The 116,543-nt window shown below is 48.8% G+C and overlaps 4 protein-coding genes and 8 non-coding genes across 27 annotated transcripts; 4 read left to right on the top strand and 8 right to left on the bottom strand.

The window, feature by feature from the left end:
- Positions 1-691: 691 nt before the first annotated feature.
- On the bottom strand, positions 692-23,157 carry KRBA1 (KRAB-A domain containing 1). Of its 9 annotated transcripts, none has more exons than XM_061415051.1 (18): positions 22,926-23,157; positions 18,576-18,702; positions 17,741-17,860; positions 16,922-17,059; positions 16,173-16,325; positions 14,966-15,097; positions 14,626-14,811; positions 13,618-13,773; positions 12,798-13,022; positions 11,973-12,146; positions 11,363-11,536; positions 9,454-9,672; positions 8,886-9,068; positions 7,858-8,052; positions 7,642-7,773; positions 6,567-6,671; positions 5,893-6,138; positions 692-4,256 (listed from the first exon to the last, which is right to left on the bottom strand). In XM_061415051.1, the coding sequence occupies exons 1-18, from the start codon at positions 22,935-22,937 to the stop codon at positions 3,376-3,378; spliced, it is 3,558 nt and encodes a 1,185-aa protein (XP_061271035.1). In that variant the 5' UTR covers positions 22,938-23,157; the 3' UTR covers positions 692-3,375. The 9 variants fall into 9 exon arrangements, with proteins under 9 accessions (XP_061271035.1, XP_061271037.1, XP_061271041.1 ...); XM_061415053.1 differs by having other exon boundaries at positions 18,576-18,684; XM_061415057.1 differs by lacking the exon at positions 22,926-23,157 and adding an exon at positions 21,008-21,067.
- Positions 23,158-23,241: 84 nt separating this feature from the next.
- Positions 23,242-101,955, top strand: ZNF746 (zinc finger protein 746). Of its 8 annotated transcripts, XM_061415061.1 has the most exons (8): positions 23,242-23,406; positions 23,683-24,357; positions 82,843-83,142; positions 83,228-83,348; positions 84,877-84,990; positions 96,566-96,757; positions 97,543-97,668; positions 99,068-101,955. In XM_061415061.1, exons 3-8 carry the CDS (start codon positions 82,858-82,860, stop codon positions 100,120-100,122), a joined length of 1,893 nt encoding a protein of 630 aa, XP_061271045.1. In that variant the 5' UTR covers positions 23,242-23,406; positions 23,683-24,357; positions 82,843-82,857; the 3' UTR covers positions 100,123-101,955. The 8 variants fall into 8 exon arrangements, with proteins under 8 accessions (XP_061271045.1, XP_061271047.1, XP_061271046.1 ...); XM_061415063.1 differs by lacking the exon at positions 23,242-23,406 and having other exon boundaries at positions 23,649-24,357; XM_061415062.1 differs by lacking the exons at positions 23,242-23,406; positions 23,683-24,357 and adding an exon at positions 79,012-79,283.
- On the bottom strand, positions 28,590-28,661 carry TRNAC-GCA (transfer RNA cysteine (anticodon GCA)). The gene has a single exon. It is a non-coding gene; the product is annotated as a tRNA-Cys (tRNA).
- On the top strand, positions 32,382-32,453 carry TRNAC-GCA (transfer RNA cysteine (anticodon GCA)). Its single transcript has one exon. It is a non-coding gene; the product is annotated as a tRNA-Cys (tRNA).
- Positions 37,275-37,346, top strand: TRNAC-GCA (transfer RNA cysteine (anticodon GCA)). The gene has a single exon. It is a non-coding gene; the product is annotated as a tRNA-Cys (tRNA).
- LOC133246881 (sentrin-specific protease 8-like) lies at positions 41,034-41,964 on the top strand. Its single transcript, XM_061415458.1, has one exon. The coding sequence runs from the start codon at positions 41,090-41,092 to the stop codon at positions 41,726-41,728; it is 639 nt and encodes a 212-aa protein (XP_061271442.1). The 5' UTR covers positions 41,034-41,089; the 3' UTR covers positions 41,729-41,964.
- TRNAC-GCA (transfer RNA cysteine (anticodon GCA)) lies at positions 51,735-51,806 on the bottom strand. Its single transcript has one exon. It is a non-coding gene; the product is annotated as a tRNA-Cys (tRNA).
- On the bottom strand, positions 55,861-55,932 carry TRNAC-GCA (transfer RNA cysteine (anticodon GCA)). The gene has a single exon. It is a non-coding gene; the product is annotated as a tRNA-Cys (tRNA).
- Positions 64,741-64,812, bottom strand: TRNAC-GCA (transfer RNA cysteine (anticodon GCA)). The gene has a single exon. It is a non-coding gene; the product is annotated as a tRNA-Cys (tRNA).
- TRNAC-GCA (transfer RNA cysteine (anticodon GCA)) lies at positions 66,128-66,199 on the bottom strand. Its single transcript has one exon. It is a non-coding gene; the product is annotated as a tRNA-Cys (tRNA).
- TRNAC-GCA (transfer RNA cysteine (anticodon GCA)) lies at positions 68,369-68,440 on the bottom strand. The gene has a single exon. It is a non-coding gene; the product is annotated as a tRNA-Cys (tRNA).
- LOC133246942 (basic proline-rich protein-like) lies at positions 78,998-79,774 on the bottom strand. Its single transcript, XM_061415485.1, has one exon. It carries the CDS (start codon positions 79,772-79,774, stop codon positions 78,998-79,000), a length of 777 nt encoding a protein of 258 aa, XP_061271469.1.
- Positions 101,956-116,543: the final 14,588 nt, after the last annotated feature.

Genomic DNA, 116,543 nt, shown 5'->3' with positions numbered 1-116,543 from the left:
GTATCTCCCCAAATTTCTCTTACCTTTACATCTCCTTAACCTTTGGGGGAATTTCCTTCATTGTCCTGTTTGTAAATGCTCAGCCTTACCTTTTTTTGTACTCACTTAGGCCTACCCATTTTTAAGTATTAATTTAGCTTAATCCTACAAGTTTTGATATATGGTACTTATAGTTCAGTTCAAAATATCTCTTATGAATTCCTCATTGACACACAGATTATTCAGAATAATTCTTTTCTAATATATAAGAATTTTAAATTTTTTGTTATTTGCTTCTAGCTTAAAGCTAAAGTATGGCCAGAAAACATACTCTGTATAATTTTAATACTTTTAAATTTGTTTAAATTTGGGCTTAGTATAATGTCAATTTTTGTAACTGTTTTACGTATGCTTGAAAAGAAGGAATATTCTGTAGTCCTGTGGTGCAATGTTCTAACTATTCATCCGTCGAGCCAATTTTGTTACCTGGTTTGCCCAAATCTTCCATATCCTTCCTGCTTTGTCCAATCAGTTTCTAAAAAAGAAAAACTATGCTAAAACTTCCCAAATATAATTGTAAATTTGAATGTTTCCCCTTTTAGTTCTTTAAATGTTGAGGCTCATCAAGGGGGGAAAAGAATGACTCAAAACCCACAACACTGCCAGTAGGAAAGAAGCCTCCTGCCCGAAACGAGTGAAACAAAAACACCAGCAAAAATAAGATGGTATATTCAAATCTCAGTATATCAACAATAATATTACACAGAAGTGGATTATGGGCTCCGACTAAAGAATAAAATTTGTCAAGTTGGATTAAAAGACAAAATCCAACAGGAGGCTGTTTACAGAAGCCACATCTAAAACATAAGGACACAAGAGGGTGGAGAGCAAGCCTGGTCCGCCCACCTGACGAGCTCCTTCCGGAGAGTGGTGATGTCGTGGGGTGTCTCAGGGGGCTAAGGCCCCCCATTCTACCGGACCCTTGGGGGGGGTCATCTGGAGGCTGGGGGGCCCTGCCTTGACCCGCCCAGGTGGGACCTTCCCGCTTTCCTGCCTCACAGTGGCCTCGGGCTGACAAGCGGTGGTCGGGACACAGGGGACCCTCATGTGTGCGAGCGCCCGGGGAGGGAAGGTTCTCTGCCCCCCACCTCCTGACCCCGGGAATTCCTGAGTTCACAACAGTCTGTGGTTTCTCCTACCAAACCGACCACATTTCCTCACCAAGTAGATGGAGACAGACACAGGACCAAACTCCTAAACTGCCGACAGGTTTCTCTACCAGATCAGTGGTTCTAGAAGGCTTTTCAATTCATGCCTTGGGAGGGGTGTTGTCCACGTAGCAGTGGATCTGGGGGCGAACACAGCTGCGGCTCGTGGAACCTCCCACCGTTCACTTCATGGCTGGCTTTCCACATTCTTAAAAAAGGACCTGAACTTCTCACAAGGGCCAGCTGGACTGGGAGCTCCCTGGCCTGGGCGGCATCAGGGCACGCACTGTCCTAACTCGGCCGGAGGAAGGCTGTGCATCCCCGAGCAAGCCCCTCGCCCTGTCTGAGCCCGTGTGCTCCTCCGCGCCTGCAGCACAGGGTGGTGCAAAGGCTGGTATTTGCAAAGCCCACAAAAACGAGCCCTAAAATGCCACACGGGCGTGTACGGCAGGCCACCCCCTGACTCCTGCTACGGCGGGTGAGCAAAGGGCCGGACAAGCCCTCCTCCTTCCAGCCCAAGCCCCTGGTCCACAGCGCTGACTCCATCAGACCCTTCCGATGGCTCTGAAACGGCCCAGCGTCACTCCCTACACAGCCTGGAGACAGCTGGATTCATCTTTCTAGGAAGAAGGCCTAGACCTCTTCTGTTCCTTATTCTTCATCAAGTTATGGCTAGCTGTGAAGGCTGCGTGTTTAAACAACCTACTTACATGATCTCATACACCTAGCTTCTGAGACGGTCATCAAGGGACTTGCTCCAGTCCTGGAAACGTTCTAACACTCAGTTTTGAGTCTGTTTACCCAGAACCTGCCTCTCCTGCCGCTGCCATCAGTGCCTGCTCCTTCCACAGGGACCATGAGCAGCACAGGCCAGGCCCTGCGTGTCCCCCAAAACCCAATTTTAGGGGTACACTGGGTAAACCAGCCAATGGGCCCCCCTTGAGCACTCACTGTGGCTACAGCCCCTCTGGGTCCCAAGCCAGCTCAGGCCTCAGTGCTGCGCCCGGTTCCCTGACAGCACAGCCAGGCAAGGCCTTCCCAGAGTGCATGGACCGTCCCGAGGATTCCTCAGATCAGGTAAGGGCTTGGTGGGGAAAGATCGGGAAAAAAGATGGGAAATGCAGTGATGACAAGCAGGTCACTCCTCATGCCCCAAGTTAGGGGTGGGGCCCAGGGCAGCCTGGTGACCCTGGTGACACTTCCTCCTCCCACCAGGACCAAGACGAGCTCGGTCCCTCATGTGTGTCGGGGGTTGGATTGTGCACTCCCGTCCCCAGATTCACACACTGGAACCCTAACAACCCCAGGACCACAAACGAGACCTGAATTAGAGATGAGGTCTTTACGGAAGCAATAGTGTTAGAGGGAGGGTGTGAGGATGGTGTCCTTAGACAAAAGGGACACTGAGGGGCATGAGCAAAGGGAGAGCGCCCTGGGAACGCAAGGACAGTCAGCGACCAGCCCCGCAGAGGGGCCTAGGGCAGACTTGGAAGGAACCAACTCTGCCGACACCTGCATCCTGGACCTCTGGCCTCTGAACCGGGAGGATGTAAATGTGTGTTGTTGGAGGCTCCTGGGCTGTGGACTGTCACTACGCGAAGCCAACACGTGCGCCACTGTCTCCTTTGGAGTCGGCAGGATTCTTCCCCTAACATCGGGCAGACTGCTGGATTCTCCGGAGGAGGCGGGAAGGCAGGAGCCAGCTTGTCCCCAGTACTGGTGACAACCACACAGCCACACTCTGCTGCGGCCCCTCTGAGTGCCTTTCTTCCCCTTGGCAACCACCTCCAGTAACTCAGAATGCACACAGGTACACCCAGCCTCGGCCAGGGGGCGGTGGAGATCTGCCTCAAAGGGAAGCTAAGCCCCTGTGGACCAGGAAGACGGGCAGCACGCTCCCCAGCGCTGAGGTCAGGATGGCAGGTGCCGAGACGAAGTGGTCTCGCGGCCCCTCTGCAGTGGCCCAGGGCACCCCGGGCACATGTGGCGTGCCCGCACATGGCACACACACACATGTGGACGCACACCACCCTCCTGCCCGCCTTGGCGGTTCCAGTGAGAAGGGCCAGAGGGGGAAGCAACATTTAAATGAACCTGAGTCAAGAAGCCAGAGGCATGGTTGGGGAACGCAACCCCCTCAAACGGCGGCCTCCCTGAGCAATGGTCACCCTGGAGTCAGGGGGCCCCTTCACGGCCTCAATGTGGGGAAGGTTCTGCTGGAGGGGGGCGAGGTGGCCGGAGGTGGGGCACCCTCCGTGGGGCTGAGTCCATGAGGGTGGCGGCTGGGGGGTCCCCATGCTGGGTCCCTGAGCTCCTCACCCCACTGTTCACCCTCGAGGGCTCTCTGGAGCCCCACCAACACGCCACCTGGATCCTTGGGCCACCTTGGGATCCTGGGGGGGGCAGCCACCACACCCCTCGGTTCTGCCTCTGCAGTGCCCACTGGAGCAGCCACCTGGGGGGGCGGGGCAGCCGGCAGTGAAAGGGGAGGGGGGCTCTGGCGGGCCTCGGGGTGCCCGAGGGGGTGACGTACAGTCTGCACAGCAGGGCCACTGCAGGCCGAGGAGTGAGGCTGCCAGGGAGGGCTGGAGCCGGTCCCGGGGGGCTCTGCTGAGGGGGTGTCTGGAGGCACCCGACGGAGCCTCCCACTGGATAGGCCCGATGACAGGTCCCCGGCCCTGCAGCCTTCGGCCAGGCCCCCCCGCAGGATCTTCGGTCTCGGCCTGGGGGGGCCCTTGTGCCTCCAGTAGGGCAGGTGTCTGTGGGCAGGGCCGCTGGACAAGCGAGGGCCCCGGGGGAGTCCCTTGGGCCCCGCGCCCCGAGGGCGCCTCCCGAGTCGATCCACCTGGGTCCTCACAGCGGCCACCTCCTGAGCCAGGCCAGCCAGGGCCCCGGCTAGATGGTCCAGCTTCTCCGAGAGGGCGGCGCCCAGGCTGTGGAGCTCCTGTTGCAGGGAAGCCCCACAGGGGCACGGCCGCCGCGGGGAGGTACCGGGTAAGGCCCCAGGGACGGCGGCTGCAGGCGCTGGCTGGGGCACACCCCCAGGAAGGGGCTCGCTGTCGGTCCCGGCTGAAACCAGAGCGGGATGCGGTGAGTGTGTTCAACTGCCCGGACCTTCCCTCCCCCGAGGCCCTCCAGCTGGTGTGTCTGTCACCCTGCCCACTAAGGGAAGGAAGGGTCCTGGTGTCTCAGGCTGGGCAGCATGGAAGGCTGCCCACCTAATTCACGGGCAAGATAGATCACAGGCTGGGTCTCCAAAGAAACCAAGCTGGCTTAGGACAGTGGCCTCCCCACCTCCTAGGAAAAGGACTGGTGGGTTCCTATGCTACCTCTGGGCCCAACCGCTGCCTCAGAGCAGCTAATTCTGCCTCTGGAGGGTCAGCGGGCAGGGCCGTGTGCAGTGTCTAGAGAGGGCCCAGGTGTTTCTAGCCGAGAGACAAAGGGGGCCGCATCAGCACCTAGCACTATTTGCTCTTCAGTCCCTAAGTCGTGTCCAACTCTCTGCGACCCCATGGACGGCAGCACACCAGGCTTCCCTGCCTTCACCATCTCCTGAGTAGCTCAAACTCATGTCCACTGAGTCAGTGATGCCGTCCAACCATCTCATCCTCTGTCGTCCCCTTCTCCTGATTTCAATCTTTCTCAGCATCAAGGTCGTAGTCATAAGCAAACCACAGGGGTCCCCACCCCCTCCTGACCTTTACCCTCCCTAATCAAATTACAGACATAGGACTTAAGTTACTTTAAAAAAAAAAAAAAAAGTCACCTACTCCTTCACCCAAACTTCTCCCGGACCTGGTCTTCACCCGAGGCCAGCCTCATAAGGAAGCCCCGTTACCACCTGGAGCTGCAGGACAGACCTGGTTTCAGCCATGTCTGAGTCCCCAGACTGGCTCTGGCCTGAATCTCCCAGGACCCCCAGGGCTTCAAACAGCAAAAGTGGAGACTGGAGCCCAAGGACTCAAACGCTGCCCAGCCACGTTCTTCAGGAAAGATCTCGGCTAAGGGTCAGCAACGGTGCTGCTGTCCCAGGTATCTTTCTACCCAAGATGGGGCAGTGAGTCCATGGGCCTTGGGCCAGCTCAGCACTCCTAACAAACAGCTGCACTTCCAGCCAGGCCAGGCCCATGACACGCTGGAGCCCCCACTGTAGGCTTCAAGCGTGAGGATCTGGGTGCATGGCCCAGAGTGGACCGGGCACCGAGCCCCGCCTGCCCACCTCTGCTGTGGTCTGGAAGACCTTCCCAGGGTTCGGGGTACAGATGCCTCTCTGGGGACCTCCCCGCCTGGTCACTCACTACTGACCCTCATTATCCCTACCTGTTCTCTAAAGTCCCCTCAAACCCCAACCTTTGATCCTGGATGCATCTATTCAGTGTTTCTTTTGCCTCTAAGAAGTGTCTGCGTCCTTTCATAAAATAGCCAGCTATTCCTATAGGAAAACCCTGAAATGAAATAAGCCAGCTGAAGGGGACTCGACGTGAGGCTCTTCCTACTTAGGACCCAAAGGAACCTGGAAGGCTGTTCAGAGAAAGCCTACCCCAGGCTGTGGCCCGGGGGGTTCTCACCAGCCCACCCTGCCAAAAGGAACTGAGCAGCGGGGAAGGAGGGAGGGGTGACCATGCAGACGCTGAGCCCCAGCCGCCCCCCACCCCGTGCCTGTGGGGCTCCCGATACTTGGGGGGCCGGGGAAGCCCCAGCTCACCTGTCACACCTGGTCTTCCGTCCCCAGGCCCCAGGCCCCTGGACTCTTCACCGGCCGTCGGCTTCCAGGACTGGGGACCATGGGCTGAACCAGGAGGCTGGCAGGGCCCAGGCCCCGGCCTTCTTCCCAGCTGAGCGGCAGGGCAGGGATGCACAGCGGACCGCACAGGAAGAGCACAGAGCATTTCTGGTGTGGCCACGCACGGCTCCGCCACGGCCACACTGACGGGGGACACTTGGACATGGCCTAAAGCAAAATGAAACTTTCAAGCACTGATGAAATGACACGCGAGAGGGTTACACTGGGCTTACCAGGAAGCCCATCTCTGGTTGAATGGCTGGCTAGGGCCCGCGGGCTGAGTGAGGGTGGACATTGTTTCCAGAATCTTCTGCGGCTCTAGCATGAGGCCTCTGGCTCTCCCAGGAGGCTGGAGAGAGCAGATGGAGAGGGCCATGCCCACAGGTCCAGCCCCCGGTGAGGCTCCTCCAGGGACGTGCTAGGGGCCCTGTGGATCCATGCCCGGCCCACTCTGCTGTCTCCTGTCAGGCCCACGGGCAGGAAGGAACATGGGGACCAGCCAGGGCCTGTTCAGAGGTCAAGGACTGGGTGGAGTCACTGGCCTGAGTACAGCAGGGGGGCCCCCTTCCCAGACCTGGCAACCCACCCACCCCTACATCCTCCGGCGCTGCCCAGGGGGCCAGGCGGTCCCAGGGTCTCCAAGCACACCTCTCTCCAGGGCGAATGGGACCTGCCTCCCACCTTCTCTTCTGCTTTTCCTGCTGGGAATGATCACTGGGTCAGGACTGGACTGAGAAGCAAGGAGGCGTTGATACATATATATATATATGTATGCTAAGTCACTTCAGTTGTGTCCAACTCTGTGTGACCCCACAGACGGCAGCCCACGAGGCTCCCCCGTCCCTGGGATTCTCCAGGCAAAAACACTGGAGTGGGTTGCCAGTTCCTTCTCCAATGAATGAAAGTGAAAAGTGAAAGGGAAGTCGCTCAGTCGTGTCTGACTCTTAGCGACCCCATGGACTGTGGCCCACCAGGCTCCTCCATCCATGGGATTTTCCAGGCAAGAGTGCTGGAGTGGGGTGCCAGTGCCTTCTCTGATATATGTGTGTATATATATATACATACATATATGCATGCATGCATGCTAAATCGCTTCAGTCGTGTCTGACTCTTTGCGACCCTGTGGACTGTAGCCCGCCAGGCTCCTCTGTTCATGGGATTCTCCATGCAAGAATACTGGAGTGGGTTGCCATTTCCTTCTCCTATTATATATATCAAGTTTACTGGGCTTCCCTGGTGGCTCAGACAGTAAAGAATCCGCCTGCAATGCACAACACTCGAGTTCAATCCCTGGGTCGGGAAGATCCCCTGGCAGAGGGCATGGCAACCCACTCCAGTACTCTTGCCTGGAGAATCCCATGGACAGAGGAGCCTGGTGGGCTACAGTCCATGAGGTTGCAAGGAGTCAGACACGACTGAGCAATGGACACTTCGACTTTCCAAGTTGATTACCAGGTCTTTAAACACACTCGTTTGACACCCCTGGGGCCCCAGGGGCCTCAACATCTCCACCTTCTTTTCTTGGACTCGGCTCATCCTACAGGGAACTCAAGTGTGACAAAGGCAGAGAGCCTTCTGGCAAGAGTCAGGCCAAGTGATGAGTGGGACTGTCTTTGCACCCATGGCCCTCCTGGGGGACACGCTCCCCTCCTCCAGAGACCCCGGGCTCACCTGCACTGAAATCGCAGCGGTGCCCGGGCTCGCGTCTCCTCGAGCCTTCCCCAGGGCTGCAGCCAGCACGGGGGCCGCCACATTGTGGGGACAGGGTGCCAAGGCCCTTGCTGCTGGGAAGATGGTCCCTCTCTGGCAAAAACAGAGCCGGGGTCAGGGTGGCGCTCACACGCCGAGGCCGGGCTCCTGGTCCCCCTCTCCCCCCAACAAGCTCACCCTGCAGGGGGTGCTGCCAGAGCTCGGGTTCCGGCCTCGGGTCTTCTCCTTCTGAGCTGCTGATGCTCGAGCTGGAGCTGGAGCGTGGGCTGGGGCCCAGGCCGGCCAGGCAGGCAAAGCGCAAGGGCCCCCCAGGCAAGATCCCCTTCAGAGAGTTCTCCAGGCAGTGAAGCGGGGAAGGCTTGGTGGCTGGCCCTAGGCAAATGGCAACCAAAGAGCCCTCTGTCCATGAGCCCAAGGACAGGCCGGAGGGCCTCGGCCTCCATGGGCAGGCACGCAGAGCTGGTCCCCCTCCAGCTCAGCCCCAAACAAGCCCTGGGGGAGCCTGAACAGCATCCCATGGCCACGGGAAGTGGAAGGAAGCAAAGTCAGATGCTGGTCTGGCCCCCAGCCACTCTGGAAGGCCGCAGCAGAAACTTCCAGAAGCTCGGGTTCCGAGTGACCCTGGAGGCCACTAACAGTCTGGTTCCAGCCAGGCTCTGGGTCTCATAAGCCAGGCGGCCCGTTCTACTTGTGTTCACTCAGGACCAGCAGCCTACAGAGAGGCTCAGTCAAGTCCACGGGAGGCCCCCGGGAACAGCGCTTGCCTGGAGGGAGTATGACAAATACCTGCACTTTCTCAATTAGGTCAGGCCTGACCCGCCCACTTCAGCAAATCTAGGCAAGGATTCCGCTGTAAGTTCAACTGAACTGCAGCAGCAAAAGGAGGAGACCCCCACCCCCCAACCCCGACCTCCATCCCCAGGCAACTAGAATTAAGGAAATAACCGGTCCTTCGCCCAGAGAAACCCAGCCTCTGGATGAGAGCAGTGCTTTCCCCACTTGCTTGCAGCACACCTCGGAGCGCTCCAGCCAGCAGGCTTCCGGAGACGCACGCACACACCCTCCAGCCAGCAGTCCAGGAATGGCTGAGACAGTGAAGGAGTGGAGGAATAGGAGGGGAAAGGGAAAGTCTATTCTCTCATCAAAGATTTTACACGGAGGGGAGGAGACATGCGAGCGAGTCCCTAGGCAAGAATCCCGCTCACCGTCTCGAAGCCACCTCCACTGTCCTGGCCTGGCCGCCCCGAGGTCTCTGGGGCCTCGTGGGGAGCAGGTGGGCAGGGCACCAGAGGCAAGGGCCTGCGGGCTGGCCAGTCGGAGGCTCCTGGCGGGCACGTCGCCCCCACGCTGTCCCAGGTGGGCTGGTTCACAGGCCTCGCCCCTCAGTCCTGTTTCAATGAGAAGCCAAGAGGCCCATCAGCTGGGAGCCTTGAGTTAGCACGCAGGCCAGGGAGGCGCTGTTCAGAAGACAAACTCTGGTCCAGGACGTTGGATGACGCTACCGAAGTAGGACACACCCTGGCCCTGCAGATGTTCCCAGGGCCACCCTCATCCTCCAGGATCTCGTTATTTCTGGACCCAGCTACCCAGCCTCCCGGGAGCCCCCACAGCTCAGCGCCATGCCAGAGACCAAGGCCAGCATACAGACACCCTGTTGTCAAGGCCCCAGCTCAGGCCTAGACTCGGAGCAGCACTGGGGGGCTGGGTGTCGAGGCCCACCGCACCCCTCCACCCAGGAGAACAGCGCTATTGGCCTTGCGGCCTCCCACGAACCTCTGGCCAGGCTGCTTCCAGAAGGTTGACTCATCTCAGGCCGGGACGTGGGCCTGCCCACATTACCTTCCATGCCTGCTGCCCAGTTCCTGGGCTCCGCTCGCCGTGGCCCTCCATCTCCAGCTGAGGAGCAGAGCCAGGCAGGCTGCAGCCGGGGCTCAGGTATCTCTCTGAGACAGTTCTCCAGGCCCTGGAGCGGGGAGCTTCCCACTGGGCTTCCTGTGAAAACCCAACACTCACGGTCCTGGCCAGCCAGAGCTCCGTCCTGTGAACCCCAGGAGCCTTGCCCGTGTCCCGGGTCCACTGCAGCTGGGGCCCTGGACCTGTCACACCAGCTCAGGGCACCCAGAGGGAGACCTGGCCCCAGACCCGTGTCAGCCCTGCCTCTGGGTGGCCCTGGGAGAGGCCCCCTCATCTTGACCACCTACACAGAGAAGCCAGTCAGCAGGCCACCGGGCCAGTGACGGGGGAGATGGGCCCTGAGGCTGGAATGTTGTCAGTTATTCACTATTCACATGACTAGTCAAAGAGGGAAAAGGGTACAGATGCAACAGGTGAAGAAGGAGAACATGAATGCATTTCAACTCGAGGATAAAAACACACTGCAGAAATCCTATTTCTAGTGACAGCGCTGGAGAAGCTATAGCCACTACATGAACTGAAATTCTGGATAAAGGAAAAGCCCTCCCCTTCCACATCTCAGCCAAGCTCTTTCCAGAAAAGCATCTTTGCTGATGCGGGTGTCAGGCAGAGAAGGGGAGAAAAGAGAAGCTGCCAGAGGTCCAGGCATCGTGGGGCTAGGACCTCAGTGTCTCGAGAGGAGTCCTGCATGTGGCTTCCCCACGGATGCTGCGGGGTTCTGGGGCAGCACAAGGAGAGCTAGGGGGCAGGGCTGGATGCATCCACAAGGCGGCATGAAGTCGCCTGCTGTTTGGGTGACTCAGAAAACAGGTCTGCCGATAGAGAACACTCGAGAAGGAACCACAGACACTGAGCAGCTGCAGGAGAGAGGGAAGGGGGCCCGCGCAGCGCCGAGGACCCTAAGGCCAAAGGGAAGCGGGAAGACAGGGATCTCGGTGGAGAAACCTCGAGAGGGATGCTCGCCCACGCAGCATCCCTGAAAGTGCAGGAACCGGCAGCAGGGGTGGCTGGAGAGCAGGGGAGGGAGGCAGACGCCACCGACCCTCTGCAACCTAACCGCAGCTTTTCAACAAGACGAAACGAGCACAGTACCTACTAAAAATTAAAAAGCAAAGTCAGCTGCCTGTTGGGAGCTAAAAGCTCCCCTACCCGAGGGGCTGAGCTGTGGTGGGCGCAGGAACGCGGGCCCCAAGCCCATCCGATGGCCCCGGAGGGCTCAGCACAGTGCCCCGGGGGGTACTTCAGGCCTTTCCACTGACAGAGTGAGGCCAGGACACAAGGTGAGCCCCGGGGAACCGGGTGTCCATGAACAAGGCAGATGGGGAGCCCTGGGATTATTCAAGTGGAGCAAAGGGTTGAGGTCCTGCAAGGTCCCCTCACGGAGGGACCCGGGGGAGCACGCACCACACACACCCTTCCAAGATGGTTTTACAGTTTTCCCTAAGTTGGAGAGTCAGTCAGATGTTACAGACACTGACTTCTTCAAGGCTGGGATAAAGAAGTATTTGATGCTTCTAGTAAGAATGCTTCTAGTAAGAAGCATCAAATGCCTTCTAGAGATCTTAGATGTTGTCCTGCCTCTTCTGAGCCAAGTCACTAAAACAGACCCCCACCCCCCAAAACAAGTCCTGCGTCTGCTCTCTGCGGCCTCTCCAGGCGCGGAAGCCTGGCTTGGACGCTGGTCGGGTCGGACACGTGGCGGTGGGCAAGGACGCTCCCCGCCGCCCTTCCCCAGGACCCACTCCCAGCCTCAAGCTGGCCATCTCACCTTTTCCGGGCCGATGCCCCTGGCTGCGCTCAGGGCTCTGGAAATCTAGGTCCCCGTCAGAGCTGCTAGATGACGAGAAGCTGCTGGGGGTGCCTTGGGAGCCCAGGGGCAGGGCCGGGCTGTCTCTCATGCAGCCCTGCAGGCCCAGAGCCGGGAGAGGCCCTATGACCACCTCTGTGGGGAAATGGCACAGCTGGCATCGAGGGGAAACCACGGGCCAAGAGATCCCCTGGGTGCTGGGCTGCGGACAGGCACCCCACCCCGCCCCAACACCTCTCCCGTGCGATCTCCCCTAAGGTTAGGGTGCTCATGGCCCTGATTAAAATCCAGTAGCTTGTTAACCCACATAAACCCAACTGCTGGCCTCAGGGGCCTAGAGGGTCAGTGAAGCTCTCAGAGGTGGCAGGGGGCAGAGTTTAACTGGCTTCCACCCAACGCAGGGGTTGTTGGGGGGCAGGCATGAGAAGGGGCTGGGAGACAGGGGCATGTGTGCCCCCCGCTTTAGCCTGGGATGAGGAGGGGGGACCTAATGGCATCCTCAGCATTCCCCCCACCGACCCCCTTCCGTGCACAAGGACAAACGCCACCCTGAGCCCATGGTGCGGGCTACCTTTGCTGTGTGGTCCGAGGCGCGGCAGCTCGGGCCTCTGAGACCCGGGGTCTCCTGGCTGGGGGCTCCGGGACCAAGAGCTGGCCGGTGGCTGGGGAGGCAACGACCCACTCAGGGGAATGCCCCTCAGACAGGCCTCCAGGGCTTCCAGGGGTGAGCTCGAGGCGCTGCCGGCTGGGACGGGGAGATGGCCCGTCATCATCTCTGGCCCATCTCCCCCCCCAGCCCAGCCCCGGCTGACTGCCCGGCCTGCCTGCCTTCCTCAGGGGTGGTGAGTCCCACACCAGGTGTGGGGCCTGCCAGGCAGGACGCCCTTCCCTCAGGGCCGGCTCCCATCAGCTCTCTGCTCCCCAGTCTGGAGGAGTGATGCCAGCCAGCTGTACCCAGGCCCAGGGGTGGGTGGAGAGAGAGCCACACGCAGTGGGCAGCTTCCTGACACTTGGGGATTCTCTGCAAAACCAAGGCCCTTCTAATGGAAGGCTCCCTGGGCAAGGGCCTGGCTTAAGGAGGATGGAGATTAAGGGATGGGACGAACCACTTGGAACCCTGGAGAAGGAAATGGCAAACCACTCCAGTATTCTTGCCTGGAAAATCCCATGGACAGAGGAGCCTGGCGGGCTACAGTCCATGGAGTCACAAGAGTCGGACACAACTTAGCGACTACACCACCACCACCACCACCACCTCTTGGGAAGGATGCCCAGGTGGACGCCTCTGTCCACGCATGAGACACCCAGGTGCCCCTTCCCTGTGGGCTGGCAGAACCTTGTTGGGGGCCTGAGAACCCCACCCGGGAGGACTTGAGCAGATGAGCCCAGGCCTCACCTTGAGCTGCAGGGCCCCAGCTGGGCACCTGGACCTGGGTGGGGGCAATGTCTTTGACATTCCTGGGGCTGCTGGCGGCAGAGGGGCCGTGGGGCTGCTTGCTGAGCTGACAGGATGTGGGCTCCAGGGGTCCCTGGGGCCAGCTGTCCTCCACCTTCACTGCAGAGAGCATGCTGCCGGCTCCAGGCCCAGGCCCTGGAGGAGGAGTCTGGAGGGGTCGGAGTCCTGTGGGAAGTCACTCATGAAGTCTCTATAGGGTCAGGATGGGGTTTCCACAGCCCCCAGCTCCCACAGCCATCTCAGCTCCAAGACAGTCACTGCCCAACCATCAGCAGATGGACCAAATCCCACCTCCACGTCTAGAGGTTTCTACCGAGGGGTGATGCCAAACCAGCCCACCCCAGGAGCACTGAGTCAGGGTCCTGCTTCCGAGGCCAGCAGCCAAACGACTCTCAAGAGTTCTGGAACACCAACAACCCATGGTGAACCCAAACGATCACAAGAACCCCCGCATCAGAACGAGCCCCGGAATGTGCACTGCCCAGAGCTCTGCCTTCTGCTTTTTGTCTCTCCCTCCCAGCGATTCCCTCCTTCCTTTTGGAACCCTCAGCTCCTACTATAAGAGCCAATCTGGAACATTTTCACATTGATGCACCTCCCACATGCCCAGCTCCTTCTATAGCGTGAGCCCCAACGTTTGGCCACGCCAGCCAACACACTGACATGCGGGCCCGAGTGTCTGGTGGTGGAAGGTCTGCTTAGAGCAGAGAAAGGAAACAAGTGATGCCCAGGGGCTCCCTGCCCAGCCAGCGGCCTTTACCTCCAGAATTCCTTTTCCAGGCCCCTGGGTCCTCCTGCAGCCGTGGGTCACTGGCTCCTAAGGGGCTGGGATGCCTGTCCCGAGCCTCGGGGATCTCCTTCAGACAGTTCAGGAGGCTCTGGAGGGGACAATCTCCCGAGGCTGCCTCTGTCTTCACTACAGGAAAAAAGGAACACGCGTCCCCCTAACCCAGTGACCTCAGTCTTGGTGACAACAACCGAAAGAGGGATCAATTTCTCAAGGCCAGAAACCCAGGGATGTGGGTCTTCTTGCAACTCACTCAGCCTTGCGCGGGGCCACTGTCTTCTTAGCGCTTGGTTTAAAAATGCCTGGCTACACCTCCCAGAGCTGGCTGGGTAAAAGGAAGATGAGGTTCTGCTCTGAGAACAAATGAAGGAAGTGGGTGGCCTGGCTCACTACTTGGAAATGGTTCTCTTGGCCTTGAGCAGGATTTAATTTGAGGACGCCCAAGCGTTTTACAAACACTTATGCACACATCATTAGTGTGCCTAAGCCTCAGGACAGTCCTCTAAGGTGAGAACAATTACCCTTTTTACAGATGGGAAACCGAGGCTCGAAGCCTCAAGGAGCTTTTCTCATTCTGCCCGGCTACCAAGCTTCAGAGTTCAGGGCTGGGGCTCCAGTCCCCACCATATCACCCCCATCCCCAAAGCCCATCCCAGGGATCCCGCATAGTGTCAACAAGAAGTACCCCTCAGCCTCTTATTCTCAGATGTCCCACCTTAGGATGAGTCAAGAACCCATAAGAATCCAGGGCAAAATCTATTTCTGGTTTTCTTCCACAAGCTGATTATGCTGACCACGCTGTTCCCTTAACACAGCCATCTGGCTCCAGAAATGTGACACTAGAGATACTGGAGCAGCCAAGCTGGCAAGGATCCTTAGGGAAGACATCATATTTTACAGAGAAGTATTTACAGAGAGCAACTGGAGCTCTCCACAGGCTCAGAAACCTTGGCCCAAGGAGACAGGTCCGCAGGGACTCACCGGCCCAGGGCAGGCCCCCAGGCCCCAGCTCTGCCCTGGTCAGCTGGGAGGCACCCAGGCTGGGGGCAGGTGGCGGTGGCGAGCTCCGTGGTCCCTCGGGGCCCTGGGGCCCAGGCTCGAGGATCTCCTTCAGGCAGTTGATGAGGCCTTGCAAGGGGCTGTGCCCAGGAGAGATGCTCACAGCTCCTGCAAGGCCAGCCGCGGTCAGGTTTCCCACCCATGACCACAGGGATGCCATCTGCCAGGTAGGACCATCAGGAGGCCCCAGGTGAGGGCCACATGATGCCTCCCCACCTGCCCCCCATCCTCAGCCCCACCCTCAGGAAAGCCGGCCCCTCACCTGCCCCCGGGGTCCCTCTCTCCGGATTCCTGCGGCTCTTGCTACTGCCCTGACTGCAGGTGGCGGGGCTGGGCTCCTGGCCAGGGGCTCCTGGGCTCCCCTCCTCCACAGGCCTTGGCTTGTCGGCAGTTTCTGTTGCAGCAGAGACAGGCAGGCCTTTCCAGCCCAGGCTCCAGACCCTGAGAAATTGCCCCTCCCCAACACACACACAGAGGATGGGCCTCCCCAGCTTTTAACTGCTCCCCGAGGGACAGCTGAGTCCTGGGAACTCGGTGGCTCAGCCAGCTACGACGGGCTTGTTCCCAGAGTCCATCCTAAGGTGCAGGGTCCTTCCGCATTTCCTTCCGGTGTGAATGTAAGCACAAGACTGCTCGCCCCGGGGACCCTCCCGTGAGGGTCTCTGATTGCCTCCTCAAGTCTCTGATTGCCTCCTCAAGTCTCTGATTGCCTCCTCAAGTCAGGCTCCAGCCTTGCACTCAACATTTCTCAAAGCTGGACATGTGGGACTCCAGAGCAAAGGTGCCAGCTGATGCCTGAAACTACGAGCTAAGTGGGGCATGCTTTTCTTTTTTTTGGTGGCCACTGGCATGTGGAATCTTAGTTCCCTGACCAGGGATTGAACCCACGCCCTCTCCATTGGAAGAACGGAGTCTTAACCACTGGACCACCAGGGTTAAGCCCCTGCTGCTGCTGCTGCTAAGTCACTTCAGTCGTGTCCGACTCTGTGTGACCCCATAGACGCCAACCCACCAGGCTCCCCCGTCCCTGGGATTCTCCAGGCAAGAACACTGGAGTGGGTCGCCATTTCCTTCTCCAATGCATGAAAGCACTGGCTATTTTATGCCATATTAATTTAAAACAGTTTAGATAAAAATAGACATTTAGACAAATGTAAAATCTGCAAGCATTTTAAAAATAAACTGAGACCCAGAGAAATTCCAAAGGCCAGCCTTGTCTTGCCCCGCTGTTAGGGCTGCCCTGATGAGAGGTCTGAGAGTCAGGTCCGCAGACACGCTGCACACAGCACTCCACGAGTGAGGCTGAGCATCCTGAATCCTCTCTGGTCCCCAGACAGAGGCCAGCACCAGGCCTGCTCCGCACCTCCCCCAACTCCGCCCCACTGAGGAGCTGGACCCAGGTATAAAGGAAACCAAGTCCTGGAAAAAAATCAAGAGGGTGTGGGCCCCCTGCACTGAGTCCTACTCACTGATGGAAAGGGGGCTCCCCGGCCCCCCGGCTCCAGGGGTGCTGCTGGACGAGCTGCCGCTGGGCGTGGCGGCCAGGCCAAGCAGGCCCACGGGTGTATCTGGAAGGCAGCGGAGCAGGTCTCGAAGAGGGCACATGTCCTCCGTCACAGCTGCTGAGGGGGGTGTGGGGTACTGGAATTAAGCCTGGCAGGAGGTACAATGCCCCGACACTGCCCCATGCTGGCCCTTCCTTGCCATGTTCCACTAACAACGACCAGGATGTCAGTAACCTCTGCCTTGCCATCCCTGGGCTCCGAGATGTAGATTCAGTCTGTGGCCTTGTTCTGATAAGATCGTCCCCAGCTGACCATCAGCTGAGGGGACGCAAAGAAACCCTGCAGGCTGGGGCTGGGGGGAGAAACTTCTGGGGAGGCGGGAGAGCCTTGCAAGCTTGGGGGAGGAAGAAGTCTGGTAAGACGGGGAGAGCACAGGCTGTGGGGGACTCGGCCGCTGGGCACTCATCTACACAACAGGGACGGCCTCATCCGCCACTGTAGGGCAGGACGCGACGGGGCCCCCAAGGGCGTGGATGAAGCCGGGTCGAAACCACTAGAGAAAGTCAGAGGCCACAGTCTCTCCCCCGTCCATGTCCTCTCAGGGGAACGGCCTGCCACCCAGGCATTCACATTAATGGGTAATTCCACCCAGGGGCCAGGCCGGCAGCTTGAACTCATCTGTGGGACGCAGCGGGGCCCGCCGTCAGACTCACCCTGGGAGCTCACAGCCACCCCATCCAGGCTGGCTCCCCCACTACTCTCGGGGCTGCCTTCCCCGAACAGGAACTCGGGGATCTCCTGCACGAGCTGCACCAGGGCGCTGAGGTGCAGGCTGTGCTGGGGGGCTCCTCCTGCCAAGAGACCACAGTGAACTCTCGCCCCCTCCCCCAACATCAGTCGGCACGTGCTGCGTCTCACGTAATCCTCCCACCACGGGAGGGGCTGCAAAGGAGACACTGATGTCCGCAAACAAAGAGAACCTGGGTTCAAGGCAGGTGCCCTACACGTGGGCACAGCAGGACCAAGACGCTGGGGGCTGAGGGTAACAGAGCTCCTCTCTGCTCTGTCCCTTGGTCCCTGTTGGGCCATGGAGGGGACACCAAGGGAGGACTGCCTCCCCATCTCCGGCCACCATCCGGACTCCTGCCTCTCCTGCCAACCCCTGGACCACATCCACCTCCCCCGCGAGCTCTCTGGACCTTCAAGGGCTGCAACTGGCTCTGCTCGGGTGGCCGGGGAGGGGGCCTGAGGGGCAAAGACTCTCCCAGGGTGAGCCCAGGCTGCTTCTGAGCGCTTCACACAATGAGCAACAGTATACCAGGTTCCTGGTCCAGAGGGGTCGGGGTGAAAGGTCAGGGAGGGGTGGGTGTGGCGAGGTGGGGAGTGCTGAAGTTACAGTATCCTGTACGGAATGAATCCAGGGGCCGAGGACCACGTGGTGGGAGGGACATGAGTGAGTCCACCCGGGGCCCAGGCGACCCAGGGGGTCCAGGACCCACCCCGAGGGGCTCTCATCTGCACAGATTACTCACCCAGGGGGCCTCCTCCCTGGGGTGGCTCCTGCCGGTCTCCAGCACGGCTCCGGGCCCTCACAGCTCCTCCAGGCTCTGAGGGAGATAGGAAGGCCGAGAGGGGGAGCGGTTCCGCCGTCCCTGGGAAAGAAAAGAGGGACCGTCCCCGGGAGTGGAAGCCGGCCTCCACCCTTCTACATCATCACACCAGAGGCCCAGGCACCCAGACATCCAGGCACCTATGTACATGTGTGTACATGCATTACATGTCTATCCATGTGACTTTCCAAATCCCATGTACATGTGTATACACGTCTATCTGTGTGACCACCCAAACTCCATGTACATGTGTGTACATGTGACCACCCAAACCCTGTGTACATGTGTACACACATGTCTGTGTGATCACCCAAACCCCATGTATATGCATGTACATGTCTATCCATGTGACCACCCAAACTCCATGTACACGTGTGTACGTGACCACCCAATCCCTGTGTGCATGTGTACACGAGTGTGTTCGTATGACCATCCCAAACCTGTGTACATGTGTGTACATATGTGTGTCTGTGTGACCACCCAAACCCCAGGGACCATCAGAACTTCCAAGACCAGTGCCATTGTGCCAGCTGTTTGGCACCCCCACCAAATCACACCCAGACCCTTGGTACTGTCCACAGTAACAATGGCATGAAAGACCCGAGAGGTGCCCCCAGCTCAGCGCCGGCTCTCCGACGCCACCTTGCTGTGTGAACGAAGACTAAGGCCCCACAAGACACCCGAGCTCCCAGGCAACCCTGGACCCTCGAGTTGCTGCGCCAGCACCCTCCCACCCGACAACGGCCCTGCTCCTCACCCAGGGAGGCCAGGGTGTCGTAGTTCTCCCGCATCACGTCCAGGTAGAGCGCCCTCTGGCCCTCCCCAAGCAGCCGCCACTCGTCCTCGGAGAACCGCACGGCCAGGTCCTGGAAGGCGATCGACACCTGTGGGCACAACCTCAGGGCAGTTGGCTTGTTCCCTCCCAGCAAGGCCGCCCAGGAGTGGTCCTCGGCGTGCTGACCCAGCCCGCATCCCCTGGTGGACACGGCGTGGGCACCTGACACGTGGAAACAGGCAAAGGGGCAACGGGACAAGAGATGTGTTCCCAAAAAGGCATGCTGATGTCTTCACCCCGGTAGCCGAGAATGTGGCCTTATTCAAAACTAGGGTCGCTGTAGATGAAATTAGTTAAGCTAAGGTCATAATGGACTAAGGTAGGTCTTTAATTCAATACCTGGAGAAGGAAATGGCAACCCACTCCAATACTCTTGCCTGGACAATTCCTTTGGATGGAGGAGCCTGGTAGGCTACAGTCCATAGGGTCGCAAAGAGTGGGACATGATTGAGCAACTTCACTTTCATTTTCTTTCACTTTAATCCAGTATGACTGGTGTCTTTCTAAGAAGAGGAGCACAGACAGACCCACAGGGAGGAAAAATCCACGTGACCAGGGAGGCAGGAGTGATGGGGCCACAAGTCAAGGAATCCCCAGGGCCACCAGATGCTGGAAGAGGAAGGCAGGAGCCTGTCCTAGAGTCTTCAGAGAGGGCATGGGCTCGCCAACATTTTGATTTTGGACTTCTCCCCTCTTGCACTGTGAGAGATTAAATTTGTTGTTTAAGCCCCCACCCCCGCTTTGTGAAAGTACTTTCATGGCAATCCAGGGAAGCTAATACAGAGAGTCTCGTGGCCTGCAGCTCAGGCCCAAGAAAACATCGACTCCAGGATGGGAACTCCAGCCAGCCCTGAATTCACCATGCTATAACAGGTTTTTTAAGATGGTGATGGAGGAGACAGGATGGCTCTTGAGTACAAATAAATGATAAATAAATACAAATAAATGTGTGTGTGTGTGTTAGTCGCTCAGTCATGTCCACCTCTTTATGACTCCATGGACTGAAGCCCACCAGGCTCCTCTGGGCGTGGAATTCTCCAGGCAAGAATATTGAAGTGGGTTGTCATTTTCTTCTCCAGGGGATCTTCCCAATCACTGAATATTCACTGGAAGGACTGAAGCTGAAGTTGAAGCTCCAACACTTTGGCCACCCAATGTCAAGAGTCACTCATTAGAAAAGACCCCAATGCAGAGAAAGATTGAGGGCAGGAGAAGAAGGGGGCAACGGAATGAGATGGTTGGATGGCATCACCGACTCACTGGACACGACTTTGAGCAAATTCCAGGAGATAGTGAAGGACAGGGCAGCCTAGTGTGCTGCAGTCCATGGGGTCGCAGAGTTGGACACGACTTAGCAACTGAACAACAGCTCCTGCATTGCAGGCAGATTCTTTACCATCTGAGCCACCAGGGAAGCCACTGCTAAATGGCTGAGTTTAATAGCACGGCCCTGGCTGTAGCAGCAGGCGGGGAACCCAGCAGAGCTGAGTGGTGATTCTGTTGACCAGCTAATTCATGCCAACAGATAGCTTCTCTACTTAGCAAACCAGGTAAAAAATACTCTGTGTCCTTATCTTCTCCCATCAGAGTTTACTACCTAACCACTGAAAACACAAAAGAGCTTTTAGGTTCAAATAAGGTTCACAGTTCCCTTTATTGAGGACTGAATTTCTCACCTGATCTTAGATCGACTAAATCACAATGGTGTTCAGTGCTTTCAGAACCCAGAAGCTGACATCTTCAAGCTTCCCAGATGATTCTGACACATTCTAAGTTTAGAATCAGAGTGCTGGGGAAGAGCTGCTGTCCAGTTACTGGCTCAAGACTTGGGTAGACCTGCCTGGGCTGCCAGAAATGAAAACTACTCTGGTAAACGGGACCCTCTCCTCCCCGCAGGGGAGAGCTGTCCACTATAGCATGTCTGTGAACTAGAACTCACCGACAACTGCAGAATACCTTTAAGGGGTAGTGAACATTTAGTGCCAACTTCTAGGCTCACACGGTGAAGAAGCTGTCTGCAATGCAGGAGCCGCAGGGAGATGTGGGTTCAATCCCTGAGTCGGGAAGATCCCCCAGGGAAGGGAATGGCCACCCACTCCAGTATTCTTGCCTGGAGAATCCCATGGACAGAGGAGCCTGGCAGGCTACAGTCTACAGGGTTGCAAAGGGTTGGATATCACTGAGTGACTAACTCATTCTTTTTTTTTTTTTTCCATTTACAATAGGGGGCTCTTCAATTTCTACTTGAATACCCATAGCAACTATGGGGGCTCACCACAGTCCTATGGCTGGCCTAATCTGGCATTAAGAAGTTCTGGGACACAAACAAGCAGAGTGTGGAGGTTTGAGCTTACCCCAGGAGCCAGGTGGCTGGAATTCCAATCCCTGCTTTGCTTCCATTTAGCTCTGGGCCCAGTAAACTCATCTATAAAAGGAGGATCATAAGAACCTCTCTCATAGGGATGTTGTGAAGAGTAAATGAATTACTGTGAGAAAAGTGCTCAGAACAAATGTTGGGATGTGTTTAAGTGCTATGATTCCTGCTCCTGCAGCCAAATCTGTCTGCCTCACATCCACTGGCAGGTCACAGTCGGCCACCTCACACACCACTCCTGACCCCAAATGCCTCTTTGTCTCCTGGCTAAATATACCAGCTCTTTTAGACATCCGGAAGAGATGGTTTCCAGGCCACTCGCCACCTCAGCCAGAAGATAAACTCTTGTCCAACAAAGTTGGGAACAGGAACTGACTGTGGCCAGGGTAAGTGGGTCCATCAGTAGCAGCCCCCACCCAGAAAAAACAGAGGAGTGTGTGTGTGTGTGTGTGTGTGTGCACGTGCACAAAAAAGGTAGGGAGCAAGCACAATGTGCAAACCCTCAGGCCACAGACTTGGCCTGCGGGTCCTTCCCAGGGCAAACCCACTTTCCTGGCGTGTTTCAGGCTCAGCCCTGAGCCCTGCTGCCCCCACCTGTGGGCTGTGCTCCCACAGCCCCTGGGCATTTGGGAGTCACGTTAGGCAGGAAGACAGGAGGCGCACCCTGTTCCTCTCCATCTGACTGTGACCTACTAGCCCCCAAGACCACAGCCAGGCCCTTTTCCATGAAGACACACAGCATAAGGACACACCCCAGGACACTGGATCTGAACGATCAGGGATCCAACCCCTCGCTGTATAGAGAAGGAAACTGCGGTCGGAGGAGGCCTGAACATGGGGCCCATGGGCACATCTGAGCAGAGATGGGGGTGATGGTGGAGGGTGTCCGGCTTCCTAACTGTACGGCCAGATCTGAAAAGGAGACTGCCCCTGCTCCCACAGCAGCCAATCTGCCTGTTGTTGTTGTTCAGTCACTCAGTCGTGTCCAACTCTTTGCAACCCATGGACTGCAGCACGCCAGGCTTATCTGTCCTTTGCCATTTCCCGGAGTTTGTTCACACTCACGTCTATTGAGTTGATGATGCCATCCAACCATTTCATCCTCTGTAGCCCTGGCTTCTCGCTTTTTCCCAGGAGCTTGTGGGGCATTAACGCCATCAAGGTCTTAGCAAAGTGATGCTCTGCCTGGCCACAGACTGCCCCAGCCCCTCATCACCACCCGCTCCTGGGCCCTCAAACCATGGAGTCGGCAGTTGCCTGAGGTTGGCCCAAGCTAATGAGCCACAATTACAGAGCTGGCTCCAGGCTCCCCCAAAAGGACGTCCAGCAACTCCCCACTGGTATCCTCAGGTTTCCTAGCACCTTCACCGCCCTGCACACAACTTGCACGCGACACACTGGTCCCAGGCTATGACAGATGGGGCTCCCCCTGTAGCTCTCTCACCTAATGGCTAAAAACCTGGGGCCCTGTTCATGCCCTCCCCCAGCCGGGACCCCAGGATCCTACCAAGAAGGAAAGTGCCCAGATTTACTCTTTCTCCTTGGGCCTCCATGCCCATCGCTCCCAGGATAATTTTTAAAAGCCACGCCAAGACAGTGTGAGGCTTAACCCAAAGGAGTTTCCAAAGATGGAGCTCCGGCTCCAAGTCCCTTACACGGAGGGGACGGGGAGAAGGGAAGAGGAGGGGTCCCAGATCCTGGACTTCCCTGCACCAAATCCTGCGCACCCCAACCCCCCACGCACCTCGCCCGGCCAAAGTTAGCGGGTCCCAGGCTCGCCCCCCGCCCTCGAGGCCCGCACAGCGTCGCACAGGGCAGGCCCGGCCAAGGCGATCGTCTGTCCTCCCCGGCTGCCGGCGGGGTCCCGGCTCGCGCGGCGCTGTCCTGGCTTGCCTTACCTGGCCCGCCATCCCGGACTCAGTCTCTGCTCCCGACTTCCGGCACGGCGGGGGGAGCACTCGCTCCGTCAGCGATCTAGGTCGGCGCAGGAGGAAATCGGGCCCCGGGGAGCGGGCCGCAGGGGAGGGGGCAGGGGTAGGTGGGCGTCCGAAGCAGCCCAGAGCACCGCATCCCAGGAGAGTGGGACCAGCCCCCGCGGCCCTCCGGGCGCAGGCGCGAACTACATTTCCCAGAAGGCGCCGCCTAGCCGGCCAGGAAGGCGGGGGGCGAGGGGAGGGCGGGGCGAGCCTGGCGGCGCCCCCTCCCCACTGGTTATGCCTAGACCCGGTGAAGCTTGCCAGGGGAGGGGCTTGGCGCCGGGATCGGCCTTGTGGCCAGCTCGCTGTGTGCTTGCCGGACTAAACCCGTGCATCCACACATCCATCCATCCATCCATCCTTTCTTGCATCCAACTTTTACTGAACGATTCCTATCCGCCAGGTGGGGATGCTCGGATTAAACGGGATCCGTCTCTGCCAAAGGACGCATCCCGCAAGCCGACCGTGACTAGGGAAGGGGTGGGGGAAGCGGACCCCGAGAGGGGCGGAGGGGGCTGCAGGCTGGACCCCGTGACTTGGGTGGTGGATGGGCCGGAGTGGCCGCCAGACCCCAGCGCGCGCTCAGGTCTGTCCCCCGGCTCCCGCGCTCACCCTCGCCTTGACCAGGGAGCCACCGTACCTGTGTGACTATTTGCTGCTCTGTTTTGTTGGTTTGTAGACGTTCCTGGCACGGAGTAGGCCCTCAGATAAATGTGCTGAATGAATGAAGCGCGAGCCCACCATTCTATGGTCAGAAAGGACGCAGAGAGGCTGGAGGAGAGTTGTGGACTCGGTGCGGGGGAGACGATCCCCGGCTGGGCCTCATCCCAGGTCTGGTGGACCCTTGTTAGAACAGCTTAGAGAAGGCGGGCTCGTGGGCTAAACCAGCGGTTTGCAGAGGCCGAGGAAGCCGGGGTCCAATAGGAGGCGACGCCTGCCGCCCGGAGAGCCTTTCCCCACGCCTGCGCCCCCGACAGTTCTCTTCCTCTGGACTCAGAGAAAGGGAATTTCTTGCCCAGAAATCCCAGTGTTGGTCCCTGTGGGTCTAACCTCCGTGGGTCTCCGCTGGCCTTGCTGCGGGTCACCTCCCAGAACTTTGGGGTACAATGTTGACCACCTTGGCCTGGCCTCCAAGGAAAGACTGCGTGGGTAGAACACCCCCAGTGACTGTCCAGCCCCTTCCTTGGACAAAGCCCCCTTCTCCACACCCAGGGAATCACTGACACAGGACCCATGTCTGTGAAGCCCACGGTCCTGAAGATCTGAAGATATCACAAGGTGTCAGGCGGTGGAAAAAGGCAGGTGCAAGTTCAACATCTGCTCTCAGGATTCCTCAAGGCCACAGTGCCCCTTGGTAAGTACCTTACCTGTGCTTGGTGCTTAGGGCCCTTCTTGCTGAGGTCAGCTTTCTCCTGGTAGGTATCCCTTCTCTCAGCTCATCCCACATGCCACCCTTAGTTTCAGAATCTGTAAACTTTAAAATCCCTTCACTTAAAAAAAAACAAAAGGAATATCTCTACCCAAGAAAGATATGTTTCCTTAAGCATGTACAGGCTTGGTACCTCTTTGATTCAACCTCCCCCTTACCTGACCAGGCTGGGGCCCCAACTGTAGACTCTGGGTCAACAATTGCTTGAAGCAATTCACCAACATCCTATGTGCTGAATGACCCTGTTGCCAAAAACCAATTTGCAAATGGCCAGTTCTCCCAGTGCCTGAGAAACCTCCTTCCTACCTTTAAATTGTAGTTGTACCTCCCACCCCATGCCGGCATCCTTGGCTTCTGTAACTGCCTTGTAAAATGATTGTGGAGAACTGTCCTAAATGTAGATCCGTGTTTATTTGGCAATTCTGCACACAAACAAAGGGGGGAATGCAAATGGAACACAATTTTTGAAGATTTTCAATAATTCAGATTGGTTTTTCAGCAACTCAATGTTCAGTGGTTTAACTTTCATGTACTTTGCTTTTGGCTCTCTGGTCATTCTGTGAATTGGCTTTTGGTGAACTAGCCAGCTACAGTTTCCCCAAATAATTTAGCTAGCTTCCTGTAGAGATGCTGTCTACTTCTCCTTGTGAAAACAGCCACAATCAATTTGAGTATTTAAATATTTTCTGATTTTTGTTATTTCCTTTTTTATCTATTAAAGTACTTTTTAGTTTCTGAATGTATGTCTTTAACGATGTTATATTTTTGTAACTGAGTTTTGCCTTGCATTAAAAAAATGGAGTATGTGATGCTCATATTTTTAAGGATTTTCTGATACATACTTTGTGTTCAAGTTATGCAATAAATGTTTCAAAGTATTCTATGTTTGCTTCAAAAGAGTACATATGTGTGTGTGTGTGTATGTGTGTGTGTAGAGATCAAGTTAGTTCTATTACATCAAGCTTGGGTTGTGTTATTTATGTCTTCTATATCTTTTTTTTTTTTTAACTTTTGATCTATTCGTTACTGAGAAAGATGTGTTAAAACCTCCTGTCAATCTTGTGCATTTGTCAATTTCTTCCTGTATTTCTGACAATTCTTGCTTTACATATTTCGAGACTGTGTTTACAAGTTTAGAATTGTATTTTCCTGGGAAAGTGTTTATTTTATTATTATGAATTAATTCTCTTTATCCTTAATAATACTTTTAATCTATACTCCATTTTGCCTGACTTAGTATTGCTACATTAGCTTTATTTTTGATAGTATTTGTTTAATATATCTTTTGCCGTCCTACTTTCAAACTTTCTGGATATTTATATTTCAGTTGTGTGTTTTATAAGAGCATGTAGCTACATTTTGTTGTTGTTGTATAATCCAATATGACAATCTCTATCTTAATTGCCAAGTAGTCTATTTACCTTTATTGTGTTTAGTAATACGTTTTACTTCATTTCTATCATCTTATTTCTTGCTTTCTATTGTGATTTTTTCTGTGCCTTTTCTACATTCTTTCCTTCTATTGGATTGATTAATTTTTCTTTACTCACCTTTTTTATTCTACTGATTTGAAATGTATGCCTTCCTTTTCTATGCTTTTAGAAGTTACTCTTTAAAATTCTTATACACATATTTGTTTTAATATAGTCTAATTATATTTTACAGTTCACTCTCCTTCTAAACAATAGAAGGACTTTAGTATATTAATTTGTATAATCTATGCTGTTTAGATTTACTACCATGGTTGCTAGTATCTTCATTCACTATTTTTTCTCTTCTTTTTCTTTTCTTCTGGGTTCTATGTTTTTCTTTCTGAAGTACAACTTTTCAAAGTTCTTATAGCAAAGATAGATATGTGAGAAGTAAAGGACTTCAGTTAAATACCTTATTATTCTCTCACTCTTTAATATCTGAGCTAAGTAGAGAATCCCCAGTTAGTTACTCTTATTGTTGTGCTTAGTCTTTACCACCCCATGGCCTGTAATCCCCAGGCTCCTGTGTCCATGGGATTTTCCATGCAAGAATACTGGAGTGGGTTGCATTTTCTCCTCTAGAGGATCTTCCTAACCCAGGGATTGAACCCACGTCTCCTGCGTCTCCTGCATTGGCAGGCAGATGCTTTGCCACTGAGCCTCTTGGGAAGCTCCAGTTACTTTTACACACTTAATATTTTGTTTCATTGTCTTCCAACGTTCATTGCTTCTGTTGAAAAGTCTGCTGTCAGTCTAATTATTAGTCCTTCTCACAAGAATTGTCTTCTCTGTCTGACTGCTTTTAAAATCATCCTTTGTCTGGGTATTATGAAGTTTCTCTGCAATGTACCTAGGTATGGATTTATTTTTATTTATCTTTCTTGGAACTCATGGTTCCTAAATCTGAGGCATTGTATTTTTGTACAAGTCTGGAAAATGTCAAACATTGTATCTTTTAATAGTGCCTCTCCTCCATTATTTTTTCTGTTTGTAGAATTCATATGTGATATTTGTTGGAACTTTCAATTTTATTCTCCACCTTTCTTAGCCACTCCTTTATGTTTTGCATTCTTTTAGACTTCTGTGCTTTGTTCTTGGTCATTTTTTCTAAGATTTCTATCCCATTTCATTCCCAGATTTCTCTTTTCTCTCTCTCTCTCTGTCTAAACTGCTCTAAACTATTAATTTCAATTATTGTATTTTTTATTTTAAATGAATGTCCATCTCATTAGAATCATCTATTCTCATATATTCAATTCCTTATATCTCCAATAACATTAACCATACTTAATTTATAATATCTGTTTGATAATTCTGCTATCTGACATTCTTTATTTGTCTAATGGTGTTCATTCATGGTAGATGGATTCCTCATATATTTTACTATTTTGAACTGTGAACTCATCTTAATCCAGGTTTCATCAGCAGAGTTCTGTGGGGCCTCTTGAAGGCATGCCCGTAAGAGTTTGTGTTTGCTCCTTCTGGGTACTCCAGAATCACTGTTAGCCTGAGTGCACGTTTAAGGTTAACTTTCAGCTTGGGAAGTGTCTGAAGCATGCAGCTACTGTAAATTCAAAGCCATAACATATGTGGGAGTAAATCTGTGGCTATGAATTCTCAGGGGAGATGCCTCCTTCCTGCTGAAGAGAGAAAGGCCCCTTGTCTTCTTTGTGCTGGTGTTTTCCTAGTCCACCCTTTCACTAATGGTGTGGCTAGAGGGGATAAAAACCTAATTTCCTGGACTGAAATGGCTATTAAGACTCAGGTAAGTAGGTTACATCACCACAACCATCACAGTCCTTCTTGGAGGGTTTTAGTTCACCCTCCACCCCCATTCCTAAGAGATCTTTACTGCTGTGAGAGCTCAGCAAGACCTATGAATGGATATTTGCTCTCTTTCACTTTACATTTCTGGACATTCTGAGGTAGGAGGAGTTTTAGAAGATCAAGTCTAGCATATTGCTGGTTACAGAAATCCTTTTCTTTTATTTTTTCCTTTTCTTTTAAATTAGCACCTTTCTTCATTTATCTAGTTATCCTTACATTCAACTGACCAGTTCTTCACTTGATTCCCTTGCTCACCACAGACAGTTCCTGCTGTGCTCTGTCTCTCCTGTGTCTGGCATCAAGTAGAACACAAATATGTCTTGAGTAAATGGATGATTCTATGAGAGCCATTGCTCTTATTTCTGTAAGCTTTGTGAGGATAGCGTGGGGGTCAAAGAGCCCATGCCACTACAGGGAAGATGGGTTAGGAGCAGTGGTGTGCTTGAGCCTACTTGCACCAGAGAGGCACTTCAGCATGTCTTCCCAATACCATGATCAGCGATCTTATGTTTGTGGCTTGACATTGGATTTGGTGAGATTATTTATACTGTGAAGTTGGAAAACACTGCAAATCAATGCTTCCCCTCCCCTCAAGAGCTGGTTGTTAAACACTTACCAACACAGCACTGACTTAGGGCAATGAAAACATGTAGAAACATGCCTATGTAGAACAAGACCAGTGGTAAGTGAAATAAAAAGTCATAGTTGGAGGAACGTATCACTCTAGAGTTGTGGTGTTCAGAGATAGGGTTTTAAGTTACCCCAGATTTGAGAAGACTTGGTATCCTGAGGCCCTGGATAGGGGAAAGAAGCCGAATCTTCAATACCAGCTCCAGCTAGCAAAAGTGAAGGACAGCAAGGGGGCACCTGGATTTGAACCAGGGACCTCTTGATCTGCAGTCAAATGCTCTACCCCTGAGCTATACCCCCTGATGTAAGTGGAAGCCTTAGTACTACCTTTTACCTGTGTAGCCATGCCCAACATCCCTATAAATTTTTGCCACAAGATGTTCACCAGGCTGGGCCTGCTCAAAGCTGCCAAACCAGCCTCACTATAATTTTACTCCCTTGATGCAAAACAAGCACCGGGTTCCCCCTCCCTGTAACCACCTCCCTGCTCTTTCTGGAAAAGCACTGACACTGGTGTTTATGGCAGGAGGGGCCTTCAGGGTCACCGGTCTATGCCCTTCACAATGGGCATCTGGACACAGAGATTCAGGATTACTGGTCTGCCCAAGCACACACAGCTCCTCACAGATAAACTCAGGACCTGAATCCACTTCTCCTGACTTTGGGTTCAGGACCTTATAACTAAGCCAGTGAGTCTCTTATCTTCCTCTTTTCCCTATCCTCTATCAGTCAAAAAATGTAAAGGCTACAGAAGAGGAGTGTTTTAATAGATTAATGATGAGTTGGGACCATCAGGGGAACTAGAGTGTGGGCCTAGCAGAGCACAAGGAAAAGCTAATGGGGACACCAGAATTTGACCTTGGGCATGCTGCACCCTTCGGGCCAGTCCTCAGATTTCCTGTGTTCAGGAAGCATCTTGGGAGCTTGTCAAACATGCAGATGTGATGTGGGGTTAGGAACAAGCTTCTTATTGAGGGTCTGGGGGATCCCACTTTGAGAAACACCTGTCACAGATCTATATCGGCTCCCTTGTGCGCCACCTGCAGGAAGACTTAGGTACTGAACCCCCAGGAAGGGATGGGTTAGGAATTCTAGCTCCTGCCCCAGGGTCAGACTGAGCTGGTGGGCAGAGGCAGGATGAAAACTAAGGACCACAATCAGATTGCTCATCCTCTGAACTCTGTTCTAGACCCCTGGTTCTTAACTGTAGGGTGCGTCAAAATCACTTGGAGGACTTGTTAAAACAGGGATGTTTGGGCTTCCCCCTGAAAGTTTTTAATTAACAAATTCTCAGGTAACGCTGATCCTGGGGGTCTGGGGCCATGCTTTAAGAACCACTGCTCTAGATCCACACATCTGTGACCAGGCCCTTTCACACTCGCAGCCACACCCAGGGCACCTGTTCACCCTTGCCTCATCTGAGTGTTTACTGAGCACTGGTGCCTCCTCCACTCCATCAAAGATCCATATCCTGAGACCCCCCCACTCTTTCCTCCCATTGCCTGCTGGGAGCCCCTGGGAGGGTCTTCTTTGTCATGGATTAGCTCTCTTCCCAGTTTACCATTCTGGAAACTAAATCTAAAGAAGCTTCTGCCAATACGGGGAAAACTCATTCAAGGGAGTCAAGGAGATCCAGCTCTTCTGTCCAGAGCAGCCCGATTCAAGCTGAAGATCCTCAGTCTGCCTCAGAAAAATTCAGCCCAGGGGGGTTGCATTGTGACTCCTATATTGCAGATGAGGAAACAGAGGACAGGAGAGTATCTTTGGCCCCACAAAGGCAAGTCGCTCAGGAGAGAAGGCGGCTCCAGATATCCCAGCGGAGTCATCCTTCAGCTTTGCACTTCCTTGTTTCTCTCTGGGTTCATCTCCCTTCTTTCTCCTTAATTCATTGAGGTTCTGATCCAGTTAATGCTCTTAGGTTTGGCACATCTGAAATGTCTTTCTTTTGTCCTCTTGCTTGAATGTCAGTTTACCTGGGTTCAGAATTCTAGATTGAGTCTACAGCTGTAGCACCCTGAACGCACCCAATCTTGTCAGAATTCTAGGTTGGAAGTTTTTTTTCTTTATACCTAAAAAATTTATTTTATAATACTATAAAGTATCAGTAAAGACAACTTTATTATTCAATTGCTCTTCTCACCAAAGTATCACATTAAAAATTTTTTTGAAATGTATGCACAGTTGGGTCTGGCCACACAGCTATTTAATTTTACTTATTTGTGCCTATATCTTCACTTACACAATTTAAAAAAATAACATTTTCCTAATTATGATAAATAATAATAAAGTGCTGTACTCAGTATGTCAGCAAATCTGGAAAACTCAGCAGTGGCCGCAAGACTAGAAAAGATCAGTTTTCATTCCAATCCCAAAGAAAGGCAGTGCTGAATAATGCTCAAATGACCGTACAATTGTGCTCATTTCACATGAAAGCAACTGCTACTGCTAAGTCACTTCATTTGTGTCCAACTCTGTGCAACCCCATAGACGGCAGCCCACCAGGCTCCCCCATCCCTGGGATTCTCCAGGCAAGAACACTGGAGTGGGTTGCCATTTCCTTCTCCAATGCATGAAAGGAAAAAGTGAAAGTGAAGTCGCTCAGTCATGTCCGACTCTTAGGGACCCCATGGACTGCAGCCTACCAGGCTCCTCTGTCCATGGGATTTTCCAGGCAAGAGTACTGGAGTGGGGTGCCATTGCCTTCTCCACATGAAAGCAAAGTAATGTTCAAAATTCTTCAAGCTAGGCTTCAGCAGTACATGAACTGAGAACTTCCAGATGTTGAAGCTGGATTTTGAAAAGGCAGAGGAACTAGAGATCAAATTGCCAACATGCATTGGATCATAGAAAAAGCAAGAGAATTCCCGAAGAACATCTACTTCTGCTTCTTTGACTACTCTAAAGCCTTTGACTGTTCGGATCACAACGAACTGTGGAAATTCTTAAAAAGATGTGAATACCAGACCACCTCACCTGTCTCCTGAGAAACCTGTAGGCAGGTCAAGAAGCAACAGTTAGAGTGAAAAAACTGGCTTAAAATTCAACATTCAAAAAAACTAAGATTTTGGCATCCAGTCCCATCACTTCAAGATAAATAGATGGGGGAAAAGTAGAAACAGTGACAGACTTTATCTCCTTGGGCTCCAAAATCACTGCAGATAGTGACTGTAGCCACAACATTAAAAGACACTTGGTCTTCGGAAGGAAAGCTGTGACAAACCTAGATGGCATATTAAAAAGCAGAATATGACTTTGCCGACAAAGGTCTGTATAGTTGAAGCTATGGTTTCTTCAGTAGTCATGTCTGGATGTGAGAGTCGGACCGTACAGAAGGCTGAGCACCAAAGAATTAATGGTGTTGAATTGTGATTGCTGGAGAAGACTCTTGAGAGTCCCTTGAACTGCAAGGAGATCAAACCAGTGAACCCTAAAGGAAATTAACCCTGAATATTCATTGAAACGACTGATGCTGAAGCTGAAACTCCAATACTTTGGCCACCTAATCCAAAGAGCTGACTCACTGGAAAAGACCTTGATGCCGAGAAAGATTGAGGAGAAGAGGAGAAGGGGATGACAGAGGATGAGATAGTTGGATGGCATCACTGACTCACTAGACATGAGTTTGAGCAAACTCGGGGAGATGGTGAAGGACAGGGAAGCCTGGTGTGCTACAATCTGTGTGGTCACAAAGAGTCGGACACAGCTTAGCAACTGAACAAGAACTATAATAAAGCCATAAAAAGGTATAAACCCACAGGACAAAAAGTATATAGATGAGATAATTAGTTTCACCTGGAAGGAAAAAACAAAACAGCTAATGTAGTCTGTCGAGAAATCATCCAAGAAGTAAGCACTTCTGTGGGAGGCGCAGGGGAGGTTGGAGACCAGAGGGTGTTACTGAGGGATGCAGTTCTACAGGTTCCCACTGGCTCTCAGAGAATGGATGGTAATTGCCATCTACTGCATACCTGGGTGTTATGACATCGTGAATTGGTGCTAGTTCAGAACCTAGAACAGCCTGGGGGTATAGCTCAGGGGTAGAGCATTTGACTGCAGATCAAGAGGTCCCCGGTTCAAATCCGGGTACCCCCTGCTGATTTTCTTTCCATCTGGAGACCACACACGTGGTCACTGTAGATTAGATCTGAGTACCACCAACCTTCACCTCCACCCAACCCCGCTTGTTGGGAGGCTTTTTAAATTAGGCTACTTTCCTCTAGGGGGGCTTAGCAAACAGAACATGGAAGGAGTAAGGAGAGGAGAGGAAAGGTAGGAAAGGTCATCTTCTGACTCAGGAAATGGTTGGAAGTTTTCCTCATCCAGCTTTAGAGGCTTTGTCTTGACCCTAAGAGCTGTGTGTGTTTGGTCACCTCTTCCAATTGCTGTTTATATTACTATTTCTCTTTTCAAGTGAGTTAGGAAGGTCCAAGGAGCCAACTGAATTAGCAGCTGTGCCCCACAGACTCTGGGGACGAATCTGAATACTTTTCTTTGAAAAACAACACATTCTCTGCTCTTCCTACCCGACCAGCACTATCTACCCGATCAGACACATTTGGGGGAGAGATGATACTGGATGATTCTCAAGCACATTTTGCCTGAACACGGGCTTCCCAGATGGTGCAAGTGATAAAAGAACCTGCCTGCCAATGCAGGAGACTAAGAGACGAAGGTTCAACCCCTGGGACGGAAAGATCCCCTGGAGGAGGGCATGGCAGCCCACTCCAGTATTCGTGCTTGGAGAATCCCATGGACAGAGGAGCCTGGCAGGCTACAGTCCATGGGGTCGAAAAGAGTCAGACACGACTGAAGTGACTTAGCATGCAAATATGATTATCAAAGCCAGTGCCCTCGACAGGGCCAGGAGCAAAGAGGGAGAGGGCAGACCTGGTGGGAAAGTCGTGCTTCTGCCAGGGGGCAGACCCCCAGGTTCTGGAAGCCACAACCACCTGGGTGACTGGCTGTGCTGTGGGTGGAAAGGTGCTTTTTAGATAATAATGGCTCACAGATCATTTAAACACAGATCACGAGGTCTCTGATTCATAATCCAAGTAACCTTACTGCTGTCACTTTAAAAAATTAATAGACTTTATTTTTCAGAGTAGTTTTAATTTTAAAGAAAAACTGAGCAGAAAATACAGAGAGCTCCCCCCCATCCCCTCACCTCAGCTGCCCCCTCCCAGCTGCCCCATTATTAAATTTTATATTAGTGTTGTTGTTGTTGTCCAGTTGTCCAGTCACGTCTGACTCTTTGCAGTCCCATAGACTGCAGCACGCCAGGCTTCCCTGTCCATCATCATCTCCCGGAGCTTGCTCAAACTCATGTCCATTGAGTCGGTGATACCATCCAAACATCTCATCCTCTGTCAATCACCTTCTCCTCCTGCCTTCAGTCTTTCCCAGCATCAGGGTCTTTTCCAATGAGTCAGTTCTTCACATCAGGTGGCCAAAGTATTAGAGTTTCAGCTTCACCATCAGTCCTTCCAATGAATGTTCAGGACTGATTTCCTCTAGAATTGACTGGTTTGATCTTCTTGCAGTCCAGGGGACTCTCAAGAGTCTTCTCCAATACCACAGTTCAAAAGCATCAATTCTTCTGTGCTCAGCCTTCTTTATGGTTCAACTCTCACATCTATACGTGACTACTGGAAAAACAATAGCTTTGACTAGATGGACCTTTGTTGGCGAAGTAATGTCTCTTCTTCTTAATATGCTGTCTAGGTTGGTCATAGCTTTTCTTCCAAGGAGCAAGAGTCTTTTAATTTCATGACTTCAGTTACCAGCTGCAGTGATTTTTGAGCCCAGTGAAATAAAGTCTGTCACTGTTTCCATTGTTTCCCCATCTATTTGCCATGAAGTGATGGGACTGGATGCCAAGATCTTAGTTTTTTGAAAGTTGAGTTTTAAGCCAGCTTCTTCACTCTTCTCTTTCACCCTCATTAGGAGGCTCTTTAGTTCCTCTTCACTTTATGCCATATGGGTGGTGTCATCTGTGTATCTGAGGTTATTGATATTTCTCCCAGAAATCTTGATTCCAGCTTGTATCTCATCCTGCCTGGCATTTCACACGATGTACTCTGCATAGAAGTCAAATAAGCAGGGTGACAATATACAGCCTTGACTTACGCCTTTCTCAATTTGGAACCAGTCCATTGTTCCAAATGTGGTTCTAACTGTTGCTTTTGACCTGCATATAGGTTTCTCAGAAGACAGGTAAGGTGGTCTGGTATTCCCATGTCTTTAAGAATTTTCTACAGTTTGTTGTGATGCACACAGTTAAATGCTTTAGCATAATCAATGAAGCAGAGGTAGATGTTTTTCTGGAATTCTCTTGCTTTTTCTATGATCCAGCAGATGTTGGCAATTTGACCTCTGGTTTCTCTGCCTTTTCTAAATCCAGCTTGAACCTCTGGAAGTTCTTGGTTCATTTACTATTGAAGTCTATCTTGGAGAATTTTGAGCATTACTTTGCTAATGTGTGAAAGGAGTGCAATTGTGCAGTAGTTTGAACATTCTTTGGCATTGCCTTTTTTGGGATTGGAATGAAAAGTCCTGTGAGACTTTGGAATGAAAAGTCCTGCTGAGTTTTCCAAATTTCTTGGCATATTGAGTGCAGCACTTTCATAGCATCAGCTTTTAGGATTTGAAATAGCTCAGCTGGAATTCCATCACATACTCTAGCTTTGTTTCTAATGATGCTTTCTAAGGCCCACTTGGCTTCCCACTCCAGGATGTCTGGCTCTAGATGAGTGATCACACTATTTTGGTTATCTGGGTCATGAAGATCTTTTTTGTATAGCTCTTCCATATTCCTGCCACCTCTTCTTAATATCTTCTGCTTCTGTTAAGTCCATTCCATTTCTGTCCTTTATTGTGCCCATCTTTGCATGAAATGTTCCCTTGGTATCTCTAATTTTCTTGAAGAAATATCTAGTCTTTCCCATTCTATTGTTTTCCTCTATTTCTTTGCACTGATCACTTAAGAAGGCTTTCTTATCTCTCCTTGCTATTCTTTGGAACTCTGCAGTGGATGGATATATCTTTCCTTTTCTCCTTTGCCTTTCACTTCTCTTCTTTTCTCAGATATTTGTAAGGCCTCCTCAGACAACCATTTTGCCTTTTTGCATTTCTTTTCCTTGGGGATGGTTTTGGTCCCAGTCTCCTGTACAATGTTATGAACCTCCATCCATAGTTTTTCAGGCACTCTTTCTATCAGATCTAATTCCTTCAATCTGTCACTTCCATTTTATAATGGTAAGGGATTTGGTTTAGTGTGACCTTTATTAAAAATAACAAATGAATGTTGATGCATTAATATTAACCAATGTCCATGGTTAACATTAAGGTTCATGCTTGGTATCATATGGTTTTGTGGGTTTTGACAAATGCATAATGTCATGTACCCACAATTACAATATCCTTCAGAATAGTTTCACTGCCCTAAAAATTCCCCTGCTATACCTATTCATCCCACTCTCCCACCCTAAATCCCAGGCAACCACTGATCTGTTTGCTGTCTTTACAGTTTTGCCTTTTCCAGAATGTCATCTAGTCAGAAGTGTACACTATATGGCCTTTTCAAACTGGCCTCTTTCACTTAGCAATATGAATGTAATGTTCCTCCATGCCTTTTTGTGGCTTGATAGCTAGTTATTTTTCATCACTGAATAATATTCCTCTGTTTGGACCTGATACGGGGTGTCTGGAAGTCTTCAAGGGGACAGGCACACACAGGACCCAGGATCTCCCACCGCAGGCCAGAAGGAAAGAGCTCTGACCACATAGCAGCGCCCCTTGGTCCCAGCCTGTAGGCCCCCAGATAACCGCCTTTACGTATCTGGTCATGAAATTGAAAGATGCTTGCTTCTTGAAAGAAAAGCTATGACCAACCTAGACAGCATATTTAAAAAGCAGAGACATTACTTTGCCAGCAAAGGTCCATCTAGTCAAAGCTATGGTTTTTCCAGTAGTCATATATGGATGTGACAGTTGGACCATAAAGAAGGCTGAGCACTGAAGAATTGATGCTTTTGAACTGTGGTGTTGGAGAAGACGCTTGAGAGTCCCTTGGATTGTAAGGAGATCCAACCAGTCAGTCTTAAAGGAAATAAAGTCCTGAACATTCATTGGGAGAACTGATGCTGAAGCTGAGACTCTGATACTTCGGCTACCTGGTGTGAAGAACTGACTCATTGGAAAAGACCCTGATGCTGGGAAAGATTGAAGGCATGAGGAGAAGGGGACGACAGAAGATGAGATGGTTGGATGGCATCACTGACTCGATGGACGAGTTTGAGCAACCTCTGGGAGATGGTGATGGACAGGGAAGCCTGGAGTGCTGCAGTCCATGGGATCACAAATAGTCGGACACGACTGAGCAACTGAACTGAACGCCTGGTCTTAGGTTCCCCGATTGTGCTCCCCGAAGGATCTTGGCGCCACCTCTCCTCGAGTCTCCCCTGGGTTCAGCCCCTAGGACACCGCCTCAGGCGGGGACCAGGCCGGGAGGGCTGAGTGTGCCATGGAGGGTCAGGGAAGGAAGGAGGCTGAGGCAAGGAGGCTGGCGCAGAGCGGGGGGCGAGGTCAGAGGAGCTGGGGGAGGAGGAAAGGGAGGAAGAACGCTGAGGGGGCGGGGTCTCAACCCTAAAAGCCCTAGTTCTCGAACATGGTGCCTCCCTCCCCGCTGCCGGCAGTGCTGGTGGCAACTAGAATGGAAAGGTACCTCTTGGACAAGGGCGGGGCCTCGGGGGCTGCAAAGGTGAACTCATGGCCCGAGAATGGACTCCAGTCAGTTTGTGGTGGCTTCGCCAGTTTCAGAGGCGGTGAGGAATGAATAGAATTTACAGTAGCTATGGAATGCTTGGGTGTGGTAACACACTTGAAGTAGGGTATTGAGAAACCATTGGGGAGCAAGGGGGTATAGCTCAGGGGTAGAGCATTTGACTGCAGATCAAGAGGTCCCCGGTTCAAATCCGGGTGCCCCCTGGCAACTTCCTTTATTGCCAAATGGCTTCCCTGACAACAGATTTGTCATAACTCTGCCACCGCTCTTCCCCAGAACTTGTTGTCTTTCCAAGTGCCTTCTCTCCTGTGTCAGAGAGAAGTGAGGTAGACTGAGCTATTGGCTGTAATTCACCTCTATCGTCGTTTCTACCCCTGTTGTTTTGTGACCTGTCTTTGCTGCAGAAGCCGGTGTCCTCTGCGTCCCTTTGCGCTGGGCTCTGCTGCAGTTTTCAGTCTAGGCCAATCAGGAGACAGAAACTACACAGTAATTTAAACAGGGACGTTTAAAATAAAGAATGATTGTGCTAAAGAACGATTGTGCTATGAAGAGGGAATAACTATAAAGGTGCAAAAGTGAAAGAAAGTGAAAGTGAAGTTGCTCAGTTGTGTCTGACCATGGAATTTTCCAGGCAAGTGTCCTGGAGTGGACTGCCATTTCCTTCTCCAGGGGATCTTCCTGACCCAGAGATCAAACCTGGGTCTCCCACATTGAGGGCAGACACTTTACCGTCCGAGCCACCAGGGAAGCCCCATAAAGGTACAAAGAAAACCCTAAAGATATCCCTGGGGTGAAGGGCCCAGTCAAGGGCGAATTTGGAAGGGGAACCCTTCACCAAAGATAGGATTCAGACCTCATCGAGGAAGGTGGGGTTATAGCCCGCTAACCACGTTGCCCCAGCCAGACCAGCTCATGGTTTCCAGGCAAGCAGGAAGCAGCCTTGGGGGACACAGGTAAGCCGTGTTGAGGTGTGAGGCCTGAACTGTGCAGTATCCACACTGGGAGGATGTGAAATCAGACTTCTGGGCAGAGGCAAGTTGAGGCTGGCAGGCAGGTGCATGGTGGGGCGGGGGGGTGGCGGCTGACAGGTACAGGAGTGGTCATCTGCTCAGCTGGGGCTGCAAGGTCACCAAGTGATTCGTCCTCTGGGTGTGTACCTGGGGCAGAGCATCACCAAGTGTCCTTACACACCCACACCACTGCCCAACTTGCAACAGGAGGGCCAGGGGCGCAAACACCTGCAGGAGGAACTAGGCAGGGGACCGCTTTCTCCTGCAGTGTCCCCCCTGCACCTTCTACTGACAACTGTTAATATTGTGCTCACTTAAAGGAGAGATAAAGAACCCAGTCCATTATCCCACCGCAGGTATGGAAGGGTGAATTTGGACCTGAGAGTCTTGATAACTGGCACACCATGTGAGTTGTTTTGGCCAACAGGATGTGGGTAGATATGATGCACGCAGCGTCCCGAGATCTACTTGCAAGGTTGGGTTTGCCCTCTGGCACTTCCGCCCTTACCCTGAGCCGGGCTTACCCTGTAAGCTTCTCTCCTTCGGCCGGGCCCCTGAATGAGCACACAAGACCCAACCCTGAGCCCAGCTCACTGAGAGGCGCCAAGGCCAGCTGGCCCAGAGCTTGAAACCCACTCACCCAGCCCAGCCCAGCCTAGACCAGCTGATTCCTGAAAACCCATGGAGGCGACAGTAAATGCTTATTGTTGTGTGTTACTGGTTGGGGGCGGCTTGTTATGCAGCATTTTTGTGAATAAGACCAGCCAGTACTGAAATCGGTGTCTCGGAGGAGGCTGTGGCTGTACCCAAAGGTAGAAGGGCACGTGGTGGTTTCTTCTGCATACTCATACCTGCTTCCTGTCTTGTCCAGCCTGTGAAAATAATGTTTATTGCAGTAAGTCTACTGCAAGTGATCCACTACTGTGCGTCTGCAGTGTCCTGTCACTGGATTTGGGCTGTGTGAGGGGTGGATAACTTGTCATAGGTTTCCAGGTGCCTCACCCGGACCTAACGTAGATCCTGAACTTTGTCTGATTGAATGAGACTTTGAGGACTTGGGATAAAGCTGAGTATATTTTGCATGTGGTAGAGCTGTAAGTAATTATGACCGAGAGGGCAGATCATGGTAGATTAAACTTTTCCCCCGCCTTGTTCACTTTTTCTGTCTTGTGCCCTTTGCCACAAAGCTTTTCAGATCCTCCCATTAGAAGGAGGTATGTTTCCCTGCACTTGCTTTAGGGCTTGGTCCTGTGACTTGTTTTGACTGATGGGATGTTAGCATATGTGATACAAACAGAGGCTTGTGATCTGCTTGCGTCGTCAGACTTGACTTTTTGCATTTTTGCCATTTCCAAGAGAAAGCTTCCCCTGCTAGCTGCTATTCCTCCAACTGGGACTCTGGAATGAACAGACAGGGAACAAACCCGAGCCCAGTTCACAGAAACGGAGCACAGAGGGACCCACAGCTTGAAGCGGGGCCACCAGGTAAAGTCCAGCTGAGATCCATCATTGTTTGGCATCTGTGCTGCTGCCCTATGAACATGAAAATAAATGCTTATTGTTGCATGAATCAGAATCCTGGGATTATTTGTCTTGAAGCATTACTGTGGGCATCGCTGACTGATACAACTCTGGTTCTTATAGTCTTCTGTCCCCCACTACAGTGCTCACCAGGTTCTGAGTGAGGGGAGAGGATGAGACTTCAGTTTCTGAAGAAATTAGGTTTGTGGCTAGAAGGTGGAAAAGTGTTGATTAGACAGTGTGGGGTCTCTGGGGAATGGAAAAAAGATGAATTCATAGACAGAAGTCAGTCTCTACTCAGTTTGTGGTGGGTCCGCCAATGTCCACAGTTTGATTGGGAATGAACAAAGTTTATAGCACACTATGGAACTGGTTGGTGTGGCAACACAGGTGAAATAAGCTAAGGAGGACCTTCATTTAGGTAAGGGGGTATACCTCAGGGGTAGAACTGCAGATCAAGAGGTCCCTGGTTCAAATCTGGGTGCCCCCTGCTGGCAGCTTGCTTTATTAGCAGATACAGATAAATGAGCCTATTTAGCATTTTTCACCACCGTCACCATCGTCACCACTCTTCCATGGTCCTTGTCAGCTTTCTCAGGTCACTTGTGTTCTCTGACACAGATCATGGTGTATATGTGTAGTCGCTTCAGTCATGTCCGACTGTTTGCGATCCCATGAACTGTAGCCCACCAGGCTCCTCATAGTTCTGTCTTTGATGATCTGTGTGTGTTTCACTTCTTAATGAGTTCCTCTTCTTTAAAATTTACATTATGGAGGACACACTGAATCACAGGGTACCCCACTTGACTGCACTGGAATTACTTAGGGACATTATTAAGAATACAGATTAGCAGGACGGGGCAATGTAGGGTAGGGGATTAAGAGGTACAAACTATTCAGTTATAAAAGAAGCTACAAAGAGATATTGTACAACACAGGGAATATAACCAATATTTTATAATAACTGTAAATGGAGTATGACTTTAAAAATTGTGAATCACTACACTGTACACCTGTAATATATCATATTGTACAACAACTCTACTTCAATAAAAAATAAAATTTTTGAAATACAGATTAGCCCCAGAAATCCTGACTTAGTAGAACTAATGAGGGCATGTGAGCTTTGTTTTGAGGAAGGACACACTCCCCTGCTAACCTTGACCCCAAAATCCAATGATTCTAAGTGGCTAGAAAACTATTTTGGAACTTGAGTATGCATGCTAAGTCATTCAGTTGTGTCCAACTCTTTGTGACGCTATTTGTAGCCCGCCAGACTCCTCTGTCCGTGGGATTCTCCAGGCAAGAATACTGGAGGGGCTTTTCCGGCCAGTACAGAGCTGCTTGGAGGCTGGTAGGGGTGGTGAGGCCCGAAGCAGCTTCTGGAATCTCTGAGCAGCCCTGGTCAGTACAAGATGGACCCAGTAGTCTTGAGTTACATGGACAGTCTACTGCGGCAATCAGACATCTCACTACTGGATCCTCCAAGCTGGCTCAATGACCATGTTATTGGGTTTGCCTTTGAGTACTTTGCCAACAGTCAATTTCATGACTGCTCTGACCAGGTCTGTTTCATCAGCCCCGAAGTTACTCAGTTCATCAAGTGCACTGGCAGCCCAGCAGAAATCGCCATGTTCCTTGAACCCTTGGACCTCCCCAATAAGAGAGTTATATTTTTAGCCATCAATGATAATTCCAACCACACAGCTGGGGGAACCCACTGGAGCTTGTTGGTATATCTGCAAGATAAAAATGGCTTTTTTCATTATGATTCTTACGGTAGCAGTAACTCATTCCATGCAAAACAGGTAGCAGAGAAACTAGAGGCTTTCTTAGGCAGAAAAGGAAACAAACTGGCCTTTGTGGAAGAGAAAGCCCCTGCTCAACAAAACAGCTATGACTGTGGGATGTATGTGATCTGTAACACTGAGGCCTTGTGTCAGAACTTCTTTAGACAACAGCCACAATCACTACTGCAGCTACTCACTCCTACATACATCACAAAGAAAAGAGAAGAATGGAAAGATCTCATTGCCAGACTTGCTAAAAATTAGCTGTGGAAATATATTTGACTTTTGAAGTCTCTTTCTGCCTGTCCCCATGAATTGGATGGCTGCAGTCTCAGTGCCTGAGGGAAGATGCCTAGGAGAGGAAAGCTTAGAATGCTTACTTTCTCCTGAGAGAATGTTGTCCTCCACATTATCCTAATGCAAAGTGTCACTTTAACCCTAACTTCAGAGCAATATGTTCTGTGACGATGTCTTCAAAATATGCACCAAAACTGATTAATTCCCTTTGGGGCTCCCTTACCCACATCGGTTTAGTCCAAAGAAAAAAGGTTGACCTGTAAAACAAATTGAGAATATGTGAAATTTAGAAGCAAGAAGAAAATCATACAGCAACCAAAAACTTACTGCACAGCCCACATATTTCAAGAGATCAACTAGCTGGAAGCAGATCAAGACCTAACCTAATTCAAGATTGAAGTTTTATCAGTTACTCAATTCTGTGATACCTCCTCTTCCATTCAACAAGCAAAGGCTTTCCCAGCTATAACCTTTGCCAATACTTGATAAAGATGCTGTTAGCCCATAGTCACCCATCTAATTCCTGGAGCACTTTAAGAAAGGGGGAATCTTAAATAACTTTGTTAAAATTAATGCCTGTGGTGGACCTCTTGTTTTGCATCTGAAACTTAGTCAAAGTTCATTTATTTTTGAGATACAAAGGAGAAAAAGTGACCTTTCTTAACTCTTTCACTTAATTCAAAATGCAGACAGTGTAATTTTTGAAATGTGGAACCAAGAGTAAAATGAAATGCTGTTCCTTCTAAAAAAAAAAAAAAAGAATACTGGAGGGGGTTCATGCCCTCCTCCAGGGGCTCTTCCTGACCCAGGAATTGAACCCAGGTCTCCTGCGGCTCCTGCATTGCAGTTGGATTTCTGCTGAGCCACCGGGGATGCCCTTTGGAACTTATACCCCTGTATGATGCTAAAGAACCTCTGGTGGCAAACCTCAAGGGTCCAGCTGGTGCCTTCAGCCCAGGACTGAGGGAAGACAGGGTGCAGGGCTGTAGGCATAGACCATGGCCAGGTGTGCAGAGGTGGGAGAATGTGGGACTGGAGGAGGGCACAGGCATGGTAGAGTGGTGACAGGTTATAGAGGCACAGTATTGCCAGCTGGGGTGACTGCCCATAAGTAGTAACTCAGCTCCCTTCATTAAAGTGCAGAATTGAAACAGGCTTATAGACACCACTGGTTGTGTCTGAGTAAAACATCTGATTGATGATTCAGAGAATCCTTGTTTATAGGCGGATGTGTTGCTTCCTTTTCCATTTTACCCCAGCCTTTCAACCCTTTTCCATGTTTCGAGGGTTCCCTATTGTGTGAGCATGAACCCTGGTGGAAGAAATGGCTCTGCTGGCAGCTGCAGAAGCCAAAATCAAAGGCTGTTTCCTCCCTCCATCCTCCTGGCATCTCCGACTCACATGATATCTGTAGACTGAGTGGCACACACCCCAGGGTTGGCGGAGCCCAAGCACCGTCCAGGAGCGCCCTAACCAGCATAACTTGCCCAGCAAGCTGGCTGGGTTCCTTCCCTTGGACCATCCCTGGTTCACGAACCCGTGTCTCCAACCTTCCTTCAATGCCATGAACTCTCCAACATCAGACAATGCTTGTCTTACCAGTTTCGCTTTCTGTAACGCTGTGCCTAGGGTAATGCAACAGTTGGAGTGGGTTGCAGACAAAAGACTTTAAAGAAAAATAGGGCAGATGTAGGACTGGTTTTCTGTCCTAATTGGGATTGAAGAAAGTGGAAATCCTTTGATTCTTCAGGGCCAAGAAACCAGGAGCCCAGGGCTTCAGTGGCAAAGTAGCTGATCACACAGATGCAACTAACCTTCTGGATTCAAGGCTGGTTATTCATCCGGAAGGCACTTAATGACTATTTATATCTGGCATCCATTCTGATTGGTCAGTGTCTATGGTTGCGGTTGAAGGTTTTGAGTATCACCCCTTCTTGAACAAAACTTTTAAAGACCAGCTGTTGTTCTGAGAACGGTATGAAGGGCTGAGTCCGAAGGCTTTGGGAAGCTCGAAGATACATGCTGGAAAGCTCAAATGTCTGCATTCTCTTCTCTGACTCAGGTGGAGATGGTCAGTCTTCCCAATGACTGCACTGAAAAACTCAGCTCGTGCTGCTGAATGACGGGGACTGCTGGTAAATGAAGGCAGAGCTGCCAAATTACAATCCTAGTTGGGTTCGTTGTTTTCCCCGTTTCTGGTACCAATTGCCGCTTCAGTGATGGCCATTCCCGCAAAGTTTCAGAGACTCTCAGGACAACTCCTCACACTCGAAACACAAGTTGCTGCATCTTGCCCTCACCTTAGCTTCTGTTGGGAGTGTTTTCTGTCCCTCAGGTAATGGTACCAAGGATGTTAAAATACTTAGACACAAACATGGTCTCCCTGAGTAGTTGTGTAGAGCCAGTGGTTACTAGTTGCCAAGTTCTACATCTATGTACATGTTTTTATATTCGTGGTAATCCCAAAGCTTTTTTAAAAAAAATATTTAACTCATACATACACATGCACACGCATGCGTGCGCACGCACACACACAAACACACACACACAACTTCGACATCTCCCATTTGAATGTCTGTGGTGGCTTAGACTTTCTGTTTCTCATCCAATAACATCTAATAATAAAGTGACCTTGTTAATAAGAGAAGGGCCTCCCAGGTGACTCAGTGGTTAAGAATCTGCCTGCAATGTAAGAGACGTGGGTTCGATCCCTGGGTCGGAAAGATCCCCTGAAGTAGGAAATGGCAACCCACTCCAGTATTCTTGCCTGGGAAATCCCATGGACAGAGAGTCAGACACGACTTAGCAACTAAACCACAACAGTAAGAGAAAGAGCCTTGGTATTGAGTTCAAAGGGATATTTGGCAGAAGCAAAAAGTACAGACTAGGAAAGCACTGATCTCCCAATTTCTCTATCCTCTCAGATGTCCAGTTGCAACAACTATTCCTATACTGCAAACACAGCGACTGCTTCACATTTCTTGATGCAAATATCTCAATAGTAACTAACGTTGTGGATGGGGGGGAGTACTCTGACTTCTCAACCTCCATTTCCCCATCCTAACAGCATTCCGGTCTCCACTTGGGTCAAGTCTGGTAAGACTGGAATCTCAGACCTTCTATAACTAAGAAGTGGGCATGCCTTGATACTAACTAGGTCATGCAAATGATCCCTCCTTGGAAGGAACCCAAGCCTTGGGCAAGAGACAAAGCACCCAGATTGGCTGGTTCTGGATTCTGCAAATGCATTTCCCTGACTACTCCAGCCTCACAGTGAGATTGCTACTGCAGTCTTTGAAGCTGACCTCAGAATTTTGGAGTTTGACTTGGTCTTGCCTTTCACATTGTCATAGCAATTTTGTGATGTGTTTCCAATAAATTACTCTCTTAAATTAGGAAAAGAAGTTTGCTGAAAAATGGATACAGCTGTCTTCACGCTTTTCTTACTTTCTGGCAACTGGAAGATCCAAGCGGTGATGTGCTTGGACCAGCGGTGGGTGAGAGTCAGAAGCTTTGTGAGAAAAACCTATCTGGTTCTGCAGAAATGCAAAGACTCTCTCAAAAAATAAAACCACTGAAGTTACCAAAATGAGGTCAGAGATCCTGAATCAGGTGTCACTGCACGATGAGACAGCAGCCTGGATGCTGCGTCTTCTGTGCAACACGATCAGGAAGAAAGGTGGAATCTGGGCAGCCAGGACCTGTCTCCGCTGACCCATTTCAATCCTTATTCAAACCAGTTTCTTTTCAGATAAAAGCATTTCTTAAGTGACACTGACAGTTGAAACCATTGCGTTTTTTAAAAGCAAGACTGAATTGTCTGGAAAAAAGCAAATAAGTCATTTCAGAGATAATACATATTTATAATATGTGTATAATTTTCTTACAACAATTAACTCTTCTTCCTGTTTCATGATGATTTTTAACAATAGAAGTCTTGATTACTTTTTCATGCCAATTAAAAAAAAAACCTTTTAAGGACACCTTTCATAGTAGCTGCATAGTATTCTATATGGCTGCTGCTACCATTTATTTAGCCAGCCCATCTTTGTTGGATATCTGTGCAGTCTCTAATTCCACTCCTATAGACAGCTCTGCGAAGCGTCCTGTTGAAGATGTGTCTCTGTTTTTCATCTTACTTTGCTTTATCATAAATTCCTAGACATGGAATTTATGCATATGCATGTTTAAGCCGTTATATTGTGAAATTTTTCTCCAGAAAAGACATATTGACACATACTGTCAACAGCAGAGTCTGAAATTACCAGCAAATAGATTTTCATTGTGAAATATAAATATAGAAAACTTATATGTACTATTTAATACAGTATTTAATAAATACTTATAGATACCCATGTATATCCACTGCTGAGGGAAAAATAAAACATTGCTAGCCACCCTCTTCCGCAGTGGCTCAGCAGCAAGGCATTTGCCTACAATGCAGTAGACACCGGAGATGTGAGCTTGATCTCTGGGTCAGGAAGATCCCCTGCAGGAGGAATCCAATCCCCTGCAGGAAGATCCCTCTGCAGGAAGATCCCCTGAGAATCTTGCAGGCCACCTCAGGGTCCATATGTGTCCCCTTTATTTATCACGACATCTTCCCTTCTAACTTGCATCCTGATCTTTGTGAAAATGATGTGTGTATCAATGAGGCCACGTTTGTCAGCTCTGTTATTCGCCCTCCACACCCCACCGCCATATTGTTTACCTGTTCTGTAAGGTATTGAGAAAGGTAAAGTCTCCTCAATCCTGTGATTGAGGCTTTGTTTATTTCTCCTTTTTATTTCTGTCCATTTTGTTTTATATGTTTTGATACTATGTTATTGGGTGAAATGTTGGAGAAGGCGATGGCACCCCACTCCAGTACTCTTGCCTGGAGAATCCCAGGGACAGGGGAGCCTGGTGGGCTGCCGTCTATGGGGTCGCACAGAGTCGGACACGACTGAAGTGACTTAGCAGCAGATTTAGAATTGTAATATTTCCACTGACTTCCTTATCATTTTTTAGCAGATTAGAAATCATTCCATTTTATTAACATATACCAAGTTCACATGTAGTCTGAATAAAGCCTTTCAAAACTTACTGTGAAATCCCTAGTCAAAATACAGATTATGGGAAGAAGTAAAATTATTATTATATGCAGATGACATGATACTCTATACAGAAAACCCTGAAGACTCTACACAAAGCCTACTAGAACTGATAATTAATTCAGCAAAGTAGCAGGATACAAGATTAACATACAGAAATTATTGCATCTCTTTACACTAACAATAAAATACCAGAAGGAGAAAAAAATCCCATTAAAGATCGCGTTTTAAAAAACACCTAGGAATATAAATCTGAGTGAGGAGGTGAAAGACATATGCTATAAAACATTGACAAAGGAAACTGAAGATGATTCAAAGAAATGGAAAGATATCCCATGCTCTCAGATTAGAAAAATTACTTATTTATCATGTGTGACTTGCCCATTCAAACAATGATTCCCTTCACTAAAGTCTTAGGAGATGCATGGGTGTGTGGAGCATCTATATCTTTGAAATACATTTTAGTAACTGTTCTCTATAGACAGGGATGCTCACTGGAGATCTTACAGTGGAGAGGGATTCTCTGATTTCAGTGGGGACGGGAGGATCCTAGGGTGTTAGAGTTCAAGTGTGACTCTTCACCTCCAGATGCAAGTTGGAGGTTACTGTCTGGTCCGTGCCACACAGAGCGTGGCTGTGCTTGATTGGTTCTGAGGTCCTTGGGGCTGATGATGGGAAGCCCACCCCCATCCTCCTCGACTTGTAGCACAAGGAGATTCCTGACCTCTCACTCGGTTCCCAGATCTGAATCAGTTCAGAGGCCTGGCATCCCTTGAAAGGGAAATCTGAATACACTTGAGTAAAGGATTCTTCCAAAATATTCAACCGTGGGATGTGAACTTACTCCTAGATTTCCCCAAAGCGCCCTTCAGCCGTTTACCTGGAAACTCTTTACTAGGGAAAGACAAATACCCATGTATCTTCCAGATTATTGGTGTCTATTGCCTCTGTGAAACTTCTGGAGGTCTAATATTTGAGGGAACATCAGCATATCCCAGGAATGACGACATCCTATACCTCACCCTGTTGAACCACCACAGTCACAGCTAATAGCTTCCCCTGGAGGATCCCATCAAAGCCAAGGACCAGAGGGAGGAAGAACGGCAGCAGATGCGAGCTGAAGCCTAGGTCTGTCTGGTGGAGCCCAGGAGGAAGTCGTGTGGGAGGCGGGGTCCTGAAGGGGTCAGAATAGATACATCGAAGGATGGAGGGAGTCTCAGTGCCAATTACAAGCCATGGCTTTACAAGCAGTGCCTTCAGCCTAGAATTTGAGATGACTACAAGAAGAAGATTTTCTTTCTTCCCACCACCCCCTTCTTCTTTTTACCTCCCAGAACTTAGCTGTGTTACAAGAATAATGAGTCCTGTTCCTAACACACCTTTGCCACGGTCCTCCATGGCCCCCTGAGTGGTAGCCATCCGATGTTTTAGCTGCTAAGAAGATTAGTCAGTGACATCGCCAGAGCCTGTCCTTCGGTGGTGGGTGGTCTGTCCTGCTGCAGAACAGGGCTTGGCAAGGAGAGAGGCCTGTCTCTAGGGCCCCAGAAGGGTCAGCTCTTCAGCCAGGCCAACCTGCTGGTTTGGGGCCTCCTGCGGAAAGCTGGAGCTGCATTTGGGCCTCGTGGGGAGGCTGCAGGTTTCATGGCCAAATACCTGCCCTGGTGTCCACCAAGTCTCTGCAGACTCTGCCAAAGCCCTGGACTTGGCCACGGATGAGGGAAACACCACAGAGGAGGAGATGGCCATGGAGACCCAAAGTCCCTCCGCGCTTCTAGAGGGCATGGTGTGGAGGCCCCAGGTGGGTGCTGAGAGGGAGGAGCTTTAGGTCAGGGCAGAGGAGTGTCCGGGCCCATGATCACAGGAGAACTGAGCTCATGGCCAGAGAAGGGTCAATTTGCAGTGAAGTCCTTCTGCCAGGTGCCCAGGAACAGACCTGGAACGAACAGGAACGACAGTGTGCTGGTGAGGGTGGGGAGCACACTGATTAACAGCAATAAACCACCCTTTCCCCAGGAAAGGGGTATAGCTCAGGGGTAGAGCATTTGATTGCAGATCAAGAGGTCCCTGATTCAAATCTGGGTGCCCACTAATGAGCCTACTTTTATCCACTGAAACAGCTCTGTCCCCCCAACCTTAGGAAGACAGAAAGGGGTGGGGTCAGAATCACATGGTTACAGGTCTTCCTTTGTCACAAAGCCAGATGGGTTCCAACACCCAACCCCGCTGCACTAGGTCAGTCCCTTTCTCGTGGCTTCAGGCGGACTTTTGTCTTATTTTTTGCCAACCCATCATCGGAACGTTCTTCCTCTATTTTAGCAGAAGAAGCTTCTGAGTGCTCAAATGAGAAGCCTGGAGGAACAAGAGCTTGTGGTAAGAAGAGGGTGGCTCAACCAGGCCATAGAGCTGACCAGGGAGAAACAGAAATGACTGGGGTTCGGAGAGACTTCCACTGGTGTTCCAGTGGCTGGGACTTTGCCTTCCAACGCAGGGGGAGCAGGTTCAGTCTCTGATTGGGGAGTGAAGATCCCACATACCTCTAGGCCAAAAAAGGAAAACATAAAACAAACAATATTGTAACAGATTAAAAAATACAAACTTAAAATACAATGACTGGGAGACTGGAGGACCCTCCCTGGGGAGGCCACAATCATGAAACAGTGTCACATAGGAAAGGGTCCGAAGTGGGTTCCTGGCTCAGGGGAGGGGCCTCTGACTGCATGTTTAAAGGGTTGGATTTTCAGGCCCCTGCAAGCTTATTTCATTTAGTACTGGACATCGGGTGGAGGGCTTCCCAGGTGACTCAGTGGTAAAGATTCCACCTGCAACGCAGGAGACGTAAGAGACACAGGTTCGGTCCCTGGGTCGGGAAGATCTCCTGGAGGAGAGCATGATAACCCACTTCAGTACTCTTGCCTGGGAAATCCGATGGACAGAGGAGCCTGGCAGGCTACAGCCCACAGGGTCGCAAAGAGTCAGACATAACTGAACAACTGAACACACACACACACACACACACACACACCTCAAGTGGAAACCTTTCAGGTCATCTCTGGGGAAGGTCTATCTCACTCCACCCCGTCAGGGCTCGGCCACAGGAATGGGCAGCAGATGAAGGCAGTGGGCGAGGTTGTGCCCTGCCCCGGGGTATTGGGGGCAGGAAGAGCCTGAGAACCAGCCATGTGGATCTGGTCCCAACCCTATTATTAATCAGGCGTGTGTGCACAGGCACGTCTCTTAATTATGGCCTCTTTTTGAGCCTATAATGTGGAACACAAAACTAAATTGGTGATTCCCAATTCTCCCTTTCTTTGGGGATCTTCTCCAGAGTTTGTTAAAAATAGAATCTTTGGGGACTTTCCTGCTGGTCCAATGGCTAAGACTTTGTGTTCCCAAGGCAGGGGGCCCAAGTTCGATTCCTGGTCGGGGAACTAGATCCCACATGCCACAGCAATGACTTGGTGCAGCCAAATAAATTTTTTTTAATTAAAAAGAAATGATCTTGCCAAAAAGTTTATATTTAAAAATATAGAGGACTTCCCTGGTGGTCCAGCAGTTAAGAATCCATCTGCCATTGCAGGGGACCCGGGTTTGATCCCTGGTCTGGGAAGATTCCACATGCTGCAGAGCAACCAAGCCCCAGTGTGTCAACTACTGAAGCCCACGTGCCCTGGAGCCCATCCTCTGCAACAAGAGAAGCCACCGCAATGAGAAGCCCACATCCCGAAATTAGAGAGTAGCCCCCACTTGCCACAACTAGAGAAAGCCCATGCAACAACAAAGACCCAGCATAGCCATAAATAAATAATTTTAAAAAAAATGGAGTCCTTTGATTTCATGGCCAACCCTTCTGATTCACGAGGTCTGACCTGGAGCCTTGAACTTCATGTCCATGAAAGCACATCCTACTTTCTTAACTCACAGGCCTGTGTGTGACTGGCAGCCCAGCTGGGGCACTGTGGCCTCAGTCTAGTCCAGAGGCCCTCCATGACACAGCCATGGACTTCTACTGATGGCTTGGCCCTGGATGGCTGGCCGGGGGCAGAGGATGGTGCAGGAGGGGATGAGAAGCAGGGATGCCTTCCAAGTGCAATCAAGCAGGGCTCCTGGGCTCAATAGACGCAGAGCAGCTCAGTGTCTGGAGGAGTGCTGGGTACAATCACAGAGGCCAGGGGTCTCCGTTTGGCCAAAACAAAGAGATGAGCTTTTAAGGACAGCTGCGTCTTCCCTGTTCTTATTGTGATTCCGGCTTCCTTTCCCTGGCCAGAGCCGATCACGCGGCACAGAGGAGAGCGAGAAAAGAGGCAAGGAGGGTCAGGCAAGTCCTTCCGCCATCCCCTCGCTCCTTGGCTTTAATCCCACAGCCGAGAAGGATTGGCTGATCCTGTTCTTCCCCAGGCCCTGCTCTGTCTGGGTCTGTGAATCACAGCAGACCTAGTGGGAGCTTTAGGACCTGGGGACATGGACCCTCAGTCCAGGACCTCTGACCTGCAGCCCAGCGTGAGGGGCTCAGGAAGCTAATACAGAGGCTCCTGTCGGTTCAACTACTTCTGTGTCGTAACCCACATGGGGTGTGATGGAGACTCACCAGCCGCCTCTGTGGAGAACGTGCGGATCTGTGGAAGGTTGAAATCTCTGGCTGGAGCTGAGGCAGAGCCAGAAGGGCTGGAGGAGGCAGGGATCTGTGCCTTGTGCACTTCCAGTTTCATACAAGTCACCTGAAGGAGCACCTTTAAATTCAGATTGGGTCTGTACTTTCCCAGGAGTTGTGAATCAAAGGGTTCGAACGGCTTTGTCTTTCTTCCCCAGGTGTCCTGATCTGGGGAAGAGGGGTGCGGACAGGTAATGTCAGACCCACTCTGGGATTGAAAATGAGAAAAAGGAGGGGGCACCTGGATTTGAACCAGGGACCTCTTGATCTGCAGTCAAATGCTCTACCCCTGAGCTATACCCCCTGACCTGGTAGGAAGGTACAATTAACACCTTTTACTGTGTTGACATACCAGTATTCCATCTTGCTGGTTGAGATGTCCAGGTCAGCTCTGCTTTTTTGAACCCTGGCCTCCTAGCTGTCACGGACCAGCCTTTGTTTCCCTGTCACTTCTATGTGCGTCTGGCTGGGGGCCCCCTGGTAGCCTGGTTGACCTTTACAGGTTGGGAAACATTTCAAATCCTCCAGATAATCCTCTTGGGTGCTAACAGGCACTGAGCATTCTACTGTGTGTCAGGCGTGCTGGGATGACAATGTAACTGTGACATGGTGACATTGTCTTCTCCCACTTGAAAGACGTTCACAGCCTATGCCCAAGAGTTATTTAAAGACATAGAATAATCTTTATGAGAGTTCAAGTGAAAAGGCAGTTACAAAAGTGTGTCTGAGAAGAATTATAGGTGATTTCAACTTTTTGTGTGTTTTCTCTTTCAACTTTTCTATATTGAGCATGTTGCCATTGTAAAAAAAAAAAATGTTTCTTAGGAAAAATGATATTCTAGAAGAGTGCCACTTGTAGGAATATATCCTTCAGAAATACTCATGAATGCACAGCGAGTGGTGGAGACCCACTGCAACCTCTTTCTGTATTAGCAGTGCACTGGAAACCACCTAATATCCACTGACAGGGAGACAGGCTATAAACATTATGCTGCAGTCATAGGAATATGATGCAACAAGAAAGGATGAAATTGGTCCAGAGTGTGTCATGGAAAGTTGCTTAACAATACCATTAAGTGAAAAAAACCAAATTGCATGACAAATGCATGTATGCTGTAAGTTCATTTGGGCTTTTTAAAAAGCTACTGTGAGGACTTCCCTGGTGGTTCAGTGGTTGACTCCACACTCCCAATGCAGGAGACACAGGTTCAGGTTCGGGTCCAGTCCTTGGTCAGGAAACAGAGTTTCTGCATCCATCCCCATGTAAGTGTCTGAGAACAATTAGAGGAAAGCTCAACTCTGAGGCTAGTTGAGCCTTGCAATACAGTAAGTCCTCTATATACGAACCTTCAAGTTTTGAACTTTCAAAGATGAGCACATGCATGCCAGCCCTGGTATACCAGCTGTTGTAGTTCCCTACTGTACTTTTCAAGGTACTGGACTATAAAATTAAAATGTTTTCTTTTTTGTTTGTTTTTTATGTACATATTACGTGTGTGAAAAGTATTATAAGCCTATTACAATGTAGTACTAGATAGTCGACTGTGTTAGTTGGGCACCCAGGCTAACTTAGCTGGACTCAGGAACAAATTGGATTTATGAACACACTCTCTGAACGGAACTCATTTGTATGTAGGGGACTTACTGTAAATCGAAATGTGGATGGCAGTGTTTTCAAAGGCAGAGAAAGTTTTTCATATTCATTCTTGGAGCAAGGTATTCAAGGAAGGGCCTGGTCCCAGCTAAGTGATGAAATTATATACACAACTGACAAGGCCTCCCCCCAGCCAGAGGGAGACAGCTGGGGGTGGGGTGGGCCCTAGGGAGCCTCCTAAAGGGCAAGAGACAGGCGGATGCAACTGCCTCCCACTCAGAGCCTGCATGCTCAGTCCTGTCCGACTCTGATGGCTTGGTGGTTAAAAAAAAAAAAAAAATCCTCCTGCCAATGCAGGAGACTCAGGAGACTTGGGTCAGTCCTTGGGTCAAAAAGATCCCCTGGAGGAGGTAATGGCAATTCGCTCCAGCATTCTTGCCTGGAAGATTCCGCGGGCAAAAGAGCCTGACGGGCTACAGTCCAAGAGGCCGCAGAGTTGGACACGACTGAGCACACAGACCATTACATTATGGGAAAGGTTAAGAAGGAAGGAATCACCCCAGTCAATGGGGTTCCAGACTGAGCTCAGGGCTGCTGGGTCAGGTTGCAGGACCAAAAGGAGCAAAGAGGAGGCAAGACAGAGGTGGCCGTCAGTGAGGTAACCTTCACTCTCAGGAGGCATCCAGGGAGGGCAAGCACAGGGAAGGGACCAGCAACCAGATTCTAAGCCAAAAGTCCAAGGGCTTATGAACTGGAATAACAATCGCCACCTCCCTGAGGAAAAAAAAACTAATGTAAAAATTCAAGTCTCTTGTTAACAAAATCAATGAGCTTTAATGAAAGAGGAATTAGAGCACAGCCCTGAAAATTACAGAAGTTTTGTTTCTACAGGCACGTATGCATGTGTTGATAAGATAACTCGTGTTGAACAGAATAGTTACAACACAGGAAGTTAGACAAAGAGCTATTTGCCAACTTATCAAGTTAGACAAAGTCTGGAGGAAAACTAGAGTTGGCCATGCTCTGTCTTAAATGGCTATTTCTCAATAGAAAGAGATTAAGACTTTCTCACAGTCAAATAGTTTTATTATGGGAGGCTATTTTTAGCCCATATAGACTTCTGTTGTTGTAGTTGTAAGAAAGGTCATAAAAGATGGTTAGTGTCAGGGATAATAAATTCAAATGACAAAATTCCCATGAACTGTACTTCTGAATTACATGCTAAGCTCTGAACCTACAGTGAATTCTCAGATCATCAACCAAAACGTTTGTTCTCCAAGCCAGAAAGTCATGGAGTTCTTTAGTTTTGAGATAGTTGATATAATTTACTGGTTCCTTCTGCAGACGTTTACTTGTAAAGCTTGAACAAGATATAAAATTGTCTTTAATAATTACAAGACCCAAACTTACACTTTCACATGTGAATTTTTCATCCTCCACGCATTCTCTGAGCCCCTCTCAGGGAGGGCTCACTCCCTGAGAACCATGGGTCCTGGTGGTTTGGCTTGGAAATAGATCAGTTCCACCTCGTCCCACAGAGAATGACTGGACTGAGACAGGGAAAAATTAAGGAAACCAAAAAATGCTGAAACAGCAATTGTTCCTGGAGGATGACTTTAAGGTCAAGTGACAAATGATACCCTTCAGAATGGAGGAACTCCAGAACACAAGATGCTGGGCAGACATATTGCAGGGAAGAAGCCAATTCTGACTCCATGTTGGAAACTGTTTCTTTGGTTTGTTTTTGGTTGCTTTTGTTATTATGCATGTGTGTGTGTGTGTGTGTGTGTGTGTGTGTGTGTTAGGACTTCAGTCACGTCCGACTCTGGACCCTATGAACTGTAGCTCACCAGGCTCTTCTGTCTATGGGATTCTCCAGGCAAGAATACTGGAGTGGATTACCATGACCTCCTCCAGGGGATCTTCCCGACCCAGGAATCGAACCTTTTCTGTCCCCTGCATTGGTGGGGTCTTTATCACTAGCGCCACCTGCAATCATACATAATAGCCTGCCTCAGAGAACCGTGCCCCTCTGCCTGACTGTAAACTAAAGTGCCTTTGCTCAGCTCCTAGAGTGATAATCTGATCCTGACCACCTTGTGAATAGCTACAAGAAAAAGAAGAGATTAATGCACCCCGCCAAAGGCTGGCCATTCCCAGAGATGTTTTTGAAGACTGAAAGGCTGAAGACCCTTTCACTTTACTTCTCCACTGCCTCTCCCTCTTTATTCTGCCTTTTGACTTTAGTTCTTCATTGCTTGTCTCCCTCTGACTCTGTAAAAGAACTTGGCATCCAGACCCTAACAAGATGGTTACTCTGAGACATTAGTCTGCCATCTTCTTGGTCAGCCGGCTTTCCAAATAAAATATTCCTTGCCTCAATACCTTGTCTCTTGGATTCACTTGGACTCAGTAACAGACAGAGCTGGGATAAGGGAACCACTTTGAGAAAGCTTCTGAAATCTCTGCTAAAGGTGGCTTCAACTTCGTTGCAGACTAGGAGCTTTGGGGAGAGTTTACCATACCTGGGCTCCACCTCATATACACTGATTTAATTGGTCCAGGGTGGGGCCTGGGAAATGGTACTTTTATAGACTCTTCAAGGGATTCCAATTTATACTCAAAGTTAAGAACTGCCAACTATCATAGTAAAGCTTCACAATTTTCTGGTTTTTTAAAAAAACAAAAACAAAAAACTTTACATTGACATCTAATAAGGAAGAAGTTGAAATGCTGTACCAAAAGGGAAAAGTTAAGAATAAGTAGGGGGCACCCAGATTTGAACTGGGGACCTCTTGATCTGCAGTCAAATGCTCTACCCCTGAGCTATACCCACTTCTGTGATGATGTTGTGATAATTAATGTTGTTGTCTATCCAGCCACACCCAGACTACCTGTAAACCTGTGAGTTGCCACTTCAGGATGGACCTCTCTTGGAAACTGCAAAATCTGCTGCTTGCAAACTCATCAACCTGCTACAGAAAAGGCAGCCAGCTCTCTCCTCAAAAACCACACAGCCTGTGTCCCCATCTCACCCAGCCCTGCCCCCAGCCTATAGCCCCAGGGTGTGGGCAGCAGCCTGGAGAAGCCTAGACATTGACTGCAAAATGGCCTTCAGAGTCAGATGACTGTGCCCATCACGGTGGGCACCTGAAGAACAGAAACTGGAGGCGAGGGAGGTATCTGTCCAAATTCACTACATGAGCATCTAACCCTCAGGGGCTGACACTCAGCTCAGGGAACTTTCTAGTAAACTCAGTCAAGGACACAGATGACCGTACCAACCTCTGTTTCTTCAGTTAATAGAGATGTGACCACGGAGAGTCACCACTCCTAGGAACAGGCAGAAGTAGGTGAAAGAAGCCAATCTGAAAAGGATACATCCTGTATGGGTTCCAACTATATGACATTCTGAAAAAGGCAAAGCTATGGAAAGATCTTAATGAACCAGATAACCACGATGGTGTGATCACTCACCTAGAGCCAGACATCCTGGAGTGCAGTCAATTGGGCCTCAGGAAGCATCGGTACAAACAAAGCTAGTGGAGGTGATGGAATTCCAGCTGAGCTTTTTCAAATCCTGAAAGATGATGCTGTGGAAGTGCTGCACTCAACATACCAACAAGTTTGGAAAACTCATCAGTGGCCACAGGACTGGAAAAGGTCAGTTTTCATTCCAATCCCAAAGAAAGGCAATGCCAAAGAATGTTCAAACTACCATACAATTGCATTCATCTCACACGCTAGCAAAGCATTGCTAAAAATTCACCAAGTTAGGCTTCAACAGTACATGGAACTGTGAACTTCCAGATGTTCAAGCTGGACTTAGAAAAGGCAGAGGAACCAGAGATCAAATTGCCAACATCCCTTGGATCATACCAAAAGCAAGAGAGTTCCAGAAAAACATCCACTTTTGCTTCATTGATTATACTAAAGCCTTTGACTTTGTGGATCACAACAGTTGAGTTTAGTTCAGTCTCTATCATGTCCAACTCTTTGTGACCCCATGGACTGCAGCACACCAGGCTTCCCTGTCCATCACCAGCTCCCGGAGCTTGCTCAAACTCATGTCCATCGACTTGGCAATGCTATCCAACCATCTCATCCTCTGTCATCCCCTTCTCATCCTGACTTCAATCTTTCCCAGCATTAGGGTCTTTTCCACTGAGTCAGTTCTTCACATCAGGTGGCCAATGTATTGTAGTTTCAGCATCAGCATCAGTCCTTCCAATGAACATTCAGGACTGATTTCCTTTAGGATTCACTGGTTTTCTCTCCTTGCAGTCCAAGGGACTCTCAAGAGTCTTCTCCAACACCATAGTTCAAAAGCATCAATTCTTCAGCCTTCAGCTTTGTTTATGGTCCAACTCTCACATCCATACATGACTACTGGAAAAACCATAGCTTTGACTAGATGGACCTTTGTTGGCAAAGTAATGTCTCTGCTTTTCAGTATGCTGTCTAGGCTGGTCATAACTTTTTTCCCAAGGAGCAAGTGTCTTTTAATTTCATGGCTGCAGTCACCATCTGCAGTGATTTTGGAGCCCCCCAAAATAAAGTCTGTCACTATTTTCATTGTTTCCCCATCTATTTGCCATGAAGTGATGGGACCAGGTGCCATGATCTTAGCTTTCTGAATGTTGAGTTTTAAGCCAACTTTTTCACTCTCCTCTTTCACTTTCATCAAGAGGCTCTTTAGTTCTTCACTTTTTGCCATAAGGGTGGTATCATCTGTATATCTGAGGTTATGGATATGTCTCCGGCAATCTTGATTCTAGCTTGTGCTTCATCCAGCCCAGCATTTCCCATGATGTACTCTGAATATAAGTTAAATAAGCAGGGTGACAATATACAGCCTTGATGTACTCCTTTCCCAATTTGGAACCAGTCGGTTGCTCCATGTCCAGTTCTAACTGTTGCTTCTTGACCTGCATACAGATTTCTCAGGAGACAGGTAAGGTGGTCTGAGATTCCCATCTCTTGAAGAATTTTCCACAGTGTGTTGTGATCTACACAGTCAAAGGCTTTGGTGTAGTCAATAAAGCAGAAGTAGATGTTTTTCTGGAACCCTCTTGCTTTTGCTATGATCCAAGTTGTTGGCAATTTGATCTCTGGTTCCTCTGCCTTTTCTAAGTCCAGCTTGAACATCTGGAAGTTCACAGTTCCATGTACTGTTGAAGCCTAACTTGGAGAATTTTTAGCAATGCTTTGCTAGCATGTCAGATGAGTACAATTGTGCGGTAGTTTGAACATTCTTTGGCATTGCCTTTCTTTGGGATTGGAATGAAAACTGACCTTTTCCAGTCCTGTGGCCATTACCGAGTTTTCCAAATTTGCTGGCATATTGAGTGCAGCACTTCCACAGCATCATCTTTCAGGATTTGAAAAAGCTCAGCTGGAATTCCATCACCTCCACTAGCTTTGTTTGTAGCGATGCTTCCTAAGGTCCACTTGACTTCACTTTCAAGGATGTCTGGCTCTAGGTGAGTGATCACACCATCGTGGTTGTCTGGGTCATGAAGATCTTTTTTGTATAGTTCTTCTGTGTATTCTTAGCACCTGTTCTTAACATCTTCTGCTTCTGTTAGATCCATACCATTTCTGTCCTTTATTGAGCCCATCTTTGCATGAAATGTTCCCTTGGTATCTTTAATCTTCTTGAAGAGATCTCTAGTCTTACCCATTCTATTTTTTCCCTCTACTTCTTTGCATTGATCACTTAAGAAGGCTTTCTTATCTCTCCTTGCTGTTCTTTGGAACTGTGCATTCAAATGGGTCTATCTTTCCTTTTCTCTGTTTCCTTTCACTTTTCTTCTCTCAGCTGTTTGTACGGCCTCTTCAGACAACCATTCTGCCTTTTTGCATTTCTTTTTCTTGGGGATGGTCTTGATTACTGTGTCCTGAAGGATGTCACGAACCTCAGTCCATAGTTCTTCAGGCACTCTGTCTATCAGATCTAATCCCTTGAATGTATTTGCTTCCACTGTATAATCATAAGAAATTTGATTTAGGCCTTACCTGAATGGTTTAGTAGTATTCCCTACTTTCTTCAATTTAAGTCTGAATTTTGCAATAAGGAGTTCATGATCTGAGCCACAGTCAGCTCCCGGTCTTGTTTTTGCTGACTATATAGAGCTTCACCATCTTTGGATGCAAAGAATATAATCAATCTGATTTTGGTATTGACCATCTGGTGATGTCCATATGTAGAGTCTTCTGTTGTGTTGTTGGAAGAGAGTGATTTCCATGACCAGTGTGTTCTGTTGGCAAAACTCTGTTAGCCTTTGCCCTACTTCATTCTGTACTCCAAGGCCAAATTTGCCTGTTACTCCAGGTATCTCTTGACTTTCTACTTTTGCATTCCAATCCTGTATAATGAAAAGAACATCTTTTTTGGGTTTTAGTTATAGAAGGTCTTGGAGGTCTTCATAGAACCGTTCAACTCCAGCTTCTTCAGCATTAATGGTCAGGGCATAGACTTGGATTACTGTTATATTGAATGCTTTGCCTTGGAAATGAACAGAGATGATTCTGTCATTTTTGAGATTGCACCCAAGTACTGCATTTTGGACTCTTTTCTTGACTATAAGGGCTACTCCACTTCTTCTAAGGGATTCTTTCCCACAGTAGTAGATATAATGGTCATCTGAGTTAAATTCACCCATTCCAGTCCATTTTAGTTCGCTGATCCCTAACATGTTGATGCTCACTCTTGCCATCTTCTGTTTGACCACTTCCATTTTACCTTGATTCATGGACCTAACATTCCAGGTTCCTATGCAATATTGATCTTTACAGAATTGGACTTTACTTCCATCACCAGTCACATCCACAACTGGGCATTGTTTTTGCTTTGGCTCTGTCTCTTCGTTCTTTATGGAGTTATTTCTATACTCATCTCCAGTAGCATATTGGGTACCTACCAACCTGGGAGTTCATCTTTCAGTGTCCTATATTTTTGCCTTTTCATACTGTTCATGGGGTTCTCAAGGCAAGAATAATGAAATGGTTTGCAAGTGGATCATAACACACTGTGGAAAATTCTTCAAGAGATGGGAATCCCAGACCACCTTACCTATCTCCTGAGAAATCTGTATGCAAGTCAAGAAGCAACAGTTAGAACTGGACATGGAACAACAGACTGGTTCCAGATTGGGAAAGGAGTACATCAAGGCTAAATATTGTCATCCTGGTTATTTAATTTCTATGCAGAGTACATCATGGGAAATGCTGGGCTGGATGAAGCACAAGCTGGGATCAAGATTGCTGGGAGAAATGTCAATAAGCTCGGATATGCAGATGACACCACCCTTATGGCAGAAAGTGAAGAACTAAAGAGCCTCTTGATGAAAGTGAAAGAGGAGAGTGAAAAAGTTAGCTTAAAACTCAACATTCAGAAAACTAAGATCATGGCAACTGGTCCCATCACTTCATGGCAAATAGATGGGGAAACAGTGGAAACAGTGACAGACTTTATTTTGGGGGGCTCCAAAATCACTGCAGATGGTGACTGCAGCCATGAAATTAAAAGACACTTGCTCCTTGAAACGGAGAAGGCAATGGAAGCCCACTCCAGTACTCTTTCCTGGAAAATCCCATGGACAGAGGAGCCTGGTGGGTCCTAAGCTAAGAGTCAGACATGACTGAGCGACTTCACTTTCACTTTTCACTTTCGTGCATTGGAGAAGGAAATGGCAACCCACTCCAGTGTTCTTGCCTGGAGAATCCCAGGGATGGGGGAGCCTGGTGGGCTGCCGTCTATGGGGTCGCACAGAGTCGGACATGATTGAAGTGACTTAGCAGCAGCTCCTTGAAAGATAAGCTATGATAAACCTAGACAGCGTATTGAAAAGCAGAGATGTTATTTTGCCAACAAAGGTCCATATGTTCAATAGTTTTTCCAGAAGTCACGTATGGATGTCAGAGTTGGACCATAAAGAAAGCTGAGCACCGAAGAGTTGATGCTTTTGAACTGTGGTGTTGTTGAAGGAAAGGGGACCCCTTACAGGGCCCGAAACTGGGTTCTTGTCTAACACTTCGAAATGAATTGTCCGAGGAGACACATGTGCTGACAAAGCAAGAGATTTTATTGGGAAAGGGCACCTGGGTGGAGAGCAGGAGGGTAAGGGAACCCAGGAGAACAGCTCTGTCACATGGCTTGCCGTCTCGGGTTTTATGATGATGAATAGTTTCCAGGTTGTCTTTAGCCAATCCTTCTGACTCAGAGTCCTTCCTGTTGGTGCATGCCTTGTTCAGCCAAGATGGATGCCAAAGAGAAGGATTCTAGGAGGTGGTCGGACAGGTGGTGTCTCCTTTTGACCTTTCCCAAACTCTTCTGGTTGGTGGAGGCTTACCAGGACCTCCTGTTGTAAAACAGCTCATGCAAACGGTTACTGTGGTGCCTGGCCAGGGTGGGCAGTTTCAATCAGTGTGCTTCCCCTAACAGTGTTGGAGAAGACTCTTGAGAGTTCCTTGGACTGCAAGGAGAGAAAACCAGTGAATCCTAAAGGAAATCAGTCCTGAATAATCACTGGAAGGACTGATGCTGAGGCTGAAACTCCAATACTTTGGCCATCTGATGGGAAGAACCCTGCTCCTGGGAAAGATTGAAGACAGGAGGAGAAGGGGACGACAGAGGATGAGATGGCTGGATGGCGTCACTTACTCAAAGAACATGAGTTTTAGCAAGCTCCAGGAGTTGGTGATGGACAGGAAGGCCTGGCATGCTGCAGTCCATGGGGTCGCAAAGAGTCAGACACGACTGAGCGACTGAATGTAATGTAGTGTAAGGTGGCTGAGTAGATTTAGGAATCCCCTAGATCATGAATGGACCTAAGCTAACATAAATCTAAGACCAAGAAATGCTGCTGGAGAAGAACCACATTCTACCAGAGGCTCTGTGATCTGTGGGCAAATGTGTAAGATGAACTCACTTTGATTGGCACCCTCCATCTCCACGCCAGGGAGCGGGTAAACTTTCTTTGCTGCAAGCTGTCTCTCCCACCTTTGGAATCTCTCCCTCTCACCCATCAGCTTCCCCTTTGAGGCCTTGACACCCCTGCAACTACTTCCCCTCCTCTTGAGGTTAGGAGATAGATGGGCTCCACGTTGGACATTTACCATCAGCCAGCCTCCTCTTTGCATTTCCTGAGATAAGAGATAGGTGGGCTTTAGTTGAGGAATTTACAATCAGCCCTCTGGTAAGTAGCCAGTCTTAGTCTCTTGTAAACACCTCAAGGGAATAATTATGACAAGGACAAAGAGAAGAAAAAATTCCTGAGTAAAAGATAAGGGGACACTCCACATGCTCAGAGAGACTTGGAGTCAAAAGTCAGAGGATAATTCCAGGCCAGAATGAGTCTTGTTCCTCCCAGAAGCCTTCACTTTGAGATCCATCTTGGCTAAGGTGTGCACACCCCAGGGGAAGGTCCTGAGACAAATTAACCAGGGGGGAATAAGGCACGGGAAGACAAAGACCCACAGAACTGCCCCCTTATAAAGGATTTAAACTTCCCAAAGGCGTAACTCTCTCTCTGAGCTTGCCCATCTCCTTTCAGCATGTACTTTTCTTTTCAATAAAATTTTTACTTTACTCGTTTCCTTCTGCCTCCTTGCCTGAATTCGTCTTGACTAGGCAGACACTACTAGGGACCTTAGCCCTAACTGCTGGCTCCTCTGGCCCAGTTTTAGGACTCCCAGTCTGGGAAACTAAGACCCTGCTTCCAACCACTGCTCACAGCGCTTGCTGCAAGCTGCCATTTATGCTGCACGTGTCTGACGCTGGGAAGACTGAAGGCAAAAGGAGAAGGGGCGGGCAGAGGATGAGATGGTTAGATAGCACCACCGACTCAGTGGACATGAATCTGAGCACACTTTAGGAGATAGTGAAGGACAGGGGAGCTCGGAGTGTTACAGTCCACGGGGTTGCAGAGTCAGTTAGTTAGTGACCGAACAACAACAAATATATGTACCATTCATGTCGATGGGCATTTAGGTTGCTTCCCTGTCTTACCTATTGTAAATAGTGCTGCAGTGAACAATCAACATTGAGGGGCATCTTTTTAAAAAATCTTTTATGTTGTATTGGGATATAGCTGATTAACAATGTTGTGATCGCATGTATTGTTTTGAATTAGAGTTTTCTCAGGACACATGCCTAGGAGCAGGACTGCAGGATCGTATGGTAACTGTCTTTTTAGCTTTGATTTACCTTTTTCTAATAATTAGTGACATTGACTATCTTTCCCTGTGCCTGCTGTCTTCTTTGGAGAAATGCCTATGTAGATCTTCACCCATTTTTTTTTTGAGTTTTTTTTTTAACATTAAGCTGTATGAGTTGTTTGTATACTTTGGAAATTAATCTCTTGTCTATTGTATCTTTTGCAAACATTTTCTCCCATTTGGTGAGTTGTCTTTTCATTTTGTTTATTATGGTTTCCTTTCCTGTACAAAAGCTTTTAAATTTAATTAGGTCTCATTTGTTTTATTTTTGTTTTTATGTCCATTACTCTAGGAGACCAGTCCAAAAAAATATCTCTGCAATTTATGTCAAGCAGTGTTCTGCCTATGTTTTCCTTTAGGAGTTTTATAGTATTTGGTTTTGCGTTTAGGTCTTTAATCCATTTATAGTTTATTTTTGTATGTGGTGTTAGAGAATGTTCTGATTTTACTCTTTTTCATGTAGCTGTCCAGTTTTCCCAGCACCACTTATTGAAGAGACTGTCTTTTCCCCATTGTATACTCTTGCCTCCTTTGTTGCAGAGTAACTGACTGTAGACGCCTGAGTTTATTTCTGGGCTCTCTATCCTGTTGCATTGATCTACATTTGTGCCTTTGTTGACCACCTTTGTGCCAGTCCCAGAACCAGGGACCTCTTGATCTGCAGTCAAATGCTCTACCCCTGAGCTATCCCCCCAGGAACACCAGCACATTCTGAGGAACACCTTTCATCCGTGTGGTGACACTAAACTCTACAAAATTAAGTTATAGATCTCCTCCAGGACTGACTTTCTGGAAGCTGCCAGACCTGGCTCCTAGTAAGACATCTTCCATCCAGTCTACAACTTTTCAGGCCTCAGTTGGTGTGTTGGGTCATCAACAAGGAGAAAGGGAGAGCAGTTGCCTGATGAACCCCCAACCCATTTCCGATCGCCTTGCTTTAGCCCAAGAGCTGCCCAAAGGTTTCCATAACTGCCCACACACCCCTCCCTGGGCTCCTGGCTCCTTGTTCCCATAGGTCTGACCCCACCCCCACCCCCACTCTGCTGTGCCAAACTGTTTTGGATGAGGGTGGTAATTTAGGGTTACCATTTATTGTCTGTTCCTGGGAAGTCAGCTGTATCTACAACTTTCTAGCCTGCCCTAAAAACACCCATCAGTCTGTGTCGGGGGCCTTGCCTTCTCTTTGAGGATCCAACAGAGCTGGAGAAATGAGAAACACACAGAAGAAGAAAACGCAGATGCCACAAGGAGGCGGGATACCTGGAGTGTTAGTGCAGAAGACACAGGAAGGGGTGTCCACCCAGGCTGCTCCTGTATTAGTGCTGACCTGGAGCTTCCTGTTTCAAGGAGGATCCGAACTGGTGGAAAAATGAAGAAAAATGGAACGAGTAACAGTCTCCATGAATGAAAAATCCAATATGGCAGGGGGCACCTGGATTTGAACCAGGGACCTCTTGATCTGCAGTCAAATGCTCTACCCCTGAGCTATACCCCCTTACTTATTATAGGTGTCTAATAATCACCTTTCACCTTCATAGTCACACCCAGGACTCATGTAACATACTGGAAGTTTCTATTGGTTTCTAGGAAGCTGGTAAGACCAGCAACTTATTCCTCCACAAGCTCAGCCCATAGAGGTCTCCCTCCCAGGCCCTGGAGTCCCACAACCCTACCCCTTCACATGCCTGCATCTCCCCCTTCTCCTCCATGTGTGGTGACAGCAGCAGCCTGGAGAAGCATGGACATCTATTGCTGGAAGGGCCTTTAGAATTTGTCTTTCTCTTATTCTGCACTACAAAACAGCAAGTCAAAGAGATCCTGCCAATCTCTTGGGAGACACATGCAGTACCACCAGAAGGTGTCTCTTCAGCCTGTGTATCTGTGCATTAAACCTGGGGGTGCTGGTGGGGACACTGGGGAGGCTGGTGAACTTCTTAGTCCCTAACCTGGATCTTTTTTATTTTCCTAAAGCTAGTGGTAACCTCATGCCTCTTAGGCAAATATTTTATATAACTAAGCAACTTGCAGCTACAATTATATTACCGTTAGTTGCTCAGTTGTGTCTGACTCTTTGGGACCTCATGAACTATAGCCCTCCAGGCTCCTCTGTCCGTGGGATTCTCCAGGGAAGAATACTGGAGTGGGCTGCCATGCCCTCCTCTAGGGGATCTTCATGACCCAGGGATCAAACCCGGGTCTCCTCCATTGCAGGTGGATTCTTTACCATCTGAGCCACAGGGAAGCCCACAATTATATTATTAGTGGTTATTATTATTACCTCGCTTTGGAAGAGAAAACCTGTCAGACAGTATGATTTTCGCTTTTAACTATTGTGCTGCAGTCCATGGGGTCGCAAAGAGTCGGATACGACTGAGCAACTGAACAACAAATTGTTGATGAAGAAATGGAGAGGAAGAGTGGAGGGAGAGGACCCGGAATTTCAAGTGGAATAAACAGGGCAGTGAAGTCTGTGAACTAGCTAGATGCGCCCCCAGGTGGTCATGATGTGAGTTTATTGACCTGAAATAACAGGAAGATCCCCTGGAGGAGGGCATGGCAACCCACTCCAGTATTCTTGCCTGGAGAATCCCATGGGCAGAGGAGCCTGGTGGGCTACAGTCCACAGGGTCACAAAAGTCAGACACAACTGAAGCAACTTAGCATGCATGCATGCAAGAGCTTCCTCGGGAGACAACCGGCCCACTGTATACAAGCTGCCACTGTGAATAACTGAGCATCCATTAGAACAGAATGGAAACCACTGCCTTTGCCAGCTTTCCTCCAATATTCCATAAAAAGTCCAGTGCAGTAGGGGGCACCCGGATTTGAACCGGGGACCTCTTGATCTGCAGTCAAATGCTCTACCCCTGAGCTATACCCCCTTACTTGTTATGGGTGTCTAATAACCACCTTTCATGCTTCCCCAGTGGCTCAGCAGTAAAGAATCCACCTGCAAGGCAGGAGACTCGGGTTTGATCACTGGGTCGGGAAGATCCCCTGAAGGAGAGCATAGCAACCCACTCCAGTATTCTTGCCTAGAGAATTCCATGGACAGAGGAGCCTGGTGAGCTACAGTCCACGGGGTCACACAACTGAAGAGACTTATCACTCATACAACCACCTTTCACCTTCATGGTCACACCCAGGACTCCTGTAACACACTGAAAGTTTCTACTTATTTCTGGAGAGCTGGTAAGATCGGCAACCTATTCCTTCCAAACTCAAACGGAAGCAGTCACCTGGATCATCTTCCTGAGAAAACATGTTGGAGCCCACTCACCCCCGCCCCCCGACCACGGGCCCTGTGAGTCTTTGCTGCTCGGGCTGAAAGCCAACGTCCACAGTACATTTCCAGGGTCCCTGTTAAAGGCAGGTGACTGAGGTTCTGATGGAAAAGTAGCCTGGGGCGTGGCACGGATTGCATGACTGAAAGTGGATTGCAGCCCCTACTGTGTAACCGCCAGTCACCGTCCGCATGCTCCCTCAACAGTGCCCATCACTGCCACCACTGCCCTTTCTTTAGTCTCCGTTCTGTGCAGACCCTGCTGAAGCAGCTCAGGATGGAGCGACTGGAGCCCTGAGGACCTCCTATAAGCACCTCACTGTGATTGGTTACAAGGGGAACATAGGAGAGGCATCAAAGCTCCCAGCTCCCCGCCACGGCGGTGCATGTGCGCTGTGAAGGGGGGATGAACCCGCAGGAAAGGTGACGTCTGCAAGGCTCTAAGGTAAGTGTTAATGGGCATCCAGTCAGCCCTGGAGAAGTTCACCTGGGGCTGCAAGAAGCTAGAGAGGCTTTCTGGCAAAGACCTAAACTATCCGACCTCTCCTCCATCCTACGAAGACTCATTCCACGGGACCAGAGGCTAAAAAAAGACGTTTTTTTCAATCACAGAAAATTAACTGAAAGGGAGTTGTTGGAAGGTGGAGAGACCAAATCACATCCTCTGAACCGAGAAGGAACTTTAAGAATGAAAAAAGAAGCAGACGACTCCATAAAGTACAAATACGAAAGTTTATTGTGGATGACCTTCACAGGTAGGACCTGGCGGACAACGATCCAGCATCATTCAGAGTGGCGCCCTGCGCCGCTGATGGGGTACCAGGAGAATTATAGGGACCAAAGCTGAAGACAATCTGACCACTACAGGAGGAAGACATCCACACTGATGGGAACCAGGGTTTTGTCCTCCCCCATGGGGATCTCATGACCAGAACTCATGACCAGGATCAGCAAAAGGCACTCTTCTGCGGTTTATCTCAGATGGAAGCAAGGGTAAAAGCTGATGGAGAATTTATCTGTCTTGGACACATTCCTTATAAGTGGGCTAAAGGAGGGGAGGGGATAAGACTGCCGGCCTGAGATGGAGCTGAGAAAATGGGGTCCCTGTGGTTCAACCCCACAGGCCCTTCCCTTGTTATAACTGTAATCTCAGCAGCACCTTTTTTTTTACTTTCCATCAGCCCATGAGGACAACTCCACTGTGAACTAAACCCATTCCCTCTCCTTCACCCGAGCGTGGACCCCCTCCAACCTGGCGTCCCTGAAGCTTCTCCCCAGCCTTCAATTCATGCCAAGTCCTCTAAAGCGACTGCCGTTCTCCGAGAAGGGCTTTCAGGATGATCCAGTACAGGAGCTGCTAAATGTGGCCCCAGAAAAAGAAATCATCTCTGATGTTTCTGTGATGTGAGTGGATGAAAGGAAGTTTCAGAAAGGAACATCAGGAGATGTTTTACTGTTGAAAACAGCCAAACAAAACCTGAATCTCTAGAGACAGGCCTAGAGGGGGATGTATATGTTTATATGTTTCCGGGTAGTTCTAGTGCTCAGATGAGCCTGGAGTCCCCATGGTCTAGGATAGAATCATTTTGCTGGTTCTGGGACTTTCCATTGCCCCAGCCCAGGAGATGAGCTCAACAGCTTCCTTTCTACTTTACCAACTCCTTTGCCACCATCTCCTTTACCAACTGTTGCACCCCTCAATCTGCCCACCGAGAAAAGCCCACCTGAAGGTGTAATTTGGTGTGGGTACTAAAATAAGACTTACTTGAGGGGGCACCTGGATTTGAACCAGGGACCTCTTGATCTGCAGTCAAATGCTCTACCCCTGAGCTATACCCCCTTGCTTATAAGTGGTAGCTAATAAATACTTTCTCACCTGTGTTGAAATGCCCACACCCCCTGTGCACTGAAATTTCTACCAATTCTCAGAAAGTTCTGAAGATATGGAAACTTTGCCTGACAGGAAATTCGCACCTTTTGGCCCTCCTCTTCCCCATAGACCTCCCTCCCAATTTTAGCCCCAGAAACCGCTACTCACAATTTTGCAGTCTCATTTTTCTTGGTACTACCGTGAAGGCACCAGCTGGAAAAATCACTGCTAAGCGCTGGCCCTCCTTTGCCTTCCTCCCTTTCCTCAGCATCTACCAACTTGCCCCCAGCTCGATTTTCATCTTCCCCACCTTCACCCCAGTCCTGAGGGGTGGACTGGGGGGCTCTGTTGCCCATCTCAGCCTTTCCCCTCTTCTTTCCTCTCATCGCAGCTATGTCTTGACTTTCGGCAAGATCTTGACTATTTTTTGATCCTCCAACTCCCCCTTCTGGACTTTTACTTCAGGATAAATTGTGTAAGGCTCTATAATTCCCTTGTTCAGTAATACTTAGGGTGATTTTGCTTCTCAGATGAATACTGACTGGCACATCTCACTGGCACATCTCACATTTCACTTTTTCGTTCATGTATAAAATGTACAGAAGATGCATAAATCATAGGTGTTCCACTTTATGAATAATAATAAAAAATACACCATGTAATCTCACATCCAGATCAAGAAATAAAACATGACTCAGGGAGAATGGAAATGAGATGTAAGGGCTAGAGTAGAGAATTGGTCCTTCCTGAGTGTACACTTTTATATAGCTTCAAATTTGAATCATTTTAATGTTTTATTACATTTCCAAAAAAAAAAAAAAAAACTTAAGTATGGAAAGACGAACCTGAAAATATAAACAAAACCCAGAAACCCAATGGTATGTCACACTGATAATTTGACCACAAAGAAGAAAGTACATTCAGTGGTATATATACTAAGGGGAAAAAGAGATACTGAATTTTACTTAGAAGTAAAGTTGTTTCACTTTACTTGATGTGAGAGTTGGACTATAAAGAAAGCTGAGCGCTGAAGAATGGATGCTTTTGACTGTAGTGTTGGAGAAGACTCTTGAGAGTCCCTTGGACTGCAAGGAGATCCAACCAGTCCATTCTGAAGGAAATCAGTCCTGACTAATCATTGGAAGGATGCTGAAGCTGAAACTCCAATACTTTGGCCACCTGATGTGAAGAACTGACTCATTGGAAAAGACGCTGATGCTGCGAAAGATTGAAGGCAGGAGGAGAAGGGGACGACAGAGGATGAGATGGCTGGATGGCATCACTGTCTTGATGGACACAGTTTGAGCAAGTTTTGGAAGTTGGTGATGGACAGGGAAGCCTGGCGTGCTTCAGTCCACGGGGTCACAAAGAGTCGGACACGACTGAGCGACTGAACTGAAAATTGTTTGGTATAACTTACAAAACCTATGTTTTTGAGCAAATGAATAAAGTTTTGATATTTGGGGGAACCAGGGTTCTAATCCTGAGACAGGAGATACAAATATGGAACGGAGACAGGCAAGGAAGAACGGTGGAGCTGGACTGGAATTGTAAGTAGCTATGTGAACACACGTGTGCACGGTGCATGCACACACTCACACGCAAGTACACACAGACACTTCCTAACTCTGCTCTCTGAAGAGCACTAGAAACATCTCAGTTGCAGTGAGTGTGCCTGATGCCCGTATTGTAGTTATTAAATACCATTAAAAAGAGCCAGAAACTTGGAGATCTGGCTGATTCCAGGGCCGGGCAAAAAACCTAAAAGGTGAACTATGGAACGTTTCATGCTAGGAAGTAGGAGAGTGCCCCGAAACCAATGGGGACACGTCAACAGAGCACAGGGCCAGCTTGAAGAGGCTCACCACCAGCTAAATTTGGGACAAGTTGAGCATCAAAACAAACAGAGGAATGTGTTATAGCTCACTGGGGCTTTCCAGCCATTGCTAGTGGTAAAGAACCTGTCTGCCAGTGCAGGAGACATAAGAGATGTGGGTTTGAACCCTGGGTCGGGAAGATCCCCTGAGAAGGGCATGGCGACCCACTCCAGTATTCCTGCCTGGAGAATCCCATGGACAGAAGAGCCTGGCAGGCAACGGTCCACAGGGTTGCAAAGAGTCGGACACAGCTGTAGTGACTTAGCACACACACACAAACGTTTTAACTCATTAAAGAATCCATAAATCCACGTTACTGAGGTTTTAAAATTTTTTTAGGTAGAGAAAGGAAAGCTTTACAAAAACCTTTACCAACAAGTCAATTAATAAAGGTAAAAAGCAGGATCGAAATACAAAATCATCAATTTATGACCATCATTGTAAAAACTTAGATAAGAATCATTAACAGATGCTTAATTTGTTAGATGAAGAATATCAGGGAACAGGATACAGAAAAATCTGCTAAACACTACTTCAATTCATTATCCAAATTCAACTTCATCAATAATGTAACAAAGTAACATCATTTCCCTTTTTTTTAATTAAAAAAATTTTTTTTCATCATTTCCTTTTGATGTGAGGCACAAAAGACATAATATCACTTGTGTGGTCATTTTGCTAAGATACTGAACTTTAAATAATGAGGGGACTTCCTTGGGGGTCCGGTAGTTAAGAAGCCACCGGCCAATGCAGGGGACACAGGTTCAATCCCTGGTCCGGGAAGATCCCACACGCCTCGGAGCAACTAAGCCAGTGCTCCATGTCTACTGAGCTTGCGCACGTAAAACCCGTGCTCTGCAACAAGAGAAGCCACTGCAACAGGAAGCCCCTGCACTACCCTGAAGCGTAGACCCCACTTGCCGCAACTAGAGAAAGCCTGGGCCCAGCAATGAAGACCCAGTGCGACCAAAAAGAAATTAAAAATTTTAAGTCCATCTAAGGATGACTTGAGGTGTAACACACAAATTTTACATCTGTTCTGTGTTTATCAGCATTCGTTTCAAAGTATTTTCTAATTTCTGTGAGTTCTTGAGAAGAGTGTCATAATCTACCATTCCCCATGCTTCAGACTTTCTGTTCCTGTCTGGAATGTTCCTTGCCCCCCACCCTTTGTCTGCTTAGCAAATCCCTACTGACCCTGTATGCTCTAAGAAACCGCCCTGCGCTCGCAGGAAGGACCTAGCACACCTCCTGCGCGAGACGAAATGTCTCCACGTCCATCGTGAAGCTTCAGCCGGAGCAGTGTCAGTGGAGCAAACCTCCTTGCGTGCTTATTTTCTGGAACAATCATCATTTCAGATGTTCTCCTTTATGCAAATGAATCCATGAATTGTCCCAGGTTTTTCTACTTTGAGGGTCCAAATTACATTACCCAGACGATCTCTTAGCACCAGAAAGTGACATAAAAATTCTTTATTATACTGAAAACCTGGGAGTTTTGTTTACAAAATGTGGTCATCTTGACTATATACTCTCCAGGCTGACGACCTTCAGGTATTCAGTATGGGCTTGTTGACTAAGTGCTACTAAGGTTTGCCCCTTGCCAAGCTAGAAAGGACTCGGTGTCCCTATAAAACACTCCTAATTTCATCTGACTAGCCTTTGATGTGACAGGCTTCACCTTGAAAGCCAGAGGCGGCATTATTCTCATTACAAGGTCATCAAAAATGGCTGACTCAAAGGTCAGCCTTATAAAACTTCAACGTCGCTTGTAAATATGAGTCATAATCTGAGGAATAAGCTTGTTTCTCTTATAACTAATAATGTCATTGCTGGGGTAGGCCATGATCTGCACAGTAAGTGCTCCTTAATGTACATGGTGAGAAATGTTTGTTTTTTTGTTTTTTAACTGAAACACTATTCCCAAAAGCTGTGGGGAATTTAGTTATGGGGAAATTCAATAACCTTAGCCATTCTTTAAAATAAACCTGAAAACAAACTCTGATGCTTGTATGAAAATATGTCTGGATTTCTCCACATCTGGGGTTTGCTTAAAGTAAAACCCACCTAAGGGTTGTCCTTGACAGCTCAGTGGTAAAGAATCCATGTGCGAGACGCAGGAGATGAGGGTTCGATCCCTGGGTTGGAAGGATCTCCTGGAGGAGGGCACGGCAATCCGCTCCAAGATTCTTGCCTGGAGAATCCCATGCACAGAGGAGCCTGGTGGGCTGCAGTCCATGGCGTCTCAAAAGAGTTGGACACGACTGAGCACACACACAAGACCCCCTGAAATCCTTTTGCTGTTCTTCTCACCTTTACTGGCTCAAGGTGACCTCACCTCTGCTCAGGGGGTGATCCAGGCCTAGAGGCTTTGCCTCTGCTGAGGGAGCCTGGAATCCCCTGGGGTTCGATCCTTCATTCTTGAGGCTCATAGCTCTGATCCCAGGGAAGATGCAGGAACCCTGGGATGAGTCAGTGTCTAAGCTGTTGTCAGGTACTGACATCCTCAGTGTAGGCAAGCTGACACCTGCGTATAGAAATAACTGAGGCCATGGAAGGTTCTAGAAAGCATGAGGGGCAGTCATGGATGCCAGGGCACTGAAGCATCCCCAAACATCAGCCGCATGCCCACCTTGCCCCCGGCTCTCTAAAGCCACACCAGGGACTCCCTCCAGGTTGGCTGAGGGTGATGCCATCACAGGGGAAACTGAGCCTCCCTGGAGCTGTGCTGCTCAGACTAAGGCAAGGAGGGAGGCCCAGACTGAAGGTGGGGAGGAGCGAGGGAGGCTACAGGAAGCATTGAATCACCAACCTTCTTCAGTGGTTCATATGGCAAACAATGTTTAAAAATTCAAACAATCATAGGAGTGTTACAGAGCGACTACAAAATTTATCAGTTCAGTTCAGTCTCTCAGTCGTGTCCAACTCTTTGCGACCCCATGGACCGCAGCACGCCAGGCCTCCCTGTCCATCACCAACTCCCAGAACCTACTCAAAGTCATGTCCCTCGAGTCGGTGATGCCATCCAACCATCTCATCCTCTGTCATCCTTTCCCAGCATCAGGTTATTTTCCACTGAGTCAGTCCTTTGCATCAGGTGGCCAAACGATTGGAGTTTCAACTTCAGCATCAGTCCTTCCAATGAATATTCAGGACTGATTTCCTTTAGGATGGACTGATTGGATCTCCTTGCAGTTCATGGCACTCTCAAGAGTCTTCTCCAACACCACAGCTCAAAAGCATCAATTCTTGAGCACTTGACTTTCTTTATAGTCCAACTCTCACATCCATACATGACTACTGGAAAAACCATAGCCTTAACCTTTGTTGGCAAAGTAATGTCTCTGCTTTTTAACATGCTGTCTAGGTTGGATCATTAAAGCATGGCCACTCCATACAACTTCCGGTTTGCTGAGGGCTTTTCAGGCAGTGCCCAGACCCATAGGACACACACAGTCTTGTGTCCAGCCTTGAGCACCATGGTGTCAAACATTTGTGAAGTGCTGGTCTCCAGTCTGTTCAGTCCTTTGTATCCCACTCCTGCTATGCTTGGTCAGAACTCACCTCACTTCACGCTTGGACTCTTGCAGTAGCAGCCACCTGACCAATGTTACATCCCTCTCGACCCCTCCTGCCCGTCATCTTCAGGGACATCTCCATGTCAGCACCATGACCAGCTTATTCCCTGCTTGACTGCAGTTATCCGACCCAGCACCCCCCACCCCCAGAATAAAGTCTGTAAAGCTTGCTATAATATGACTCAGTCTATTTTCCTTTGTGACTCAAAGTCCTAACTGATCACGTTCCTTCTCCAAAATGCGCTTTGTACCCTCTGGCCCCCCTTTTTCCTATGCTGTTGCCCAGCTCACATCTCTGCTACCATCCTCTGGTCTGGAATGCTCTCTGATGATTAACATCCTTCAAGATCCAGTTCAAACATTATCTACTTTACAAGGTTGACTCTGAAGAAAAAGAAAAAATATATATATATATATATATATATTTACTATATGTGTGTGCACATGCATGCATACATCCACACACACATACACTTTCTTACCAGTTGTGTGCAAGGCTGTCTACCAGTCTTGAGGAATACAAAGAGGAGCAAGTCACTGTCCTTGCCCAGAGATGTACCCAGTGCAAAGGGCCAGAGTAGGAGACGAGGACTGACATTGGACGAGGCTCACAAACTCTATAGGCTGTTCATGCCCACAATTTCCTTTGGAGGAAGGTAATCCATGGTAGATCAGGTGGTCTGGTATTCCCATCTCTTTCAGAATTTTCCACAGTTCATTGTGATCCACACCGTCAAAGGCTTTGGCATAGTCAATAAAGCAGAAATAGATGTTTTTCTGGAACTCTCTTGCTTTTTCTATGATCCAGTGGATGTTGGCAATTTGACCTCTGGTTCCTCTGCCTTTTCTAAAACCAGCTTGAACATCAGGAAGTTCACGGTTCACATATTGCTGAAGCCTGGCTTGGAGAATTTTGAGCATGACTTTACTAGCGTGTGAGATGAGTGCAATTGTGCGGTAGTTTGAGCACTCTTTGGCATTGCCTTTCTTTGGGATTGGAATGAAAACTGACCTTTTCCAGTCCTGTGGCCACTGCTGAGTTTTCCAAATTTGCTGGCATATTGAGTGCAGCACTTTCACAGCATCATCTTTTAGGATTTGAAATAGCTCAACTGGAATTCCATCACCTCCACTAGCTTTGTTCGTAGTGATGCTTTCTAAGGCCCACTTGACTTCACATTCCAGGATGTCTGGCTCTAGGTCAGTGATCACACCATCGTGATTATCTGGGTCATGAAGATCTTTTTTGTATAGTTCTGTGTATTCTTGCCACCTCTTCTTAATATCTTCTGCTTCTGTTAGGTCCATACCATTTCTGTCCTTTATCGAGCCCATTTTTGCATGAAATGTTCCCTTGGTATCTCTAATTTTCTTGAAGAGATCTCTAGTCTTTCCCATTCTGTTGTTTTCCTCTATTTCTTTGCACTGAAAGCTGAGGAAGGCTTTCTTATCTCTTCTTGCTGTTCTTTGGAACTCTGCATTCAGATGCTTATATCTTTCCTTTGCTCCTTTGCTTTTCATTTCTCTTCCTTTCACAGCTATTTGTAAGGCCTCCCCAGACAGCCATTTTGCTTTTTTGCATTTTTTTTCCACAGGGATGGTCTTGATCTCTGTCTCCTGTACAATGTCACGAACCTCATTCTGTAGTTCATCAGGCACTCTATCTATCAGATCTAGGCCCTTAAATCTATTTCTCACTTCCACTGTATGCAGGTCAGGAAGAAACAGTTAGAACTGGACATGGAACAACAGACTGGTTCCAAATAGGAAAAGGAGTAGTCAAGGCTGTATATTGTCACCCTGCTTAGTTAACTTCTATGCAGAGTACATCATGAGAAACGCTGGGCTGGAAGAAACACAAGCTGGAATCAAGATTGCCAGGAGAAATATCAATAACCTCAGATATGCAGATGACACCACCCTTATGGCAGAAAGTGAAGAGGAACTCAAAAGCCTCTTGATGAAAGTGAAAGTGGAGAGTGAAAAAGTTGGCTTAAAGCTCAACATTCAGAAAACGAAGATCATGGCATCTGGTCCCATCACTTCATGGGAAATAGATGGGGAAACAGTGGAAACAGTGGAAACAGTGTCAGACTTTATTTTTGGGGGCTTGAAAATCACTGCAGATGGTGACTGCAGCCATGAAATTAAAAGACGCTTACTCCTTGGAAGGAAAGTTATGACCCACCTAGATAGCATATTCAAAAGCAGAGACATTACTTTGCCAACAAAGGTCCGTCTAGTCAAGGCTATGGTTTTTCCTGTGGTCATTTATGGATGTGAGAGTTGGACTGTGAAGAAGGCTGAGCGCCGAAGAATTGATGCTTTTGAACTGTGGTGTTGGACAAGACTCTTGAGAGTCCCTTGGACTGCAAGGAGATCCAACCAGTCCATTCTGAAGGAGATCAGCCCTGGGATTTCTCTGGAAGGAATGATGCTAAAGCTGAAACTCCAGTACTTTGACCACCTCATGCGAAGAGTTGACTCACTGGAGAAGACTCTGATGCTGGGAGGGATTGGGGGCAGGAGGAGAAGGGGACGCCAGAAGATGAGATGGCTGGATGGCATCACTGACTCGATGGACGTGAGTCTGAGTGAACTCCGAGAGTTGGTGATGGACAGGGAGGCCTGGCGTGCTGCGTTTCATGGGGTCACAAAGAGTCGGACACGACTGAGCAACTGAACTGAACTGAATCCGTGGTAGATCTCGCTACATAAAGCTGCTGGCTATTTTGCCAAGTACAAAATGTTAGCCTAGCAGTGCTCTTCTGGCCTCCAACCAGCTTTGGGGGCCTTGGCTTTTGACTCAGCTTAAAAGGGGCAGCGCCTATTAGATGAAAGAACCAACCTGATCAGATCCTCTCTCCTGGGAAGAATTCACACAGATGGTCACTGGAGGCCAGGCTGCATCTGCCCCGTGCTGTTCTCCTCCCCCACAAGGCAGGTGATGGGTCCCATCTTAGAAGCACTGGGACCCCGAGGGGACACATCACCACTCTGTTTCCTTGAGAATGAAGAAGCCCCTTCTCCAAGGTAATCTGGGAGCTGATTGACACATGGTGTCATGAGAACATAAGCAAGCTAGTATGTGTGTGTTAAGTCGCTTCCGTCATGTCCAACTCTTTGCAACCCTGTGGACTGTAGTCTGCCAGGTTCCACTATCCATGGGATTCTCCAGGCAGGAATACTGGAGTGGATTGCCCTGCCCTCCTCCAGGATCTTCCCAACCCAGGGACCAAACCCGAGTCTCTTATGTCTCCTGCATTGGTAGGCGGCTCTTTACCCATAATGCCACCTGGGAAGCCCAAGCTAGTACATGAGTCACCATCAGACAGGCCACAGTGAGAGGAGCAGACCCAGTAGTGTTCAGCTGGGTCCAGTGTCAAAGCAGATGAGTGCAAAAGAAAGCCCAGACCCAGGAAGGTTTGCAGAATAACCTGATGTAATCTGGGTCTACATGTGAGCAAGGAGAGCCAGGGAGAGGCTGGCAGATGGGCCCAAGTAAATAATAGAACCAGTAAATAATAGAACTTTCACGTCCTAGAACCCGAGTTCTCCCCACAGTAACCCCATTGCACAAGTCCCAACCTAGACAAGACTTGGCTAGGTTCTGATGGCCTTTTTTTTTTTTTTTAAATCAAGGACTTCTGTGAAGCTAAGGAAGCTTCAGACAGCATCCCTTGTGTCACTTGAGTACAGACTTTTTAAAACTTGAAATTTGGTGAAGATTTTTTTCTTCATATTCCCCAATTATACAAGCTTCAGGTGTGCACCCTTGGTACAGGGGATGGGTTATTTGGGAAGGAAAGATGATATGGAAGAAAAGCTAAAAGGAAAAGAAAAAGAAAAAAATTAAAAAAGGTAAAGGGCCCCGGGGCAGATTCCAGAACATTCTCCTGCAGTGAGTTGGTCGACTTTGCCAGCTCACGAATTTCCTCCAAAAGGCCAAAGGATGCAGGGGCTCCAATTGGGAAACCCTTATCCCCCATCACACTCCCACATTTGAGAGGCAGGGTCGGAGGGTGGGGCGCACATCAGAAACCAGCTGGGCTAGCATCAGTGAGAAAAAGAAAGTCAGGCACCGGAAAAGACCTCCCGCAATGGCAACACTGTGAGTAAAGTGTCGCCTCCCCACCCCCGCTCCTCCTGGGGAGATTCCACTTTCATACACAAAGTACGCATGCGGGATGACCCCCTTGCGGTATGTTCAGCTCCAGGTGATGGTGAGAAAACAAAGGGCACCTTAAGGCCCGGGACGGCCAGAGCCGCAGCCCTGCGGAGTACCGAGCACGTGGTGCGCAGGTCCCTCTCAGCCCAGAGTCCGGTTAAGAGGAAATGCTGGGCGGCAATGCATCTACACGGCCACACGGGGGCGTCAGTCAAAGGCGCTTTCTGTCCGCCCGCTCCGGTTCGCCTTTAGAGTTTTGAGACTTATTTTTCTCTCCTCGTTTAAAAAAATACTATTCTTGTTATTACAAAATGTTTTTAAAACATTACTGTCGTTACTACAAAACGTAAAGCATCTAAGTTAGAAAATGCATAAAAATGGCTTGTGGTCTGATTGTTAGAGAACTACTTAGACCATATGCTTCCAAACCTTCCAATGATTATCTACGTAATCATGATACACCTAATATATATTATATACATAATATGTAAAATCATATAACCATCCTTGACAGACTTCTCTTAAAGTGTCATGAACATCTTCCCTTACCAACTTTTTGAGCGAAATAATTTCAGGTATTGGTGTTGTGTTCCCTTGTTCACTGCATTAAAAAAACATTTTTATAGGTCACCCACACGTTAGAGAAAGTTGCAAGTGCTGCCTACCGGGATATAGTGAACTATATTCCTATTGCTGGAAGGACGTTTTTCATTTCAACTCGAAGGTGAATAGGAGGGACGGCTGGCCAAGGAAGTGAACACGCAGAAGCCCCGAGCACGGGGGCCAGGACCCAAAGCCGCAGAGGCGACGTGGCCTCCTGCCCCTGGGGAGACGGCGCTGGCCTCCCGGGGCTGGCATGGGGTGGGGGGGTGGGGGGGAGGGGGGGCGGCTGCCGTCGCCGCGGTCACCAGGCGGGGCGGGGGGCGGCCCGGCTGTTCCCTGCAGCGGGGAGATTCTTTTCGGTCACTGAGCCCCTCGGGGCGCAGGGGGACGGAAGCCCGAGACGCTCGCGGCCCCGCGGGCAGGTCGGACGCTGCGTCCAGGCCACGACTCTGCGCGCGCGCCCGGCCGCGGCCGGTGGGTCCCGGCGTCGGGGAATCTGGGGATCGGGGTGTCGGCGGGGTGGCGGGCCAGTTGGCCGGTAGATCGAGGGAGCCGGAGAATCAGCGGGCCGGTGGATCGGGCGGCCGGTGAGTCGATGGGTTGGCGGGGGCCGGGGGTTGGGGTGAGGGCGAGTGTGGGCAAGTCGGCGGGGCAGGGGTTGGGGGAGTTGGGGACTCGCTGGGCCGGCGGGCCGGGCAGCGTCTGGGGGCTCGGCAGGCAGGCGGGCCGTGGGGTGGGGCGGGGCGGGGCGGGGCGGGGCGGGGCGGACGCCGCGCCTGCCGTTCGCCTCTCCGGGCTGCAGGTGGGGCTGTGCGGCCGCGCTGCCTCCAGGAAGCCTCACGGGCCTGCGCCGGCTCCCAGGATGCAGTGTGGACCGGCCGGGCGCTGACGGCGGCGGCGCGTCTGCGGGCGGAGCGGCGCGGGCCGGCCAGCGAGGAGCGCGGCGACGCGGGTGGGGACGGCGGGGCCGGGCGAGCGCCGCCTGCGGAGAGGCCCGGGGCCGGCCTGCGTGGGGCCGCGCGCGGCGGCGGCGGCGGCGACGACTTCCTCCGGGCCGGGCCGGACAGCGCAGGGCCATGGCTGAGGCGGCCGCGGCTCCGGTAAGGGCGGCCCGCGCGCACGGACGCGCGGACTCGGGGGCCCCCGGGGCGGCCGGGGCCCAGCACACGGCGCCGCAGGCCCTGGGGAAGGGCTCCGGTGGCTGGGCCTGGCCGCCGGGCCTGGGGCTCCGGGCGAGCGGGACGCGGGGTCCGCCGGGGCCTACGGCGCCCGCCCGCCGGTTGGGCGCCCCCCCTCCCCGTTCTGGGCCGAGCCTGAGCCGGGCGGAACCGGTCGTCCCCGCACCGCGGGCCGCCCCTCGCCGAGTTCCTGCTGCCCTCCGGGGCTTCCTGCCCCCGCCCCATCCGCTGGCCACCCCCCATCTCCGCGCGCGCCCCCCACCACCACCACCCCGCGTCTCCTTTCTCTGCCCACCGCTCGCTACCCCCCAGCTCCCCCCAGCGGCCTGGTGGCACCTGGGAGGTGTCCGGAGCGGCCGCGACTCCGCAGGCACCGAGTCCCCCTCTGCGCGCCCAGCTCCTCGGGGGGGTGGGGGTGCGGTTCGGGGCGGGGAGACAGCTGCTCCCCCCGGTTTCGTAGAGGCAGGCGCCGCACCAGCCGTTAGGCGTGATTTTGTCCTCGCAGCAAACCTAGGGCGGGGGTAGGTCCTCACTGTCATGAAAAAACCCGAGGCCTAGAGAAGTTAACTTGCCCAGGATCGCACAGCTGGCAAGTGCGTGGGAAGAGAGGGTCGCTCTGTGTGCTGGGACACTCGACGCCTCGGGGCAAGCAGACAGGTACACTTGGTGATGGCGAAGGAAAACACGAAAGAGGCAGGGGAGGACACCTTCTGGGCCTGGGCTGCTGAGATGTGAGTGGGGCTTGCAGGGGAAGGCTCGGGTTTCACCAGCCTGTGCGCGGACCCGGTGGAGCTTTTCGGGTAGGATAGGAGGCTTGGACACGGAGAGGCGGGCCCCGACCGGTGTGTTCGAGGAGGAGTCCGTTTGCCTGGAAAAGGAGGTTTCGGTAGGGAGGCAGGGGGAAAAGAGGCCGCAGGGAGAGTTGGAAGGGGTGTGAGGACCTGGACTGCATCATCCCGCGTGGGGAGCCACTGAAGGCTTTGGCCGTTCTCTTCCCATCGGCGGCTCCCAGGCGGAGAGTTTCTGCTTCCCTGGCAGGAGCCTTGAGGCCAGCCCGATGTCGTCCGCTCACCCTTCAGTGAGGAGGGGTCCTTGAGCAGTGGCCTCCTCCCACCAAATAGTGTGGAAGCCTTCCAGGAGGCTCCCTGGGCCCCCGTTAAAATGTCAGAAAACTGGGTGGTGCCTTTGTCTATAAGGTCAGAGTTTATGCAAAGGCCCTTTTGCAACACAAAGATGATGATAATGGCAGTCGGATGCTCTTGGAGGAGGTTAAGTAGGCTTTTAGGGGATACGGAGCTGGGCAATAAAGTGAAGACACTTGTTAGCGTCCGGGGCCCTGTGTCAGGGACTGGTCACCAGAGGAGGACTGAGGGGAACGGAAGAAACGTGGCCCGGCGCCCAGGGGCGCCTTGCACTCAGAGGCAGGGCTGAGCCAGCCCAAGGTGCCAGGCTGGTGCAGTCCCCACAGCCTCAGGGCAGAACCACCTACCTCTTGAGCAAGAGACCCACCCACATCCAGTTGTTTCTCTGCCAGTCCAGCTTCTCCATCCTTTGAGATCTGTCTTCCTTCTTCAGGTCAGAGGTCATTGGTCCAGCGGCCTTACAGACAACCCCACGATCCCAGATGCTCCGTCCTGAACAGTTTTTCCAACCTGTTTTCAAACTGTCTTGTCACTATTTTCTGAGGTGTCCACCCGTGTCTTGGTTCTCAGCAACTCTCTAAATGAATCCTCACTGGTTCCTATGAGTCACTTTTTAACTTTGCAAATAGTCACCAAACATTTGGTTAGGAATGATTTTTAGAATGTTGTAAGGTCATTCTGAGGACCATTGATCCTCAGACGCTGCCAGAAGGTATAAATATCAGGTCTTCCTCCCTGACCCATGGGTCCTACCTTCAGGTGTGTGTGTGTGTGTGTGTGTGTGTGTGTGTGTGTGTAGGGGGTGTCTAGAGGTCTAGCCTACCTTCAGGTGTGTGTGTGTGTGTGTGTGTGTGTAGGGGGTGTCTAGAGGTCTAGCCCACCCAAAGCAAAATGTGCCAGGCAGGTCACTGGGGAGTCTCCGTGTCTTTATGATGGTTGCAGCACATATGAAGTCTAACCTGTTGGCAAATGTCTTACCTTCCTCATCTGTCTGTAAGGTGTGTCACTGATCCTGGGGCAGCACCAAAAATGTCTGAAACTGGTTCTCCCCTTATGAGTGGTGGGAACAGTAAGAGGAGACAGTCAGTCTCACCCGGGCAGGGTGTTTATGTTGGATTGGAGTCTTAACTCTTGGCTGGGGGCAGAGCCGGGGGAGGGGGGGAGATTTGCAGTCATGGTGATTTTTAGTTTGAGGCGGGTAGTAATTGGGAAGGGGACAAAATCAGATTGTCCTAGGGTGGAGAAGAATTGGTCGCTGGATTTCCATGTTTATTAAAGAGACACGAGATGCTTTTTTAAAAAGAGCAGTTGAGCAACGCTCGTGTTTGTGTTGTTTCAGTGAACCAGCTGTTTTTTTTTTTTTTGCTAGGTCATCGTCAGTAGACAGATCCTGTGCGGTTATGATGGGAGGTGCTGGCTAGGCGCTAATAAACCTGCAGTTTACTATTTCTCCACTAAAACATACCAGCAGCTTGCAGTCACTATTTATCTAACACAATTGCACCGAGCGCCTACCATGGGCCCCGTGTGCTGTGAGCAGATACAGCATTGCCTTCAGAGGCAGAGGCGGGAGGTAACTTAACTGTACAGGGTGCTGACTGCCGTGACTGGGGTCTCCATAGGTGGGCTGCAGAGGCCTGGAGGGAGGGTACCCACCCAGAGGAGCTGACCCCCCAGGCGGAGGTCCGGCCTGAACACCACCCCCATCCCGCCATGCGCACTGCTCCCCCCTCCCAGCACAGCTCCCTGACGCCTTGGGGAGAGGGGGCTCCTGGAACACAGCAGATGGAATGACTGATGCTGGTCTCCTCTCTTGTTTCTGAAAGATTTCTCCCTGGACAATGGCAGCCACGATTCAGGCCATGGAGAGGAAGATTGAATCGCAGGCTGCCCGCTTGCTTTCCCTAGAAGGCCGAACGGGCATGGCCGAGAAGAAGCTGGCCGACTGCGAGAAGACAGCCGTGGAGTTCGGGAACCAGCTGGAGGGCAAGTGGGCCGTGCTGGGGACCCTGCTGCAGGAGTACGGGCTGCTGCAGAGGCGGCTGGAGAACGTGGAAAACCTGCTGAGGAACAGAAACTTCTGGATCCTGCGGCTGCCCCCGGGCAGCAAGGGCGAGGCCCCCAAGGTAAGCCCTGGGCACCGGGGGTGGGACAGCCCACGGCCCTTGCCCGTTGGCGTGTGGGTGAGCCTGCGTGACCCTGTGGTTCCAGGTGCCCTTTGATGACGTGGCCGTGTATTTCTCTGAGCAGGAGTGGGGCAAGCTGGACGAGTGGCAGAAGGAGCTGTACAAGCACGTGATGAGGGGCAACTATGAGACGCTGGTCTCCCTGGGTAAGGCATGCGATTCATTTCCTGGTTAAATGTGATTTAAGGAGGTCTCAGGGCTTCCCTAGTAGCTCAGCTGGTAAAGAATCCGCCTGCAACGCAGGAGACCCCAGTTCGATTCGTGGGTCAGGAAGATGCCCTGGAGAAGGGCTTGGCTACCCACTCCAGTATTCCTGAGCTTCCTTGACAGTAAAGAATCCACCTGCAATGTGGGAGACCTGGGTTCGATCCCTGGGTTTAGGAAGATCCCCTGGAGGAGGGCATGGCCACCCACTCCAGTATTCCTGCCTAGAGAATCCCCTTGGGCAGAGGAGCCTGGCGGGCTGCAGTCCATGGGGTCGCGAAGAGTCGGACACAACTGAGCGACTAAGCACAGACAGCACGGGGAGATCTCAACCTCTTTCTTGCTGCTGGTGGTTTTTTATCGCAAGGACACGTAAATCACTGGGACCCTTGACCATGGACAGTTATCTCCCTCCTCTTACTGAAGTTGAGCCCAGGGTGACTGAGTCAAAGGCTGTCTTCTGCCCAGTGAAGTTCACGGATTGCCAAACCGAGAGGCATAGCGACCCCTCTCCTAACCAGGCCCAGAGCACAGCCGTTTCTGTCTCTTGCTGAGTCCTGGAGCGGAGGAGGCTCCTCCAATTCTCAGATCTTGTACAATCAGTCCACATTTGAGGAGTGCTTTTGCTCTCGCCTTCTCTTACTGAGACATGAGGCCTTGACCGAGGAGAGTATGGGCAGACCAGGCTTCTCGCAGCCAGTGCTGCCCTCTTACCTGGCGGCTTCCCTGACCCTGGGCCTGCTGCCGCTACCCTCATGCAATACCCCCCAAGAAGGCCTGGACTGTTTCTTCTGGACTTACTACCTCTTCAGATGATGTCTGTGTGATCGCAGGTCTGAAGGCAACAAGGCGTGCTTATGAGGTGGGAGCAGGTGAGGTTATATTCCGGTTTGCAGGAATGCACTGCTTCTTAGGGGCTTCCCTGGTGGCTCCGTGGTAGAGAACCCACCTGCCAGTGTAGGAGATGCAGTTGATCCCTGTGTTGGGAAGATCCCCTAGAGAAAGAAATGGTAACCCACTCCAGTATTCTTGCTGGGAGAATCTTATGGACAGAGAGGAGCCTGGAGGGCTACAGTCCACTGGGTCGCAAAGAGTTAGACACGGCTGAGCGACTAAACAACAACTGCTTCTTAACCCAGAGACCCTGTGTCAACGTGTCTTATGCTCAGCACTGCATCTTGGGCCAGATGAGGCTTTGTTTTGGGGACCATCCTGGGCCTTGTAGGACGGCCATCAGCCTCTTGCCAGCGGATGCCAGCGGCACCTCTGCCCTGTCCCCAGTCTCGACAACCAAAAACATCTCCGACTCTGACCATTTTCCCCCTGGGAGACAGACTCACCTGTGCTTGAGAATCACTGCCCTTTACCAATCGAGAGGTGTGGTTTCTAGGCCATCTTGGTTTCCCGGGCTGCCTATCCCCACCTCTTAAGTGGAACGTGGCCAAAGCTAACCCTTCTGTTCTTCTTCAGACTACGCCATCTCCAAGCCCGAGGTCCTCTCTCAGATTGAACAGGGGAAGGAGCCGTGCAGCTGGCGTCGTGCTGGCCCCAAGGTTCCAGATGTTCCCGTGGACCCGAGTCCAGGTGAGGGGTGGGGATGGCCGGAGAGACAGCAGGGGGTCGGATGGACCCAGGGGAGGACATGGCCAGGGCGGGCGTGACCTTCTTTCCAGGGACAGCTAAGGAAAAACAGCAATGCTTTAAACACGAGTTTTCTTATGACCTTTAGCCGTTCAGCTTCCCAGCATGGAAACAGGTAGCAAACCTAGTTTTTAGGAAAGAGATGGTGTCTGTGGCTCAGAATTAGGGGAAGAGGGAGCAGGAAGCAGACAGGAAGGTAGAAGGTCATGAGGACAGGATTTAGTTCATTCATAGCTTTTCAAAGAGTCAGCCTTGCCTCCACCCGAGAACCAGATTTCACTGAAACCCATTAGCAATCACAGAACATTGACCCGTTAGTCACGTTTCAGTCTGACCAGAGCCACCGATTTATTTCAGGTGAATCTGGATACCCGACACCACATTCTCAGGTTTTCCTGGGCCAGTCAGCACCTTTGAAAGTTAAGAGAAGGACAGGTGGACACACGAGAAAAGCCAAACGGGTGAAGGGAAGACCTTGCTGGGCCGGGGGTCTGTGACAGTCTGTCCGTAAGCAGGGGGCAGCCCCTGCAGCCTCAAGCCAGCCTCCTCCCAAGACCTCTTGTCTGTCTGCACCACCTGCCTGGGGCTTTCCTTCTTGTCTGAACACCTGTCTTAGTAAACAGTCTTCTGTGTTTAATTTGTGATTTATGAAATGTGTCTCCATGTGTGCCGTTATCACCACAGTTGGATTTGCCATTTCCCAGGGGCAGGCTGTGCCCAGAAAGCATTCACCCGTCTAGGTCAACAAACATGTTTTTTTTTGAGAGTCTCCCGGGTGCCAGGGACTGTGCTAAAAGCAAGACCTTGACGAAGAGCAGAGTGCTGCCTGGATGGGGAAGACAGTTAGGACACATGGGCAGCCAGCCGCTTGCCAGGGTGGGAGGCTCCCCGTAGGTCTGTTTTATTGCACTGACAACATCTGTGGGGAGGCCTCCCTGGCTTCTCCAGCACGCTAAGAGAGTGAAATAGGGGCCTGGAAATGCGGTGGATTCTGGCGAGACCCTCCCCCTTGCCCCCTCCGGGCACTCACATTCCCCTCTCTTGGCCTTGAGCTCCTCTGCGGGAACCCCTGCCAGGTGGCCCCCCATCCCCTCCCAGCCTGGTCCCTGGCTCGCCCTCCCCAGCTCAGGGCTTGGTGCAGCCCCTTGACAGACCTCCTCTCCACTTTTCTGCAACCCTGAAGTCCTCCCACGGTAGTGCTCTGTGGAACTCAGTCCCCAGCAAGCCCACCCCCCACCCCCGACCCCACATCCTCAGGCTCTGCCCCAAGAGTCCCGCCTGCTCCCCTCCCCTCCCCTCCCCTCCCCTGGGCACCAGGGGTGCTTCTCCTGGTTTTCCTCCTGCCTGTCCTTTGCTATTTCCAGCCCCCCAACCTTTTCTGACCTTTCGTGGTTGGGGTGCCCTCAGTGTGCCCTCCCACACCCACACCCAGTCATCCTGGCGGGTGCTCTCACTGGGACCTCTCCCCTGAACTCTGTGGGGTCCATGTCCCCATGGACAGGTTACGGACGTCCTGTTTGAAACACGTGCCTCGCCAAGCTCCTCGTCCGCCATCAAAACCCACTCCTCCCAGGCAGTAGGCAGCCTCCATCCTCCGCTGCAGCCCCAAACCCATGGTCGTCTCTGACCCTTATCCGCACCCGTCCGTCCCATCAGGGAAACCCTGCTAGCACTGCCTGCAGACTCTCAGGTCCCTGGTCTCCTGCGTGGCCTCATGGCAGGCACCTCCTGCCCGTCTCCCTGACCCTCTAGGGTCTGCTCTCCCGCGTTACAGCAGACAGCCCTGCTGGCTTTGCACCGACTCACACCGTTGGGCTCGTCCCCCTGGCGCTCCACTCCCTGTCCCAGCCTCCCTGCTGTTCTCCCAGAGCACTACACTGGGCCAGCCTCTGAGCCTTTGCTCCTGGTCCTACCTTCTGCCAGGCGTGCTCTGCAGATACTGTTTTATATTCACAGATTTTATGTGGACAAAGATATTATTAAGTATGTAGAAATAAAATGTATTTCGTATTTATAGAAGATACATGTTTCATATTTATAGATTTGCTTGTCTGGTAACCACCCCCACCTTCGTTAGGATATAAATCTCAAGAGGATAAGAACCTCTATTGATTTTGTTCATATAATCTGGGCTCCTAGAATACTGCACAGAGTGTATATATATATAGCACAGAGTAGGAGTTTAATATTTGTTGAACGTGTGCCGTGTTTCATCATTTGTATGTATGTGTGAAAAAATATATTTCTGATGTAATCTAAATTCCTTTTCAGCTCTCTCAGTCTCATTCCTCCCCAGGGTAACCAGTTGTCCAAAAGTCGATGTCTGTCCTCTCTATCCACATTTTAAAACTTCTATTATGTACATATGTAGCCATAAACAATACAGAATATGGTTCTGTGTGTCTTGAAAACATCACATAAATATCATACTGTCTATGAGTACTCTGTATTTCATACTTATCTCTATTGATGCATATAAATCAAGTGCATTCATTTAAAATGGATGCTCAGTATTCCAAAAGCAACTATATCTCAATTTATTATCCATCCCTCTGTTGAGTTGTGCATAAGTGGTTTCTAATTTCTCGCCGTCACAAGTGGTAGTCGAGTGGACATTCAAAGGCGCCTCTCCGTGTCCAGGTGCTGGTGTTCCTCTAGGGAACAGACCAGGAAGGGCATGCCAGCCTGCACCTGCCTTTGCCCTTGACCACAGATCACCCACCCTGGGCATCTGTGCTCCCCAGCCCTTACGGGTGGTGCCTGTCTTCTTAATTCCTTGCCCAGTTTTCAGAGTTAGATGTTTGCCAGTCTGATGGAAATGAAATGGTATCTTGTTTTAATTTGCATTTCCCCAGTTGTGAGTGGAGCTGAGCACCTTCTTCAGATTGTTATTTGGTTTCTTCTCCAGTGAATTATCTTTTTCTGTTTTTCTGCTGTTTTCATTATCTTACTGATTCAGGACCTCTATGTAGTTTGGGATATGAACCCTTTATCTGTTATTTACATTACAGATTATCTTCTCCCAGGCTGTGGCAGGTCTTTTAACTTTGTAGTCCTTGGGTAGAAGTTTTAATTTTTGGCGGAGTCGTTAACACCAGTCTTTGCCTTTACGATCTGTGCTTTTTCTGCCTTAAAATATCCTTTCCTGCCTCCCTCTAGTTTTGCTTTTCACATTAAAGCCTTTAATCCGACTAGAATTCGTATTTGTGTAGATTGCAAGGGAGAATTCTTTCAAAGTTTCCCCACAAGACATCTGACCTTCCAGCAGAGTTCAGTGGATGTTCTTCCTTTTCTCCGTGTGTAATGTCCGTCGCATCATGAACCAGATTTCGGTACACGCGTGCACCGTTTCTCTGTCTTCACTCATTTCTTCTGTCTCTGTCTCTGTACCAATCCTCACTGTTGTTAGTTTCATAATAAGCCTTGAAATCTAGGAGACTACACATTCCCTACTTGTTTTTCTAAACTTTTCTTGGCTATTCCTGGACCTTTGTTCTTCTATATGGATTTCAGAACCTTTACGTCAGGTTCTCAGAAATCCTCTTGGAATTTTGACTGGAATTGCATTTCCTTTGTAATTTCACGTCTGGAGAACTCCTGTCATTGCAATATGGAGCCCCCTTATCCACAGGAAGACTCGTTTATTGTCGCTTTCTGCGTGTGCCTGAATAAGGCTTTAACGCTTTTCTCCTGCTCGTTGTTTCTATTGTGGATGAGATTTTTAAATTAATTACACGTTTTAAATAGTTGTTGCAGGTGTGCAGTTATGCCACTGACTCTGTTTAGTGAAAGAAAACATTTTCTCAACCTCTCATTACGTCTAATGACTTGTCAATTTAGATTCCCAGGTTTTTTTTTTACATAGACAGTTGGGCCGTCCCTGGACAGCACAAAAGTTACCTCTTCTTTTGAAATTTTCTTAACTTTATTTTTCTGGTTTCGCAGTGGGTATAGGACATGGTTAAATATTAGTAGCAGCCGCGATAGCTGGCGTCCTTGTCTGTGGAGTTTCAGCATTTAGGGTGATTTTTTTGCCATAGACTTTTTGTTTTTTAATTGGGGGATAATTGCTTTACAATATTGTATTGGTTTCTGCCATACATCAACATGAATCAGCCACAAGCATATATATGTCCCCTCCCTCCTAAACCCTGCTCCCACCTCCCTCCCCACCCCAGCCCTCGAGGTGGTCACAGAGGACTGGGTTGAGCTCCCTGTGTCATGCAGCGAATCCCCACTTGCTGCCTATTTTACATGCGGTCATGGATCTGTCTCCATGCTCCTGTCTGTGTGCCCCGCCCTCTCCTTCCCCCACTGTGGCCACAGGTCTGTTCTTTACGTCTGCGTTTCCATCGCTGCCCTGCAAATAGGTTCATCAGCACCATCTTTCTGGACTCCATATGCATGTGTTAATATACAGTATTTGTCTTTCTCTTTCTGATTCACTCTGTATAATAGGCTCTAGGTTCATCCACCTCATTAGCACTGAACATCGCTCATTACTAGAGAAATGCAAATCAAAAGTACAATGAGGTATCACCTTGCACGGGTCAGGATGGCCATCATTAAAAAATCTGCCATAGACTTTTGAAGATAACTATTAGTTTAAAGATGTTTCCTTCCACTTCTGGCTATGGTTTTTAATCCTGAACAAATTCGTCATGTTATACCAAATGCTTCTTTTTTAAATATTGTTTTATTTCTTTCATACATTGTTACTGTGTATTGTATAACATAAAAAATACATACAGAATAAATATACATAACATAAACAAAATACATAAAGTTGAGAGAACAATTAGTCAACACCCCCCATATTCCCAACCTCCAACATAAGAAATAGATCATAACCAGAACCTTCTAACCTTCTAGAACCCATTGTCCCTTCCAGACCCCACACCCTCCCTTACTCTTCACAGATAAACAGAAATGCAGACCTCTGAGATCAGTCCCTTGCTTTTCTTTGCCTTTTTATTACCTGTGTATATATTCCTAAGTAACATTGTTTAACCAGTTTTGAACTTTCTATGAATGAGATCATACTATATATATTTTTTTTTTTCTTTAACTCGCTTTTTTCGTTTGACTTTATGTTTTTGAGAGCCATCCACGTTGATGTAGTATAGCTGTAGTTCATTCCTTTTCATGATTTTCACCCCTTTATAGTTTGTATTTTTGAATGTAACACAGGATGTTTTTCCCTTCTGCTGGTGATGGGTGTTTGTGCTGTTTCTAACTGTTTTGCTTTCAGGAACAATGCTGTGGTGGAAAGTCTTACGCACGTGTAAGAGTTTCTCAAGGTGGAGGCCGGGCAGCAGAACTGCTGGGTCATAGGAAAGCGCACACGTGGCTCTTCCCGGTAGCGTCTCGGTGTGCTCTCCAGCAGTAGCGCACCCTGTCCTCAGCCCTAGAAATGCTGTCTATTTTTATTTCTGCCCATCTGGTGGCAGTGAAATGGTTTAAAATTTATAGTTTCAAATGTGTCTTTTCCTAATCAATGAACATTATATCCTCTGTTTATGGGCCACTTATCTTTCTCTTTTGTAAAATGCCTGCTTATGCCTTCTGTATACTTTTTTTTTTGGGGGGGCGGGGCCCGTGAAAAGAAAAGAAAAGGGGCCTGTTTTCCTCTCGAGGTGAAAACAGCCTTGGAACTGGCAGGTGCACGGCCCCAAGCAGCTGCTTGCTCCTCGCAAGCTGAAGCTTCTTACCGCCTTCTGTATACTTTTGTTTTCCCCTTCTGTATTGACTTGTAAGAGTTCTTTACTGTTCTAAATATTAATTCTTTCCCTATATATATATGAAAGTGAAAGTGAAGTCGCTCAGTCATGTACGACTCTTTGCCATCCCATGGACTGTAGTCTACCGGGCTTCTCTGTCCATGGGATTTTCCAGGCAAGAGTACTGGAGTGGGTTGCCATTTCCTTCTCCAGGGGATCTTCCTGACCCACAGATCGAACCCAGGTCTCCTGCACTGCAGGCAGACGCTTTACCCTCTGAGCCACCCACATATATATTTTCTCCATTTACGGTAGATTTTAAAGAACAGATGCTTTTTATTTTAACATACCTGGACTTTCTAATTTTTTACCTTTACGGTTTGTCCTTTTTATATCTTAATTAAGGAATTTTCCCCTACCTCAAGGTCATGATACACCATCTTATTTTTCTTCTAAAATGTTGCCTTTTATGGTCAAGTTCTTAATCCATCCGGAACAAACTTTTATGGCCATGGGAGGTTGGAATGCTGGTACTTTTTTACTGGCACTCTGGGCTTCCTTTCCTTTGTCCTTTAAGGTAAACGTCCTAATTGCCTTACCAAATTCCATAAAAAATCCAGTTGGGATTGTGGTTGGAATTGCACGCATTCTGTTAATCATTTTGGAGAGAACTGACCTTTTTACTATATTAAGGGTTTTATTTGTGAAGATCGTTAAGTCCCTCCGTGCAGCTCATCTGTAATGTCTCAGTGAAGTTTTATAACATTTTTTTGTTATATCTTATATTCCTCCATTCTTTGCATGTTTTGAATCACTGTTGTCATGGTGCCTTTTTTTTAAGGTGCATTTTCTGTTTGTTGCTGCTGTGTGCTGGGGTCATTGGGACAGGGAGCACCCTTTCCCAGTGCTTTTTCTTCTGGGACAGGGCTCGGTTATGTAACATCCCACCGTCTCCCACACAGTTAGGCATCCCACCAGGGACGCACCTTGTCAGGGAGTTTGGGAGCAAGGCTTGGACATGCACAGTCCCTGCCCACCCTTCTTCCCTTGGGCAGCTGGCCGCCCCCAGGGATGTGCTGCTGTACTGGGGAAAGCCTCCTTCACCATGGTCCAGTGGGTGACTTCCTGATCCAGGGTCAGTACTGAGGACCCCTCTTGCCACAGATAAAAGCTGCATCCCTGTTTATCAGTTATAAGAAGAGTTTATCCTCACCAGCCTTCCTCTTGGGTTTTAGTTCTCTGATTGTTAAGATCCATGACAGGGAAGAAAAATGGTGATTGCTATGCTCCCTTAAACCCTAGGAGTAAACGAAAATGCAGTTGTCTTTTATTTATTGATATTTCTAAGAACTTTGCTAAAATTCTCATTAGTCCTAATAACTTTTATAATAATTGTCTGATGATTCTCAGGTTTTCTAAAAAGATCATCATATCCCCTATGAGTAATATGAATTTTTTGTTTGTTTTCAAATCTTTTAGTTTTCTCTTGTGTGCTAGCTGAGAGCTCGCAGAAAATTCTTATACAGAAGTGATGACAACAGGTGTCCAATTGGTTCATGATGTTAAAGAAGATGCTTTTTAACTTTTCACACTGAGTCTAATATTTGTTAAAGGTTTTGTTGATCAGTGTCATTTATCAGGCTAAAAGAGTTTTCTCTATTTCTGGTTGACTAGATATTTCTAACAAGAACAGCTGAACCTTAGTCGTCTCTTTATCCAGCTTTGACTCATTTATCAGATCTCAATAGAATCATAAATTCCTAAGAAAACCTTCAGATCCTCATGTAGTTTAATGGCCAAGTCAAGCACTCATTATACTCTGTACTCTTTCATAACACTCAACATGAATAAAATAGAATGATTAATTTGGAAAAAAAAAAAAAAGAATAGCTGTGAATTTTTATGGAATGCTGTTTTGGTATCTATTGAGATGATTATAGGCTTCCCTAGTGGCTCAGATGGTAAAGAATCTGCCTGCAATGTGGGAGACCTGGGTTTGATCCCTGGGTTGGGAAGATCCCTTGGAGAAGGGAACGGCTACCCACTCCAGTACTCTTGCCTGGAGAATTCCATGGACAGAAGAGCCTGACAGGCTACAATCCATGGGGTCGCAAAGAGAGACAATTATATGATTCTTCTTCTTAAACCTCCTCATAATGGTAAATTATGTTATTTTTCTAATGTTGAACCACGCTTGCAACCTTGGGGAAAAGTCTAAGTTACTCATGATCCTCTATAAACAGTGCTAGACTTAATATGCTAAGTATTTTGTTTAGAATTTTGGAATCTTTCTTCATGAGTGAGCCTGGCCTATACTTTTCCTTTCTTAGACTGGCTTTGTCTGGTTTTGATATTAAAGATAAAAGTTATGATGCATTCCTTCTTTTTTTAATTTGGTCATAGACTTTCTGTAATATTGGAATTATCTATTCTTTGAATGTTTTTCTTTCTAGGGAAGATTTTTATCTACTGATTTAAGTTCTTTAATAGTTATAGGACCTTCTATTATTTTTAATTAGTTTGGAAGTTATGTATTGTTTCTATTCTTTTAGAAGTAATCTGGAGATGTTTATCTTCTAAAATACACACTTGTTATTTGTGTGTGTGTGTGTGTGTGTGTGGATCTGGTGATGATAAAAACTCTCAGTTGTGTAGGTTTGTATATGTGTTTATATGTGCCTGAAAATGTCCTTCCTCCATTTCTACATTTGAAGGACGTAATTCTAGTTTGATTGTTAGCTTCTTTTAGCCCTTTGAAGATAATTTGCTAGCCAGTATTCTTGTGGGAAATCTTTTTTCCCCTGCCTTTTAGATATTGGTCTTGGTCATCTGCAGTTTCACTACAGTGTATCAAGGTGTGGATTTCTCTTTCTTTATCCTGCTCCAATCACTGATGTTTTTCAACGAGTTGGGAGTTTTGCAGCACTGTCTTTGTGAATACTACCTGGCCCCATTTCCTCTGCTCTCCTATTCTGGAATGGTTCACATCAGTTCATAACTTTGACCTTCTCTTCACATCTTCCTCTCCGTCCCTTCACTGAGCTCTGAAACATCTCTTCTGATCTTTTCTTCTAGTTGGTTCACCTCGCTGTAGCCGGTCGTTTCCATTCTGTTGTTTAACCTCCAGGTTGGGTTTCTAAATCTCAATTATTTTATGTTACCACTGTTTTGTCCATCTCTTATTCATTATGCTCTCACTCTATTTATTTCTGTGAGTGTATTAAACTTCAGATTCTGTGTATGAGGTTTTCCATATCCAGTTTTTGCAGTTCGTATTCTGCAGCTGATGATTTCTGATGGACTGAGGTGACTAGTTTTCCTGTTGAGGTGGTGGTTTATATTTGGGAGTTCTTTAATGCCTGAGAGCTATTTAAAATCTTGTCCTGAGAATCTCTCTCTGCCTTAGCTTGTCATCAGGTCACTACAGTGTTGGCCTCGAGGTTTTGGGGCCATGCTGTTTTGTGAGGCCCAGCACCAGAAACCCTTGAGCACCCACCTGGGCTGTGTCAACTCCCGGGGAGGCTGTTCTTCCCATTCAGCCAAGACCAAAGGCCAGAATGGGCAGTCTCCTTCCACGGGACAGGCTTTCACCTTTAAGTTTAGTGCACTGGGAATGTTGCCTTTGGGCCCAGGTTTATGTGTGTGGTGGTGGTGAGGGGTCTCCAGCCCAACCTCCCACCCTGCTTGAGCCCCAGGCTTCTCACAGGTGGGCCCAGTCCATCACAGCCCAGCAGTAGAGCGGGAAACGCCTGGCAATTTACCATGGTTGACCTATGCTTTCTTAGAGGTCATCCATGGTTAAAAACTTTGGGGGTTTTACGCTTTACCCATCATTTTTTATATTCCACACTGAGAAGAGTTCCTCTGCACAGCTAACCAGTCAGACAGAAACATTAGAAGTGAATGTTGCCTCTGTGTCCGTTGAAATGACTGTATGGTTTTCTCCATTAATCTGTTTGTGAGTTGTGTTACTGCATTTTCCAGGAGTAGCTTCTTCTTGAGTTCTCAGGATAAATCTGGTTTGTTCTTAATGTATTGTCTGTTTTCTTTTTTAAAAACATATCACTGGACTTAATTTGTAATTTTTCATTTAGGATCTTTGTGTATCTGTTCATAAATAATCATTTTATAAATTGTTTCTCTAGTTCATGCAATGAAAATTATACCAGCCTCATAAAATGAGTTGAAAGTGATTTTCCCTTAGCATTTTGAAGATATTATCTTCTTACAGAAGATATTATCTTGCTGACAGAAATCTGCTTTCAATCTGAATGTCATTCTTTTATCTTTGGTATCCTTTAAAATTTTCTCTTTGACTTTGCTCTTATTCCATTTCACACAAGTACTGTCTAGGTTTGTATTCTTTCTTACTCCCTACTTAGAAATTGGTGTGTTCCTTCAAACCATGGGCTCACCATACCTTCAGTTTTGGAAAATTATCAGCCATTATTTCTTTCTACCCGTTGCCATGTATCCATTTCTCATTCCCTCCTAGATTTCTACCAGCTTATGTTGGAACTTCTCGTTGAATCCTTTGTGTCTCAGCTTCTCTTTTATATTTTCATTTCTTTATCTCTCAGTGTTGTGCTCTGGACTGTTTCCCCAGTTCCGTCTTCTGAGTCACTAAGTTTCTCTGCAGCTATGTTCATTCTGTTGTTAAGCCAGCCATTGACTTTTTCATACCCGTGACTGCTTCTGTCATTTCTAGAATGTCTGCATGGTTCTCTTTCAAATCTGCCTTTTTAAAAATAATTTTCTGTCCTTGCCTTAGAGAGTCTCCCTTCATTTCTTTGACTGTTTTAAACATACATATGCTATTGTATCCTTCTAGCTATTCTTTTTTTCCTGTAGTCTGTGGGAGTGAGTTCTGCTCTGGCTCTCATGCCAGTTGGCTCCACTTCTGGTTTGTAGGTTTAGCCTTTTAGTAGGGGCCCTGTAAGGCTTGCCTTGTGGGGATGCCCTAATGGGCAGGTTTGCATTTGCCTTGGTTTGGGTGTCTCTTGGGTTGCCATGGTTTTCAGTCAACTTTTCTGTGAATTTCTCAACTTAAGGCTTCTGCACCATATGGGTCGTATGAAGTTACTTTCTAATTTCTTTTAATTTCTTCTGGATGGCTTCCCTACCCATGGCCCTGGACAAGAGGCAGCTTCCTCATAGCTTGCCTTTCCTCATGGATGGTCTTAGTCCCCATCTCCCCGACGGGACAGAGCCCCCTGGCTGGATGCTGCAGGCAGCTCAGCCCTGCTGCCTGCTCACTTGGACGTCACAGCCCAGCCCCTAAGACCTGCATCCTGATGATGCAGGCAGCTCAGCCCTGCTGCCTGCTCACTTGGACATCACAGCCCAGCCCCTAAGACCTGCATCCTGTTTCAGCAGCTCTAGTTGGCTCCTCACCCAAACTCTTCATTTGACTCTGTGTTCCTCCTTTGACTCTTATATACCTGGACTCTTTCTCTTGTGCTTGCGTAAGTACATGTGTATGGGTAAGACTGTGGGGGCAGGGGGTAGATTTTATGTGTTTAATGAGAACAGGACCTCCCTAGGGCAATTCAGCCTTGCTCATGGACCAGAGATCCAGCTCTGAGCGTGTGTTCTGTCTTCCTACCTGACCCATGTGCTCCATACCATGTGACCTCGTGCTTTGCCTGGAAGGCCCCTCAGTTCCTCTTTGAGCTCTTGCCTTCCCTTCCCACCAGGCTCTTTGACCTTTGCAAGGCCCTGTGTGCCTTGCCTTGGCTGGAAGTGTGTCTACCCCAGGGCCGCTGATGCTGTCCCTCACGCATTCTCTATTTTCTCAGGCTCTGGGCCCCCTGTTCCTGCCCCTGACCTCTTAATGCAGATCAAGCAAGAAGGTGAGCTCCAGCTCCAGGAGCAGCAGGCTCTGGGTGTGGAGGCATGGGCAGCCGGACAGCCAGATATTGGGGAGGAGCCGTGGGGCCTCAGCCAGCTCGACTCTGGAGCAGGAGATGTCTCTACCGACGCTGCCTCTGGTGAGTGGCTGAGGCTGCGAGCAGACAACAGGAACCAGATGTAGAGACTGAGGGCAAGGCCTGGGAGGAGGAGTTCCTGGAAGCATTGTGGCGGGACTGCGGGCTCTGGAACATCTAGCCTGACTAGTTTAGGTTTCCCACCTCGTGGCAGGGGTTGCTCCAAATGACATCTTTCGAGTCCCTCTTGTCTCTGAGATGCTCTTGTCCTGGTATTTCTCTGCTTCACTCTCACCAGCCACACCCCTGTTCTTCTTGCCCTAGCACTGAGCATTTAAATCACCAGCTGCCTCCTAAGAGGCGCTGTATGGAGGTAGAAAACAAACTTAGGGTTACCAAGGGGGTAAGGACGGGGAGGTGGGATGAACTGGGAGTTTGGGAATGACATGTATACACTATGTATAATAGACGACTAATGAGAACGTACTGTGCAGCACAGGGAATTCTACTCAGTGATCTGTGGTGACCTAAATGGGAAGGAAATCCGAAAAAGACAGAATATGTGTACACGTATAACTGACTCACTGCTAACACAGCAGAAACTAACACAACATGGTAAAGTAACTGTACTTCAAAAAAAGAGAAAAAAAGGGGGGGGAGGGGGCTGTATGACAAGAGTCAGCCACATCTGCGTTTCCTGGTGCCTCAGAGAAGAGGGCAAAAACTGGTTCAGGAGAGGTGGGGCCATGATGCTTGGGCGGGAAAGCTGCCGCTGGTGGGGTCCCCGGGCGCCTGCCTCCCCGCACTTTCCCTGACCCACCCGCTCGCCCGCTCTCTCTTCACTGCAGGTGTCCACGCCAACTTCTCAACCACTATCCCGCCCACCTCCTGGCAGGCCGACCTCCCTCCCCACCACCCCTCCTCCGCCTGCTCGGACGGGACGCTGAAACTCAGCACAGCCGCCTCCACAGAAGGTACGGGGTATGGCGGGAGGACTGGAAGAGGGAGGAAAGGAAGTGCTCATGGGGACCGGAAGTGCTCGCGTCTGCTTCTGAGGCACCAGACCCGCCAGCCGGGAGGCATTTAGGGGCCAGTGATGCGAGAACGCTGTGCAGTCTGGCCTTCTCTCCTTCCACATTGTTAGACTTGAACAGCCTTTCTTGAGAATGTCCATGTTTCCCACAGTTCCTTTCTTGTGTTATTAACCAGTCAGTCCTGACAGGCTGATCCCGTGAGAGAATATATACCTCTTGCCCAGACTCAGCAATCCTGGCCCCTCTCTGACCTGGAAAAGCCAAACCCAACCGGAACCAATTCTTAGGTATTAGCACTACCAAAGACAGAGGTCCACCAGCTCAAATTGGAAAGAACTGCCATCAGTTAAGTTCAGTCGCTCAGTCGTTTACAACTCTTTGCAACCCCATGGACTGCAGCACGCCAGGCTTCCCTGTCCCTCACCAACTCCCGGAGCTTACTCAAACTCATATCCATCCAGTCGGTGATGCCATCCAACCCTCTCATCCTCTGTCGTCCCCTTCTCCTCTTGCCTCCAATCCTTCCCAGCATCAGGGTCTTTTCAAATGAGTCTTTTCAAAAGAACTGCCATATTTATGTATTAATTTTCTGTTTTGAAAAACAATTCACTGTTACTTCAATAATTTCTGTCATATTTTAACACCCCCAAATTGTGCTAAAAGCCTAGATCTCTGATATAAAACTTGAAAGTGTGAAATTCAAGTACATTTAAGTAAAATCAAACATTACTATTTCATGAGTATTTTTATCATTAAATATATATCATTAAATGCAGCTAGCTGGCTGCATTTACTGAATGCTTGCTGCATGCAAAAACAGCATGCTCAGTGCTTTCACGTGTGCTGCCTGGTTTAATCTTCATGCAACCCTGTGGAAAAGGGTATTCACAGAGGAACTTGCCTGAAGTTGCAGCTGATCTGTGGGGAGCCAGGGTCCAGTCTCAGATGTGCCTGAGCCCAGCTCTGTGCATTGCCACCAGTGGTCTGAGTTCCTTCCTTGGAATAGCTTCATGATTAGCCTTACCAGCCAAAGTGAAAATGGGAAGTGATGGGGAGATGCAATGGTTCCTTACCTGTGGTGAAGGCTCTAGAACAAGGTGAGCAGATATGATGGTTGCTTTACCTGCAGAGAAAGTTCTGGAACACGATGTCCTCACCCACAGTTTGAGGCAGTTGCCTGACCACCTTGGGCACCTCTGCTGAACTAGATCCTGAGCCTTGGAGACTAGGGCTCAGAGTGGCCTTGGTGGGGCTGAATATCCAGAATAAAGTATCAGATCTTCCCTTTCTAAGCAGGAAGGGGGACAGAATGATACCTGGTCTTTTCTGTCTTTCTCAGCAGATGTAAAAATTGTGATAAAAACAGAAGTCCAAGAAGAAGAAGTGGTGGCCACACCAGTGCACCCTACTGACCTAGAAGCCCACGGGACACTGTTTGGACCAGGCCAGGCCACAAGGTTCTTCCCCAGTCCTGTCCAGGAAGGAGCCTGGGAGAGCCAGGGCAGCTCGTTCCCCAGCCAGGACCCCGTGCTGGGGCTGAGAGAGCCCGCCCGGCCCGAGCGTGACCTGGGGGATCCCACCCCCACAGTGACCCAGGACGAGACCTCTCCAGGGGACTGGCTCTTCGGGGGGGTCCGGTGGGGCTGGAATTTCAGGTGTAAGCCTCCTGCGGGCCTTAACCCGAGGACTGGGCCCGAGGGGCTGCCCTTCTCCTCCTCCGACAACGGAGAGGCCGTGCTGGACCCCGGCCAGGCCCCGAGACCCTTCAACGACCCCTGTAAATACCCCGGCCGGACCAAAGGCTTCGGCCACAAGCCGGGTCTGAAGAAGCACCCGGCAGCCCCCCCGGGGGGGCGGCCGTTCACATGTGCCACGTGCGGGAAGAGCTTCCAGCTGCAGGTCAGCCTGAGCGCACACCAGCGCAGCTGTGGGGGCCAGCCCGATGGGGTGCCCGGGGCGGCGGGCAGCGCACGGGACGGCAGCGGCCTGCGGTGTGGCGAGTGCGGCCGCTGCTTCACGCGGCCGGCCCACCTCATCCGGCACCGCATGCTGCACACAGGCGAGCGGCCCTTCCCCTGCACGGAGTGCGAGAAGCGCTTCACTGAGCGCTCCAAGCTCATCGACCACTACCGCACGCACACGGGCGTGCGGCCCTTCACCTGCACCGTGTGCGGCAAGAGCTTCATCCGCAAGGACCACCTCCGCAAGCACCAGCGTAACCACGCGGCGGGCGCCAAGCCGGCCCGGGGACAGCCCCTGCCGCCGCTGCCCGCCGTGCCCCCCGACCCCTTCAAGAGCCCCGCCGCCAAAGGACCCTTGGCCCCCACGGACCTCGTGACCGACTGGACTTGTGGCCTGAGTGTCCTGGGACCCACCGACGGTGGAGACCTCTGAGCCCTGCGCGGCCGCCCAGCCCTCGGGCCCCCGCAGGCCCGGGTGTTAAGAATCGCCTCTCCAGACGGCCGGGCGGTGTGCGCAAAGCCTCGAAGCCGGACGGATGGAGCCTGGAGGGGAAACCAGATTCCCATTTGCTGAACTGCTCACCGGAGCAGGAGAAACTCCCAGACGGCCCAGCTTCCACCTCTAAACAAAGTAGAATTCTCTGATTGTGAAACTGAGCAGCATAGAATCTTAAGTAATTTAATTACGAAACTTTTTTTTAATTCTTGGAAGACAAAGCTGGAAAATAGTAGTAGTACCAGTTTAAACTTTAACAGTGTACCTTTGGTTTCTGGATTGCGTGTGTGTTGTGGGCTGTGTCCTTATGGAGTCTTGACAGAGCTGCCGGGAGCTTGGCCGGCCGGGGATGCGGGCGAGGAGGCACTCTGACCTCCCTGGCCCCAGTGACCCCCGGGGGACGGGCCGGTTTCAGCGCGCACACAGCCCCAGGGGAGTGGAGATCCGGCTCTGCCCGGGGCCAGCAGGGCGCCATGGACGTCCAGCAGCAGCTCGGGCGCGAGGAGGACTGAGCCAGAGCGGGCCGGCGTCTCCCAGCACCTGTAAAGACCCCCCCTGCACAAGTGCCGGCCCTGCGGCAGGCACCTGCCGCCTCATGGCCCTGGGACGCATGTGACTCGGGGCCTCGTGATGGAGGGCTGTCTGAAGACACCGGTAGGGCTGCAGAGGTGAGGCGCGGGGTTGGGGGCGGCGGGAGCACAGCCAGCCACAGAGCCAGGCCTGCCCACCACCCCGCCACGGGGGATGCTGCCCTCTGCTCCAGCCCGATGCCCGCTTTTCTCCTCGTGCGGTGTCTTCTCTCTGTCCAAACGCTTCCACTCCGAATCTCATTTGATTGTTCCTGTGACCTAGTGAACCGCCCAGAGGAGCATCCTTTCCCATAAGAGAAGAGGCAGAAAGTTAACTCGGAGGAGGGACTCAGCTCAGCCTCGCACGCCCCCCTCTCCGTGTGCACAGTGAGTGCAGACAGCTGGCAAGAGCCTTGGGTCAGACGGGTCGGCACGAGGCTCATCCTCCTGGGCCGGCAGTCTGGGGTGGACAGCTTTTCACGCTGCCCTCTTAAAAGATTTGACCCCTAACTGCCCGAGCCCGAAGTGTCAGGCCTCACACTTCAGCTGAGCCGCGGCCTCTGTGACTGGTGGTTGCGCTTCCTTTCCCTCCCACCCCAGGGGCCAGGGCAGGGCTTGCTTGCCCCCTGGCTGGCATCTTAAAAGAAGGTGGAATCAGAAATGGGCTCAGGTTTCTTGATCCCACCCCAACGCTGTCCCTGCCACACGAGTATCCATTCCTGTTTTGTTGAGGCAGACGCTGGTTCTTTGACCCCGCCAGGATCTCGTTTCCCCGAGGACAGGGAGACCACGGCTCCTGTTCATTCAGCTCCCTTGTGTGTACTTTTATTAGGCAATAGACTAGTTAAGAAAATTGTTTCTATGTACTGTATATTTTGTACCTGTTTACACTTCTAATATTGATATAACTGATATTTTGGAAAAAACAAATGAAGAGGAGACATCCTGTTAAAAATAAAACCTAACCAGCACCAAGGTGGTTTGGTGGGTTCCATTCTTAAACCTGGTCTTTGGCGCTGGTGCCTCTCTGCACGCATCACCCGTGGTCAACTTCTGTACCCTCCTTCTGCTCAGGGTCGCTGGGCCCAGGGAGGCGACTGTTTCTGAGAGCTGGGATGGGAGAATCCAGAGAAGTTTGACTTTGTGGTGATAAAACTGATATCTGAGAGAAAACAAAGCCACATCCAGTCCCTTTGCTTCAGGATATAGTAATGGTTTTTGTCATTGAGTTTAATATAATATGATACCATGTACATGAAGACAGGAAGAAAAAAAAATTGCAGGATATCAAAAAAAAAAAAAAAAAAAGCCAAGCCAGATGTTTTCTCTTTGCGTCTTTTCTTGGCTGGGCAGAGGCGAGGATCCTGGGTGCCTGTAGTGGCCGTAACCCTGATCTTGGAGTGAAGTCTACCTGAGGGACTTGAGCCAGGCTGGCTGACACCCATATTCCCACCAACCAGAGTTGACAGTTGTTAGCAATCCTATCTCACGTTTTGGTTACACTCTCTTGTTTTGATCATTGTTTTTTGTTTAAGAAAACAAAAAGATTTAAAAAATCCACCCGTTTGTCACCGAGGGCATGGGAGGCAGAGAAGGAAGGGGAGTGGAAGTCATCTAGACCCATGGTAAGATGGCGGGAACAGGCCATGGCGTCTCTTTCCTTCTTAGCAGCTCTGACCTGTCTCCTGTGCTTCTGGCCCACCCTGGCCCCCACTGGCCATGTCCCAAGTGCTTGGAAGTCAACCGGGACACTTCTGGTGTCTGCCCAGCTCACGGTACCTCTCTTCCACCACCACGCCCTCACCCATCTTCACGGTGTCCTCATATCCCCTGACCTACACGCTGCATGCCTGTTACGCTACAACCCAATGGCTCATGAATGGACGACTCCTACATTCTGGCTTGGGTGCAGTCTCCAAACAGACAGCATGGGAGGAAAGGGTTTAGGAGTTAGTTCAGTCTCAGACATCCAGAGGGAGCACTCAATCAGGGAGACCAGACACACTGTGGAATGGGGGCCTCCAGCATAACTCCCAAAGGATTCCTGGGAAACCTTCCTCTGCCACTACTCTAGGAATCACACTGAGGCCCAAGCACAGTGGTCCTTTGTATTAGTTTCCTATCGCTGCTTTAACAAATTACCGCAGACTTTGTGGCTTGAGCTAGCTTAAATGGCTTAAACCATTTCTGGAGGTCAGGATTCCAAAAGAGTCTCCTGTAGCTAAAATCAAGGGCTGCATTCCTTCTGGAGACTAGAGGAGAATCCATTTCCTCACCGTTTCCAGCTGCTAGAGGCTACCTGCATTCCTTGGCTCGTGGCCCCTTCATCTTCAAAGGGAATCACTCCAACTTCTGCTTCTGTCATCACATTTCTTTTTGACTTGGATTCTCTTGCCTCCCTCTCATAAAGCCTCTTGCAATTTCCTTGGGCCTGCCCCGATAATCAGAAATGAGCTCTCCATCCAAAGATCCTAATTTAATTATATCTGCAAAGTCCCTTTTGCCATACTATAAGGCCACACAGCCACAGGTTCTGGGAATTAGGGTGTGGACAGCTACCCAGATCTCAGGACAACCCCCAGCACCTCATTTCAGTTCAGTCGCTCAGCCGTATCCGACTCTTTGCGACCCCATGAATCACAGCACGCCAGGCCTCCCTGTCCATCACCAACTCCCAGAGTTCACCCAAACTCATGTGCATCGAGTCACTGATGCCATCCAGCCATCCATCCTCTGTTGTTCCCTTCTCCTCCTGCCCCCAATCCCTGCCACAATCAGGGTCTTTTCCAATGAGTCAACTCTTCTCATGAGGTGGCCAAAGTATTGGAGTTTCATCCTCAGCATCAGTCCTTCCAATGAACACCCAGGACTGGTCTCCTTTAGGATGGACTGGTTGGATCTCCTTGCAGTCCAAGGGACTCTCAAGAGTCTTCTCCAGCACCACAGTTCAAAAGCATCAATTCTTTGGCGCTCAGCTTTCTTCACAGTCCAACTCTCACATCCATACATGACCACTGGAAAAACCATAACCTTGACTAGACGGACCTTTGTTGGCAGAGTAATATCTCTGCTTTTTAATATGCTATCTAGGTTGGTCATAATTTTCCTTCCAAGGAGTAAGCGTCTTTTAATTTCATGGCTGCAATCACCATCTGCAGTGATTTTGGAGCCCCCCAAAATAAAGTCTGATACTGTTTCCACTGTTTCCCCATCTATTTGCCATGAAGTGATGGGGCCAGATGCCATGATCTTCGTTTTCTGAATGTTGAGCTTTAAGCCAACTTTTCCACTCTCCTCTTTCATTTTCATCAAGAGGCTTTTTAGTTCCTCTTCACTTTCTGCCATAAGGGTGGTGTCATCTGCGTATCTGAGGTTATTGATATTTCTCCCAGCAATCTTGATTCCAGCTTGTGCTTCTTCCAGCCCAGCGTTTCTCATGATTACTCTGCACAGAAGTTAACTAAGCAGGGTGACAATATACAGCCTTGACGTACTCCTTTTCCTATTTGGAACCAGTCTGTTGTTGTGTGTCCTGTTCTAACTGTTGCTTCCTGACCTGCATACAGGTTTCTCAAGAGGCAGGTCAGGTGGTCTGGTATTCCCATCTCTTTCAGAATTTTCCACAGTTGATCGTGATCCACACAGTCAAAGGCTTTGGCATAGTCAATAAAGCAGAAATAGGTGTTTTTCTGGAACTCTCTTGCTTTTTCTATGATCCAGCAGATGTTGGCAATTTGACCTCTGGTTCCTCTGCCTTTTCTAAAACCAGCTTGAACATTAGGAAGTTCACGGTTCACATATTGCTGAAGCCTGGCTTGGAGGATTTTGAGCATGACTTTATTAGTGTGTGAGATGAGTGCAATTGTGCGGTAGTTTGAGCATTCTTTGGCATTGCCTTTCTTTGGGATTGGAATGAAAACTGACCTTTTCCAGTCCTGTGGCCACTGCTGAGTTTTCCAAATTTGCTGGCATATTGAGTGCAGCACTTCCACAGCATCATCTTTCAGGATTTGGAATAGCTCAACTGGAATTCCATCACCTCCACTAGCTTTGTTCACAGTGATGCTTTCTATTGAATGGTTTGCCTTGGAGACAAACAGAGATCATTCTGTCGTTTTTGAGATTGCATCCAAGTACTGCATTTCGGACTCTTTTGTTGACCGTGATGGCTACTCCATTTCTTCTGAGGGATTCCTGCCCACTAGTATATATAATGGTCATCTGAGTTAAATTCACCCATTCCAGTCCATTTCAGTTCACTGATTTCTAGAATGTCGACATTTACTCTTGCCATCTCTTGTTTGACCACTTCCAATTTGCCTTGATTCATGGACCTGACATTCCAGGTTCCTATGCAATATTGGTCTTTATAGCATTGGACCTTGCTTCTATCACCAGTCACATCCACAACTGGGTATTCTTTTTGCTTTGGCTCCATCCCTTCATTCTTTCTGGAGTTATTTCTCCACTGATCTCCAGTAGCATATTGGGCACCTACTGACCTGGTAAGTTTCTCTTTCAGTATCTTATCATTTTGCCTTTTCATACTGTTCATGGGGTTCTCAAGGCAAGAATACTGAAGTGTTTTGCCATTCCCTTCTCCAGTGGACCACATTCTGTCCTACAAGACCACATCCTGACCTACAAGACCTTTTAGAACTAACACCCAAAAAAGATGTCCTTTTCATTATAGGGGACTGGAATGCAAAAGTAGGAAGTCAAGAAACACCTGGACTAACAGGCAAATTTGGCCTTGGAATACAGAATGAAGCAGGGCAAAGACTAATAGAGTTTTGCCAAGAAAATGCACTGGTCATAACAAACACCCTCTTCCAACAACACAAGAGAAGACTCTATACATGGACATCACCAGATGGTCAACACCAAAATCAGATTGATTATATTCTTTGCAGCCAAAGATGGAGAAGCTCTATACAGTCAGCAAAAACAAGACCAGGAGCTGACTGTGGCTCAGACCATGAACTCCTTATTGCCAAATTCAGACTGAAATTGAAGAAAGTAGGGAAAACCACTAGACCATTCAGGTATGACCTAAATCAAACCCCTTATGATTATACAGTGGAAGTGAGAAATAGATTTAAGGGCCTGGATCTGATAGATAGAGTGCCTGATGAACTATGGATGGAGGTTCATGACATTGTACAGGAGACAGGGATCAAGACCATCCCCATGGAAAAGAAATGCAAAAAAGCAAAATGGCTGTCTGTGGAGGCCTTACAAATAGCTATCAAAAGAAGAGAAGCGAAAAGCAAAGGAGAAAAGGAAAGATATAAACATCTGAATGCAGAGTTCCAAAGAATAGCAAGAATAGATAAGTAAGCCTTCTTCAGCGATCAATGCAAAGAAATAGAGGAAAACAACAAAATGGGAAAGACTAGAGATCTCTTCAAGAAAATTAGAGATACCAAGGGAACATTTCATGCACCTCTCCTAGGCCAGGCCAAATCCTCCTGGGATGCTCGGGTGTGTTCTGGCACTGAAATAACGTGCCAAAGTGAGAACGTTTGAGATTCATCATCCCCAGTCATTCCTTCATCCTGGCCACCCTCTGTTCCCCATCAAAAGGTACCCATCTGCTGCCTGCCCCCTGTTGACATCTCTCTTTACCTTCATCTTTCTACGACTTTGTTCTCATTCCTATGCTTCCAAAAATGGTCTGCATCCCGTCCAACTCTCCGTTGTTAAGTAGTGGTGCTACATCCTTGTGTTTACAGCAGACTGAGGACAAGGTGGGTCAGCTGCACCTTAACCACCGCAACAGCACCAAGATCCTCGGAGACTGTGCTGGCTGCATGTAACCATTACTCTTTTATGTCTTCCTGCTGGGGAAGATGTCCCCTCCTCTAAAGTTCCTGACACCTTGTCTCTTTTTCTCTGTTTATCAGTCTTTTTCCACATCAGCAAAGGCTTGCCAGAAGTCCTTCTGGGCAAGTCTGTGATTCTGACCCCAGCTTGCACTGCTGCTTCCCTCACATAGACGCAGGGTGACCTTTCTAACCGGGAGATGTGATCCCTCTCATTCCCAATTAAAGTCCTCCAGGGACTCCGTCACCTGCATTGAGAATCTAAACTTCAGTGCAGCAACTCAGGTGGCTCCTTCCCTGCCGCATCTCCTGCAGCTCCCCTTGCATCTGACCTTGTAGGTGAACCAAACCCACCTGCCCTTCTGAGAGCATCATGCTGTTCCTAAGCTCTGCAAGTGCTGTTCCCCCTACAGACCATGTCCTCCCTCCCTTTGCCCCACCACCCTCATCCACCTAGTGTATCCCTTCTTACCCCTCAGATCATCGTGTCACCCAGCCTTCCCCAGTCTCTGCAGGTGGGATTAATGCCTCCCCTGTTTTCCATAGACACTTGCTCAGACACCATCTGTCATTTCATTGGACTCTCTCCATATCATGTGTTCCTGGAAACAGTATAAAGGTAAATGTGTAAAAATGAAGCAATAAAATGATGCGACCAACAAGGGGGTAATTTCCAAACTATGCAAGCAGTTCATACAGTTCAATAAAGAAAAAAAAAAAAAAACAATGAAAAAATGGGAAGAGCTAAGTAGACATTTCTCCAAAGAAGATATACAGATGGCCAACAATCACATGAAAAGATGCTCAACATCACTAATCATTAGAGAATGCAAATCAGAACAGTAATGAGGTACTACCTCATACTGGTCAAAACGGCCCTCATCAAAAAGTCTACAAATAATAAATTTTGGAAACAGTCTGGAGAAAAAAGAACCCTCCTATGCTGTTGGTGGGAATATAAACTGGTCAGTCACCATGGAAAACAGTATGGAAGTTCCTTAAAAAAACTAAAAATAGGCTTACCATATGATTCGGCAATCCCATTCCTAAGCATATATCCAGAAAATACAAAAAGTCTAATTTGAAAAGATACATGTACTGCAGCATTCATAGCAGCACTATTTATAATAGCCAAGACATGGAAACAACCCAGATGCCCATAAACAGATGACTGGTTTAAAAAGATGTGTTATACACACACAATGGAATATTACTCAGCAAAAGAAGAAGAGGGCAACAAAGGATGAGACAGTTGGATGGCATCACTGACTCAGTGGACATAAGTTTGAGCAAACTCTGGGAGATAGTGAAAGACAGGGAAGCCTGGCATGTTGCAGTCCATGGGATCACAAAGAGACATGACTTAGCGACTGCACAACAACAACAATAAAAAAATAACGAAATATTGCCATGTGCAGCAACATGGATGGACCTAGAGATTATCATACTAATCAGAGAAAGACATATACCATATGATATCGCTTATATATGGAATCTAAAAAACTGATACCAATTAACTTATTTACAAAACAGAAGTAGAGTCACAGACGTACAAAACAAATTAACAGTTACCAAAGGGGAAAAGGTGAAGAGAAAGAAAGTATGAGTATGGGATTAACAGATACACGATACTATACATCCATTCAGTTCACTTCAGTTCAGTCACTCAGTCGTGTCCCACTTTTTGCAACCTCATGAATCACAGCACGCCAAGCCTCCCTGTCCATCACCAACTCCCAGAGTTCACCCAAACTTATGCATCGAGTCGCTGATGCCATCCAGCCCATCTCATCCTCTGTCATCCCCTTCTCCTCCTGCCCCCAATCCCTCCCAGAATCAGGGTCTTTTCCAATGAGTCAACTCTTCACATGAGGTAGCCAAAGTATTGGAGTTTCAGCCTTAGCATCAGTCCTTCCAATGAACACCCAGGACTGGTCTCCTTTAGGATGGACTGGTTGGATCTCCTTGCAGTCCAAGGGACGCGCAAGAGTCTTCTCCAGCACCACAGTTCAAAAGCATTAATTCTTTGGCGCTCAGCTTTCTTCACAGTCCAACTCTCACATCCATACATGACCACTGGAAAAACCATAGCCTTGACTAGATGAACCTTTGTTGCAAAGGTCAGTTTTCATTCCAATCCCAAAGAAAGGCAATGCCAAAGAATGCTCAAACTACTGCACAACTGCACTCATCTCACACGCTAATAAAGTAATGCTCAAAATTCTCCAAACCAGGCTTCAGCAATACGTGAACCATGAACTTCCAGATGTTCAAGCTAATTTTAGAAAAGGCAGAGGAACCAGAGATCAAATTGCCAACATCCGCTGGGTCATCAAAAAAGCAAGAGAGTTCCAGAAAAACATCTATTTCTGCTTTATTGACTATGCCAAAGTCTTTGACTGGGTGGATCACGATAAACTGTGGAAAATTCTGAAAGAGATGGGAATACCAGACCACCTGACCTGCCTCTTGAGAAACCTGTATGCAGGTCAGGAAGCAACAGTTAGAACAGGACACACAACAACAGACTGGTTCCAAATAGGAAAAGGAGTAGTCAAGGCTGTATACTGTCACCCTGCTTAGTTAACTTCTATGCAGAGTAATCATGAGAAACGCTGGGCTGGAAGGAGCACAAGCTGGAATCAAGATTGCCGGGGGAAATACCAATAACCTCAGATACGCAGATGACACCACCCTTATGGCAGAAAGTGAAGAGGAACTAAAAAGCCTCTTGATGAAAGTGAAAGAGGAGAGTGGAAAAGTTGGCTTAAAGCACAACATTCAGAAAACTAAGATCATGGTATCTGGTCCCATCACTTCATGGGAAATAGATGGGAAAACAGTGGAAACAGTGTCAGACTTTATTTTGGGGGGCTTGAAAATCACTGCAGATGGTGATTGCAGCCATGAAATTAAAAGACGCTTACTCCTTGGAAGGAAAGTTATGACCAACCTAGATAGCATATTGAAAAGCAGAGATATTACTATACATAATACAGATGAGCAAAAAGGATTTACTATAGATCAAAGGGAACTATATTCAATATCTAATAATAACCTATAATGGAAAAAAATTTGAATCACTTTGCTGTCACCTGAAACTAACACAATACAGTAAATCAACTATACTTCAATTAAAAAAAAAAAAAGCAATAGACTTACAAGTCATAAGGAAGACTGTTCCCTGACAGTTGTAAAACAAAGTTCCTGATTTGCATATCAAATTTCTTTTCACCCTGAGTATTGTACAATTTATACATGATTATTTAAAAATCTTAAAAGCACAATTTAGACATTAAGTATATATACTTTAATAATTTCCATCTTAAGAAAGTTCTTAGTCAAAAAGTAATAAATATAAAATACTGAGCACACTCCTGATACAAATACCTAGAAATTCCAGATGTGATATAATAAATGTAATTTCAAACAGAGAGCTAATATAAAAAGGAATAAAGGGAAATCATATTGTGCCGGAAATGAAGATAAAAGAGAGCAGCCATGTTGGAAGCCTGAGAGTAGCAGCCGTAGGTACCTGGAGTGGGGTGGAGAGAAGAGTAAATAGGCCTTGGGCCCCTCAGGGTGAGAAGTTGGAGCTAACACCTCCAGATAAAGTCCCCTCAAGGCCTCATCTTCGGAAAATGTATGGATCAGAAAAAAATGCATCCTAACCCAAAAAGACAACATGTTATTTTGGGCCTCGGGAAGTGGGTGCTGAGACATAGTTTGAAGTACAAGAGGATTATTGGAGAATGATGCCTATAAAGGTAAAAGGAGGAGGAAACGGGGTTTTGCAGGCAACATCTCAGACCAGGACACTGGTCCAGCATCTGTGAAAGGAAGGAGGAGAAGAAGCAGGTTTGGGAAGCAGAAATAGACCATGATGCAGCCTTGACAAAGTTTCAGCCAACTGAACAAAGGATTCTAGAGCAAATATTGCCCATTAGATGAGTCCTGTGTTGGGCAGAAATGATGGTTTCGAACTGTGATGTTGGAGAAGATTCTTGAGAGCCCCCTGGATGGCAAAGAGATCAAACCAGTCAATCCTAAAGGAAATCAGTCCTGAATATTCATTGGAAGGACTGATGCTGAAGCTGAAGCTCTAATACTTTGACCACTTGTTGCCAACAGCCAACTCAGAAAACACCTTGATGCTGGGAAAGATTGAAGGCAGGAGAAGGGGACAACAGAGGACAAGATGGTTGGATGGCATCATCAATTCAATGGACATGAGTTTGAGCAAACTCCGGAAGATGGTGAAGGGCAGCAGGGAAGTCTGGCATGCTGGAGGCCATGAGCCATGACTGAGTGACTGAACAACAACATTAGTAACTGGTCAGTTAACTGCACTTCTTGTAACTGAATGGTAAGCTCTTGAACAGAGATCTCAGTGGCATGACTCCATGGCTGCCACAGATGACAAAAGGCTTTCTATCTCAAGCTAAGCTCTGAGCTTACCTGATGGTTGGATGGCATCATGAACTCAATGGACATGAGTTTGAATAAACTCAGGGAGTTGGTGATGGACAGGGAGACCTGGTGTGCTGCAGGCCATGGGGTCACAAAGAGTCAGACATGACTGAGCAACTGAACTGAACTGAACTGAAGCTCTGAGTGATGGTAATGGATGGGGTGATATCTTCCTTGAGAATCCAAAACCACAGCTAGTACCTTACGGAGACTGGGATTCAAGTTTATATTACCCTCAGGGCTGATAAATTGACATTAAAATTGGACCTAGGCCAATGAAAGCACTTGAGGTTTCTGGCTGAAAGAAACAAAAACAGGAGGAACTATCCCACAGTCCAGACCACAAACCTGGCTCAATATAAGCTCACAATCAGAAATTGCAAAATCCACAAGGAAACAAAAGAGCAAGAGTAACTATCCAAGAACTTGAATTTAGGTAAAATAATTCAAAATAGACTAGAATGTTAATATTTTTATACTTTATAAAAACTAAGAACAGGGAATCCCCTGGCCACCCAGTGGTTAGGACTCTGTACTTTCACTGCAGAGGATGCAGGTTCAATCCCTAATTGGGAATATAAGATCCTGAGAGCTGTGCAACTAAAAGTAAATAAACTTCTTACATTGTTATTAAAGAAAAAGCAAAACACGGGCAAAAAGGAAGCAGCATAGAAAAAGTAAAGTTAATACAAATCAACAAACCTTAAGAAAAAACAAGATACTATTAAAAAGAAACATTTTAAAAAGAAAACAAGAGAAGAAAATCAGATCAGATCAGATCAGTCGCTCAGTCGTGTCCGACTCTTTGTGACCCCATGAATCGCAGCACGCCAGGCCTCCCTGTCCATCACCAACTCCTGGAGTTCACTCAGACTCACGTCCATCGAGTCAGTGATGCCATCCAGCCATCTCATCCTCTGTCGTCCCCTTCTCCTCCTGCCTCCAATCCCTCCCAGCATCAGAGTCTTTTCCAATGAGTCAACTCTTCGCATGAGGTGGCCAAAGTACTGGAGTTTCAGCTTTAGCATCATTCCTTCCAAAAAAATCCCAGGGCTGATCTCCTTCAGAATGGACTGGTTGGATCTCCTTGCAGTCCAAGGGACTCTCAAAGAGTCTTGTCCAACACCACAGTTCAAAAGCATCAATTCTTTGGCGCTCAGCCTTCTTCACAGTCCAACTCTCACATCCTTACATGACCACAGGAAAAACCATAGCCTTGACTAGATGGACCTTTGTTGGCAAAGTAATGTCTCTGCTTTTGAATATGCTATCTAGGTTGGTCATAACTTTCCTTCCAAGGAGTAAGCATCTTTTAATTTCATGGCTGCAGTCACCATCTGCAGTAATTTTGAAGCCCAGAAAAATGAAGTCTGACACTGTTTCCACTGTTTCCCCATCTATTTCCCATGAAGTGATGGGACCGGATGCCATGATCTTCGTTTTCTGAATGTTGAGCTTTAAGCCAACTTTTTCACTCTCCACTTTCACTTTCATCAAGAGGCTTTTTAGTTCCTCTTCACTTTCTGCCATAAGGGTCTTTCTCTTCAAGAAAATCAGAGATACCAAAGGAACATTTCATGCAAAGATGGGCTCAATAAAGGACAGAAATGGTACGGACCTAATAGAAGCAGAAGATATTAAGAAGAGATGGTAAGAATACATAGAAGAACTGTACAAAAAAGATCTTCATGACCCAGATAATCACGATGGTGTGATCACTGACCTAGAGCCAGACATCCTGGAATGTGAAGTCAAGTGGGCCTTAGAAAGCATCTCTACGAACAAAGCTAGTGGAGGTGATGGAATTCCAGTTGAGCTCTTTCAAATCCTGAAAGATGATGCTGTGCAAGTGCTGCACTCAATATGCCAGCACATTTGGAAAACTCAGCAGTGGCCACAGGACTGGAAAAGGTCAGTTTTCATTCCAATCCCAAAGAAAGGCAATGCCAAAGAATGCTCAAACTACCGCACAATTGCACTCATCTCACACGCTAGTAAAGTCATGCTCAAAATTCTCCAAGCCAGGCTTCAGCAATATGTGAACCGTGAACTTCCTGATGTTTAAGCTGGTTTTAGAAAAGGCAGAGGAACCAGAGGTCAAATTGCCAACATCTGCTGGATCATAGAAAAAGCAAGAGAGTTCCAGAAAAACATCTATTTCTGCTTTATTGACTATGCCAAAGCCTTTGACGGTGTGGGTCACAATGAACTGTGGAAAATTCTGAAAGAGATGGGAATACCAGACCACCTGACCTGCCTCTTGAGAAACCTGAATGCAGGTCAGGAAGCAACAGTTAGGACTGGACATGGAATAACAGACTGGTTCCAAATAGGAAAAGGAGTACGTCAAGGCTGTATGTTGTCACCCTGTTTATTTAACTTATATGCAGAGTAATCATGAGAAATGCTGGGCTGGAAGAAGCACAAGCTGGAATCAAGATTGCCGGGAGAAATATCAATAACCTCAGATATGCAGAGAAGAAAATAGAGCCACTGAAAACTGAAAAATCAATGGACTTGTTAAGGTTAAGCAGCACATCTAGAAACAGATGGGAAGAATTACTTAAATGAAAGACAGACGAAGAAAGTACCCAGAATGAAAGACAGATATAATGATGGACGGAAACACAGCGTATGTTGAGAACACAGACTAGGAACACCTACCATACATCTATCAGATCAGATTTTCTCATCCAGAAAGAGATAATTAGGAAATTAGAAGAAAATAAATACTTTTGAAAGAATAACTAACTTTCTTCAAGAATTAATGAAAGACATAAATCCTCAAATCTAAGAGACACAAATGTAAATCCACATGTATAAACTTTGTGGTGAAATTAGAGCACCAAAAGCAAAGCAGAAATCCTAAAAGCAGCCAGAGAAAAAGGCAGATTGACATCAAAGAAAGAACTATTAGATTGACAATAGGCTCTTCTGTGATAAAAGTGGAGGTCAGAAGACAATGGACAAACACCCACAAGAGTGGTGAGGGGAAATAACTGTCAACCTAGATTTCACACCGTGATCAATTTATCACACACAAGCAAAGCCAAATAAAGACATTTTCAGAAGATAAAAATTGGAAATATACCATTTATAAAACCTCACTGAAAAACTACTGAGGACTATACTTTGAGAAGAGGAAACTTGAATGCAGTAAGAAGGACACAAGAAAGCTGATGAGCAAAATAAATTTAGTAATCATGGGTAGATCTCAATATGCATTGACTTTATAAGACAATAATAAAGACAAGTCTAGGAGATACAAAACAAATGGAACTATAACAGCAGACAACATTTAAGAAGGATGGAGCATAACTTCAATGAAAGCCCTGGTGATCTCACTAGAAGGGCAGAGAGAGAGACTACATTTAGACTAAGTCAAACATACATATTTATTATGTTCATAATAGCTGCTAAAGGAAAGAGGTAGAATGGCTCATAGCAGAGAGAGAAGAGGTGACTAAAGAAAATCTGATTAATTTAACAGAAGGTAGAGAAAGGGGGGAAGAAGCAAAGTTACAGTAAAATAAAGATCACAAAATAAGATGACAGAAAAAAATCCAAATATATCTATATTCACTACAAAGAAAATAAGCTCTTCATTTGAAAGACAAATTGTCAGGGCCTTCCCTAGCTTCCCTGGTGGCTCAGAGGGTAAAGTGTCTGCCTGCAATGCAGGAGACTGGGGTTTGATCCCTGGGTCGGGAAGATCCCCTGGAGAAGGAAATGGCAACCCATTCCAGTATTTTTGCCTGGAAAATCCCATGGTCAGAGGAGCCTGGTAGGCTACAGTCCATGGGGTCACAAAGAGTCAGACACGACTGAGCGACTTCACTTTCCCTAGCGGTACAGTGACTAGAACTCCACACTTCTAATGCAGGGGACCTGGGTTCCATTACTGGTCAGGGAACTATATCCCGCAAGCCACAACTCAAGAGTTCACATGCTGCAACTAAAGATCCAGCATGCTGCAATGAAGATCAAAGGTCCCATGCGCCAAATCTAAGACCTGGTGCAGCCAAATAAATAAATGTCAAGGAGACATATTATCAGATTATAAAACTATGCAAAAATCCAGCTCTATGCTTTGAAGTTTTATGAGAAATATTAACTCATTGGGGGCATAAACATAAAATAGTTTCCCCTTTTCCAATGACTGCCCCACAATTGTGTTATGTCAACCCTTCTTTCCTTACCAGTTATTTAGTACAATAATGACATTTTTTTGAGATTCCAAAATATTTCAAAAACTTTCTGTTGTCAGAAAGTCTCATTCCAGCCTCCAGTCTGAACCATGTTTGAACTCAGTCAGAGCCGGGGCCCCTTCTACCCCAGTTCAGGTTAGATCTGTCTGGGACACTAGTGAGTGAGGAGACCACGTGGTCTGCTCATCAAACCCTTCCTCCTTTCTCTGTCCTGTCTTCCCAGCTTCCTTAATCCACACTCTAGGTTGTGTGTGTGTGTGACAAATCACTTCAGTCGTGTGTGATTCTGTGTGACCCCATGGACTGTAGCCGGCCAGGCTCCTCGGTCTGAGAGAATCCCCAGGCAAGAATACTAGAGTGGGTTTCGGTGCCCTCCTCCAGGGGATCCTCCCAACCCGGGGATTGAACCCAAGTCTCTTACATCCCCTGCATTGATAGGAGGGTTCTTTACCACGAGCGCCACCTGGGAAGCCCACACTCTAGCTTAGACCTTTGCAAAGCCTCACTTGGGGCCAAGGCATGGAGCGTTCAGAAGGGAGCTGAAGGAGAACGTGGCTGTGTGTGCTGACCAGAGCCCTCCCTCCCCTGGGTGCCACCTGGAGGCCACAGGCCTGTGCTGCTACTGGCTTCTAGGGACGCGATAGGGGAGGTTATCTTGGGGCAGGGCTCAGCTTCACCCTGTCCTTCTCTCACACTGAGACTCACTCCCAGAGGGGTAACTAGAAACGTTTGCCCCTAATTCTTCCCAGGGGTAGGTGCCCATTACTTGGTCTGTGGCCCTGTGTAGATCTGGACAGTGGCAGGGTCCCTGTCCCACCCCGTCTAACCTCTGTGCTCTACAAGAAGTCGAGGAAGCTGCTTGGGTCTTTACACTGCACCATCAGGGATTGAGGGGAACTTGAATCAGGTGGGAGTAGCGTCATGTTTTCCTGGTCATGTATAAAGCCTTCAGAAATGGCTACATTAAAAACTGTCTGCTTCCATGTTCCACCATTCCCACACACTTCAGGAAACATGTATCACGTACCTGCCTCATCTTCCCTGTAATGGAAGAGAGCCCTGAGCCACACTCCCGGGCTCCACAAAAGGGGACCCAGATCTCTCTTACATGGTGGAAGGGGAGGGACGGCCCAGAAACCCCTTCTCTTGCAGTCCTGTTTATGCTGGGGTGGGGGTAGGGGAGCAGCAGGAGGGACAGTATCAGTTTGAAAGTAGTGCCTCCTCATAAGTTCTGTAGGTGACTGTCCCCATGCCTTCAGGCTGCACGAAATCAAAATGTGGGGTGG

This window comes from Bos javanicus, chromosome 4 (assembly GCF_032452875.1).
Source record: "Bos javanicus breed banteng chromosome 4, ARS-OSU_banteng_1.0, whole genome shotgun sequence".
Classification (NCBI taxonomy): domain Eukaryota; kingdom Metazoa; phylum Chordata; class Mammalia; order Artiodactyla; family Bovidae; genus Bos; species Bos javanicus.
This window is presented reverse-complemented; position numbering and strand designations above follow the sequence as displayed.

Bases quoted from the DNA above. Each gene is read 5' to 3' on its own strand.
- KRBA1 (XM_061415048.1), bottom strand. From the start codon at position 17,381: ATGTGGTCCAGGGGTTGGCAGGAGAGGCAGGAGTCCGGATGGTGGCCG. The intron at 9,673-11,362 runs GTGAGATGGCCA...GGGTTTTCACAG, and splicing joins GGGGCATCGGCCCGGAAAAG to GAAGCCCAGTGGGAAGCTCC. The intron at 6,139-6,566 runs GTAGGGGTGGGT...ATTTTGCTTTAG, and splicing joins CCTGGGCAGCGCCGGAGGAT to GCCATGTCCAAGTGTCCCCC.
- LOC133246881 (XM_061415458.1), top strand. From the start codon at position 41,090: ATGGACCCAGTAGTCTTGAGTTACATGGACAGTCTACTGCGGCAATCA.
- ZNF746 (XM_061415058.1), top strand. From the start codon at position 79,773: ATGGCTGAGGCGGCCGCGGCTCCG. The intron at 83,143-83,227 runs GTAAGCCCTGGG...CTGTGGTTCCAG, and splicing joins GCAAGGGCGAGGCCCCCAAG to GTGCCCTTTGATGACGTGGC. The intron at 84,991-96,565 runs GTGAGGGGTGGG...CTATTTTCTCAG, and splicing joins TCCCGTGGACCCGAGTCCAG to GCTCTGGGCCCCCTGTTCCT.
- LOC133246942 (XM_061415485.1), bottom strand. From the start codon at position 79,774: ATGGCCCTGCGCTGTCCGGCCCGGCCCGGAGGAAGTCGTCGCCGCCGC.